The 144,179-nt window shown below is 36.6% G+C and overlaps 2 protein-coding genes and 3 long non-coding RNA genes across 16 annotated transcripts in view; 3 read left to right on the forward strand and 2 right to left on the reverse strand.

Annotated features, from left to right (window-relative positions):
* Positions 1–8,736: 8,736 nt before the first annotated feature.
* On the forward strand, positions 8,737–12,949 carry LOC122147710. Its single transcript, XR_006161777.1, has 4 exons — positions 8,737–9,136; positions 9,925–10,064; positions 10,330–10,386; positions 12,781–12,949. It is a non-coding gene; the product is annotated as an uncharacterized LOC122147710 (long non-coding RNA).
* Positions 12,950–13,021: 72 nt separating this feature from the next.
* LOC122147709 lies at positions 13,022–14,333 on the forward strand. 2 transcript variants are annotated; one of them, XR_006161775.1, is made up of 4 exons: positions 13,022–13,081; positions 13,415–13,517; positions 13,681–13,834; positions 14,075–14,333. It is a non-coding gene; the product is annotated as an uncharacterized LOC122147709 (long non-coding RNA). The 2 variants fall into 2 exon arrangements; XR_006161774.1 differs by having other exon boundaries at positions 13,681–14,333.
* Positions 14,334–14,573: 240 nt separating this feature from the next.
* On the reverse strand, positions 14,574–80,846 carry cwc25 (CWC25 spliceosome associated protein homolog). The gene is made up of 9 exons (XM_042771203.1): positions 80,668–80,846; positions 35,331–35,503; positions 35,013–35,249; positions 19,328–19,397; positions 18,772–18,902; positions 18,582–18,648; positions 15,344–15,537; positions 14,978–15,142; positions 14,574–14,808 (listed from the first exon to the last, which is right to left on the reverse strand). The coding sequence occupies exons 1-9, from the start codon at positions 80,683–80,685 to the stop codon at positions 14,694–14,696; spliced, it is 1,170 nt and encodes a 389-aa protein (XP_042627137.1). The 5' UTR covers positions 80,686–80,846; the 3' UTR covers positions 14,574–14,693.
* Positions 65,176–88,342, forward strand: LOC109062003. Of its 8 annotated transcripts, none has more exons than XR_006161770.1 (6): positions 65,176–65,225; positions 84,946–85,027; positions 85,149–85,279; positions 85,566–85,682; positions 85,992–86,836; positions 87,570–88,342. It is a non-coding gene; the product is annotated as an uncharacterized LOC109062003 (long non-coding RNA). The 8 variants fall into 8 exon arrangements; XR_006161763.1 differs by lacking the exon at positions 65,176–65,225 and adding an exon at positions 84,400–84,557 and having other exon boundaries at positions 84,890–85,027; XR_006161769.1 differs by lacking the exon at positions 65,176–65,225 and adding an exon at positions 84,400–84,557.
* A 10,173-nt stretch (positions 88,343–98,515) lies between these two features.
* The window catches only part of LOC109051102 (fibroblast growth factor 12), a 213,513-nt gene continuing 167,849 nt past the window's right edge, over positions 98,516–144,179 (reverse strand). For all 4 annotated transcript variants that reach the window (XM_042771255.1, XM_042771262.1, XM_042771253.1 and 1 more), the window contains 2 exons: positions 120,084–120,282; positions 98,516–99,953 (listed from right to left, as the gene is read on the reverse strand). In XM_042771255.1, the coding sequence (XP_042627189.1) occupies positions 99,838–99,953; positions 120,084–120,282 (315 nt within the window). In that variant the 3' untranslated portion in view covers positions 98,516–99,837. The remainder of the gene's footprint in view (positions 99,954–120,083; positions 120,283–144,179) is intronic.

A 144,179-nucleotide genomic window follows, 5' to 3' on the forward strand; every position in this document is an offset into this window, starting at 1 on the left:
TAAATTCTAGGCTACAAGCTCCAGTTCTCAAAAGTCCTGGGAACCAATTTTCTGTATGTGTTTTATTGCCTTATTCAAGTGATTTAAATTTTTTAGTTTTTCACTAACCATGCATAACATTTTTTTTTTCTCAAAAACACAATCATGTACATACATTTAGCGTTCAGTATTAACGTCCAAGTTACATAAATAGTGAACGTTCAGAAGACGCCCGCTGAGGAGCCAGAATGAAAGTTTTTGCGACGTCTTTTTAGCGTTCAGTATTAACGTCCAAGTTACATAAATAGTGAATGTTCAGAAGACGTCCGCTGAGGAGCCAGAATGAAAGTTTTTGCGACGTCTTTTTAGCGTTCAGTATTAACGTCCAAGTGACATAAATAGTGAACGTTCAGATGTCCACTGAGGAGCCAGAATGAAGGTTTTTGCGACGTCTGTTGTAGACGTCTTTTAAGAGTTCACTATTGATGTCCAAGTGGCAAATACTGAACTTTAAAGGTTTTTTTTTTTTAACATCTTTTAAATGTTTTTTTATTAATGTCCAAGCCACACCATTTCAGGGTTCTAAAAGAGTTTTTACATAATTTTTGACATCTTTTCATCGTCATCTACGTTATGAAGTTGTATCAAGTTGTTATGATGTGTTTTTTGGACTAATTTCAGACATCCCTGTTGAACTCAATTTAAACTATTTTAATTGTTAATAAGGCCAGAGTTCAATCTTGTCTTACTATGAGCTTTATTGAACACCATGAACGTGTCACCATCAGGTAGGCTATATTCCAAGGTTGGATGACAACCTGGTATTCAATAGAACTCATTCTAGTCATAGATAAGGCAGTGTGCAGAAGTACTGCTTTAAAATTATAAATAATAAATACCTATCCCTTAGTTGTGCATGTCCAAGACACATATCTGTGCAAAGACATTTTAGTAGCCTTATTTGCAATTGAAAATACATGATCTGATCCATTAAAAAGCTCAGAAATAAAAATAAATAGTTTGAAATGACAAGAGATTACTTTTTAACCATCTTTAATGAGTTTTTCAAAAATATTAACAAGCTGATAAAACAAAATTCTAATAGTTAAATTTAACTCTCAAATGGGGAAAAAAATAAATAAATAATCCCCCAAGACTAAGTTATTTGGTCTGAAATGGGAAGGGGGTTTAAAGTGAATGAATCACTTTAAATTGACAAATTATTAGGCACACTTAATGCATATATATACGTAAATAAATACGTTATGTACTATATGAAAATACATTTTGCTTCTGTCTTTACATAATACTGAATGGTGGCTGAAACAATAGACTTTTGTTACATGGTTAAACTGCTACATTTTTGTGTCAATCCATGTTAATTTTGACCTGGAACAATGCGTTATCACTTAATTCAGCACGTACTGTCCAACAAAAATAACCCTAACCCTTTACAAACGCGTTGAATGTCTGTGTTTTTCTCTCACCACCTCCGTAAAAATCCCCAGCCAAATTACCTTCTGTTTTTTGACAAACACCGAGGTTGTGTGGTAATTTAATTGCCATCCGAATCCACATCTCTGAGTTTACAAAAAGAAATCAGTGCTTAAACTCTTTTTGAGCACTCCCGAACACTGTCGTTAACTGTTATACTTCGGTGTAATTTGCATACATATTTACTTCTGAAATGCTGGAAAGTATTTAAAAGAACAATACTTCATAACTACTCACAGCGCCTGGGAGCAGAAAGAGAAGAAAAGCACGCAAACATTCGAAATGGGTCTTTATTATGGCAGGAGCAGGTATGCAATAGTTTTAAAATGTGTATTCTAAACGGATATATAGGGTACATAACTATATCGTGTGTAATTATATACAACTATAGCATGTCTTTTTAAACAGGAGATTTAAATAATCCAATAACATATAGGATTATATATTACAAAATATGCTTGGAATAATAAGAATAGGCCTACATTTTACATAATAATAAGTATTTTTAAATGCATTTTACACAATAATAAGAATACATTTTGTAAATAAAATTCATTTTATTTACAGCAGACAATTATGTGACTGGTCACGTGAGCAGCGCGTTCCCAAGTTTATAGGATCACAGAACTCGTTCCTCCTCTGTGAATAGATTGCCATCCGAATCCATGAGTTTTATTACTGAGGTGATATGTAAATTTATTTTTACAGACGTCCACATGAGAAACAATTACCGTCCGAATCGGGCTATAGTCTTGTGACAAAAGATAGCCTATGACCTCAGCAAAAACTTCACTCGCAAATTAATACTTTTGGTTGCAAATGTGACCGTTTTAGTCGCAGTCTGGAGCCCTGCTATAACACGCTTCACTGATATACGACATAAAAATATTGATAAATAAAACAGGGCATAAAATTACATCACTTCCAGACTGTGTCTTGCAAATCATACCAGGGACTCAAAGGCTTGCTTATCCTTGAGGCGTTCCTCTTCTCTCTCAAAGTCCTCTATCATCTCCAGCTGCTCCACCAATTTAAACATAGGGCTGCACAATTAATCAAACTTCTAATCGCGATTACAGTTATGGATGCCACAATTACGTAATCGTTCAAAGCGGCAATTAATCATTCAAAGTCCATTTATGTTATTCTGTGTGCTTAAGGTGCATTTTTTTTATTATTATTAATAATTGTTGCATCAAACAATGGTATAAACATCATTCAATGTAAACTGTGATAATCGTAATTCATAATCGCAATTACAATTTCAAGGGAATAATCGACAATTATGATTTTTTTCTGAAACTCTGAAATCAAAAAGAAACACGTTAAGTTATTCATGTCAGTTTATACTGCTGGCAAAAAGCCAACAGGAAAATTATGCTATAGTTATCCTTAAACAGATGTCTAAGAGTGTTTTCATACAGAAAAAATGCTTCGAGATTTAACTGAAATTCAAATTTTCAGAACCTGTCCAATACGACAAATAAATCTGAGTATCGGGTGATACTGATTCAATACCAGCATAGTTTTTTTTAAATCAATGTAGAATTTCTACACTTTATGTTGACATGATCACCACTCTTTTGTGTGTTTACATATATATATATATATATATATATATATACACAGTACAGGTCAAAAGTTTGGAAACATTACTATTTTTAATGTTTTTGAAAGAAGTTTCTTCTGCTCGTCAAGCCTGCATTTATTTGATCAAAAATACAGAAAAAAATGTAATATTGTGAAATATTATTACAATTTAAAAATAATTGTTTTTAAATTTATTATACTTTAAATTATCATTTATTTCTGTGATGCAAAGCTGAATTTTTAGGATCATTATCACATGATCCTTTAGAAATCATTCTAATATGATGATTCATTATCAAAGTTGGAAACAGTTCTGCTGCTTAATATTTTTTCAGAACATCTTTCTTTTTCAGAACTCTTTTAGGATACTTTGATGAATAAAAAGTAAAAAAAAAAAAAAAAAAAAGCTATGTTTTTAAAATATAATTATTTTGTAATAACAATATACACTACTGGTCAGTAATTTGGGGTCAGTCATTTTTTGTTCTTTCTTTTTTTTAAATAAAATCAATACTTTTATTCAGCAAGGATGTGTTAAATTGATAAAAAGTGATAGTAAAGAAAATATATTATTAGAATACATATTATTAGAATTTTTGTTTTTTTTTGAATAAATGCAGTTCTTTTTAACCTTTTATTCATCAAATATATTAGACAGCAGAACTGTTTCCAACACTCATAATAAAATCAGAATTTAGAATGATTTCTAAATGATCATGTGATAGACTGGATGTTACATGTGACACTGAAGGCTGGAGTAATGATGCTGAAAATTCAGCTATGCATCACAGGAATAAATTATTTTTTTTAAAGTATATTCAAATAGAAAACTATTATTTTAAATTGTAATAATATTTCACAATATTACTGTTTTTTCTGTATTTTTGATCAAATAAATGCAGGCCTGATGAGCAGAAGAGACTTCTTTCAAAAACATTAAAAATAGTAATGTTTCCAAACTTTTGACCTGTACTGTATATATATATTCTGCTTGAACAGAAACTTACCTTCTTAAGCCTTGTGCTTCAACTTAAAAGAGATAAAGAAAAATATATATTCGTTATTACAAAACTATTATATAAAATTATATCTTTATTGGATCAAGTGAGAATTATGTCACTCTGAAATGAACAGATCAGATTAATTTCAAGATTACTGACACTGCTAAGTGCTATTTTAAATGTTGCACTCCACCACTGGCGCCAAACCCTGTAAGTTAAGTTAACGTGATCTCCTGGAACACTTAAAGTGCCTTAAAATTTATTAATATGCATAAAAAATATATTTTTTGTATTAATTTTCGGTCATGGTCTGACTATATGACACAATGATTGATTATCTAGACATTATCATTATCCAGACTTAATAAGATATTTCGTAATATGGAAATTTTAACCTGCAAAATGTGCGATTTCGGCACTACAACGGTCGCAAAGTCTCATGGAAAGTTAACCCCAATTGGTTATGATCATTTTTAGAGTAAAAATATTGTTTCAAAACATGCTGACATCAAGACATCGGGTTGGGATATTTGCTTGTATTAATGTGATGGGCCTGGCATGCCCGCGCAAAATGCCGCCGTTTTAAAAAAGTATTTTCAGATACTGATCAGGCATCTGATGTCATATAAACTTAACTGGAAACACATAAAATTCAAATTTTATACAAACCTATTTCATTTATTCCAGCGGTCTCGATCGATGGTACAACTGCAATATCAGCCAGGGGCGGCGTTAGGGGTGGGCTAAGGGGGCTGGAGCCCCGAATGTTTTCAGTAAAGCCCCGAATGTTTTTATTACCACCATGCATCAATGAGTTTTCATGCCCAATAAAGTAATTTATATTAGAATTTAAATAAATAAATAAATAAATAAATATCTCTCGACTCTCACGTCTACAGTGTCTGTCAATTTACGCGTTGTCATTCACACCCGACAAAAACCGCCCACTGAGTCTAGTGCTTCTGACTGACATGTAAACTGGCCAACCATCGATAAGCGTCTGTACGATCCAGCCAATGATATGAGATCTTTTGGAGCCAGGTGGTTTGTTGGCATGTAGTATTTTACTAGATCAATTTATTTGAAAATTGAAATGGATATTTCAAAATTCTTCAAAAGAATAGACAACATTTAGACGCCAAGAAACAACAGCTTCAGGTATCTGTAACTTTTAATCATAGTATTATATTTCTTTTTCGGTTTTAACTTGTGTCTGATTTAACGTTACATTTTGAACATCTGACAGTTATAACGCTTGCGCAGCACAGTCTTTAGGACACACACCACACAGAGCGGTTTATAATGTTTGGTTAGCACGGTCTGTGGCAGACTTTTCGTGTCAGGGCAAAAATTCAATAAACAAGATAATAAAAAAGACACATTTCGCAAAGGAAATGGTTCCTAACAAAGCATGTTGTTGTGCTCTGCAGCAACACACAGCGGTGTTTACTGAATAAATTTGCTTGAGTAAATGATTCACTGACCCATTCATAAAAACAGTTTGCTTACTTTTTTTTCTGAATGAATCATCTGTTTTCGAACGAATCCATTGATTAAATGACTGACCGACTCACCATTAAGGGAGTGGCTTACCGCCATCTAGTGGCAAAGTACCATTCTAATTTTTTTTCATAATTTTCATATTTCTGTATTCCCAAATTTTATATTTGATACATTAGCCTCATAAGATTAATTTATGCAATTTGTAAGTTCTGTGTAAGTGCTCCTTCAAAAATATAAGTGTAAGAGCCCTGTGTTTATAATTATCCTTGCTTTTAGTGTTTGTGTGTGTATTATATATGTAAGTGTAAGTATAAAAGTATAAAATAAGTTAGCCTATAAAATGTAATATGTGCAGGAAGAATGGGTGAAGTTTTTTTTTTTTTTTGTTATTATAGATTCTTTATTCACCTTTTTTTAATCTATTCTCACATGCCCGTTAAGTGAAGACTACTAAAACAATAATAGAGCTGAGCTTACTATTTTACCATGTCTTAGATGAGTCAGCAAGGAAAGAAGAGGCTTTAGAAGGTGAAAGGGATGATCTAGGAACACTGCAGACATGTTGAAGCTTCATTCAGTATAACTTTACCCAATTTGGAACACAGCAGAGAGCTTTTAATAAGAATTGGCTAAATGGATTTTTAGTGGCTTGGGTATTCTGTATCCAGAAATTCTGCATTCTGCTTTTCTTGTCGTCTCTTTGGCAAGCATCATATCCGAAACAGCAAAGACACATTAACAAGTGCAGGTTTCTCCAACTGGAAAAGGGCTTTAGAATCATTCAGAGAGCATGAACAAAGTAGCCTTCATAAGGCTTTCCATGACATGCTGGAAGAGCTACAAAACAACTGAAACACAGGGAGATATGAATGATGCACAGACTTCAGTAGGGGTACGTTTTTATCTGCCAGACTGAATAACTTGAATCTGTTTACTTGTAATGCATAAACACAGAGATAAAGTCCTTTGACCGGTATATCTTTGTAGGTAAGAGTATTGTCAGTGCATGCTTATTCTTATTCCTGTTCTACCAGGACGAGTGTAGCCAGTCAGGCTTGATTGGAAAAGAAAAGAAAACAGAGACAGAGACAAAAAAAAAAAGCGAGATAGAGACACAACATCAGCATATGTGAGGATACAAAGGATAAACTTAAAATAAAATGTTTTAAAATTGTTTTTATTGTTTTTGTATATTTTAAACAAGGTACATGTTTCTGATTTATTAAAATAAAAAGTCACATACATGGATTTTTCTGGGCTAAGCCCCGGATCTCCACTCACCCTAGAACCGCCCCTGCTGTCAGCGGTCTCGATCGATGGTACATCTGCAAGATCTTTTTTCTGTTGACGTTACGTGTGACGTCACAGACTCAATTTCGATGTGCTGCTAAGCAGGAGCCAGAGACAGCTTTTTTATTTTCTTTCTTTCTTTCTTTTTTTTTTTTTTTAATGTACTTGATTTAATTGCTGACAATATTAACGAAAATGAATGTTACTTTGTGGAAATATGTTCTTTTAGGCACACTTTTTTATTATTATTATTATTTTATTTTATTTTAATGGCCAAATTTCATGTCCATAAATTAAAATTTTCAGGAAAAAAATCCATGTTTTATAGCATTTAAAAATGTGGAGCATAATATTGAATCCATATTGCCCTCAAGGAAATAAAAAGCTGTTCGAGGTGTGAAAGCTTGTGCATCCTTTAATGTATTCCTATGAAATTTTTTATATTCTAGTATTTGAAATTCTTTTGTATTTGTTTTAATTTAATTGTACTGAATGTGTTGCCATCCTGTTCAAAATAATAATAATAATTCAGATACGCTGCTGGATAAGAGTCCGACGAAATTATCTAAAATATCTAGGTAAAAGAGTCTCTATGTGCTGAGAATTAACTGACTTCTGTGACTGGAGGCGGCTAGCAGACGGTCGGTTTAGCCAGTTTGTCTGCTTCCTGACCTGGGCCCCAGTTAGTCAAGTACAAACTCTAAGACTATGTGCCATATTTCTAGAGAGAAGAGCGTCTACGTTCTTGTAACGTCTTTATGATGTTATTTTTAATTGACTGATGTTCTCATAATGTTAAGGGAAAACATTCTCATAACAACGTTCTTGTAACGTCTTTATGATGTTATTTTTAATTGACTGATGTTCTCATAATGTTGATGGAAAACGTTCTCATAAAAACGTTCTTGTAATGTCTTTATGATGTTATTTTTAATTGACTGATGTTCTCATAATGTTGAGGGAAAACGTTCTCATAACAAAGTTCTTGTAACGTCTTTATGATGTTATTTTTAATTGACTGATGTTCTCATAATGTTGAGGAAAAACGATCTCATAACAATGTTCTTGTAACGTCTTTATGATGTTATTTTTAATTGACTGATGTTCTAATGTTGAGCGAAAACATTCTCATAACAACGTTCTTGTAACGTCTGTATGGTGTTATCTTTACTTGACTGATGTTCTCATAACAATGTTCTTGTAACGTGTTTATGGTGTTATTTCATAATGTTGAACAAATACATTCTTAAAACACCATTATTGGAATGCCTTAATTTTAGAAGTGATGGGAACAGAAATTACGAGTGTGACCAGTCCCAGTCCCAGACAGCATGTAGTAATCGGCCCGAGCTCGGCTGGCCCTCGGCTCAGACTCGGAGTGTTATCCAGGCCGAGTGTGGCCCGCAGCTCGCTCTCGCACATGTGTTTGTGATGCGGCTGTAAATCACTGACCCAATTCCTGTTCACCGTAACCGACCCGAGTCTGGCTGTATAGAGTTCGGGCCACTTCTGGCAATGACTCGGCTCGGTTCAGTCATAGATGGTTACATTAATATAGCAATAAATAACATAAAACTATTTTAAACTTGGCTTAAGATCTTTACAGTATCTTGTAATGTTAATTATACGTCTAATGTCGTGAATTTGTCAAAAACAAATTATCTGCGATAAAATGTAAAAAAAAAAAAAAAAAAGTGGGAAAAAGAAAAAGTGTCCTTTATAGGACAGAACATTCTCTAATATTCATAACAATAGCAAATCTATATTTATGTAACGTAGCAGGTCATTCTTTTATACGTTTGCTTGTATGTATTGTATTCATTGCGCTCTCACGTGTATCACCTTCACTCACACAGCGTGGGCAGAGTCTCGTACCTGTGCTCGCGAGTACTGTCCGCCATGTTTGGGCAGTTTGGATGCAAACTAAACAATGGATTATTTACCAAGAGATATGGATGTATGAACTCATTTCAATAAAACACTTCTGGTAAGCATCGTTGAGCATGTCTTTTTAGTATTTTACTAGCGCAGGTGCTCATAAGCTCATAAATGAACTCGCAAAATTTCACCTCACGTCTAAGACTTCAGTGAACGCGGCTTTGTGCGAAACCTGAGTAAAAAAATAAATAAACTATATATTTTTCATTTTTGATCGAATTGTTGTGTGGGTCTACTCTAGAGTTTTTACTCTGCAGAAAAATGATGAGCAACCCAACCCACCAACAGACGAGGAAGATGAGGATGATAATCATAGTGTTCCAGCATATACAAAGAGAAAGGTTTGTTTGTATTTTTACCTTCCACATTCTTATTTTTGTAAATGCAGTTGCAATAAGAAAACATAATTTTTTCTCCATATTTCTTAAAGTATGTAAGAGTGAAGATTTGTTTAAATGGGTCGTTGTTTTCAAATAACCTCAACTAAATGCATTAGCCAGATTCAGCTATTTTTATGATGAGAATGTACTGCAGTCATATATGCATCAGTTTGTCTGAGATCATCTGCAATATCTCTGTCCTGCTTTTACAGATGCTAAATATAAGCAGATTATACAGATGCTCATTTCTGCCAAAACTCACGTGACTACAACACAAACACAGCATCACAGTTCATCACTTTACTTTAATTGCTTCAGGATGTTAAGACACACAGGAGTAACTGATTATTTATCTTAACATGCTACACATTTCTTTTAATAAACAATGGGGGAAGTCGTGGCCTGGGGGAAGTCGTGGCCTAATGGTTAGAGACTCAGACTTGCAATCCAAGGGTTGTGAGTTCGAGTCTCGGGCCGGCAGGAATTGTAGGTGGGGGGTGTGAATGTACAGCGCTCTCTCCACCCTCAATACCACGACTGAGGTGCCCTTGAGCAAGGCACCGAACCCCCAACTTCTCCCCGGGCGCCGCAGCATAAATGGCTGCCCACTGCTCCGGGTGTGTGTTCACGGTGTGTGTGTGTTCACTGCTGTGTGTGTGCACTTTGGATGGGTTAAAAAGCACGAATTCCGAGTATGGCTGTATGTCACGTCACTTTTTTTTATTTTTATATATTTCTATGTTTTGTAGTAACCAATAGAAGCTGAAGGAATGGCAGACATTACTCAGACACCTGTGAACACTGATCAGTGGTTGGAGTCCAAGACAGTGAAATCATCTTTATTATACTTCTGACTGAACTAGCAAGGAGCTTTAGGGACAATGAGAAAGTAAGTTCAAGTAAAATGTTTGCATTGATCATTTCACCATGTTATTTTTTGCAGTAACTGCAGGGAATATTAACTTAAGAGACCTGATCAACAGCAAGCTTTGGATCTACTGAATGTGTATTTTTCAAGCATTTTATTGCAGGGTTCACTGTTATTTTTCTGCATAGTGATGACTGGTGAAAAGTGTTTATCAATTTACTTCAATGTATAGTTAACCAGAATTCTTTTACGTTTCACCAAACCTCTGACTTTTGTTTTTCTGCAGGACTCACAAGAAGACACTTTGAAGAATGCTGGTAATCAAACCCAACAAGTTTGTCAGGTATGGACAGTATGAAGGGGACAAAATGATTTTCATATTTTGGGTGAACTCTCTTGAATTAGCATGCTACACACTTAATATTAATCATGCTGGGCACAGCCACTTATTGTGCTGTCACTGCAGTTGGTGCTGTAAATAGTCTGTCAAATAACAGGTACATTGTGAATACTTGCAAGTATTCATATATAACTCAGTACACTTATAGATCTCATTGTGCCAAACAACTTTCGTATTGCATGTCATAGGCTCCGCTCAACAGGAAGTCAGCTATTTAGAGCTATGTAAAAAGAGGAATTTGAAATACTTGAAATAGGTTTTTTACCCAATTGCCACCAAACTCGGTCAATATGATCTCAAGACATTGGGGATGCAAAATTGCCAGGGGATTTTTGATATCTCGAATGGTTTGCTCGTGACGAGGCGTTGAAATTATGGTGAGAAATGAGAAACAGGAAGTGTCTAATAACATCCACATACACTACCTGAGTTTGATCAAACTTCATCGGTTTGTTCGTTGTATGAGCCCGATCGCATAGTTGTGACTATTAGGAGTCAAAGTTATAGCGCCACCAACTGGCAGCAAGAAGTGTGTCATTTTCAAAATGCTTTGAATTCAGCATCTTATTTTCACTAGATTTGCTTCCAACTTCATCAGAATAATGTCAAAACACAGCCGATATAAATCTGCTGGGGGGATATTGATATCTAAAAATATTGTTGCCGTGGCAACATGTCAAACTGGAATACTTTTCAGGTGATTTTGAGGCAGATAACATGCTTAGAATTTCATGAAACTCAAAACACATATCAGTATTAATGATAGCTAGACACTGGCAAAAGCTCATAAAAGGGCGTGGAGGAGGCACTCTTCAGCGCCACCTTTTGTCAAAAATGGGGGGTTAGTTTTAGCTACAGACACCAAACTCGGTACATAAATTGTTTTTATCAACACGAACAACTTTCTAATTCACAATATTCAGCTACGACCAACAGGAAGTCGACTATTTTGATTTGAATGTGGATTTTTGGAAAAATATAGCTGTGAATTAATGCATACTGCTCAGAGGAGAGTAACACTATACACACCAAACTTTGTCTACATGATGCCAAAACATTGAGGAACTTAAATTGCGAATGGATTTTGGATAGCTTGAACGGTTTTGTCGTGGTGATTTTTTGAAATGACAGTAAAAAGGGAACCATTAATTGTCTTGTATTTTTAAATTGCAGCTTCCAAACACTTCAAAACCTTTTTTCATACAGCAAAAAAGTCATTCTGAGGAAATATGCATAGTTTCACGACTTTACAACACTGTATGGATAACAGAAAATTAAAAAAAACTGTCAGTCATCTGATCTCTGTCTCTTTGCCAATGCTGTCTGTTTGAGTATGTGTGCTGAGACTTCCATTGTCTGAGAGAAATTGCGTCTCTACAGGAGCAATTCCCGGGACTGAACAAGTACTCCTCGCTGCAGACTGTAGCGCGGTGACATCACGTATCTACGTCACGTATGTGTTTACCGCGCATGCGCAAAGTGACATAAGGTATGCCTATGAAACGCATGCGCAGTAACGTGGTGACGCCACGTTTATGTATTTACCGTAAATACGCGTGCGCGCCCTACTGACTGACATTAATGCGCATATGCAGGTTCATTCACTTCCGGATGTTCGTAAGGTATGGTGGATTTGAGATTCGGTGGCAGTAAAGTCAAAAAACATTTAATTACTTTTGTTTTCTTAAAAATGTGCGTTAATCATAGAGCGGTTAATGGTAAGGATGCTTTGGTCATAATCATAGAGCGTGTCATTGCAAATGTGTGCGATTTCAAACATTTATGACATGTCTCATGATATATTATTCGAAGTGATAGGGATTCTGCTGCTCTTTAAAGGGTCTTTAAAAGTCTTATTTCGCCTAAAATGAGCCTTTAAAGATGTCTTAAAATAGAGCAGAAAGACTTTATTAATGTAAGTAATGCCATTGATGGTTGCATGCATTAAAAAAAAAACAAACAAACAAAAAAAAACAAACATTTTTTTAACATATTTGTAATCTTTTTCATTAACTAACATTATCAAAGATTAATAGATACTATAACAAATGTATTGGTCATTGTTAGTTCATGTTAATTAATACATTAACTATTGTTTACCAATGACACCTTATTGTAAAGTGTTACCTCTTAAATTTACCTTCATGTGACTTCATATGACTTTTTAGGGACACTGTCAGTGAGAAGAAATTCAGAGAAGAGACCCACTTCATGTGGCTAGATAGTTCTTTAACTCCTTACCATGTAGTGAGTACTGTAAGAAGTATTTGAGTGTCTGTCTCTTTTCATCTCTCTGTCTGTCTCCTCTCAACTGTCTGTTTTTGTTTTCTCTGATAGACTGTATCAGAGGCTCACAGGTTCACCAGCGCCTCTTCTTCCTCAGAACACTGAAGAAGAACCAGCTGTCTTCAGCCATCCTGGTGAACTTCTACCGGTGTGCGATCGAGAGCATCCTGACCAGTTGTATCACAGTCTGGTATGGAAACTGCTCAGTTGCTGACTGCAAGGCACTGCAGAGGGTGGTGAAAACTGCCCAACGCATCACAGGGACACCACTTCCTGCTATTGAGGACATCCAGAGAAAACGCTGTCTACGTCGAGCTAGCAGCATTCTTAAAAACCATATTTAATTAAAAATGTAAGCACATGTAGAACTTTTTGTGTGTAATGGTAGGTGCACAATAAAAGTGTTCCTGTGGCTCAGTGGTAGATCATTGCATAAGTGGTGCAAAAGGTTGTGGGTTCAATTCCCAGGGAACACACATACTGATAAAAATGGGTATAGCCCAAATGCACTGTAAGTTGCTTTTAAGCATCTGCTAAATATAAAAGTAAATAATTATACAGATTTATAAAATTATAAACTATACAACATGATATTTAGAATGTTTACTGTGATGGTAAGTTCAGGTGATGATACATTTTAATATTGCTTGTTCATCATTGCAACCTTCTTTTCTCACATACTCAGAGAGGGTGAGACAGATTTCTTCTTTCAACTTAAACCTCTCATTTGAAGAATGGCGATGCTTGCCCAATGAAGACTTTGACTCACGGAAAAAAAAAAATCATGGGTAATTTTATTTATCCCCAATTTATTATTAGTCATATTATATATTTTATTTAAATTCTTTTATACAACCATCAGATTGTATGTGCGAGCACACACATATTGTGATGTCATGATCTGATAGAATTGTCTACTTATTGACCAATATCTTTCTCCCATCACCATAGAGTGAGAGAGAGAGCAAAAATCCCCTGACTTGGAATGCAACCAGACAAGTGGACCCCAGATGAGACAAATCTAAAGAGAACAGTCTTTTCTTGCCAAACTGTTTGGATATTATAAGCAAAAAGAGCCATTTTTTCATATCTTCGTACTGTGCAGGTAACCTCAGGTCATGGGTCATGTCAAACACCAAACTCCAGTCTGAAGTTTGTATTAATTTTAGTGAAAATCAGAGGAACCATCTAGGACAAGTTCAAAAAAGTAGTCTTTTACATAATATCAAATATTTAAAAGATTAGAAAGATTTGATTGATAGCAGTACTTCTTGAGCCAAAGTTGTTCATAATGAGGAACTCTGACATATGATTTCATGATCTCTACCTTTTTTGATTGCTATAGTGCCCCCTATTTGCTGATTGGAGTCTTTTGCTGTGTCCGAAAGCTGAAAAAATGCTGTCTTCAGAGAATGCATTCCAAGGTAATAAGGCATCAGGCAGGTCCAAATCAATGTTAACTTCAATTCCTGTCTCCTGAGATACCTTCATCTGATGGGTTTTTGAAGGCAGCATAGATGTATCACTTTCTACCTTTGAGATCCCATAATCCTGTGTGTTCTACTCTGTGACAGCTTAGCAAAAAATAAAAATGGTGCCTGAAAGTTTTGGTTGGTGGTCAGTTTGTGCACAATTTTTTTTTTTTTTACCAACGTCTGCCACCTTTAACATAAAATGTTAAACAACTGAGACAAACTGAAGTTTCACACAAACGGAAATGGAATGAATAGTCGCTGAACATTTTTTTTTTTTTTTTTTTTTGCGCTGAGTTTACAGACATATCAGGACTGATGATTGGAACAGGTTGGTCGGTTGGTTAAGACAAAGCCCATAAGGAGAACAAGTGTCATTCGGACATTTTATTTACAACCATGATCTGGCATCATGATGTTAATTAAAAATTAAAAATCTTAAAAATCTTAATACAAAAGACATGGGTAAAAGTTTCCATGTTCTTAATGGTCTCATCTTCTCATGAAGTTCTTCTCCAGTGCAGCAGGGGTCCTCTGAATAGAGTGAATGTTTCTCTTCACACGGTCTTCCAGAGAGGACGTTGCAGCACTCTCTAGTTTCATGTCACTGTAAGCAGATTTACAAATTAATTAGTGAGCAATTTATAATTTCCTAAATCATTTTATGGCTGACCAAACACAAGAACATCATTTCCAGCAGGACTTAGTCCCAAATGCTTTGCCCATGTGCACATTTATTTTAGGTCAATTCAGGTTTCAGTAATTTAAATACTGACTGTATGAAGCCAGCCTGACGGTCCTGTCTGGCATTGTCTCTGGCTTTCTCCTGTTCCTCTTGGCGCTTGTACCTATGCACATTATTTTGCCTTTCCACTTCTCTTTCATGGGCAAAATCCATCATTTCCCTTCTCTTCTTTTCCAACTCTTCAGCTGAGAGGTGCCTGAGAGAGGGGGGAAATACAGTTGAATTCTATGCAGTTGACAAAACTGAATGTCTTCTACAGCAAAACAAACTAATGAAATGTATTCATGCCAAAATTTAAAAATAAGAAACTCATGCTCAGAGTAATTGATAAGAATAAAGCATTCATGCTTGCTATATAACTGGTAGATTAAATGATCAACTCATGAACATATCATACTTGCTGTAATTAGTGTATTGTCTTTGATTGCGATCTCTGTGTCTTGAAGGGCTGGGGGCTTTGGTTTTAGGTCTCTGCTCTATCACTCTAAAGGAGTGTTTGTCCCTGTCTGTTTTATGAGACAACAGGGACCAACTCCTGTTTCTTGAACCGTGGTCTGTGTGGTTAGATACTGAAGATCTATTTGCTGGTAACTGAAACAGTTAAGAAAGGAATAAATCAGTTACAATACTTACTTCACAAATTTAAGATGGCAAAATCATATTTTATAAAAATTACCAGATCAGTGTTAAACAGTGGTGTGGATGTCATAAGTGAAAAATTAATTTGGTTATGCAGATCCAGTAACAACTTTAATCATCCATTACTTAGGTCAGCATGACTGATTATGGCAATGCAGAAGCTCTGCACTGCAATATGCCAAGGAACTAGGACTGCCCTCGATTAAAGATTTTTCTGGTCGACTAGTAGTCGTTTATTTTAAGCATCAGTCAACTAATCGCACGTTTATAAATAAACCATTTAAATCATGTTAATCAGCCTTTAACTCTTCCCCCTCCAGTATTTTTGAAAAAGTTGCCAGCCACTGCCAGCGATATTGATGATTTTCGCTAAAATTTTATGGCCTCCAGTATATTTTGCTGTAGGAATATTTGAATATGCAATACACCAAAATAAAGATCAGAGCATCTATTTAAAAAAATAAAAATAAAATCAGTTTTAAGCTAGCTTAAAGCATTCTTTTTTATATAAACAATTTAATATAGGTAGGTTTCATAAAAATGTATAGTTTTAAGCAAAAAAGTAAAAACACGTCTTTGGCGGGGAATCATTGTCTTCTAAAAGACGAGATAACTCGTCAATGGCAGGGGAAAGAGTTAATTGCCTACATAGCTTAAGCGCTCAAGTGCACGCATAAAGCTTGCCAGAGCACACACAGAATTAATGATGACGAACGTGTCAGTGAAAAACAGTAAGATTAAACTCAGGCGTTAAAGCAAAAAAAAAAATCCTGAGCCTGAACTTTTTTTTTTTCCGGGGCTTGAGTGTTGCAGGGGCAAACACATACACAGGGTTATTTGGCAAACAAAAAAGAAAATGATTTTCCTTGAAACTAACTAGTAACGTATCTGCCATTGCCATTAACCCTTAAACAGGCTAAGACTACAGATTATGGTGGGATATTTGAAACAGCAATACCAATAAAGGTTACTCACTACAATATGGTGCAAATACATGTATCACCTTTTCCTGGACTGCGCCCAGCTGGTGGAATGACCTCCCGATCTCAATTCGAACAGCTGAGTCTTTACTCATTTTCTACAAACATCTAAAGACCCATCTTTTTCGCCTGCACTTAACCAACTAATACTAGTACTTACCTTTTCTTTTCTTGTCTATCATATTCTCAAAAAAAAAGAAAAAACCCTGGCTACGTGTTCTGTACTAGACTAACTGAGACTTGTCATAGCACTTGTATACCGTTGTTGTTCTCTTGTTGATCTGATTGCTTCTATTTTTCTCATTTGTAAGTCGCTTAGGATAAAAGCGTCTGCTAAATGATTAAATGTAATGTAACATTTAGGATGCTTTTGATATCTGATAGCTGCTTTTTTAATATCTTTTCTATGTAAATATGACGCTAGATGGAAATCTTTGACCACTGCGCCTCACAGCTTTTTCAATATGTCGTGCTCGAGACCCAGGCTTCTTTTCAATTCATCAGCTAAAGCGCGTCTCGTGTTTATAAGAGCAAAAACTTCTGATTGTCTAGTAATTTTAGTTTGGTTGAGAGTGAAAGCGGTGTTCCTCTCATACATTGGTAGGTGAACTCATGAACTCGAACGTGATATCAACAAGTGTTTTTAAATGTAGGATGACTTTTTTTTCCCACAACCAAATGCCGCACGTAAAATATCCGGCAAAGCACCAAAAAAAATAAAACACTGTAAACTTCACTATCAAATTAATAATATAATGATAAAAAAAAGTTTTCGGCTTAAAGGGGTCATATGATGCTGCTAAAAAGAACATTATTTTGTGTAATGAAATGTGTTTATGCGGTTTAAGGTTCAAAAAACATTATTTTCCACATTCTGTACATTACTGTTTCTCCTCTATGCCCTGCCTTCTGAAACGTGTCAATTTTTACAAGGCTCATCGGTCTGAAAAGCGAGGTGTGCTGTGATTGGCCAGCTATCTAGTGTGATGTGATTGGCCGAATACCTCAAGCATCTGATGGAAATGTTACGCCCCTTAACATTGTAATGCCCTGTCCGGCCGGAGCGACGAGACAAACATTAAAACACATTATAAACGTGATATAAACATGATTTCTAGTCGTGTCCACTTTTGTAAGGCCAAACAAAGTAGTTTCGCTTTCTTAACGAAACAGCATCACACACCGCGGCCTTGAGTGAGCGAAGGCCAGAGGCCTAGAGTGAGCCGCGGCCAAGAGTGAGCAGATGCCGGCTTGACTGAGTGAAGGCGGGCGGGCTTGGGAACGGCACGGCCAGTGGATTCTACAAAGGAGCATACGGTGGGCTTAGGGCAACCGCATGTGACGACCCTGGGCTGGACTCCGCTTTGTCCACGGTGAAAGCCGATCCGGCGATCCACAGTGCAAAGTTGATGCATTTCCTCAGCGACCAGCACAGATCAGCTCCAGGCATGACGAAGCGGATATCGTCTTCTTTTGGAAGGCCAAACAAGGTATTACTCTTATCTGTATGACCAAAATGATGGAGCATTTTAAGAGCAAGTGACTGCACCGGCACCTCCATCCGTCATGCTTTAAGCGTGCTACTGTTCAGAAACTTAACTGGTGCACATTTTTCTGGGTTAATATTAGATTGAGTGGCAGTGTAAAGTTGCTACTACTTACATATTGCAGATGATAAGCCTTATTTCAATGATGTATGGTCGATGAATGACAGGCAAGTGTTTGGATGTACTGTATTTCCACAAAATCCAGCCCTTAACGATCTATCTCACCACTCCCTATGGATTTTTTATTTTTTTTTTTCCTGCGACTAAGCGACTAATAAAATTTTGGTCAACCAACCCTCTTCTCGTCGACTTAAGGTTAGGCGACTATTAGGGGGCAGCCCTACAAGGAACTTAATTTAATATATATATATATATATATAAAAAAAAAAAAAAAAAAAAAAAAAGATGTTTAATAATAAAAAGACAAAAGAAACATTCCAGCAGGATAGCCAGAGATAAAATTACTTACTTGAAGTCCATAGCCTGATTTGTGATGTTTATTAGAGGTTGAGACATCTGATCGTTTCTCTTTTGACCTGGTTGGCAAAAAAGACACACATATTGACATATTGTTAAGGAACTTATTTAAATGAGTTATACTGTCTGTCAGACAAGGAGCAAAGTGAGATTTATGCCAGCAAAACAAACAAACAAAAAACCTATTCTTTGTGTCATCCTCATTACAGCTTGAACTCTTCTTTCTGTGCCTCTTCTCCTTCCTCCTCTCCTTCTCCTCTCTTTTCTTCTTTTTTTGTGTCCTCTTTTTTTCCTTTTCAAGGTTGTGACGCAACTATGTTGAGAAAGAGAAACAAAAATGAATAAATTGAGAATGCCTTTTTTTTCATTCCAACTAAACTCCTGAATTTGTGTAGCAAACAACAAACATGCATTATTCCAAGTAGAATCAGCTTTTAAGTTGTTTTTTAGCAGAATTTATTTACAAAGAAAAGTTCATTGAGAGACAAATTTTTTTTAGAAGTCTATCATATTTAGTAAATTAACCTCCATTTTGTGGACCAGAGTGAAATACTAATTTCCCAGAATGCCATTAACCTTGGATTGCAAAATAGGTAAATTTATATTTCTGTCAATTAAATTTCCAATGCAACTTCCTGTGAGGTGAGATCAATTCATTTCAAAGTGAGGGTGAGTTAACTCTTCAATTCTGAGAGCACTAAACATACCACAAAATATTATGCGAAGTACATTACTCACCATCTTTTGGATTTCTTTCATTTTAACAGGATTTGTAAGAACCCCTCTCTTCTTTTCCTCTTCACGTTTGCTGAAAATGAAATGGAGATTAAACTTACTGTAAACATTTTATGTTACAAGCCTTTGAAGGAAAGTTCCCAGATCCAGACAAATATAAATTAAGCTCAATATACATGATTTGGGGCATAAAGTTGATTACCACAAAAACAGAATTGACTCATCACTTGTATTTTATAAAAATTGTTTAACCTACTTAATAGGGGTGTATTGGTACACAAATTTTTCTGAAAATTTTCGGTATAGGTCTTATGGTTCGGCATGCATGTATACCAAATGAATGCAGCATTGTTTTAACAACTGCACATGTGGATCAAACAGATGCAGTGCAATATTTGTGACAAAAATATTCATTTTTTTTTGGACATTGAACTGATCTCCACTAGCCTCTACTAGCTTTCATGTTTTGGGTTAAAGATGTTAAGAGTTTTAATCCCCCAATCAGAGTTTTTCTCTTAAGGTGGAAGTGAAGCAGTCAGTCAAGTTTACATTAAGTAAACTGATTTCCAATGTAATTAAAAACTATATAAATATGATTAATGTAACCAAATTAAAGAAAAATATGTTTTGTTATAGCTTTTGGAGCAAGGGATCCGCCATCTCGCAATACCACAGCGTGTGACGTCACGGTATTGGTTTACTCTGTTGGCCAGTGAAGTAATATAATCATTTCTTTACTTTTTTTAACACACAAATGTTATTTTAAAACAGAAATGTTTTTGGTTTTCACCATAATTTGTATGAATATCCAACATCAAACTGTCTGCATCACAAAGGTTTGAACATGGTATCCCAAACATTTTCATAATGGAAGGCGCAACATAAGTTTTGGCAGTGATAAATTTTGTGGTTTGCAAAGTTTGCTGCTTAAGCTGTTGTGGTGTTCATTCACATTGTTTCTAGATTATTCTGTAGAGTGATCAGATGCATTTTAAATAGTTGCTTTTCACATTAAATAAATAAATAAAAATTCACAGTTTTTTGATCCTGACACAAAATTACCAGCTAACATTAACTGACTAATCATATCAGCAACACGTGAAAGTGTGAATAAGTACTAGTCAGGTAAAATCACTATCATACTAATTAGATTGTAAGAGCAGACTGATGGAGGGAGGAAGTGCTTCCAATCATTGTGTTCTTGTTAGCAATGGCTTACCTCCAAAGAAACTTTGCATTAAAATGGCCTCACATTCAAGGAAGTTGCTACAAAGGATATTGCACCTGAAAGAATCATTTACCAGATCATCAAGAACGTCAAGAAGAGAGGTTCAACTGTAGTGAAGTAGTCTTCAGGACGTCCCAGAGTGTCCAGCAAGCGCCAGGACCATCTCCTCCTGAGGAGTCAGCTACAGAATCGTATCGCCAGCAGTGCAGAGATTGCTCAGGAATGGCAGCAGGTTGGTGTGAGAGCATCTGTATGCACAGTGAGGCCAAGACTTTTGGACAGTGGCCTGGTGTCAGGAAGGGCAGCAAAGAAGCCACTTCTCTCCAAGAAAAACATCAAGGACAGACTGAAATTCTGCAGGTAGTACACGGATTGGACAGCAGAAGACTGTTGCAAAGTTATTTTCTCTGAGGAAGCTCCCTTCCGACTGTTTGGGACATCTGGAAAATCAATTGTTCGGTGAAGAAAAGGTAAAAGCTACCATGAGTCCTGTGACGTGCCAACAGTAAAGCATCCTGAGACCATCCATGTATGGGGTTGCTTTTCAACCAAGGGAGTGGGCTCTCTCATAATTTTGCCCAAAAACACTGCCATGAATAAAGAATGGTATCAAAACGTCCTGCAATAGTGACTTCTTCCAACAATCCATGAGCAATTTGGTGATGATCTGTGCATTTTCCAGCATGATGGAGCACCGTCACAAAGCAAGAGTGATAAAGAATTGGCTCGAAGATCATTACACTGAAATTTTGGATCTATGGCCAAGCAACTCCCCAGATCTCAATACCATAGAGAACCTGTGGTCAGTCCTCAAAAGGCAGGGTGGACAAGCAGAAGCACACAAATTGTGATCAAGTCTGAGAACTAATAAGGCAAGAATGGATTGCTATCAGTCAGGATTTGGCCCAGAAGCTAATATCCAGCATGCCAGAGTGAATTGCAGAGGCTATGAAGAACAAGGGTCAACACTTAACTCCTATTTTTTTTTGCCAATAAAAGCCTTTAAAACGTATATGCTTATTCTTTTTCAGTATATACCATAGAAACATGTGGAAAATAATCTACAAATACTAAAGCAGCAAATTTTGCAAAACAAAAATTTATGTTACTGCCACAACTTTTGGTCATGACTGTAAACAAACAATGCTTCATACAATATTGTTCATGTCACATCTTATTATGTCAGACCTTTAAGACATATTTGCATTACACTGGCTCATTCACCAGTAGTGGAATGTAACATTTTATGCTCACTCGCGAATACATCTAATCAACTATCTGAACAATCGGGTAAGTGCTGCTTCCTCAAGAAAGTTTATCATTCTCATGTGTTTTAAGCCTTTTCAGTTTAAACATTAAAGTGTTTTAAGCCATTCAAGTGCAGAACAGCGCGAAAGAGATTTCAATACAGTACTCACGTGCTGTGATGGATCATTTCTGTGCATGCACACAAAAAGCCGCAGCTCGGACAGCATGCGAGTTCCTTTTTACGTCGTTTTGAGCACATGCACACAAAATTATGCTGGAATTACTGTCTTGACGAGTATTCATGTAAACGTACTGTTTCCAACCCGCTTTTTACACCAAACCAGCAGATTCATGACTTCTTCAACCCCTAACAGTATTACTGTTCGGTAGGGCTGGGCGATGTGTCAAAAATATCTGGTAACAATTTATAATAACTTTCATTAATAAATAATTAACAAACATTATATAATACTTAATGTATCATTAGTTAATATATTCAAAGAGTTAGAAACAGGAGATAATGTGCATGTTAATGTTTGTAAATAAACTTATTAAACCACAATTTTAACAAATCATTATTTCATGTAATTTAAAATGCCTACAAATGTCAATAAAGGTTCAATTCCATATGATCAAGCACTTACTGAATCTACAAATGATTTTAACAGATGTTATAAAATGATTAAAAGCTTATGTTAATAATGCACAACACCTTTGCTGCTGTTGAGGTGTGATACGGGTAGGTTAGGCTCAGGTTTGATGGTATCGGTAGATTTAAGGGTTGGTTAGGGGTCAACAGTGTACAGGGGTCAATTTGATCATTATAAGGGAACAAGGTTCAATCTTTATATATTATATTGTTTTGATAAATTAAATATTTTGTTTAAATTGTATAAAGTATAAATTGATTTGTTTTCCCGTTTATGTATGATTCAAGGAATAATCTGTTTAATGATATACAGAAGAGTAGTATACTACTATGAGTGTTGAGGCAATAAAAACTTTTTTGCATCAAAATTACAATCTGTTATGTCTTTATCAAGCATTTAGCCAAACTTGACCAGCCACCCTTTACACAAACCTTGTTACAGTAGCTAAAAGTCCAATGGCCATAAAGAAACTAAATGATTAGTAATCATTTATAAACATTTACAAATGATGAATAGTTTCAACTATAGATTGGCTACTGCAAAAACATGAACAAATGATTAATAAATGATTAGAAAAGATTTGTGTGAAGGTTATTTTCCTGTCTTTCGGGACACTTTTTGCCATCAAGATGACGGTTCATAAAGGTATAAATGATTAGTAAACATTCATATACATTTGCAAATGATTAACAGTTTCGGCTTTAGATTGGGTTCTGCAATAACATTAAAGGGATACTCCACCCCAAATGGAAATAGTCACTTACCCCCATGTCGTTCCAAACCCGTAAAAACTATTAAGATAAACAAAACAATTTAAGATATTTTGGATGAAAACCGGGAGGCTTGTGACTGTCCCATAGACGGCCAAGTAAATAGCAGTGTCAAGGTCCATAAAAGGTATGAAAGTACTCTTCAGAATACTCCATTTGCCATCAGACGTGCAATCTGTGTTATATGAAGCGACGGGAACACTTTTTGTAAGCGAGGAAAACAAAAATAATGACTTTATTCAATAGAGCATACACCGCATACGGTGATATGGAGAGAGACAGAGGAGACCGTTGACAAAGGAATTATTGAATAAAGTCGTTATTTTTGTTTTCTTCGCTTACAAAAAGTGTAACGACGACTTTCTTACCTTTTATGGACCTTGACACTGCTATTTACTCGGCAGTCTATGGGACAGTCTCAAGCCTCCAGGTTTTCATCCAAAATATCTTAAATTGTGTTCTGAAGACGAACTGAGCTTTTACGGGTTTGGAACGACATGGGGCAAAATGACAAAATTTTCATTTTGGGGTGGAGTATCCCTTTAACAATTAATAAATGATTTGTAAAGATGTGTGAATAGAGGTCTGCACAACAAACAAAAACCAAAAAACAAAGTTTTAAAGGTCTACCTAAGCCCTACCTCCACCACGCCCCGCCCCCGTGACAACATTGCCGACATGCACCATAAACACGCACCATGTTCAGTTTTTCGGTTTTACTTTTCATAGTTTGTGCGTAAACTAACAGAAAACATTAGCTTTGGTGTTATGTTGGCGTTGCTAATAATTTCCACTCTGTTCTTATCAAATATCAAATTTAAATTAAAAATGAATTTTGATTATAACAGTAGAACTATAAAAAAAAAACAAAATAAAACAACATCAAGTACATAATTCAAAAGCTGGACATTCTGGTGGTGACTGTAATGATAAATGCATGCTGATGTCATAATAATGTCTTAAAATATGCCCATTTTTCGATGGTTCTCTTTCTTTTTGGCATTATTGGCTGTGTAGACATTTCATGATGATAAGTTTAATTTCCTTGATTATAACAATTGTAGCGTTGTAAACTTGCAGTCAAGCTGTAACGTATGTGATATTTATCATGTACTGTATGACTAAAATCATGCAGGGATTAAAAACGAATTCAGAGCAAAAACGTTAAGGTTTTTTTTTTTTTTCCTTTCTGGTAGCCTACTAGCTCGGAGGTCTCTTTTGGCCCGGTTTTAATGAAATAGAAATAACTGGTTTATTTAAAAGCAGGGTAACTTTAATTTTCATTATTGTATTGTATTTTTTATTTTATTAATCATAATACAACACCCACAGTATAATATCCAGTGTTGGGCTGGGCGAGATTCGAAGCCTACTAAGTCTTCATCCGTTTTGTTGCAAATTAATTAAGAATTTATAGTGCTATTTCTCAGCTTAATGAAACAATTATACTGTATACATGGTTTAAAAAATCTGTAAAAATATTACATGGAAATGTGCACTTGAAGGAATTTGAGGCTTTTAATTATACCTGTCATGCTTGTGGTTTTTCATCATTATACAGTCTGTTTTAATAAATATTCAGAAATGCATGCAGTGCTACTTTGTCTTTTTTTCTGTTTAACTTTCATTAAACTGCAGATCAAAATAGAAATGGCCTGTACCCTAAATCAGCTGTTCTCAATTCCAGTCCTTGCTCCCCCCAGCTCTGCATATTTTGCATGTCTATCTTTGTTAACAAACCTAATTCAGATAATCAGCTTGTTAGAAGTGAGTTCCGTGCATGAATTGTGTTCCCATTGACATGGTCCCTACACAGTGTTCATTGATTCCTACTCCCTGAGCAGGGGAAATCTGTTGAAGTTTATCTCACTTCGGAACATTCATTCACAGATTTGCGCTGTGAAACGTCTTCATACACAAACAAGTGTGACATCATATACCTCCACAAATAAATACAATTTAAATTCATGTCTCTCAAACTTCAATGCACTTTGAATGAAACCTATACGTTCTCTATGAACTGGAATCATGGCGGAATATCCTGTCACACATGTACATCTCGGATACATCTATTTAATGTCTGCATTTACATATGCAAGATGTATTTTTAAAAGAGCTTGTTCATCTGCAGTACGTCTCTAAGATGTTTCCTGTCAGATGTCAAATAGACATTTATTAGAATGCATGAGTACACAGCAGAAGTTTCCCAGATCTTTAGCAGACGTCTTAATATATTACATCTGATAAAATTTTATTACTGTCATTCATAATGTCTAAATAGAATTTAAGTAATACAAAAAAAAAAAAAAAAATTATATATATATATATATATATATATATATATATATATGGGAGTGGAAATGGCCTAAAGGTACTTATCTACAGCCATCTACTAGTGGTCATTTAATATTTTATTTTGATTTTTAAATAATTGTTTGCTTTCCTACATTATGAAACTTTTAGTTTTATACATGGGGGAAACCTATGAAGGCTGAATAAATATCGTCACATTAAAAACAACTTTCAAATTCGGTAATACAAAGTTGTGCGAAGCATTTAAAAACAAAAAAATTAGACCATTTCTGCCACAAGTTGTTCCTGTAGTTTTATTATGTTAAATCCATGGTGAACGGTGCTGGAGATTTGTGTTTATTAAACAATGTTTTCCCTGGTTTCCACATCAGTGGCGTTTGTTCTGATATCTGTAGCTTTAACAGGATTCTGTGCCGAATTTCAACGTTTCTCACAAGATTTAATGAGAGATGTTGATTCTGTGGTGAATTCGACTGCTTTCTTCAAACTGTATCTCCCAACCTTTCTTTGACTTAACGCGCATTGCGATGACGTCACGGGACTCATCTAAGGCCAAGTTCTGTGGAAAATTTACGGCAATTCTGAATTTTTTTTTGTGAAAATTGTTTGATTTTGTGATAAATTCAGCTATCGCAAAATTGCTAAATCCTGGAGGGACTGATTAAAATGTAAAGTTGTATCTATTAACATTAGTTAATGCACTGCGAATGAACATTAACATTTAAAATTAAAAATGTTTAATAAATGCTGTAAAAAATTTTGTTTAACATTAGTTTGGATTTAAGGGTTACAGCAATGAAAGGGTGGTTACACTTTAAAATAAAAAGTGGCAAACACACACACAGAGAGAGAGTGAGAGAGAGAGTAGGGGCTGTGCGATATGGGGAAAATATCTAATTACGATTTTTTGACAGATATTGCGATTTCATTTGCGATTTTAAATTTGCAAAGTCAAGCTTCAGCTCAATATTGTCAATAATGTGCAGCACAATTTGAGTATTAATCACACAGCTCTAGTTAGAAGTCATATATGAAGAGATTTTTACGTGCACCTCTAATTTTCTCTTCCTCTGGAAGTAACTTGTTGTAGTCCCTACCAGACGTTTTTGTAGGCATTGAACTGCCAGAATTTTAAAAGATGATATCTCCGTTTGCATTGAACTTTCAGGTTCGTAACTTTGCAGATATTGTTTATGCTCAAACATCAACATTACACACTAACTAACTTTAAAAAAGTGAAATCGCAATCAACCACCCTTTAAAACTGCGTTGTACCAAAGACCTGCCTGTTTCCTAGGGTCATAAATATGTAACCAATCCAGTCAACCTGTGTTTTTTTTTTATCCATTGGTCATAGGTTTCTATTTACTAAGGGCATAGAATTTAGTAGGGACGCTAGGGACACGTCCTTACCAATATCCAGCGACGACTAAATTTTCCCTAGCAATAATTTTGACGAAACAATTAAAAATACATATTAAATATACATACATATTAAAAACAATTTAATTTATACATGGAACCACTGTAGTTGTATTTTCGGCCGCATCAGAAAAGGATCATACCATTGATATTGCTTGACAAGTTAAAGTTAATGCGCTAGAAAACTGTGTGGTTTCAAGGACGTGCATTTAACTAATCGGCGGAGTAAGAACATAAGGTTGCCAAATTATTTAAAACATGTGAACAGTTCAACTGAATGATAAAGTTTACCCTCCGTAAATTTATGTTGGTAAACTCAATGTACAAAGCAAACTGCTGGCTTAAATATCCACAAAAATCAACAATGAAATAAGAGTTTGCGGTTAATCAATCAGATGCATGTGAAGGTTGTGTTTATTTATTTAAAGTTTATTTAACAGGGACCATACAAGCAAACATAGTTACAATACAAAGCCTGTTACTGATGTGCAGCATATAGAGTTTATAGCTAGTGCTAATTTTTCTTTCTATAGCAACAATAGGGTCCTGGTCAAGTTTTCTGTCAGAATCATTATTTGTCCAATTCATTTTTATAATCCAAATAAAATGATGTACAGCGTCATTAAGAACCCGGGAGTTCTGATGCTGCTGTAATGCTGTTGATTTTACATAATGAAAATTGTGTAATTATTGTCTGATGAATATGCTAACAGAGCTTTTTTTTATCTTTATGAAATATGAGTCAGCTACCATAGCTATAAATGTATGCTGGCTACCATAGCAATAAACTTTAGATGACATGGAAAAAGTCTATCACAAATGTGAAAATGTTGGTGTAGTTGGATGGAGGTAGGCATGTGACGGTATCAAATTTTAATGTTGCGATTAATTGCTACTGCTTTTATCACAGTATACGGTTTTATCACAATATTGAAATTCAGTTGCAAAAAAAGTTGCCAAAGTATAAAAGGTTTAATAACTTTTCTTAGAACAAAAACAAACTGAACATTTAAATACAATAAAGCAATACACAAAAAAAATTATAAAGTAAAAAAATAATTTCACAGATTAAAGTGCAAAAGAATAAAGACCAATAGGTAACACCTTACAATAAGATTTCATTATTTAACCTTAGTTAATGCATTAATAATGAGCAATGGCTACATTTGCTACAGAAGTTATTAATCTTTGTTTAAAAAAAAAAACAAAACTCTTAGTTCATGTTAGAGGTCTGCAAACCCGTCGGGTCCCGACAAGCTGAGTCCATTCGGGCTCCTTTTATTGTGCCCATATACATGCAGAGCACACATAGGCTACTGTATGAAATATTGTTATAATGATTATATTATAAATATTATACATCGCCTACGCAATACGCAACGCATATATGCATGCATTAGCATACAGGTGACAGCTGACCATGCAGAGCATCAGGGAGAAGTTGGAGCATGGGGACTTATTAAAAGTTCCCAATGCTTTGGGAAAAGCTGCATTTTGGAAGAGTTTTGATTTGATTACCACGACAAACCATGACCCAATTGGTCATGTGCAGTGCTCACCATCTCCTCAGACGTGCAATTAAGAAATGCATCTATACGGATTGTGATTATGATTATAATGAAAGAGTTTGTGTTTTCGGTCTTTTATTATTTTATTTTATTTCATTTCAGTAAGTACTAATTTAAAGATTTCTATAAATATATTTATCATGTGTGTGAGGCATGTATTCGCTGAGTTTCGGTTCATTTTTGTGAAGCGTTTTATAAAAGCACAATGTTTTGTTGATATTATTAAACAAAAAAAAAAAAATAAAATTATACATTCAAAAATCACAAAATACTAAAAACTTATAAGCAAAAAGCAAAAATGACGGCGTATCCATGGAAAACATGCAAGTGATCGCTCTGGCGCCTCCATGTCCTGCAAAGCAAGCTTTAGCTTCCAGTCTTTGCACAAACTATTGGATATAGCACACATTTATCTGGGTTTAACGTTTAAACAATTTTATATGCTTGAACTGTTTTAGTATATCTATAGATTTTATTTTAGGCAATTAGTGATGATTTTAGACAATTAGTGATGATCCAAAATATTTTAAATTGTGTTTAGAAAATAAAGTTTTTACGGGTTTGGAACTACATGGGGGTAAGTGATTAACGTCAAAATGTTCATCTTGAGTTGGAGTAGTGATTAATGACAAAATGTTCATTTTGTGGTGGAGTAACCCTTTAATGTAAAGTGTGACTGAACAAAGAATCAAAACAAAATTTCAAACAATATGTAGGGCATGTTGTAGTCCAGATTTAAATGTAAAAACGTCTGAAAATAAATATCCTAGTAAGTCTAAATATTTAAATATTTGGCGCTGTGATCAGAGTATATGAGCGGAGTGGAGTGGAGTGGTGTGATTTTGACTGGAGCGAGGAGCGGATTTTTTAGTCGGAGCGTTGTGGTTTTCACTCGCTCCAAGAGCGCTCCACCACCACACCATCATGAGTACAATTCATGCCAACGACCCGTAATATGACTGCATATTTAGCAAGAATTCACATGTTAAACATATTTAGCTATAGCTTGATACACATGGATCTCTCAAATCAGAAGGTTATTATGACGGCAATAGCGGAGCAGGAAGTTACAGGCTAGATCTGAAGGAGTTTGTCTGTTCCTTTTACTGAATACTTTCGGGTTAAAGCATGATTTAAAGAGGTACAGCACATTCACACGTAATCGCTTTCGTAATCGCCACTTCGAAACTCTCCTGTTATTTTATTTAAATATAGGCTACGTTATGAACATAACATTTCAAACATACTGAAATACTTTATCAACGGAGCGAAGGCGGAGCGGTGTTTCTGGTATCAGTGAGCGCGGAGTGGAGCGGGAAATTGTGAACCCAGAGCGGAGCTGGAGCGGAGCGATTATTAAATGCTCGGAGCGCAGAGGGGAAATTGTTGCCACTCCACTCCACTCACATATCTGTCTGTGATGAGCACCATAGTGAATACACAAATCTGAATGCCTGTTTAAATCATTTAAATATTTTTCAGAAAGTAGCTGCAGCTGCTTTGTTTCTGGGGTTTCCGGGGTAATGGCTGCATGTCTGCTGTTCAGTGCCACCTGCTGTCAGAGAGTGAATGTGCACTCCACTATTCTCCACTATGCCCTGCCTTCTGAAATGCGTAGATTTTCACAAGGTTCGTCGCTCTTAAAAAGCGAGGTGTGCCACCACATGTGACAACCCCGGGCTGGATGCTGCTTCGTCCACAGTGAAAGCCGATTCAGCAATCCACAGTGCAAAGTTGATGTATTTCCTCAGCGACCAGCACGGATCAGCTGCAGGCATGACGAGGTGGATATTGTCCTCTTTTAGAAGGCCATACGACTATACGACATGGCGGCAGCGGCAACAACAATACTACAACGAGAATAAAAGGTACACCTTTCTTTGCGTGAACATCTGGGAGGCATTATGCAAATCTTCCCACATACTGACGTAGAGATGCGGGGGCATGTTAGAACGAGCCGTTTCAGGGGGGCGTGGACGAGTGTTAAGTTTTATAAAGAATATCTCTCTTTGGAGTTGAGACTTTAGTCTTTGCAACTTCAAAATGAAGCAGTGGGCAGCCATTTAGTGAAGGAAGTCGGGGCCTAATGGTTAGAGAGCCGGACTTGCAATCCAAGGGTTGTGAGTTCGAGTCTCGGGCCGGCAGGAATTGTAGGTAGGGGGAGTGAATGTACAGCGCTCTCTCCACCCTCAATACCACAACTGAGGTGCCCTTGAGCAAGGCACCGAACCCCCAACTGCTCCCTCGGGCGTCGCAGCATAAATGGCTGCCCACTGCTCCGGGTGTATGTTCACGGTGTGTGTGTGTTCACTGCTGTGTGTGTGCACTTTGGATGGGTTAAATGCAGAGCACGAATTCTTAGTATGGGTTACCATACTTGGCTGTATGTCACGTCACGTTACTTTCGTCACTTTATGCTGCAGCACCCAGGGAGCATTTGGGGGTTCGGTGCCTTGCTCCTCAAGTCGTGGTATTGCCGGTCCGAGACTCGACCCACAACCTTAAGGTTAGGAGTCAAACTCTAACCACTAGGCCACGACTTCCCCTACATTAGTCAGAAACCATTAAGTTTTGTTCAGTGCTAGGTTTTGCAAGCTGGTAAATCCTGTCATTACAACAAGCAAGAATTGATGTAGAAAAAAGATTAATTGGGCAGCTTAGAGCGTCACTGATTCGAACGGAACTTTGTAAAATACAGACGAGTAACAGCTTTTTAGTAATTATAAGTAGAACGTTCTTTGTGTGCATTCTAGGCTACAATTCATTCAGAATTTAAATAAATTCACTCAAGGATTCAATCTCCAACAACCATTTACTCAATATTCCCACTTGCCATTTTGTAGCATTTACAACAGTTAACTGAAAGTGGAACAGGTGCCATTTTAATTGGGGAAAATGTTTGTAATTGTGTGTAATTTTTGATCATCAAAGATGAGTTTTAAGGGATAAAATTAATGACCGTAGGGGGACTTTAATATTCCCAACCTGGCAACCATGCACTCACGCTCTCTCTGGGCTGGAAAAAAGAATGTATACTGGAATTTAAAGATCTCAGTACTAGCAATGCAACATTCTGCTCAAATAAAAGAGTCATGCATAAAGTCGGCCTACACGAGGCCGCTTGTGCTATTTGCTGCTACTAAATCTGTGAGCAAACCTTCTAAGAGACACACTGTAATAAATCCAAACATGAATCTTGACCATATTATTTGCGACTGTGGTTGCCAAATAAATGCACTTATGCAACCTCTTATGTACAAAGTAAACATTTTACATAATTTGGACTTAAATTAATATGAGGAATACTGTCTTAGCTTTCAAGAGAAGCTTAAGGTTTTACCCATTTTCATGATGTTAATCAGTTGAAGATTACATATACACTGCCTGTGTATTTTTTCTTTTTCTCTTCTTTTTTTTTTTTAAGAGACATCAAGTATTCGTCCATCTTATAAATTTGCATTTGTGTAGCAGTCTGGATCTGTGGTTTGTCTCATTTGTAACTGAACTGAGTCATTTCAAAAATCTAATGTGAAGACTGATTACAAAGCATTTACCATGCATTACAAGAAGTTGTATTAATGGTAAGTAGTGTTCAATTTATTCTCATTTATGCAGGCCTACTGCATTTTGTATTTATATACTGTATGTAAAATTTATTGTTACTTCAGATGTTATGTTATCTTTAATGTTAACAATTTTCAGGCAGGATAAGCGATATAATGAAATCGTTAAGGTGGGTGTCAGCTGCCAACACAACTAACTGAACCAACACAAAATATTTCTTTACATATGTAATTATGCAGGAAATATTAAACATGAACATATATCTGCTATTATCGGAAATGGATTTGAACATACAAGAAATATTACAATACAAGCCTCTGTTACTACAGTGGGGAAAATATTTATTTGATCCCCTGCTGATTTTGTAAGTTTGCCCACTTACAAAGAAATGAAGGGTCTGCAATTTTTATGGTAGGTTTGTTTTAAATGATAAACAGAATATCAACCAAAAATCCAGAAAAAAGCACATTATATAAAGATTAGAAATTGCTTTGCATTTCATTTATAAAACAACTTTCAAGATCCCCTACCAACCAGCAAGAATTCTAGCTCCCACAGATTATTTGCCCATGTGGAACACAGATTAGTTCTGCCACTTTAAGTTATTCCTAATGTCCGCTCGTTAGGTTTATAAAACACCTGTCCACACAATCTGTATCTTCCATTCCAACCTCTCAAACCACCATGGGCAAGTCCAAAGAGCTGGCAAAGGATGTCAGAGATAAGATTGTAGATCTGCACAAGGCTTGAATGGACTACAAGACAATCAGCAAGAAGCTTGGTGAGGAGACAACTGTTGGTGCGATTATTCGGAAATGGAAGAAATACAAAACAACCATCAATCGGCCTAATGGGGTAAGGATGATCATGAGAAAGGTGAGGGATCAGCCCCAAACTACACGGGAGGAGCTTGTTAATTATATCAAGGCAGTTGGGACAACAGTCACCAAGCAAAACATTGGTAACCCACTACGCTCCAATGGACTGAAATCCTGCAGCCCCCGCAAGGTCCCCCTGCTCAAGGAGGCACATGTACAGGCCCGTTTAAAGTTTGCCAAAGAACATCTAAATGATTCAGAGAAGGCTTGGGAGAAAGTGCTGTGGTCAGATGTGACCAAAATTGAGCTCTTTGGCATTAACTCAACTTGCCCTGTTTGGAGGAAGAGAATTGCTGACTATGACCTCAAGAACATCATCCCTACAATCAAGCAAGAAATCTTAAGGATTTAGAGAGGATCTGTAAAGAGGAGTGGGTCAAAATCCCTCCTGAGATGTGTCATTTTAAGTCATACCAAGTCATTTTGCTTGGGGATCAAATACTTATTTCAATCACTGAAATGCAAATCAATATCTAACCTTTATATAATGTGTTTTTTGGTTGGTATTCTGTCTCTATACGTTAAATAAACCCACCATAAAAATTGCAGACCCTTCATTTCTTTGTAAGTGGGCAAACTTACAAAATTAGAAGGGGATCAAATAAACATTTTCCCCACAGTATATTGCTCTATGCTGAATTGAAATTCAAAACTTACCATGCATCAGTCTGTAATGCATGTTGTCAGCGTTATTTCTCTGAATAAGTTATAATGAATGTATTTTTTATGTCCTGACTGAGCAAGATCTATTTCAGACTCTTAAAGACATCACTAATTCTATGGTGTTTTACTAGCATAAAAGTGTCCATAGGAGTAAAGTGTTATGTATATATTGTTCTATTAAGTTACCTAAACATTTAAATCATTAACTTCTTTAAAATGCATGCTGTTGGAGGGATAGTTCACCCAAAAATGAAAATTCTGTCATTAATTACTCACCCTCAAGTCTTTCCAAACCCGTAAGACCTTTGTTTATCTTCTGAACACAAATTAAGATATTTTTGATGCATTCTGAGAGCTCTTCGACCCTCCCATAGCCAGCAAGGGTACTACCACAATCAAGGTACAGAAATGTAGTAAGGACATCAGTAGTCACACCAGTCTGCTGTGGCTTGCCTCCATTTCGGGGAGTATCACGACGCAATGTGCATGCATTGTTTACATGAAGTGGAAGTGCACACATGCGTCGTGATACTCCCCAAAATGGAGGCAAGCCACAGCAGACTGGATGAGGAGAAGAATTGTTGAACAAAGTTGTTATTTTTGTTTTCTTTGCGCACAAAAAGTATTCTTGTAGCTTTGTAAAATTATGGTTGAACTACTGATGTTACATGGACTATTCTACTTATGTCCTTGCTACGTTTCTGGCCCTTGATCGTGGTAGTACCCTTGCTGTCTATAGGAGGGTCAAAGAGCTTTCAGAATGCATAAAAAATGTCTTAATTTGTGTTCCGAAGATGAACAAAGGTCTCACGGGTTTGGAACGACTTGAGGGTGAGTAATTAATGACAATTTTCTTGAACTATCCCTTTAATGAAATCATTGTTGAAACATTTGCAGTAAGCCTACTGTATGGATAACAATATTAACACAACGTAATTACATAAAAAGTGAGTAACTGTACAAGGCGAATTATTCACATAAAAAGCACAAATCTTTATTCATACTTAAGGATAAGCATTTTTGCCATTTGTAATGCATATGTTGAGGATCCCGTCGATTCAATGTTTATGTTCATCTGATGTTCGCTACTGTAATGAATATGAACGTAACTTTTTAATCTCGATATTAAAAAAACCATTTACATGCTTAGGACATTTGCATTGTAAGAATGCATGGGGATACTTCAGATAAAAAAAAAAAGCTGACTCATTAGGTGATGTTTTCTCATTAAAATCGTACGATTTCCTATTAATTCAGTAGAAAGTTTGGGAATACTAGGGAATGGTTGCATCACGTTTATGACTTCATGAGCAATCATGTTCTCTATTACAGATCAGTGGTTACAACACTTTTAGTTACAAATAAAAATACTATTCTAACTTACCGGATCTCAAAAAGAGGGTCTTCTCTGATCTTGGCAGCCATATCATTAGTAGAGACTGAACTTGTAGGGTTAAATATGGAACCAGGCAGGAGGCCTGTCTCAGCTGATGGTCCGCTCTCAGGTTCCTCATATTGCTGTGTGATCTGCTTGTCGATGGGTCGACCAAGAAGGTACTCCTCCCGAGAGATCTGTCCTGCTGGACCCTGGTACATCCAGTCCAAACGGTCATCTTTCTTCCTGCATTATTGAGAAATCTGATATTACATAACATGTTTAAACCTGTAAGTCTGTTATTATTACTAAATAAATGTCACACACTTTACAGCGCCTGTCTCTTGTGCATATCTGGTAATCTCTTCTCGGGCTCGTTCCTCTTTAAGCTCCTTCTGCAACTCCTCGATCTTCTTTCTCTCGGCCTCATGTTTCTGCTCTGCTTTCCATACTCGCTCGATGTTTTTCAGAGTTTGCGGATGCCAACTCTTTTTCAAGTTCTGGTGATATTTATGGAGATAATACAGATTTTTATGTAAAAAAATAAAAATAAAAAATAAAATAAAACATATCTGGAGTTATTCACTTTTAATGAAAGGTCAGGATTCTTGGGGGAAAAAAGATGTGGAGATAATTATTTATTAAATTACTTCTTGGTTGTTTAGTTGGGGGATACTTATATTGGGCAATAGTAGCGAATTCCAATAGTTTCTGTGCAATAGTGGATCATATTACTGAACTGAGCTGGATGTTGGCATCACTGAATCAATGATGAACTGACTTTAACTGAAAAATTGCCTGTTTTTAGAGCTGCTTTACAGCAGAATTTTGTTTGCATTACAGAAACAATATTTTTCTGCTTAACACAGTAAAGCTTTTTACACATTTGTAGCGTATGAGCAGTTCATTCATTCATTGGTTCTGAATTAATGAATCATGGATCGTTGAATCTAAAACAATGCACATTCCTTGGCTAAAACCCATAGCTTTTAGCCCCTGAACTCAAGCAGGTAAATCAAACTCTCTGCAAGCTGAATGACCGGCCTGGTGCCAGCATGGCTGGGTTTATATTCCTGACCAGGTCATAAAACTTTATGACCCAACTGGGAGAAAAAGAAAAAGCCCAGCTCGCTAGGAATTCTTGTAAGGAAAAAGGAAATTAAATGTATTCTAAATGTATTGACTGTATTTCCTTTTTTTGTGCTTAGATGTCTTCCATATCAAATTGGAGTATCTGCAACTTTATTGTGTGTTAATCAAACTTTAAATGTGTGTAATTCTGCATATGAATGTAACTTGATGTTTCTCCTACCTTTACCTGTCATTCTTGGTATCTGTTTAAAGAGCAGGTCAGATGGGTTTTTGAAAAATATCTCTTTTGCAGTTTATAACGTAGCTATCCTTAAATGAAAACAATCTGCAAAGTTGTTAATCAAAAAAGTGCATGATAAACAAAGTTATTGTCTCTCAAAAGAGAGAGTCGGTTCTGAATCGCCGTAACGAGTCGTTATATTTTCGACTCTTTTGCCTGTACGTCACTGGGTACACATTTGCATAATCCCCGCATGCCCGTGAAATACGAACCGGGTCTGATCTGCCCACAAACACTTTTGCTATTAGTGTGTTTACATCATGTTGAGAAGACGCGGTGTTCAAGGATACCACAGAAATACGATTCGAGCCTTTTGTTGTGTGCTTGTCATTTTATCAAGAACTGCTTCTCTAATCTGGGCTTTTATCTTCGTTGGCTTCTAATCTTCTTAATTTGGACCAAGCTCTCTGAACCACGACCTGTAAGTAGTACGATTGATACATTAGGTGTACATTTTCAATTGAGTGCTCAAAATATAATTTTTTTGTGCCAATATGTGATGTATACCTAGTGCAGCTTTAGGTTTCCAGGTAAAGCACGATATTACTGTCTTACTGAAGTAGTTCTAAAAATTTGCAGTGAACCTAAGAATATGTCGATTATTGTATACTGACGTTGTTCTAATTACTTTGTTTAATAATAAAGAATGTAGTGTAGCACACAGACTTTATAATAATTGTGAAACTGCTGTTTATTGTGCTGCACTGGCAGTTACAGGGTTAATGCGGGAGAGATGAGTGATTTCGGCTGGTGCTCCTGTGATACAACTGTTCTGTGTTCCAAGCGTCTTTTGTCTGTCGTTCTTCAAACATTACAGTAGACATATTTTGGTTTACAAACTGTATTGTTTCATCAGTTAGTCACGTTACCACTCGGCTAACGTATCCACCTAGTGTTCACAGTTTAGCAGCTAAACTTTAGCTGTGGCCACGATTCGCTTGCATAAGTGTTTTTGTATTTTATGTCATTATAAGAACGGATTGATTATATTATTGTTTTATGTAAAGGTGCTTTGTCAATGGTAGCGCTGGCTAACTGGCTCAAGGACTCATCTCTGTGCCAATCACAACAGGTTTGGCCAGCTGACTAATCAGAGCAGAGTATGCTTTAAAAACTGATTAGCTTGCGCCAAACGTGCTTGAAACGAATCATTTCCTAATCATTGGCAAATGACTCTAATATTAAATGTATATTCTGAGAAAATTACAATGTTTTCTGACCTTAGATGCATTTAAACCTGATGTAGGGGACTCCAATACAATATTGAGACACTTTAAAATACCATCTGACCTGCTCTTTAACCGTCTTGTTTTGACCGAACCACTCATACATAGGAAATTACAATAAAATGTATTATTCTGGAATTACCATCTTGCTGGAATATAACTGCTGAATTCTGACAACACCATAACTCACTCGAGTGGGTGTCTCCCCAGAGACAAAGGAACTTTTTCCCGCTTCAGATCGTGGACGTTCATTGGTTGTTCGCGCGAACAGAGGCGTGAACCCAGTCGCTCCATAAGAGACTGACACAGAGAGTTCTCATTGCACTTTGTCCACACTTTGTCTGAGAGAACGTCTGTCACGATGGCTCCTTAGTGAGCTTTCATCTCCGTTTTTCTTGTCTTTTCTTTACTAAGTTTTATTCTCATATTCACCTCTCCCTACACGAGGGAGACGAACTCTGAATCATTTCTTTGGTAACTCCACGTTCGTTGAACCTTTGAAACTTCGCGCGAGTCTGCTCGCCCCGGAAGACACGAGAGAACACGCCCAGCTCCAAAAGATGACACACGCACGCTCATCTTTAGCAGGCACAAAGAGACCCACATGCAAGTATTATTTTCTATAGAGATTTAAACACTGCTTAAGGTTGTCTATTCCCTTTTCAAGGTGATCTGATTCGTTGTTGTCTTTCAAAAGGTTACTGTATGTGATTTTGCCATACTGGGCGAACATTTTGTGATCTCGCCTATTTCTCTCTCTCATCTGTTATCCGTTTTTTTTTTGTATTGTATTTGTTTTTACTGTTTGTATTGTTATACGCATATTTACTCTGTGTGAATCGTAGTTTGATGCATTATTAGTTCAATTATTAAAATCCAATATATATTCATGATTGCTTCTGTCTAAAATGCTCACATCACGAAGTCAATGAAATGTTTGATCTTAGCTACAAAGCTTATTTGTTACTCTTCAGTAACCTAAATTTTATAAGGACAGGAGAATGGTTTCTTGGCCAGAAACTATTTTTCCTGGAATTATAAGAAGTGATAACTTTATTGAAAGTTGATAAGTTAATCTTACGGCCGTTTGCTGGACAAACCACTGTTTGATTTGCATTAATTCCCAGTAAAAGATATCACATTAATTGATATGAAGAATGGAATATTGACATAATGAGTAAATTACAGTGCCTTGTAATGAGTTATTGATAAATACAATTGACCTATTTTTCATCTTCAATAATTTTAATGTAACTGTCACATGAGATATATATATATTAATCATATTCCTGATTAATTAAAATTCCCTATATATCATTTGAGCTAACGTTAATGTACTACCCAGTGCGGTTACACATTTGTATTATATAAAGCGCTATATAAATAAATGTGATATGACTTGACTTGGTACGATGCCCGGGAGCTGACATGGACAGTTCACTTAGTTTTGTCGTGGCCACGACATAACTTGTGGGAACGTGATATGTCGTGGCCACAAGATCATTTTGTCGAGGTAACGTCATCCTTATGTCATGGCCTCGCAATGCTATGTTGTACGGGATCCTTATGTTGAGGGAACAAAATTTTTCTTGTGACCACGAGTTTAATGCGTAAACAAACCTGTGTAACCTAAGCAACCCGGGATTATTAGAGATGAATTCATTGACCCTCTTTGGTCTAATGGGGTTTTGGGGGCCTGGAGAAGTTTTGACATGCCCTGACTTTTGTGCTTTTTTCAATTGCTTATAAACATAAACATGGCTAAAGTCTGAAAACACTGTATTCAGTACAAACTGGGCTACAATAATATGTAAATAGCATGTATGTACATGATTGTGTTTTTGAGAAAACATTTATGCGTGGTTAGTGAAAAACTAAAATTTTGAAGTCACTGAAATAAGGTCATAAAACACATACAGAACATTTGTTCACAAGACTGTCAAACCTGGAGCATGTAGCCTAGAATTTTTGCTTCAAAATGATGTGAAAATCATCTCGTTTACTCACAGAAAACAATAGATTGATTTAAATTTTCAAAAGCGCATGCGAGTTGGCATCAACTATCATGAATATTTGTGTGATTCACACCTGAGAAGACAAAGCCCCGCATAATGAGCTGCATAATGAGCCTTTCAGCCAGGTGTGACAGAGGAAAGAGTTACAAGAAAGAATGTGAGGACAAAATAAACGTATATATTTTTATGTTTGTAGTTTATTTAGAATATATTTAATTATCCCACAAAATAACTTGAGATTCACTTGCAAGTGCAGTTAAACAGTTTATTAGGAACAATCAAAGCTGGCTTTCAAAGCTGAATTTTTTGCATGATTACTCCAGTCACACAATCCTTCAGAAATCCTTCTAATATTCTGATTTGCTACTCAAAAAAAAAAACAAAATTTTTATTATTATTAATGTTGAAAAGAGCTGAGAAAATTTTTCATCATTTTTTTTTTTTATAAATAAAAATAAAAAAAATCATCTAACAAACATCTATATTAATTGTTTTTATCATCACATGTGTGCTAAATAAAAGTTTTTATTTCTATATATACACCGACTCCCAGCTTTTGAATGGTATAGTGTATGTCATATAGAGTAATGATGCTGAAAATTTAGCTTTGATCACAGGAATAAATTAAATTTTAAAATATATTCAAATAGAAAGCAGTTATTTTAAATATTACAAATATTTCACAATATTACTGCTTTGGCAAACTGGTATTGACTGGAATTGTGTAATGTTGAAATATATAAATTAACATCACATAACTAGCATTTCCAAAGTGTACAGTCGTGGCCAAAAGTTTTGAGAATTACATAAATATTAGTTTTCAAAAAGTTTGCTGCTAAACTGCTTTTAGATCTTTGTTTCAGATGTTTCTGTGATGTACTGAAATATAATTACAAGCACTTCATACGTTTCAAAGGCTTTTATCGACAATTACATGACATTTATGCAAAGAGTCAGTATTTGCAGTGTTGGCCCTTCTTTTTCAGGACCTCAGCAATTCGACTCGGCATGCTCTCAATCAACTTCTGGGCCAAATCCTGACTGATAGCAACCCATTCTTTCATAATAACTTCTTGGAGCTTGTCAGAATTAGTGGGTTTTTGCTTGTCCACCCGCCTCTTGAGGATTGACCACAAGTTCTCAATGGGATTAAGATCTGGGGAGTTTCCAGGCCATGGACCCAAAATTTCAACATTCTGGTCCCCGAGCCACTTAGTTATCACTTTTGCCTTATGGCACGGTGCTCCATCGTGCTGGAAAATGCATTGTTCTTCACCAAACTGTTGTTGGGCTGTTGGAAGAAGTTGCTGTTGGAGGGTGTTTTGGTACCATTCTTTATTCATGGCTGTGTTTTTTTGGGCAGAATTGTGAGTGAGCCCACTCCCTTGGATGAGAAGCAACCCCACACATGAACGGTGTCAGGATGCTTTACTGTTGGCATGACACAGGACTGATGGTAGCGCTCACCTTTTCTTCTCCGGACAAGCCTTTTTCCAGATGCCCCAAACAATCGGGAAGGGGCTTCATCGGAGAATATGACTTTGCCCCAGTCCTCAGCAGTCCATTCACTATACTTTCTGCAGAAGATCAATCTGTCCCTGATGTTTTTTTTTGGAGAGAAGTGGCTTCTTTGCTGCCCTTCTTGAAACCAGGCCATCTTCCAAAAGTCTTCGCCTCACTGTGCGTGCAGATGCGCTCACACCTGCTTGCTGCCATTCCTGAGCAAGCTCTGCACTGGTGGCACTCCGATCCCGCAGCTGAATCCTCTTACGGAGACGATCCTGGTGCTTGCTGGACTTTCTTGGATGCCCTGAAGCCTTCTTTACAAGAATTGAACCTCTTTCCTTGAAGTTCTTGATGAACCTATAAATTGTTGATTTGGGTGCAATCTTAGTAGCCACAATATCCTTGCCTGTGAAGCCATTTTTATGCAACGCAATGATGGCTGCACGCGTTTCTTTGCAGGTCACCATGGTTAACAATGGAAGAACAATGATTTCAAGCGTCACCCTCCTTTTAACATGTCAAGTCTGCCATTCTAACCCAATCAGCCTGACATAATGATCTCCAGCCTTGTGCTCGTCAACATTCTCACCTGAGTTAACAAGATGATTACTGAAATGATCTCAGCAGGTCCTTTAATGACAGCAATGAAATGCAGTGGAAAGGTTTTTTTGGGATTAAGTTAATTTCCATGGCAAAGAAGGACTATGCAATTCATCTGATCACTCTTCATAACATTCTGGAGTATATGCAAATTGCTATTATAAAAACTTAAGCAGCAATTTTTCCAATTTCCAATATTTATGTAATTCTCAAAACTTTTGGCCACGACTGTATGTTTATGTGCTCTCAAATATGATAAACTGCATTATTAATATTATTGTGATGGTCACTGATACTAGAAGTACAGTAGAACATTTAGATGATGTAAATGAAATTTCATAATGTAAACTTCATAATCTGAAATCATAAACACAGGCTGATTGCCTCCATGCCACGCCGCATTGAAGCAGTCATTTCTGCAAAAGGATTCCCGACCAAGTATTGAGTGCATAACTGAACATAATTATTTGAAGGTTGACTTTTTTTGTATTAAAAACACTTATTTTATTGGTCGGATGAAATATGCAAATTTTTTGAGATAGGAATTTTGGGTTTTCATGAGCTGTATGCCAAAATCATCAGTATTAAAACAATAAAAGAACTGAAATATTTCAGTTGGTGTGCAATGAATCTAAAATATATGAAAGTTTAATTTTTATCATTACATTATGGAAAATAATTGAACTTTTATCACAATATGCTAATTTTTTGAGAAGGACCTGTATACACACACACATATACATACACATACTTATATATATATATATATATATATATATAAATAAATAAATATATATATAATATATATATATATATATATATATATATATATATATATATATATATACTTAATTTGAACATTTAAACACTTAATTTGAACATTTAGACTTACTCCTGTTTATGATCTCTGCTGGATAAAGCGCTTCATTCTTTTTTCTGAGGAAATCCAAAACTCAAATCCTGAGGTAATCCTCAGCGCATCTTCTTGGGGTGAATTATGTCTTAATCCTCTCAGCGCGAAGCAAACGGTAAAATTAAAAAAAGAACTTGAACAGTCTCACTGCTTTGTTTTCTGTGGTATGGGCTAGGGATGGGGGATATGGGCTTTAAAATGTATCATGATAATTTCTGATATTTATTGCGATAATGATATCAATGACGATAATTTAGGGAATCCTGTTTTTTTTTATTTTTATAGAAAAGTATTATATTTCCTATTTTTACCCAAAATAGGGTGTTGTGAGCAGTAGACACGAGTGTTTAATTCATACTGGAAGCCGGAGGGCGCCCTTGCGCAGAAACTCCACATATGCATAGTAGAAGTAATGCTCCAGGAAATCACTAATATGGACAGAAGTATCCAGTGATCACTGTAGCTGAATAAAACGCAGATAGAGAAATCTTTACTGAGGAAACCTGAAGACAATGACCATGCGATTGCACAAAATACATGGTCTGTGTTCTTCAAGCAATCTTGGGTATTTGTAAAGTGTATTTATAATGCAATGGTAATCGACATAGCCTTTATCACTGTATAGTATGATTTCTGCCTTATTCTGATACGAAAGCACATCTGATCTCAAAAATAAGTTATTTCAAACACTCGACTATGTTAAAGTTAATATGGAGAAAAAGCACGTCAATTAATAATATCTTTGTTGGACAACAGGTTTGTAACCTTCTCATACACATGTAAAACTGTATTGCACACGTGCTACTGTAGTACATTTATTCAAGGCTCAGATCGATTTTTGCCGCACTGTACAGTGTTATCCAAACCTGTTCCAGATTGTAGAAGGAGCTGCTCAATTTCATGTTCGCCTTCCTTCATATCACTGCACACAGTCGCACACAGAAATGTGTCAACAACTAGATATATCATTATTATCGCGGGAAGATTAATTCTTATCGTGGGGAGAATTTTTACCAGTATATCGCAAACGATAAGATATCGCCCATCCCTAGTATGGGCGTTTACACGCCACAAGCTTAACGTGGAACATTTTAATGTCAATAGCGTGGTCGCATTAGATATAATGAAGGGAGACGTGAAAGTAGACACGTGCCGGTATTCGGTAATGCGATATATCGCGGTAATGAATATGCACGATATTGTTATCGTGGGCACTTCCAAATACCGAGAATAATTATATATTACAAATTATTCAAAATTTGGAATACATTTTAAGGTTCTTTATTTTACGATCCTTTATTGTTCATTAACTTACATTAGGGCTTCATTAGTTAAACTGCCAATGAAAAATTCTTCTGAACATTCATTAATCTTAGGTATTCCAATATTTAATAACACATTGTTAAAATCGAAAGTTGCAACTTTGTTATTTAATGAGCTAACATGAGCCAAGACTTGTATTTTTTTAAACAAAGATTAGTAACTTCTGTAGCAAATGTAGCTATTGCTCATTGTGAATGTTAATGCATTAACTAAGGTTAACTAATGAGGTCTTATTGTAAAGTGATACCTATGGGTCTTTAAAGTTCTTTTGCACTTTAATGGGTGTAATTTTTTTTTTACTTTAAATATATTTTTTGTATTGCTTTATTGTATTTAAATGTTCAGTTATTTTTGTTATAAGAAAAAAAGTTATTTAACCTGTTATACTGTATTATGACCACATTTTTAAAACAATTTCAATACTGTGATAATACCGCATACCGTGATAAAACATGATCAATTAATCGTGTCTCTGTGTTGAGTATTTGCTGCGTTACATTTCATTTTAATGATGCGTTTCTAAAAGAAGATCACCGCAGACCGAGGCTGCAGACAGCACAACTTGTTTGTTTTCTTTATTTTGAAAATGCACAAAGTTTTATTGTTATGGGTGTATACAAATAAAAGTAGACCCTTTACAGATTCGATTGATTTATTGCTCTTATCTTACAACTGAAAGTGTAATTTAAGTTCTTTTCAGGGTTATCAGGAGAAAAAGCCTCAACACACATATGCGTGAATCGATTCCAGAGGGTTAATATTTTAGTTTGAATTAAGAATTATATTATTATAGAAATTACTACATTAGAAAATTATTATATTAACCAGAGACCTTGGCTATCGGACTATATAACGTGTGGTAGTCAGCATTCAAATGAAGTCTACCATGAATAAATGTTACATAAAGCCCATAATAAAAAATAGGCCTACAAGAAAACGTTCTTATCCATCCTACAGTCTTGTAAGTTCATTAACTGGATGTCTTTTTCCCATAATATTTGTATATTATTATTATTGGTCATATATTTTTTATTCGTTTATATACATTTTTTCAATGCTGTTTTGTTGTGAAAGCAAAAATACTTTGTTTGGCCTTCCAAAAGAGGACACAACTACAAATCAGTGGTTAAGCTGCATTTACAACACTGTTCCAGAGCAGTTTAACCCAAATATTCATATGTGTGCAGCACATTTTATGGAGGACTGTTTCCTGATCCTGGGAGAGAAGATACAAAATGCCAACTGTTCTGACTCACAGTCTGCAAGTACGTTTACATATGTAAAGGATTTGCCAATGATGATTCAAATGCGAGTTTTGAGCAGTGCAGAGCAGCTCAATTCCAGTCCTCACACCCCCTGCTCGGCACATTTTGTATGTTTCTCTTATGGCTTCAGATGTTTGTTCTATTCAAACTTAAGTGTGTTAAAACACTACAAATTAGCAGAAATCAAGTCATACTCGCAGGGACAGTATTGGAAATACAGGTGCTGGTCATATAATTAGAATATCATCAAAAAGTTGATTTATTTCACTAATTCCATTCAAAAAGTTAAACTTGTATAATATATTCATTCATTACACAGACTGATATATTTCAAATGTTTATTTCTTTTAATTTTGATGATAACTGACAACTAAGGAAAATCCCAAATTCAGTATCTCAGAAAATTTGAATATTGTGAAAAGGTTCAATATTGAAGACACCTGGTGCCACACTCTCATCAGCTAATTAACTCAAAACACCTGCAATGGCCTTTAAATTGTCTCTCAGTCTAGTTCTGTGGGCTACACAATCATGGGGAAGACTGCTGACTTGACAGTTGTCCAAAAAACGACCATTGACACCTTGCACAAGGAGGGCAAGACACAAAAGGTCATTGCAAAAGAGGCTGGCTGTTCACAGAGGTCTGTGTCCAAGCACATTAATAGAGAGGCGAAGGGAAGGAAAAGATGTGGTAGAAAAAAAGTGTACAAGCAATAGGGATAACCGCACCCTGGAGAGGATTGTAAAACAAAACCCATTCAAAAATGCGGGGGAGATTCATAAAGAGTGGACTGCAGCTGGAGTCAGTGCTTCAAGAACCACTACGTACAGACGTATGCAAGACATGGGTTTCAGCCGTTGCATTCCTTGTGTCAAGCCACTCTTGAACAACAGACAGCGTCAGAAGTGTCTTGCCTGGGCTAAAGACAAAAAGGACTGGACTGCTGCTGAGTGGTCCAAAGTTATGTTCTCTGATGAAACTAAATTTTGCATTTCCTTTGGAAACCAGGGTCCCAGAGTCTGGAGCAAGAGAGGAGAGGCACACAATCCACGTTGCTTAAGGTCCAGTGTAAAGTTTCCACAGTCAGTGATGGTTTGGGGTGCCATGTCATCTGCTGGTGTTGGTCCACTGTGTTTTCTGAGGTCCAAGGTCAATGCAGCCGCATACCAGGAAGTTTTAGAGCACTTCATGCTTCCTGCTGCTGACCAACTTTATGGAGATGCAGATTTCATTTTCCAACAGGACTTGGCACCTGCACACAGTGCCAAAGCTACCAGTACCTGGTTTAAGTATCATGGTATCCCTGCTCTCAATTGTCCAGCAAACTCGCATGACCTTAACCCCATAGAAAATCTATGGGGTATGGTGAAGAGGAAGATGCGCTATGCCAGACCCAAGAATGCAGAAAAGCTGAAGGCCACTATCAGAGCAACCTGGGCTGTCATAACACTTGAGCAGTGCCACAGACTGATTGACTCCATGCCACACCGCATTGCTGCAGTAATTCTGGCAAAAGGAGCCCCAACTAAGTATCGAGTGCTGTACATGCTCATACTTTTCATGTTCATAGTTTTCAGTTGGCCAAGATTTCTAAAAATCCTTTCTTTGTATTGGTCTCAAGTAATATTATAATTTTCTGAGATAATGAATTTGGGATTTTCCTTAGTTGTCAGTTATAATCATAAAAATTTAAAGAAATAAACATTTGAAATATATCAGTCTGTGTGTAATGAATGAATATAATATAAAAGTTTCACTTTTTGAATGGAATTAGTGAAATAAATCAACTTTTTGATGATATTCTAATTATATGACCAGCACCTGTATGTTCGCTTCGAACTGGAATCATGGTGGAATATCCTGTGATGTCCACTTCGCAGGGCACTTACATTTGACTAGAACAAACGTCTAAAGCCATAAGAGAAACAAACAAAATGTACAGAGTAGGGGGCGCGAGGACTGGAATTGAGAACCGCTGACTTGTACTGTATTTTTCGCGCTGAGTAAACATAAAACCATGTCTGCGTTTGTGATCAGTGAAACGACAAACAAGCGCTTTTCTACACTGCTCAAAACTCACATTTGTATCATCAGTGGCAAATCCCTAAATATGTAAACTAACTTACAGACTGTGTGTCAGAACAGCCGGCATTGTAGTCTACTCCCCGGATCAGGAAACAGTCCTCCATAAAATGTACTGGACACATCTTAATATTTGGGTTGAACTGTTCTGGACAGTGTTGTAAATCAGTGGGAGACATAAGCCTGAAAAAAGTTTTCATTTTTTACTTCAAATATTAGGCATAAAAAATATTGAGTTGTGTTGTACTGACTCTTGCATTTCCCAAAATATATGTGGTCTTCTAGATTTTGTATTTGAATGTGGATTTATTCACTAATTTGTTGCATTCGTGCCTAAAATTGTCATATGGTGTGACATAAAAGTTATTATATATAAAATGAAAATGGAATATACTCTAAGTAACTAACTTCAACATAAATCGTTATCATTACTATCTTAAGATTAAACATTTCTTTTGTGCAGATTCATTAGATTTTGAAATGGTTTTTCTAAATCATCATGCAAAGTCATCCCTTCTCAGCCTTTCCAGATATTTTAGATTAATTATGTTAAACCCGGTTATAAATCTATGAAAATGCTTGTGACTCTTGCTGATACCATTTCTCTTGTGTTCCATTGACTTTATGATTTATAATTAAGAAAGTATTTTTACTTGCACAATTCTGAATGTCACATCAAATTATATAGTGTCATGCTATATGATGAACTGCACCACTCCACAATTTGTCAATGCAAAAAAAATTATATTATTTGCATTCAACATTAAATTAATTAAATTGAGTTAACATTAATAAGACAAAAAAAAAAAACATACATCGTTTTAAAACTTTTAAAATTACAAGAAACTCAGAAATATGAGTAAATCAAACCATCTCGCTTCAAGAACATTCAACATGAACAATTTAAAATTAGAGGAGAGTGTGTGTTGTAACAACAATTCTTATTGTTAAACAGTAAAAAACAAATCAATTTACAATTAGTTGAATGTTTTAGATTGGAAATTCATAGATATTAGTAAAAACCAGATACAGTAAAAAACATACAGTGTATCATTTGCATATGAATTGTGTCTTTCCCTGTATTTTTTGTCCTCTCTTTACCTGACATTTCTGCCTGACAGACAAAACATCGCATCTTTTAATAGGCAAAACATTGCAAATATGGTGAAACATGGTTAAAATAAGTATAAATTTGAAAAGAAATACATTAATTGTAAAGGTAATTGAATGTTCACTATTACATTCATTGAATATGCTTTGAATAGTTATTTATTTATCATTAAAAAAGGTGTATGTAATATTGTGTGACAAATATATCATATGGTGTGACTGTTTTTCCAAGTCACACCATATGATATATTTGTCACACAATATTATGATACAGTGTCACACCATATGACGTTTTGTTCAGTAAAGCTAATCTCTTGGTTAACTAAAAACAACTAGCTTATACTTAGCATGTAAATTGCCACATGGCAGGAATGATTTTTAAGAATTAATAAGTAAAATTTGTATAAAAGTGTTTTATTTTTATGTAAAAAATGTCACACCATAAGACACAAAACATTGACCACTAGTGAGCACATCAGTGACAGAGCTTTTTAATTAAAAATTAAAAAGCCATAACTCACCTCTTGACCTTGCAAACCACTCCAGAGATGACACTGTAACTTCCTGGTTGAGTGTGGACTTCATCATAATGATGTCCAAATTATTGCCCGTTCAAAATATAAATTGCAGTGTCACACCATATGACGTTCATTTTACGGACAAAATGTATTTGGCCAGAACTTGCTTTAAAATCTTTCTGTGTCTGTTGAAATAGCCTAATTCTGTTACTCAAACTGTAAATCTATCAATTATTTATACTTTGCTGATATATATTGTCATATAAGTAAGGTCACACATATCCCAGACAGTCACACCACATGACAATTTTGATGTTTAGATAAAAATTAGAAGTAGAGGTCTTTATACACCAACTACAGCTATGGTATGCTGTAATCGTATCTTGTCAGAGGAACAACATGAAGATATATATTTTTAACAAATACTCATTTTTGTTAGGTTATGACATCATGGACGGGTAGAACTGCATGTCATATCTCCCACCCAAATACAACTTAACCACTGATTTCTAGTTGTGTCCTCTTTTGGAAGGCCAAACAAAGTAGTTTCACTTTCACAAGGAAACACACAGCGTCTCCACAACATGCTGCCGGCGGCAACAGCAAGAATAAAAGTTATGCCTTCTTTCTTTACGTGAACATTTGGGCGGTGTTGTGCAAATTTGAGGTTGACCGATATTGGATTTTGCCGATACTGATAGCTAGGTTGTACCACACTGGCCGATACCGATTAATTAACTGATAGTTTTTAAAATGGATACTTAAAAAAAAAAAATTAAAAAAAAAATAAAATAGTGCTTTATTTACAAAAAAAAAAATAACAAACAGTAATAATAATAAAAAAAATAATAAAAATAATAATAATAATAATAATAACAGTAATAGTAAATGTTGAAATTACCACACTCTAATAGGGCCCTATGAAATCGGTTTAATTTTTTCCTAAATTCCATTATATTTCCAAATTCTGTTATTTAAATTTTCTGGATTCAGTTTTTTCCATTTTAATTTTACTCCACTCCTTTTTAATAGTTCAATTAAAGTTCATTAATCATAAAGTAAGTCTAATTAAATAAAATCATGAAACTTACACATTTTCAAATACGTTTAATAAAAGTTTAACAAAAATTACATGATTAGGGCCCTATGAAATGTTTTTTTTCTCACCATATTTTTTTTTTATTGTTACCAAATTCTGTTTTAGCATGTCTAATTATTTGAATGCATAAAACAACTTTATTTATTTTTACTTAAAGAAGCCTAATGATTTCTCCCCTCAAAAGTTCTGTGTGTATTTACATTTTTCTGGTTATCAAATCAAGGCATGAAACATTAATTTTATTGGTCTTTTAATTACTTAAAATTAAGCAAACTTTTTTTGGCAAACAAAGGGGATTTACTATTAAAATTAAAACATGGAAGAAATGTGTGATTATTCCTTAAAAATAATGCTCGTTGACGGGTTGCAAAATAAAAGAATACCTTTACAATTCTGTGCATGTGATATGATACTTTTGCTCAAATCAAATGGTCAAATGCTCATGAAGTGACTCTCAGAGCAGTTCTGGAGATGTTCTTCATGTGTTTTCGTCCTCATTTAGTGAGACGGCAGACGCTGAAATCTTGGCGAACGTAACACTCGCTAAACTGTGAATTCTGTTTATGAATGGATTCCGCGATTCCATCCGCGTTTTCTGCATCGCGGAAAACATAGGGCCCTACAATTACACCAGCACAATGTTTACTCTCGCACTTTAACTGCTTCTATTATTGAGCACTTAATGATTGTCTAATCCAGGGGTTCTCAACCTTTTGCAAGCTGGACCCCCCCAAAGCTGGTTCATTGCAGTTGGGGCCCCAGCGCGTAACTCTTTGCATTGGCAAATCATGACATTTTTACAGTGAAAAACAAAACTTGGAGATATTGCTGTTACAACAATTTATTGTTATTTATTTATTAACAACATAAATGTATTTAAACATGTTTGTGTGCGCATGCGTGCATTTCACAAAAACTAAAGGAAAGCTTTAACTGTAGCCTATATTCTGACTAGTTTATTCGTTCATATATATATATATATATATATATATATATTATATATATGAACGAAATAAGCTAGTCAGAATATAGGCTACAGTTAAAGCTTTCCTTTAGTTTTCCTTTTAGTCATAAACATTTATTCAGATGGTTCGATTTTCTGCATTTTTCGCATCCGTAGCAAATATTTTGAGGGGTGTTTTTGACAATTGAGAGCCACCAAATGACGAATATAAAAAAACAAATACAACAGTTTCAGACTCAGTCAGGGTGCAAGGACTTTAAACTTTTGAGGCTTGCGCAGCTTCGAGGAGAAATCAAACAAATGAGCGCCGTTTTCTAAAGTCTATGAGCACAGCACACACAAATAAACTAAACTGACATACTGCAGTTAAATTTCAAAATGTGGTTTTATATTTATAACATTTGAATACAGTTCAGCAACATACATCACACGACCTGACGACCAAGAGAGCTGACAATTGACCATCACTTAATTTACCATCACCTCGCGATTGAAAATGTGAAACTATCAGCCATCTCCACCAAGGGACGAAACACGAAAAACTATTGGCATGGATTTTTGCCGATAACCGATTGTTCCAGCAATCAACTACCGGTCCCAATTAATCGGCAAAACCGATAAATCGGTCGATCTCTAGTGCAAATCTTCCCACATCGTGACGTAGACATGTGAGGGCATGTTTAAATGAGCCATTTTAGGAGGGCGTGGTTGACTTAACTTTCATAAAGAATATCTCCTTGGATTTGAGACTTTAGTCTTTGCAATTTTACAGATCTTTATGCACCAAGTGCATGTAACACTCCAAAGAGAAAAGAAAAATTGAAATCGCATCATATGACCCCTTTAAACTAGTTTAAATCACTGAGTCATGTGTGTTCATCGCTGAATTCAAGGGGACATTCTAAAATGTGTAACGTGAAAAGTGCTTAACGTGGCTTAAAATGCGTAAACAACCACCACGGAAACCCACATTTTTGTCAAACCTTACTTAATAATAAGTAATAAACACTAACTACTGTGAAAAGAACGAGCCCTTACTCCACAGATAAAGTGAATAATATCACGTCAGTGTTTTCCACAGCCTTACATTCTATTTGTGGCGGCACCGCTCCCATATGCAAATTCATTTTCTCTCAGCAGAGGGAGCTTTAAGCGCGGGAGAGATAAAGGTTTCTCCGGTAATGGCTGTATACAAAGAAGCTCTAATCTCACAAACGCTGCTGTAACAGGCATTACAGGCAAGATTAAATTAAATTTCCATCGAAAATTTTCTGAAAACAGTCTGTTTCCTTCTGAAATACAATGATATAAAAACATCCGCTCTGGTTTTTGATTTTTAAATGTGCAGTGCTCATGTTTATTCAACAAATAAATTAATGTATGGGAAACCCTGCACGTTAAGCATTTTCTCCCCCATAGAAGTCCATTATAAGAAAATACCTTGAAGTTAAAAAATACCTTAAACCTTTTGTCATTATTCACTTACCCCCATGTCGTTCCAAACACGTAAAAGCTTTGTTCATCTACGGAAAACAATTTAAGATATTTTGGAGGAAAACCGGTAGGCTTGAGACTGTCCCATAGACTTCCAAGTAAGTAACACTGTCAAGGTCCAGGAAAGTATGAAAAGCATCATCAGAACAGTCCATCTGTCCTCTGTGAAGACATTCATATTAGTATTGTAATCCACAAGGATATGTTTTTTACGATTATTTACGCTTTGGTTTGAAACAAAACAGAACATCAGAGCAGCGCAGCTGACACAGAAGAGCATATGCCACCTGCGTTCTGCTCAGATTTGCCAAAATGGCACTACACTGACTTGGAGAGACACAGAGGAGAGGAATTGTTGAATAAAGTCTTTATTTTTGTTTTCTTTGTGTACAAGAAGTATTCTTGACGCTTCATAATGTTATGGTTGAATCACTGATGGCAGATGGACTATTCTGACGATGCTTATCATCATACGACCATGAACGCAGCTTTTACGGGTTTGGAATGACATGGGGGTAAGTGATTAATGACAATTTTCAATTTGCTGTGGAGTAACCCTTTAACCTGTCTTTACTTTCATGCTTATTACAAAATTAAACTAAAAATTACAAAGTTCACAGTTCGTTGATGCGTCCATGTTAATCCGCTTCCTTATAATGGACTTCAGTAGGGCTGGGCGATATGGCTGAAAACTGTATCACGATATAAGTGTTTCATATCGGTCGATATCGATAATTATTGATATTTTGATTCATAGGTGTGATTGGTAAAGGACAAAAAAGCAGGAAAATATAAGGCGCACCTGTCATGACGCGGCGACAGCACATGTGATTATCCCGGTAGTTAGGACATCGCCCAAGATTTGTGTCAACACAGAAAACATTTCATCACTGGATAGGTTTTGTTCGTTTATTTAAAGTGTGGTTTATGTCAGCTGAATGTGCGGCATGCTAGCTCTACAGGCTAGTTTTCAAGGAGTTTGTTGGTTCCTTTTACTGAATATTTTCAGGTTAAAGCATGATTTAAACAGGTACAGCACATTCACACGCAACTGCTTTCGCAATAATGCATTCAAACTAATTTAATCTTATAGTGTTACTTCATCTGTATCTGATTTTGAATGAGCAGAAATCTGTAAGAAATGCATCGATCTGTAGATAAAATAACTGACGAAACTATACTGTTATTTTCATCACAAACAAAATTTGCACAGCAGAAAGCAGCAATTATACATTTTAATACTGACAACCATGTTATTAGTTTGGCATGTGGTAGGAAAAAAAGTGCACATAACATAATAACCCAATCCAAAACTAAACTCTACTTATATTTTTTTATAATAATAATTATAATAAAATATACTACATTAACATAACATTTCAAACATACTGAAATACTTTATCCACAGAGCGAAGGCAGAGCGGTGTTTCTAGTATCAGTGAGCGCGGAGTGGAGCGGGAGAAATTGTGAACCCGGAGCAGAGTGATTATTAAATGCTCTGAGCACAGATGGGAAATTGTTGCCGCTCCACTCCACTCACATACTCTGCTCCCTGCAAGTTTTTATCTCCCGCTCTGCTCCATCAGAGGGCACGCGTTAATAAAGATCACACTACAGCCACGGCCAGACTCGAGGGGAGCTGCTTAATTTATGTAAAAATAAATAAATAAATAAATAAATACCAACAAAAAAAATTGCATTAACTATTCAGTAAGAAAGCAAATTATGATTCAAGCTAATTGCATTTTCAAGGATTTCAAGCACCCGTACAAACTCTGTTACAAGCTCTTGGTGCATAAGGAAGATCTGTAAAGTTGCAAAGGCTAAAGTCTTAAACCCAAAGAGATATTCTTTATAAAAGTTAAGACTTGTCCACACTCTCCTAAAACGCCTCGTTTAAACACTCCCCCACGTCTACGTCATGTTCCATGAGGTGGGTTATGTACCTCAAACACATTGCATTACATAAGTATCAATCTTTTATTATACTATTTGGTAGAATAAAATCAATTTCTTTACAGCCCACTAGATGGTGGTGATGAGTTTTTTCTGGTGAGGTCAGCTGGGTCACCTTCTGCATGCAATAAGTAAAATAAAGATCTCAGTATTGCGGAAAGTTATCAGGAAAGCCCCGTCCACGTTTGAATCGGATGCAAGATTTCTTTTAATTTAACAGTAAGTTACTTTCAATTGCCCCAAATGCTGAAGGGTCTGCACTAAAGCTGCATGATAAATCGAATGCAATTGTCATGAATGTGATTCTCAGTGAACTACGGCTCTGTGTGGTAAATGCTGTTCCATCTGAAAGCATGTGCGTTATTGAAAAGCACCACATTTAATAACATCGTTTTACTCCAAAATCACTTCATAACATCAGTAGAATATTTAAAATAAATCCTTCTGTGGGATGATGTGCCTTCTTACACAGAATAAGGCACCCAACTTATTTCATAGCATCCTAAGCAGTGATAAAGGCTATGCTGATTAGCATTGCATTATTATATACTTTATTATAATAAAACTTATAATAAGGAGAACTCTGATAAACCATAGGGTAAATGTACCTATTAAGCTCACCAAAATCTACATTGACACATTTTTAGTGCACAAGATATTGGTTTCAGTACAAAAAGTTATGTTAAAATAAAATATTAATCTCTCACACAAAAATATTTAATTTTATTTTAAATGACAAAAGCATTTCAATTAAGATGCAAAAAGTTTGGCTATGCTTAATGGGTACGTTTGTAACCTTTAAGCACACCCCTGTTCCCATTAAGCTTACATCATGTTTTACTAAAAATTCTTGTTTATTTTAAACAAACTTCATAAAGAAAAATAAAATTTTTGTACAAAGTTAATCACAAAAAAACAACAAAAATCAAGCAGCAAGTCATTCAATCTGATCAGTTATGGCGCTTTTCCACTGCGTGGTACGACTCTGCACAGCTTAGTACGGTACGGTACTGTACGGCTCGGCTTGGCACGGTTTGCGTTTCCACTGTAGTTTAGTATCGCTTTAGATAATGGGTTTAGTTTAAACATGGATATCAACGTGTGCTATTCAGGTCTCACCTGTCCGCGCCACAGACTGTATAAAAACATGGATGTAGTGTCTGTGACGTCAACCGTAGAGTGTTTTTAAAGCACAAAGTGGGCAGAGCAGGCCGTCGCCATCTTGCCAGCGCGTCACCGTGCGCAGGGCTCTAAATTAACTTTTTGCACTGGTGCGCCCAAACTTTTGACCGCAGTTTTACAAGGTCACTTTTTTTTTTTTTTTTTTAAATCACTATCCATACAGGCAATATTGACTTTTAAATGATTAACAAACAATCTGGTCAACAAAGTTCTTTATTTGAAGCACAATTCTACAAGAAAGGTAACTGAAAAACTAAAAGTGTTGGTGCTTAAAGTGCTTCCCTGAGCTGAAATTTAAACTTAAACATCTCAAGATAAATGAAATAAAAAGAAAATCTAAATTAAGTGTTTTAAGGGCTTCAAATTGAACATCTCATGGCTCAATGTCTTATGGACTATCCTCCATTGCAGTCACATGCCCCTCGGATGGCCAACTCCTGTAGTTTGGCCTTCTTGATCTTTGGCCTTGGTTAAACTGTAGACAGTAAAAGAAATGGACACAGCGACCTCATTGGAACTCAATTGAGACAAGTGAAGCCCATTTTTAGCGATTTTTAGCACTTCCGTTTCTGACGCGGACTCAAACTAAGCTTGATGACGTCAGCAACCTGTCTGACAGATGTAAATCTTCTAGTAGCTGTGCGTGCAAACTGCCATCGTTAATCTTGCAGAGACGGCGAGCTTGAGCAGGGAGTTCTTTGGCCTGAGTAAGCAGGAGTAAGTATTCTGATTAATTATTTTGTATAGTATTTTAAAATGTAACGCCAGTACGCCATATCTCTTGACGTCTCCCCGATTGCCTGCGAGCTTCTCTTCCTGTCTGTACGGTAATTTCTCTACTGTGCGACAGAGAGTCGAGTGGTTATGACGCAATCGTTAGCCTATTTTTACAAAAAAAACTGTTTCTACGGGGCCATAATGTAACATAGAAGGTAATGGAGCCCTTTATACATTGTCGTGTATCTTTAGAAATAAATAATGGAAGAACGGAGTCTTTAAACGCCTCAGATGTAAAGTTATTCGCTGTCAAAGTGACGCCAAAATGAATGGGAGTCAATGGGATGCTAACGCAAGTGAAGTTCTGCTACAAGATGGCGGCACGCGGCCGACTTCAACTTCCGGTCGACTTCCTTCCCCCCTGATTCTAACGATCTAAACGCAAAGTGTAAATCGCACGGTGCAGGTGCACTCAGGGCGTGTCCAAATCCACTTTTGCTATTTTAACGACGGAAAAACTCGCGCGGCGCGCGGTCTAAACGGGTCTATTCTCTTAATGAGTAATGGGTGTTTTTTGGGCGTAATGTGCAATAAACTAATCAGAGTCTCATCTTCCAACGCAGAGCCAGTTGTGCTCGTGCCATGACGGATTTGCTATTTACACGGCGGAATTTGGCAAGCGCAAAGACAGAACGCATCTCCGGGATGAAACGGCTGCTCGTGTGCGAGCAAATAAATGGCCTAATTCTGATACATGCGATGACTATCCATTATGACATGTAGGCATTTTTATATTTAATAGCCTACAAAAAAATATTATGCATCGCAATCCTTTAATTTTTAATATTTGGCATGTTTGTGTGCTGCTGTGCGTCCATGTGTTTAATAAGCAGCACGCACTAACATGCTCTTTAAATAACAGAAAAAACATCGCGCCAGACCAGGTTTGAGTTGGTCTATGGCGCAGTCTATTTTCAGCCCCTTAAAATAGCAATGCGCCTGAACACACCTATTTTTTAAACCAGCACACCCATGGGCGCACAAATGGGCGCAAATGCATTTCCTAATTAAACGACGTGGCACTGGACGGGAAAATGCGAACGGCGCCGGACTGAAACTAGCAAACACTCGCGCTGCGACTTGCGTCGCATTGCGCCGGGTGTATGATAGGGCCCTCCGTCTTCAGTTCTGTCTTTGCTTTCTCCCTCGAATCAAAATCAACTGATCTTAAAGGTCGGAAGACCGAATCCATGTTCCACGTGGTGCATTCGGAGAATATTTTTGCTGAATTACCGCTGGGTGTGAATTGCAGTCAAAAAAAAAAAAAAAATGGCTTTATCTTCTCTTACAACTTGTGACAAGCATTCAGCACATGCAGCTGACATAACTTTAAATAAACGCGAAAAAAAAAAAAAAAAATTCTATCCAGTTATGAAGTGTTTTTGTGTGTGTGTGTGTGTGTTGACAAATCTTTCGTGATGTCCTAACAGCCAGGATTCCTACACAACACGTCCGCTAAAGTCCGATTCGTGACCTAATGACTCCTTTGAGCCGATTCATTATAATGAATGGTTAAAGCAATCGGTCTGCCCGTCAGTGTCTGAATCGGTGTATAACAAATCATTACTTCTTAGAAGAACATACACATCTGAAATGAGAAAGTAAGTGTGCTTAACCCATTTAGCAAGAGTGTTTAGTAAAATTTAGCCTTAATAATCCACAGTATATATAGGCCTCTGCCAATGTGTAGTAAATTGCCTATAAAATCATTTAAAGTTAGACCGGAGTGAGATGAAACTAGATCAAAGCACAAAGCAAGCTGTTGCTAGCTAGCTGCTAATTTTATTAAATTTTATATGGTAAAAAAATTACACTATTACACCTTTTAACGCTAAATTTTTAATGCTACTTTTTAATTGATATGATTACACTAAAATAATTATCAGGTCTATCAAAAAAGGATTTTATCTTTCAAAACCATGAAAGCCAGTCGTGGAAAAATCACAGCTTTATTTGCAAAGAGGGCAAGAAAGGATGACAGTGAGAGTGACAGGTAATATCTGTGTCTGATAATTGCATAATTTGTAAATAGATAAAATTGTGATACCTTTGACATTTCAAATATACTTTGGTCTCGATGATGTTTACATGTAAAATAAGTTGTAATCGCTTTCTTTTACTATCTAGCCTGACAGTGATCGTTTTTTTTCATGAAAAAATAGGAAAAAAAAAAAAAAAAAAAAAAAAAAAAACATCACAAATTGTTTCTTATTGTAATTATGTTTCTTATTGTATTTATTTTAAATTTAACATTTATTGTCAATATTGGGCTTGCGGATCATGTGGGTACTAGGGTACTCTTTGCTGTGTGTGGATGACCATGTCGGTCAGCCACCACCGAAGACCAATTTTGACCCAGGAAAAACCCTGGGTTATGACGCAATCGTTAGCCTATTTTTACAAAAACTGTTTCTACGGGGCCATAATGTAACATAGAAGGTAATGGAGCCCTTTATACATTGTCGTGTATCTTTAGAAATAAATAATGGACAAATGGAGTCTTTTAACGCCTCAGATGTAAAGTTATTCGCTGTCGAAGTGACGCCAAAATGAATGGGAGTCAATGGGATGCTATAGCAAGTGAAGTTCTGTTACAAGATGGCGGCACGCGGCCGACTTCAACTTCCGGTTGACTTCTATCCCCCCTGGGTTAAACCAGCTGGCCACACTCTCTCTAGTATTAAAATCTTCCAGACTTGGCCCCTCTACACTGATTTTTATCAGATCTTCCACTGTGTCTAAATGAAGGGATGCTCTCGTGTCTGATCTGAACAGCTAAACAGTCCCTAAACAGCTTATACTACTGTCTCAGCTATTAAAATAGTTCAGTTTTGTATGTAATAGCAAAGAGATTATGTTTCATTTCGTTTTTTTATTAAGTTAATTTAGAAAAACGCCTGGAGCATTTTTTGTTTGTTAAATATAAGATTTAGCTTTTTTTTTTTTTTAAAGTAATGACCAAGTGGCCATGATAAATATATCTATAGAAAGCTTTAAATGATAACTTAATGAAATAAAACAAATATAAAACAAAATCTCTTTCATTATAATAATAATCCGTAAATATGCATTTCTCTCTAAAGGCGCGTCTAATGAGATGGCGAGTCAGGATCAGCAACTTCACCCTTGCGACTCAGAAAACACTAGTTTATTAGTAAATGATTCAAATATCTCCTTACTATTTCCCCCGTCATTACTTTTGCCAGTGCTTTGCGGCAAGCATTCACAAGAGTTCTAACAGTTCGGACATCGCGTGAATCAGAGGTTAAAAAAAGATATCGTTTTGTCCGATCGTTTTGTCTTTACACATCAATGTATTGTTACGAGCCACAGGGTTTAATTTAGATTTTTCTGTGCATTTTTTTCTCTCTCTCATAGATTCAGTTACCATTGCCAAGCATTGTACGGCTGAGAGACTGCAACGCCTGAAGATAAAAATCATAATTTGTGTTCTACTGAAGAAACAAAGTCACCTACATCTTGGATGCCCTGGGGGTAAGCAGATAAACATCAAATTTAAATTTTTGGGTGAATTATCGCTTTAAATCCTCTGCTTAAACAGCTGCAGTGATGGGCATTTTCTGGATTTCTTCTTCAGGGCATATTTGGAGTTTCAGTGCAAGAGCACCCTCTGGCCAATTTACTACTGATCACACAACCATGCTTCTCTGAAAGATACACGACAAATCGCAGCTTCTGCCTAATAGGGCTGTGCGATATGGACAAAAAAAACCTATCACGATTTTTTGATCAATTTTGCGATTTCGATTTTAATCACGATTTTGACACGTAGATATGCTTTACAGTCATAAATGCATTCAGTATAAATTTGAAACATATTTCCAAAAGAAAACCAATGAGAGCTTTAAAAAGTTGTGACATGTCTCTAGAACAGACATAAGTCAAAATAATCACTAAGTAAAGATGTCAAAAAAAAAATGTTTAGAAATATGGCAAAAAAAATAAAAATAAAAAATCCCGTGTTCAGGGTTTTTTTTATTTTTGCCATGCATTGTCATAGAGCTCATTGTAGCGGTGTCTCAGTTGTTGAAAATGATTTGTTATACATTATACAGGTTCACATGTACTCCGTCTGCAGTGCATATACAGTATGTGTATGCGGTGCAGAAGCAGCAGCGAGAGCGCGTTATTGTAACACGAAAGAACATTAAAATAATGCGCGAGCGCGAATCTTTCCACTCGCACGCAGATTTCCTTTGCTCTGTCACAAAACCAGACACGCGGGCTCAGATACACGCTGCTCTCCTCCGGAGAGTGTGCGCACTTAAAACATGTCTCCTCTCACTCACAACTCTCTCTATGCTCATGCGCTAGATATTCATTCTTTTCGCACCTTTCGATTTCTAATCTTTTCTGTTCACATCTTTTACCGCGTGCAGTGTGAATGATCTGATCCATTAACATGGGCTCGGAAAAAATACGCATCACAGACAGAGTGTGTGAACCTGGAGTTAGGCATATGCCCAGTGTATTCTGTTCTCGCGCTCCACTTAGGTGCGCTGCATTCTGATTGGATCGGATAGCATACTGAGGGAGGTTGGGACCGCGGAAAATCTTGCTATAAAACGATTTAGAAATCGCGCACACTCAAATCGTGATTTTATTACGATTTCGGTTAATCGCACAGCCCTACTGCCTAATCACAATTTAACGCCTTTGCGATTTAATTTTAATTATGCAGCCCTAGTCTGCACAACGTTTTTGTACAAGTTCAAGTTGCATTGTTCAAAATACCTGTAGTAGCACAGCAGTGCATTCCTTTTTACATTTAATTAAGGTGGACTAGATCAGACTGTAATACAAAACTGAGTTTGCCAGGTGCATACAACTTTATGACAGGTTTTCATGAAAGTGTTGGTCAGTTTTTCTGCTTGACAAAAATATTAATCAATAAAAAAATAAAACTGAAGTAAGATTAACAAACTGAGAAATGTTTATTTTTCGTTAAAACAGATGTTGCCAAAGTTTTCCTTTGGGGACATAATTTGAAGTTGGAAAAAGGTAATGAATTACAATATATATTTAAAAAAAAACTAACAAAAAAAAACACGCAGATTATCGCAATATTTAAAATTGCAATAATATTGTATTGTGACACAAGTATCATGATAATATCGTATCGTGAGGCCTCTGGTGATACCCACCCCTAATATTAACCATAGGCCTTGGCTACCGGACTGTACTACGTGCGATAGTCAGCATTCAAATTAAGTCTATCATGAATAAATGTTAAATAATTGCATAATATAAAATAGGCCTACAAGAAACCATTTTTATCCATCCTGCAGTCTTGTAAGTCCATTGACTGATCGTCTTTTCCCCGTAATGTGTGTATAGTTATTACCCTATTATTATTGGTTACATTTTTTTATTCATTTATATTCATTTTTCCCTTAATTTTATTCTCTTAACGTTCTGAATACTTTTGTAATTAATAGCCTACAATAAATTCTCAACATGCCAATAAAACTTTGATTATGCTGACTGGAATTTTTACTGGAATGCAGTTTAAATTTAACATTTAATTTTATTTCAGCTAATTAATAGAATGTAATTATAAATACTATAGTGTTTTGTTGAGGAATTAATCATTCATGTAGTTTCATTTGTAAATGAAAACACAACACGCTCATTTATCATCACACATGGGCATAAATACAAAGTCAAAACTTCATTGGCATAACTGTCAGGCGTTTATTTGCAAAATATATGGTAGGCTAGGAAATACTAGTGTAATTATGCAAAACGTTAACTAGGTAAAGTGATACACAAATTGAAAGGGGAAATAAGCATATATAACAATAAATATTAAAATATAGCTCTAATAAGTTAATGTAATAATAATAATAATAATAATAATAATAATAATAATAATAATATACAAATATTAAATGTTAATAAAAATTATCTTCTCATTATTATTATTATTATATTCAAATATTGTCTAATTGTCTTATTTACTAAACTTACTACTAAACTTGTTTACACTACGAAAAATATTTACACTGGCGAAAAATATTTTTTGTATTACATTAAAATAAAGATAAATTCAATTAGCCTATTCTACTTACAATTGTGTGTGAAGTCGAAATCAACCACAACTTTGCTTTAAAATGCATTGCAAAATCTCCTAACTGGGATCCTGAAAATGACCGGGGGGCCAAGATGGCCCTGTGAATGGGCAGAACATTCGAGCTCTCAGCATCAAACTCAGTTAATTAGGATAAATTAGTCTTCTGAAAGATCTTTCCCATTGAGCAAAACTGTACAGTATTTTGGCATATCTTTTACATATTTACGTTAAAGCAGAACGCCTAAATCTGCACAAAAACAAGTGCTATTAGCAAAGCAGCAAACAGTGATGACAGGGTGACTAACACTGATCATGATTATGAAGATGTGATGATTCATGATTTGGAAAACCAAGAAGAATTTCCCCCACTTCCCATAACACCCAGTAAGCCTCCAATCACCAAAAAAAACTATGCTTTCCCAGTTTAGTGCATACAACTTAAAGTCTGATGAGATAGTTGCTAAATTGGCTCATCTCATCAATACAAGAAGCGATGCACTAGAACAGATGGTTAAAGGTACACAAGGAGAAATTAAGGACTAAGCAGAAAAGCAGGGCTCCATTGAAAGACGTGTAGAGATAAGTGAACAATCTACTCTGACCTGCATGAATCGTGTGGCAGACATGGAGTGTTACAGCAGGAGATGGAACATGAAAGTGCACGGCATCCCAGAAGCGGTGAAGGAGAATGTTCACGAGGAGGTGATTCGTATTTGTCAAGAAGTTTTACCGCAAGAAAGAGAGCAGCTGCCAGCTGCAATTGATGTAGTGCACCGGTTGGGATCCAAGCGTTTGAATGAGTCAAGGCCTCGGGCTGTCATTGTTCGCTTCACTGTGAGGAGATACAGGGAAGCAGTGTGGAAAGCTGCGAAAAACAGCCCGTTTCTTCGAGATCATGGCTTGCGTTTCACTGAAGATTTAACTAAGAAGGACAGAGATTCCAGACAAAGTATGGCCTTTGAATAAAAAGGCATGAGAAGAGGGTAAATCAGCATACTTTTTTGACAGTGTGGAACTGTAAAAGAAACAAGCATGTTGTGGTCCACTTGAAAATGTAGGTTTGTCATTTCATTTTTCTAGTGAAAGTGGCCAACAGAAACTGTACTCTTGCTGCTAATTTGCTTTCAAGGGGAAAACTGCCAATTGAAAGGTTATTGATCAGTTATCCTTGTTCATATTTTTTAAAGGTGCTTATCTCAGCTGAACCTGAGTTTTAGTTTCTTAAATTTATCCAGAGGTTGACTTTATACAGTAAATAGTTTTTTCAATTTGTTCTGTTAATCTGTTAAATTTATCTATTTTCTCTTTTAACACTAGGGAACTGCATAATAATATTAAAATACAAAAAGCTCATTCAGTTAATGATGATAGCAAATTTTGGAATGCTCAGTTTATTCAGTATGGTTTTCCCATGGTACTGAACAATCAGCTGGGGTAATAACACTTAAGAATAGATTAAATGGTGAAGTTGTGCAGTCTGTAAGTGATCCTGAAGGTCACTTTGTTTGTCTGTTATTCAATTGTAATGATACGTTTATTATTACAGCTAATGTTTATGGGTACAACAGGAAACCAGAGAATGATAGCCTTTTGGGGGCTGCAGGGAACACCTTTAAAGGTTAGTTGGACAAATATCCAAATGCTTATATAATAATGGGAGGGGATTTTAACATCATTCAGGACTATGCTACAGAAATGGCCACCAGGTCAATCAAATTCATCAAATTTTATGGATAAATTTAATCTAAAAGATATCTGGAAAGTTAAACACCCTAATGTCATAGCCTTCACATGGAGTAATAAGTCAGGCTCTAATCCATCCAGAATAGACTATTGGTTAATTTCTGCAAGTTTTGATAAAGATATTTTACCTACTCCTTTAACAGATCATAAAGCCATCTATATAAATGTAAACCTGCACTCCAAAAACCATAATGCAAATATTTCATATTGGAAACTTAAAGGGATAGTTCACCCAAAAATGAAAATTATGTCATTAATGACTCACCCTCATGTCGTTCCAAACCCGTGAGACCTCCGTTCATCTTTGGAACACAGTATAACATATTTTAGATTTAGTCCGAGAGCTTTCTGTTCCTCCATTGAAAATGTATGTATGGTATACTGTCCACGTCCAGAAAGGTAATAAAAACAAATCAAAGTAGTCCATGTGTTTATCTTCAATTCTCTCTTCACAGCAGTTCAGTCAGTGTACTGTCTGAGTAAATGAATTACTCCCGGATATTGGTTTATTTGAACTCAGAGGGAGTGTCAGCCATGTTAAAAAAGCTAACAGCTTAAGTCATTTGTGGATTAATGCTTATTGTAGACGCAAACCCTTTCAAATGATTCAGTTCGATTTGGTGAACTGGTTCAAGAAGATCCGGTTACATCGAGTGATTCGTTCGCGAACCGGATATCACTAAACTAGTGTTGTGAACGCGCTAATAACAGACCCGGGAGAGAAGACAATGCTGAATAAAAGTCGTAGTTTTTTTATATTTTTGGACCAAAATGTATTTTCGATGCTTCAAAAAATTCTAACGGACCCTCTGATGTCACATGAACTACTTTGAAGATGTTTTTATTACCTTTCTGGACGTGGACAGTATACCGTACATACATTTTCAATGGAGGAACAGAAAGCTCTCGGACTAAATCTAAAATATCTTATACTGTGTTCCGAAGATGAATGGAGGTCTCACGGGTTTGGAACGACATGAGGGTGAGTCATTAATGACATAATCTTCATTTTTGGGTGAACTATCCCTTTAATTCCCTCTTGTTGCATAATGAGGTCCAAATGAAAGTTAAAGATTTGATTTGTAGGTTTTGGTTTAAAGCTAAATTGGAAAATGCCTTTGGGGAAAATGAAATTGGCAAATATATGAGAAAGTGTGGTTCCTTTATGGCCAAAATTAAAAGAGCTGAAGAAATTAGAATAATAATAAGAATAATAAATGTCTCTGTTTTAGAGGATGAAAAACTAGAAATGGCTGAGTTATCAATTAAACTAGATGATTTGTATAAGAAAAAAGCTGAAGGTGTCTTTATTCGTTCCAGAAAAAAAGTAACTTGTTGTGGCAGGGGAACAAAATTCACAATTTTTTTTTAATTTAGAAAAGCAGAATTTTGTTTATAATACCATTACTCTCAGGTGTCAGCCGATGCCTTTTTGAATTAGTTGCAGATTAAACCTATTAAAGGGCTACTCTACTCACCCTAAAATGAAAATTGTGTCATTAATCACTTACCCCCATGTTGTTCCAAACCCGTAAAAGCTCTGTTCGACTTCGGAACACAATTTAAGATATTTTGGATGAAATCCTGGAGACTTGAGACTGTCCTATAGACTGCCAAGTAAATAACAGTGTCAAGGTACATAAAAGGTATGAAAGTCGTCGTCAGAATTAGAGGTCGACCGATATATCGGTCAGCCGATATATCGGGCCGATATTTGTCATTTTTTAATATATCGGCATCGGCCGATATCCGTGTTTAGTAGCGCCGATTTAAATTCAGGCACGTCGGCAGGCAGCCCCGTGTTATTGGTGTGGTGGAAAGTGCTGCTGCCGCATGTGAAGGACCCCAAGCCAAAACTTTTGGAAGATTCAACAACAGTCCTGGGAGATAAAGGTAGTCAGAGAATTTCACTCTGTAAATGGGGTGGAGTAGGTGGCAGCTCTCACAAACACTGCAGCGTGATTGAGGGCTCCGTTACTCCGCCCCGCTCACAGACAGCACTGTGCTCGGAGAGACAGCTGTCCTGGAGGAGTCCAGAACGGTGAATGATTTGTTCGGAAGCATGGTTTGATGCAGACAATAGCCAGGTTTCCATCCAACTCATTTGCATTTAGGGATGTCAATATTTGATCATTTCCATGATCGATCGACGTTTAAATTAACAATCAATGAATAAGCTTAATGCTGCAAAATGCGTCTGCAGCGGTATTATTATTATGTGCAAAAAGCCACTCTGAAAAAAAAGCTTTCTCACCCGAATTAAAGGGGTTTTAGTCTGAATAAAATGCTAGTAGCAGGACTGTAAAATGAATAGATGTGATTATGATCATTTGATAAAATGAAGAGAGCGCGCTGTACATTTGAGATCATTTTACTTTGTTGACTGTTTTCCGTCAAGGAGACCGCTGAATGCGCCTCTTTAAATGGTTTCGTGGTGCTCGTTGTTGTATTTTAAAACACAATTGCAATGTTTTCAAATGACACTATAGTATTAAAAATAAAATTATCCCTAACTGTGGCGCTTGTGGCTGTGCTGCGCAGTCAGTGAACCGCTTTTTTCACATTAAACATTTTATGCGAGTATTAATGACCAGTACTTTATTTGATCCGGTTCTGCAAAATGTTCGATTTTGAATTTTTGCATTCCGGTAGGCCTATTTGTTTTAAAAAATCCGGCATTTACAGTGCATTAGATCGTGACAGTGGGTGTGTGCGTACAGACGAGGACGAGCGCGCGCGGGTTTGGCTAGATGTGTTTGGAGGTTATTAGTCACGTCTCGTTCTGCACATATCCAAACGTTTCCATATTCGCAATGTATCTGAATGTTAAACTATAATATTTTTTATTTTTTTAATGTAAACTAGACGGATAAGATCATCCTCTTCACATCCTCACGTCCTTGATATAACAGCAGAGTGGACCGGTATACTACGGTCTATTTAAACTGATCAGTGTAACCTTTTATATGTTTGGTTGACTGTACTTAATCTTAATAATGAAACACAAATGTTGCTGGTTGTTAGTGTGTTTGCAGCACTACTATTATTTTTTTTATATATATTTTATTTTTTATATATGTTTTATTTTTTATATATGTTTTATTTAAATGTATATTTAAGTTTACATTTATGTTCCAACAAACTTGAAAAATTCTGCTTGATAAATGCTCAAACTTTTATGTAAATGATTGACATATATATTATATATATATACACACACATTATATATATATATATATATATATATATATATATATATATATATATATATATATATATATATATAATATAGTTATTTTTTATTTTTTTTTTTTTTTTTACCTGTTTTATACATTTAATACTTGGTCAGTTTATTGATTTGTTTGGTTAACTTTAGATAATTTTTTTTTTATTTGTAATACCGTGCAGTGCACAAAATTAAGATTCGAGAGCTGGTTCAAGTCAGTGCTCAATAAATGATGATAAGTTTAGAAATGTTGTGCATCCACTTATTATTAGTCTGACATTTTAGCACTCAAATGAGGGGGAAAACTTCAAGATATCGGCCCTAAAAATCGGCATCACATATCGGCCATCGGCTGACCCTGACCTCTAAACATCGGCATCGGCTATAGAAAATCAGACGTGCAATATGGGTTATATGAAGCGATGGGAACACTTTTTGTAAGTAAAGAAAACAAAAATAACGACTTTATTCAATAATTCCTTTATCAACAGTCTCCTCTATGTCACTCCATATCACCGTGCTGCTTATGGCGCGGAGGACACAGAAGAGCATACACAGCACGATGATATGGAGTCGACCATGGCAGTCTATGGGACAGTCTCATGCCTCCAGGTTTTTATCCAAAATATCTTAAATTATGTTCCAAAGACAAACGGAGCTTTTACAGGTTTGGAACAACATGGGGGTAAGTGATTAATGACAAACTTTTCATTTTGGGGTGGAGTAACCCTTTAATAGAACTGAAAAGGAACTTTGTGATAGACCTGTTACAATTTGCGAGCTAATGGATGCAATTAATCATTTGAAAAATTCCAAATCACCAGGTACTGATGGCTTGACATCAGAGTTCTATAAATTATTCTCCAAGGAATTGGCTCCCTTACTTTTTTTTTTTAAAAGAAAAAAACCTCCCTTTTGGTTTTTGTTGAAAGCAAAACCCACTTTAACACAAGGTTTAATTGTATTGCTTCCCAAACCAAATAAAGACAGACAGTATATATTGATAACTGGCGCCCTATTTGTTTATCGAATAATGGTTATAAACTGTTGGCCCGAACTTTAGCTAGGAAATTGAAAACAACTTTGGATTCAGTAATTGATGAATCACAATCAGGATTCATGAAAAATCAACACATAAATGATATAGGATTAGTTTTGGACATTTTGGACTATTCAGATCTGATTAATGACAATGGTTTTATATTATTTTGATACTATACGATTTTTTATGAAACAAAGAAATTAAAACGGTGAAAGTTTGTAAACGCTTTAATATTTTTAGATATAGTTGTATACAGTTGTATACAGCCCCCCCCACCCCCCGTGTCAAATTGTTTATTTCATGTATAATGTTTACAGTTTATATAATGTATAGCGTTTGTCATAAACATGTAATTTGATCACATGATCACAAACGGAAACACTTCCGTTAAGTAACCATCGCATGTTCCCGGAGATTCGGCAAGATGGCGGAACGGGCAAGCAGCACTTTCTGAGCTCTCGTTCACCTGCCACGGAATTTTTACTTCAAAATAAATGTGATTAGTTTTAAGGTTAAAAACAGTAAACTGGACTTTTAAATAAGGGTTTGAAACACTTTATTCCAGACTTTTAAAGCCCAATCGAAGTTTTAACCGAAATGCCAAACGGAAAGTCAGACGTTAGATCAGCCGCTACCTCAGGCCAAGCAAACACGGGCCATGGTTACGCGCAGATGGATGTAACCACCATTGGTGGGACAAAGAGAAAAAAAGTTCCCCTCCAACTCCAACGAAAGGTGCAGTGCCACCTTCGAAGGTAAAAACCTCTCAGGATTCTTCTGAAGTGCCAAACGCGTCCCTTGTTGAAGCTATAGAAAAGCTCACCTGCAGAATTGACCGCTTCGGTGACCAGCTGAGAGAAAATTCTGTCATGGTGGCTAATGTTACCAGACTAGTGGAGCTGAATGCCACTGAGATTAAAGAGTGCAAGGTCAAGATTCAAGCGATAGAAAAAGAAATGCCCCATCTCGTAAAGGATAACGAGGAGCTGAAAGAAAAAGTCACGGAGGTGGAGCGTTACAAGAGACGATGGAACCTTAAAATACATGGTTTGAAAGAAAGTCGATGAAAACACCCGAGACTAGTGTTGTCAAAAATATCGATATTTCGATAAATATCGATACTGAAATATCTGAACGGTACCAATACTAATTTCCCGAAGTATCGATACTAGCCGTGCTTTCACTTTCACTTCTCTCCAAAGGTGCGTTGACAACCACCACACGCGCACGCGCACTCGTCTCATTCGCTCTGGTTAGCAAAAGTGAAGTGAATGGAAAGATGGCGAGTGCAACGCCCTCGCGACCGGCTTTGGTTGATAAGGAACACAGCAGGAGTGCTATCTGGAAATATTTTGCATATGAGACAAATGAACATGGAAAGCCGAAGGCCACAAGCAAGACAATATGCAAGAGATGCTACAGAACAGTGCTTACAAAAGGCGCTAACACCACTAATATAGCAAAGCACCTGAGAATTTCTCGAGGTTGGTATTATTATTATACATTACTGACACTCTATCCTCCAATTTGATACTGTTAAGAGCTTTGACACAATCTGTATTGTTAAAAGCACTATATAAATAAAGGTGACTTGACGACTTCATGTCGATCCAGTGAGCACTGTTTTCGCGTGTGATGCACGCACGTTTGCGTTTAAATCTGTTCATCAAATAACGTTAATGTATTAACCAGCTTTTATGACCGATGAGCAATGCATCTGTTACAGTATATTTTAATCTTTGATAACAGTAGGTATTGGGTAATAAAAATATAACGGATCATGTTAGCTCTGGTCCACTGAAAAAATATTAACAAATAGAACTTTGGATTTTAATTAGTACATGTATTAGTGAATGTTAGTTTAAATCAACTTTTAACTTTGATTAACAAATGTTTTGTAAGTATTTTTCATTGCTTATTCATGTTAAACAAATATCTATTACCATTAACCTAAGTTCTTAGATTAGTTCATTCAGTTCATTTTAAAAGTGTGGTCTATGAGACTCGACCTGCAACAAAAACAACACAATCACAACCTACACTACCAGCTGTGTCAATCTCACTCACCTCTGTAGAGAAAATCTACAGCATAAAACTGCAGCAACAGATTCCATTTAATTATTTTGTTTACTAATTTGATACTTGATGCATAAGATTGCACTGATTTTGTTGTTTTTGCTTGAAGTTTAAGTATCTTTTGTTGAGATTGTGATTTGATTTTACTTGGAAATACAAAAGATTGCACTTTTTTTTTTACTTGCACTTTATTGGTTTTTGAATGTATGCAATCTGAGAGACTTTTGAACAAGTGCACTACCTCAGGACATTTTTGTTAATGTAAAATATATGTTCTAGACTTGTTATATTTAGCTTTAAATAAAAAAATGACCCCTTAATATTGTGGCAGTTTTTCTCTCCGTGGTATCGAAAATGGTATCGAATATCGATATTTTTCAAGGTATCGTATCGAAGTTAGAAATTCTAGTATCGTGACAACACTACCCGAGACATTGTCAAGAGTATCCTTTCTAGATTAGCGCCGCAGTGGGACACATCGATAGATTCGGTAGTTGATACTGTGCACCGCATCGGGAGAAAAGAAGGGAGAGACCATCAGGTTATTATCCAGTTCACCATGAGATTCCACTCTGACGCCATCTGGAGGCTGTCCAAAAACTCTAAGGTTTGCAAAGATCTGGGGATTCATTTCAAGCAAGACTTTTGCAAAGCTGACAGGGAGGCTCGTGCAGCTGCATGGCTGAAGATGGAGCAGGCCAGGGCGGCAGGACAGAATGTGTACTACAGAGGACATGTGGGCTACATCAACGGTAACAGGGTTACTCTGGAATAGACAGGGCTTTGGACAAAAGCATGTCATTTACCTCTCAATAGTGTTGTCACGGTACCAAAATTTCAGTATTCGGTACCAATATCAGTGAAAATCCACGGTTCTCTGTACCAATTTTGGTACCAAAGCAAAACACAAAAATATGCTAATTAAAAAAAAAAAAACTTTTTATCACTAAAAATAAAACCAATGCCATTCTTTATACTTATTTACAATTGTGTTAAGTTTTTCTACAAGTAATATAATTATGAAAAACAGTAAACAAGTTTCACCCAAATTTAATTTGTCTTTTTATTAATGAAATTTAAAAATTTTATTTTTTTGTTAAATAAAGGGGATTTGCTATTAAAATTAAAACCCGGAAGAAATAGTGTGATTTATTTCTTTAAAAAATAAAGTTTAAATAATTTTTTCAACAGTAGCCTAGTAGCAGTATCACATACATTCTACTAAATAATAGTAATATTTCTAGCACAATGCCTTTATGTAAAAATGAACTTTTATTTTGACGTTTTGCAGTGTTTCCCACAGCCTTACACTCTACAGGACCTTCTCAAAAAATTAGCATATTGGATAAAAGTTCATTATTTTCCATAATGTAATGATAAAATTAAACTTTCATATATTTTAGATTCATTGCACACCAACTGAAATATTTCAGGTATTTTATTGTTTTATTGTTTAATGCTGATGATAATACAGCTCATGAAAACCCAAAATTCCTATCTAAAAAAATTAGCATATCATGAAAAGGTTCTTAAACGAGCTATTAACCTAATCATCTGAATCAACTAATTAACTCTAAACACCTGCAAAAGATTCCTGAGGCTTTTAAAAACTCCCAGCCTGGTTCATTACTCAAAACCGCAATCATGGGTAAGACTGCCGACCTGACTGCTGTCCAGAAGGCCATCATTGACACCCTCAAGCGAGAGGGTAAGACACAGAAAGAAATTTCTGAACGAATAGGCTGTTCCCAGAGTGCTGTATCAAGGCACCTAAGTGGGAAGTCTGTGGGAAGGAAAAAGTGTGGCAAAAACGCTGCACAACGAGAAGAGGTGACCGGACCCTGAGGAAGTAGGGCTGGGCGATATATCTAACGATATAATCATGCGCATCTAGTCAGTAAAGCCGGTTCCCTGATTAGCGCTAAATCGCCATCACCTGCTTTCAAATGGAGCGGCATTTAATAGACAGAGCCGTAGATCACTAACAAGCTACGCAATATCGCGTTCATTATCGAAGGCGATACATCTGCGATAATGAACGCGATATAGCGTAGCTTGTCAGTGATCTACGGCTCTGTCTATTAAATGCCGCTCCATTTGGAAGCAGGTGATGGCGATTTAGCACTAATCAGGGAACCGGCTTTACTGACTAGATGCGCATGATTATATCGCTAGATATATCGCCCAGCCCTATGAGGAAGATTGTGGAGAAGGACCGATTCCAGACCTTGGGGGACCTGCGGAAGCAGTGGACTGAGTCTGGAGTATAAACATCCAGAGCCACCGTGCACAGGCGTGTGCAGGAAATGGGCTACAGGAGCCGCATTCCCCAGGTCAAGCCACTTTTGAACCAGAAACAGCGGCAGAAGCGCCTGTTGCTCAGTGGTCCAAAGTACATTTTTCGGATGAAAGCAAATTTCGCATGTCATTCGGAAATCAAGGTGCCAGAATCTGGAGGAAGACTGGGGAGAAGGAAATGCCAAAATGCCTGAAGTCCAGTGTCAAGTACCCACAGTCAGTGATGGTCTGGGGTGCCATGTCAGCTGCTGGTGTTGGTCCACTGTGTTTTATCAAGGGCAGGGTCAATGCAGCTTCATGCTTCCATCTGCTGAAAAGCTTTATGGAGATGAAGATTTCGTTTTTCAGCACGACCTGGCACCTGCTCACAGTGTCAAAACCACTGGTAAATGGTTTACTGACCATGGTATTACTGTGCTCAATTGGCCTGTCAACTCTCCTGACCTGAACCCCATAGAGAATCTGTGGGATATTGTGAAGAGAAAATTGAGACGCAAGACCCAACACTCTGGATGAGCTTAAGGCCGCTATCGAAGCATCCTGGGCCTCCATAACACCTCAGCAGTGCCACAGGCTGATTGCCTCCATGCCACGCCGCATTGAAGCAGTCATTTCTGCAAAAGGATTCCCGACCAAGTATTGAGTGCATAACTGAACAATTATTTGAAGGTTGACTTTTTTTTTCTATTAAAAACACTTCTTTTATTGGTTGGATGAAATATGCAAATTTTTTGAGATAGGAATTTTGGGTTTTCATGAGCTGTATGCCAAAATCATCAGTATTAAAACAATAAAAGACCTGAAATATTTCGGTTGGTGTGCAATGAATCTAAAATATATGAAAGTTTAATTTTTATCATTACATTATGGAAAATAATGAACTTTTATCCAATATGCTAATTTTTTGAGAAGGACCTGTATTTGTGGCGGCACTCCCCCGTCCCAATTTATACATACGCAAAATCATTTTCTGCCAACAGGAGGCGCTTTGAGAGCGGGAGAGATGCAGGATTCTCCGGTAACGGCTGTAAAGCAGCGCTGAGCTCACAAACGCTGCCTTATCAAGCAGTACATGCAAAATTAAATAAATGAAATCGAAAATTTTCTAAATACAGTCGGTTTCCTTCTGAAATACAGTGATATAAAAACACCCGCACCAGTTTTTGATTTTGAAACCTGCAGTGCTCATGTTTATTCAATGAAGTCAAAGCCTTTTGGAAAATCTATTTGTGGGGTCAGTTTTGATATTGTAATAAATCAATGTGTGGAAAACCCTGGGTTGCCGTGAATACCATTAAATTGACACTGGTTTTACTCAAATGAAACGGTAAAATGCTTGTGAAGTGACTCAGAACAGTTCTGGTGATGTTGTTTATGTATTTATGTCCTCATTGAGACGCAGATGCTGAAATTACTGCAAGCATCACGCACTTCAGTCTATGTAGTAAACAAACCCGCACGTCTCGGACATTCATTCATTCACACAGAGACGCGCAGAACATTTACAGATACTGGTCCATATGGAGATTTGATTTGATTAATTTATGCTAACTTTGACAAATTCCGTGACTGTCCATATTAAAATGTAAGTTTCATTTTCATGACTGTATTTTCAGATTCCGTCGCGTTTTCTGCTTCACGGAAATCAAAGCTCTGTATGCGTCAAGAACCGGGTTGACCGGGTACTCGGTACCACCGGTACTTAAAGAAACCTGGTACAGTGACATTTTCATTTTTTTAGTACCGACTTGGTACCGAAGTACCGGGTCTTTTGACAACACTACCTCTCAACGTAACAGATTTAGATTTATACCTCAAGCTCTATATTGATAGGTTTTGTCCTATCCGAAGCGTCTTTCCTGTATAAATATCTGTTGTAGTTAATAGGGTATGTTATCACAATATTGAGTTCTCAGTTTAATAATCACTGTGTTAAGAAGGTGGGGTAAAAAAAAAAAAAAATCCTTAATTTTTCCACGAGTTTAATGCATAAACAAACCCGCGTGACCATAGCAACCTGAGATTATCAGAGATTGATCATATATTTTTATCCATCCCACAGTCCGTTGATCGTGTCTTTTTATGTAATATATGTGCATATAAGGCTTTTATTATTTTATATATATCCAAGTGGATGCTGCACACTGCTGGTGGTTGAGGAGAGACCCCCCACATGATCGTACAACAATACATTATAAAGCGCTATATAAATGCATCATTCATTTATTCATATAGGCTAACCGTATATAATAATTGATAATATTATATTAAATAGGGCTATGTTTTTATATTTATTGTTATGCTTATTTCCCCTTTTAATTTGTGTATTGCTTACCTAATTAACGTTCTTTGTTAAATTAGTGTTTTCATTTACAAATGAAACTAGAGAATTATTCATTTATAATTCTAGTATTTATTATTATAGGGTTATTGTTAAAATCATCCTCTAAAGTGCACTTCCAGTAAAAAAAAATCTTTATTGGCATGTCGGGCTTTTACAGTATAGGCTATTATTTACAAATCTCTTCAGGGCTGCGTTTTCCAAAAGCATTGTTAAAACTAGCAGTAACTCTGAACTAATGTGAACAAAGAACGCTTCTGTGCGCTGGTGTCCTCCCACAGGTTAAGAGATTTTAAACAAACACTGTTAATACACATGCAGTTAACCAAATGAAACAATACACATTTTAATGCTAGAAAAGAGTGCACATCGAAAGAAATAAACAGCAGATGTGCATGGTAACAACTTCTTTAACTTGAGCAAACACTGCTAATACACATATACATTTGTTAATAAAGTTAATAAAACGAAACCATGCACAGGAAAACTGCAGCGCAAGCTCAAACTAGACTGACACGCAAAATAAAATCAGTGTTGCAAATAAAATTGTAGATATGACCATGGAAAATATGTATTGCAAAATCATTGCTTCTCGCACGGTATGATTTATGTTTAGCAATTATTTATTTTTTTTTTGCAAAAAGCAAAATTATTTTCCTCAATACTTTAATTTTTGTTTGCAAAACTTTATTTTCTTTTGCAAAACTTTATTTTTTTGCGTATATATGTGATATTATAATGACTCCATAGAAAACAATATATATTCACTTTTATGGAGGCAGAAAAACAGTTCATTAAGACCCGTGGGATTAAAGATTTAAATGCAAAAGGCACGAGACTGTTTCTGTCTGTGGTGTTTTAATTTTAAATATTTTAACAAGAAAAGTAGACTAATTATTGTGTTTAAATGTTTTGCATATATCATAAACAGCTTATAATACAAACCTAGAAGTAAAATGCATGAATAATGCGTTGTTTATATTTATTGAGTTTAAACTGTCTATAACTATGAAAGATTGTTACTGTTCTGTGATAAAAGACTCAATGCTGAGAAAAAAAATAAAAAATTATATATATATATATATATATATATATATATATGTGTGTATGTGTGGTATATGTATGTGTGTGTGTGTGTGTGTGTGTGTGTGGTGTGTGTTTTTTACATGATATGAAATCAAAACAATGAACAAATGTTGTGTTTGTGGACTAAACAGCTGCGGATCAGTAGCGGACTGCAAACGCGTCCCACTGCAGACGGAGTATGTGTGAAACAGCGTTACAGGGAAGATGGATGCTGCAGAACTACTAGAACATGACACAGAAGAACTTGTGCCAAAAAGAGGAGCCTGGTCTGTTGTTTGGAGGGTTTTTGGTTTTCCAAAAATCCGACGTCGACCAAACAAACATTTTATGCAAGTGCTGTCGGGCTAAAAGCACGTCTTGGAATATCAACCAGCAGAAAAATGCATTGTACACCTGATTATGCATGAAAAAAAAAAAAAAAAAAAAAAAAACCATCATAACCCGGGCACCCGGCATTATTTAGAAAAAAAACGTGATATAAATTTTTGGTCAAACCGCCCAGCACTACTGTTTAATTTGATAGATGTTTGGCGGACTAAAAACCCTTGTATCCAAGTCTTCACTTGGTTTAAGCCTGATGGTTCAGTAAAATCTAGATTAGATTTCTGGCTGGTCTCTGAATTTAGATCTTGTCTGGAGTCAAGCTACAGCTTCTGCTGCACCTTTAACTGACCACTGTATGGTTAAACTTATTCTTAAACCTGCTAACACATATCAAAGGCCAAAGGGGTACTGGAAATTTAACTCAAGTCTTCTAAATAGTGAAACTTTTTGTCAAAAAATTATAACTATAATTAATTATGTTACTGGAGATTCAAATTTTACAACTTATAGAGAAAAATGGGAATATTTAAAATATAAGGTGCGTCAGATTTCTATATCTTCGGGTAAATTATTAAGCAGGAATAGCAGGAAAAAAGAATTTGAAATCATTCAAGAAATAAACAGTATTTGTATTAGACCTTCTTTAAATGAAACTGACAAACAAAAACGTATTCTTTTACAATCTTCACTAGACAATATTTATGTTGATAAAGCCAAAGGAGCGTATATAAGATCGAGGGCCAAGTGGATAGAGGAAGGAGAAAGGAGCTCTGCATATTTTTGTAGATTAGAGAAATAGAGACAAGAGCGTAATGGTATTAGGTCTTTGCTAATTAATAACCAAGAATGCACAAATCCTGATAAGATTTCTAAGGAAATTTATAGTTTCTACAGTAAACTGTATTTCTCCTCTTATTCACACTCAGATGCTGATGCGTTCTTTGATCTTATTAAAAATTGGATTCCCAAAGTTGATGAGTTTTAAAAATGTTTGTGATGCAGATATTAGTATGCTTGAAGTGGAAAAAGCCATGAAATGTTTATCGCTAGACAAATCACCCGGTTCAGATGGACTAACGAGTAACTTCTACAGGCATTTCTGGGAGAATATTAAAGAACTTTTTTTTTCATATGTTAAAAGAAATATCTGAATTCCACATTCTTCCAACTACTATGAAGCAAGGGATTATTACTCTCATCCCCAAACCTGGGAAAAATCCTAAATTAATAGACAACCTTAGGCCTATAACCCTGCTTAATAATGACTATAAAATTTTAACTCATATTTATGCAAACAGATTAAAAACTGGAATTTCACAGATTATTTCAGAGACACAGTCAGGTTTCTTAAAAGGGCGCTCAATTCACAATAATATACGACTTGTGCTCGATTTATTGGATTATAATTATTTGATTGAAGATGATGGTTTTATTTTATTTTTAGATTTTTTAAAAGCTTCTAACATGATTGAACAATTTTATGTTTCGACTTTAGAATTATTTGGATTGGGAGAAAATGTTATTAATTTTGTCAAATTAATCTATAAGGACACTGATAGCTCAGTTATATTACCTCAGGGTACATCTTCAAGATTTTCAATTGATAAAGGAATTAAACAAGGTTGTCCCATATCACCCCTGCTCTTTATTGCTGCAGCGGAAATGCTTTCCATTCTAATAAAAAATTCTGATTTTGAAAAATTGATTGTGTTTGGCAACCAGTTAGTCATTAGCCAATTGGCTGATGACAACCATATTCATGAAAAACATTAACCAAGTTCCAAAAATTCTCCAAACTGTAGAGCTTTTCTCTAGGTCATCTGGTTTAAAGTTAAATCTGAAAATGTGTGAATTATTACCAATTCATAACTCCACTCTGTCAACCTTTTATAATATTCCTGTTAAAGATACTGTTAAATACCTCGGTATACACATTACAAAGGATAGTGCCTCACTTAATAATCCCAACATTTGGAATAATCTAGATAAGTGTAAAACATATTTGAATTTGTGGTCTCAAAGAGACATTTCTATTATTGGCCGAATTTTTCTTACAAAAATGGAATGCGTTTCTAGACTCATTTACCCTGCTTTCTAAGAATGCAATAAAAGCTATAAATCAAGCCAACTTCAATTTTATTTGGAAAAGAAAGACACACTACATTAGAAAAGGAATCTTGGTTAAAGAGTATGAAGGAGGGCTGAAAGCAATCGACATTGAATGCATTAATGGTACTATTAAAATTAATTGGCTAAGATCCTTTTTAAAAAATGAAAATAGTTTTTGGTTTCATATCCCCAGCCAAATTTTTTTAAAAATTAGGAGGCATCAATCTCCTCAGATGTGATTACGACCTTAAACTCCCTGTTAAGTTATCAGCGTTTCATCAACAGGTTTTACTTTACTGGAAAATGATCTACAAGCATAATTTCAGTCCCCATAACATCCCTTTGTGGAACTGTAGGTTTGTTGTATTTAGGAATAAGTCTTTATTTTACAAAAATTGGTGGGAGAAAGGAATATGGTCTGTAATGCATATTTTAGACAATACTGGAGTCATTATGTCTTTTGAGTCTTTCTGTTCAAAATTTTATTTATTTGATATAAAACAGTATGATAACATTATCAAAGCAATACCACAATCTATAATCCAGATGTCTTTCAACGTTTCTCAAAGTATTGTAACCCCCTGTCTTCCTATGCTTTTGGTGAATGGAGTTTCTCTTACTCGCATAAATTTACCCAATATTACAATTCGGAAAGCCTTTGTGAAAGAATTATATCCTTATTTTTCAAAAAAAATTCAATTTTTTCAATATTTTTCCAGTACTGAAGTTAAAATTTTTTAGAACAAAATTACTAAAATTTCCAGTTGCACCAAAAGCAAAGGAAGTGCATTTTAAAATTCTTAATGGAGTGTATCCATCAAGAGAATTTTTAAGATGTCGATTCGGTTTTAATGTTAACTGTTGCTCATTTTGTGATGATCAGATTGAAACAACAGAACATCTGTTTTATGAATGTAAATTTGCTTATACCTTTTGAGAGGATTTGCATTATTGGCTATTTCCTAAATTTGAAGATTTGCCTGTATTAACAAAGGAAAATATAATTTTTGGTATGTTTATGAAAAATGAAACGCATGACTTGGCAGTTAACACGTTCATTATTCTCGGGAAATTCTTTTTACACAAGAATAGATTCCTGAAACACTTCGAAACTTTAATGTTTTTCATAAAGAACTGTGTCATTATTTTTTATCACTTAAGTCAATGAAGAAAAAGAATGCTTTAATCTTATCCACTCTGATTGAGGATGTGAAACTTTCTGAAAACCCCTAGGGTATTTTTATTTATTTAATTTTTTCTTTCGCTCACCTCTTTATTTACCTTATTTATTTCTATTTTCTATCCTATGTAAGGTGCTTGTCTGTTGTCTGTGAAGTTTTTTCTTTGTTGCACCAGGCCAATTATGGTTGTTAATATTGTTCAATAAAAAAAAAAAAAAAAAAAAAAAAAAAAAAAAAAACATCGCATGTTCCCTTCGCTAACGGACTTCTTGAAGGGCCCTTGAAGGGATTCAGTTGTTCACTTTCGTTTGGAACGTCACTACAAATGGCGTCCTTTCTCCGAAGAATCCTTCAAGGGCGTAAAAAGTCGTTTGAAATTCACCCTATGCCGTTCCCTCAACATAAGATGTCGTGGCCACGATAAATGGATGTCGTTCCCTCAACATAGCATTTCGATATAAGGATGTCGTTACCTCGACAAAATGATCTCGTGGCCACGACATAACGTTCCCACGAGTTAATATGACGTTCCCACAAATTAATATCTTGTGGCAACGACAAAACTAAGCGAACCGACCATGTCAGCTCCCGGGCACCGTAACTCGGTAACCTTTGAGTCCGTTTTATTTACGGCCAGTGAGTGAAATTGGGACGTTTTCATAAACAAGCTTAACTAGGCTACAACAGTTATCATTAGCAACTGCGCTACTAAAAGAAAACTTAAAACAAAATTGTACTTACAAGGTCACCACCTCCCATGTTGTTGAGGCCGTACTAATAATGTTATGTGTTAGAAATTATTGTTTCAAACGCCCAACCCAAATTCTGCTGGCGTGTATTTACGCTTTCATACGCCGGAACGTTCTTCTTCCTCTTCCTCCTCCTCTTCTTCTTCTTCTTCTTCTTCTTCGACGTTTAATGGCAGTTGGCAAACCAGCTTTGGTGCATATTCCGCCACCTACTGGAATGGAGTGTGAGGCATTGATATCAGAAGAGAAACAGAAAATAAAATGTAATACCACCTACCCTACCTTCCTATATTTTCTTATATAAATTTGTTGCTTTCAAAAAAAAAACAAAAAAAAAACAAGAGCTTCATATTCTTTGAAAGAACTATTAAGTATATTCGGCAAAGTTAAAGAATTTATGCCAACAGAAATTAAATCGTTTTTTCCGTTCATCTTCCTCTGTGATTTTTATTTGGCGGTTTGCAAACGAAGTACATTACCGCCATCTGCAGGACTGAAGTGTGAACTCATTGGGATATACAATTTTATAGTCTACTCTGTGTGTGTGTGTGTGTGTGTGTGTGTGTGTGTGTGTGTGTGTGTGTGTGTGTGTGTGTGTGTGTGTGTGTGTGTGTGTGTGTGTGTGTGTGTGTGAATTAAATCCTGTTTACAAGCTGAGTTTCTTTCAGAAAAGTCATGGCAGCCTTAATTATATATTGTGTGCCAGGCACACTCCATACATTTTTAAGCTTAATCCATTATGCAATGCCCTCTGCAGTTCTTTTTCAGAGTGTTTCCTACATATTAATAGTACATGTTTTACACTTCTTCACAATGTATGCATAATCCTGTCTGGTGTTTTCCTATTACTTAACTTTTTAACCTTGTGTGCCCTATTCTCAGCCTTGTTAAAATAGTCTCCTCCTGCCGCCTCAGATTACTGCACTTTTTAACAATCACTTCTTTCTGAATGCTATATAAATGTCTTCCTTTCTCCTCCTGACCCCATGTATCCTGCCACATTTCATTAATATTATCTTTAATGATAACTTTAATTTCTGATTTACTAAGTGGTATTTTTAATATCTATAGTTTCTGTCTTCAGGGCTTCTTTTGCCAATTTATCCACCTTTTCATTTCGCTCAATACCCACATGCGCTAAAACCCATGTAAACTGTGTATAACTTTTTTGCTGAGTTAGTCTAAAAATTCATTGATTTATTTCATCTAAAAGATCTTGCCTACATATAGGTTTTCCACCCTGGATACTTGTCAAGGAGGTCATGGAATCTGAGTATATGATTATGCAGCTTAACATCCTCTACTCATTGTAGTGCTATTGTAATGGCCATTATTTCAGCTGAAAAGGCTGGTGATCTGAAATTCTTTTTTGGATGTTAAAGGGATACTCCACCCCAAAATGAAAATTTTGTCATTAATCACTTACCCCATGTCGTTCCAAACCCATAAAAGCTAAGTTGTCTTCTGAACACAATTTAAGATATTTTGGATGAAAACCGAGAGGCCTGTGACTGTCCCATAGACTGTCAAGTAAGTTACACTGTCAAGGTCCAGAAAAGTATAAAAGAGTACTTCCTTCAAATTTATTAAAAACAGTCACTCATTCATCACGATTTCACAAAGTTCCAAAAAAAAAAAAAAAAAAAAAAAAAAAAACAAGTCAGCGTTGATTGACAGGTTGCCATATGTCAAATGTGTACATGGTCAGATTTATGAGTTGATTTATGGCTATATGACCTGTTTGTTACAGTGACTGCCATGTCACTGGGTCCTGTCACCCTTGATTGACATGACAGAGGTGTGTGTATATCAGAGGCGGACAGAGTACACAGCTTTATTACTTGAGTAAAAGTACAGATACCCCTTGCTAAATTTTACTCAAGTACAAGTAAAAGTACTACAGTCAGATGTCTACTTAAGTAAAAGTACTGAAGTACTTGTTTTTAAAAGTACTTGAGTATCAAGAGTACAAGAGTACATTTTCTAAATATTGCATTACTACTGCCACAGTGCTCACATTTATGTACAGAAATGTCCTACATGGAGTTATGAAAGATTTTAATGTTAATACCTTGGAGAATGTAAAAGGAATTGAAAGTAAAATCAAGTCATTTTCATTTTTTTACCATGTTGCTTTATTTATCATTTCTCACTTGCGCACAATGGCAGCGCTCTGACAAACCTCTGCTAGAGTTTTAATGGATTTTTTGCACCCATATTTGAACCTGACTGTGTTAAACACACCGCATACTCAAGAACATCAAAGCAAATGCTCAGCTTACATTAATGCGTAATATCAGAAAAGAAAATTCAGCTAAGAATTGTGTGTACATGTGAGTTTCTCTGTTTTTCATCAATCAAATCAATAAACCTAAATCAGCAAAGAAGGCAATATAGCAATGTTCTGACACACCTCTGAACCTGACCGTGTTACACACGCAGCATAGAAGAGAAAATAATAATGATTAAAGAAAATCAGCTAATCAGCTGTGTTTAGGTCAGCGTACAAAGAAGGAAAAATAAAATTCAGCTAATCTGAGTGACAGTATTAAGCCTCTTCCTCTCACAGACATACAGGCAAAGGCAGGAGAAAATACTTTCAGCTGAATAACACCATTCTCACACCAGTGTTGGGGTAGTTACTCAAAAAAATGAATTAGTTACTAGTTACTAGTTACTTCTGTAAATTGTAATGAGATTACTTTACTAGTAACTGCATTTGAAAAGTAACTTCACTACTTATTACTTTACTTTCCTTTTTTAGGGCCCTATGAAATTAAATTTAATTTTTTCAAAAACCCTTTTTTCCACAATTTATTTTTTCTGGATTTTTCTGTTTTATTTTTTCTCAACTCCTTTTTAATGGTTCAATTTAATTGTATTAAACAAAAAAAGAATGTCTAATTAATTTAAATCATAACACTTATACATTTTCACAACAATTTATTTAAAGTTTAACAAAAAGTTACATGTTTAGGGCCCTATGAAATGTTTTATTTTTTCCTCATCATATGTTTTATTGTTACCAATTTCTGTGTTTTAGCATGTCTAATTATTTAAACGCATAAAAACAACTTAATTTATTCATTTTTTTTTTCTTAAAATAGCCTTATTTTAATGCATGTAAATATGTCAATGACTTGCTGAAGACCCGGAAATAATTTCTCTCTCTCTCTCTCTACTGTATAAAAAGTACATTATATAATGTAATATAATATAGGGCCCTATTTACGCAAAGTGTAAAGCGCACGGCGCAGGTGCACTCAGGGTGTGTCCAAATCCACTTTTGCTATTTTGCAAAAAGGTTGGCGCGCATGGTCTAAACGGGTTGTCCCTATTCTCTTAATGAGTAATGGGTGTTTTTTTGGGGCGTAACGTGCCATAAACCAATCAGAGTCTCATCTTCCATTCCCTCTAAAAGCCAGTTGCGCTCGTGCCATGACGGATTTGCTATGGACACGGCCGACAGAACGCGTCTCTGAGATGAAACGGAGCTGCTCGTGAGCGAGCAAATAGATAGCCTAATTCTGATACATACGATGACTATCCATTATGAAATGTAGGCATTTTTATATTAAATTAGCCTACAAAAAATTATTATGCATTGCAATCGTTTAATTTTTAATATTTGGCATGTTTGTGTGCTGCTGCGCGTCCCTGTGTTTAATAAGCAGCGTGCGCGCGCGTTGTGGACCCGCCTATACTAACCCTGCTAACACACGACGTAACAGTTGGTAATTATTGGTAATTCCGTGACTTACCAATTGACAACGTAACTACGACGTCGCATGACTGTAATTTTGTTACCATCCCATTACCAACTCACAACGTCGTCAGTACGTCCTTCCAACGTGACCAGATAACCAAGAACGTCCCAGAAAGGTTCTCTATTCGTTATATATTGGTAACTTCATGACTTACTGGCAACGTAACTACAACGTCGTATGCACGTAATTTCATTACCATAACTTTTGTACGTTCTTTATATGCTCTCTGAGTATAGTGATATTTAAAAAGTGTAATTAAACTTCAGACACAAGATTAAACGTTCCTTAAAGATAAAATGTGTTTCTTTTCACCAAGTCAGAATATGGACATGTTTTAATATATAGTGACGTGACATACAGCGCGCGTGCTTCCACAGCTGACACACCGCGCGCACAGTATACTGACAAGAAAGGAAATACATTTTGTGAAACTTTCTATTTCGTAAGGAGTTATGAACGTGAAATAATGACACAGACTGGCTACACCATCTCATCTGCCGCAGATACTGTATCAGGAGGACAGCGCGTTTGTTTGAGGCACTTTTCACTTCAACTGTGTCTGACAGGAGAATTAGCTTTTCTGAGGTGAGTCTTACAATTTATAGTAAATAAATAGGTTGATAAAATGTATAAAACAAAGTAAAAACAAAAGTCTTGAACTCTGTAAAGACGCTAAAACCCTTTTTAATATTATTGTTTTTATTAGCTTACTAGCCGTTGAGAGTTGCCATGGCAACCGCGGACACGTCAGCTGCTGGAGAGGAGAGGACACGTCTGACACTTTCTCTGTTTCTCGTCAGTTATACCAAAGAAAAATTCAACAACTGCGACAGATTGGTTAAGTAACATATGTTAATATCATCCACAGTCTACTCTATGTACTTTTGTTAATATTTATACCTCTGTGATTATGGTATATTTCCTTAATTATCTGAAATGTCTGCTAGCAAACATTACGCTAGCGTAGAAACAAAACATAATTGATTTGAGCTCTTATTAATGAAAGTTTGGGCTTTTAATGACATCTTATGCCTAAAGGAGCAGTTTTAATAGCTTTGTAAAAACAAAAGTCTTGAACTCTGTAAAGACGCTAAACCCTTTTTAATATTATTGTTTTTACTAGCCGTTGAGAGTTACCATGGCAACCGCGGACACTGCTGGAGAGGAGAGGACACGTCTGACACTTTCTCTGTTTCTCGTCAGTTATACCAAAGAAAAGTTCAACAACTGCGACAGATCGGTTAAGTAACACATGTTAATATCATCCACAGTCTACTTTAAGTACTTTTGTTAATATTTATACCTCTGTGATTATGATAGCTTTGTAAATGTTTTGCTGATAATTTGTCAATAGATAAATGGAAATAAGCTAATTAATTTAACCTGAAAGTCTGCACTGTAGGGTCTGTCAGTGACGTCACTTGCACACAGTCTAAAATGGGCTGAAACTATTTCAAACCACTGTTTCAAACACGTTTTGATTGTTCATTGTAAACAAATTCTGGTATCTTAAGATTTTTTTTATTTTATATTTTCCCCTATTCTCTAGTTTGTTTATTTCTAATAAGGAGCTGGAGGCCGTGGAGAAGCAGATCCGTGACCTCGTGGAGAAGCAGGCTCAGCTGAGAGAGCAGAGAGCCGTGCTGGAAACATTCAGGGGTTGACGCTCATAAGTCCAGGGTAAGTATACAGCACGCTGCTAACTCTCCCACCCCCTCTACTCTGTGTGGTTCTCTGCACAGGCCCGGTGTACCCAGGACGCAATCTTCCCAGATGTCCTTCACCCTGTGCCACAGCGTAAGACATGAGCCAGGTCCTGGGCGACAACCTCTCTCCCCCCGCTGCCTCCGGTCTTCGTGATCTCCACTGGAAACCTATTTGCTCCACTTCACGAGACAGAACACGACTCTGTGTTCGTCAGAGACTCCATTGTCCGGCACGTTCGTGCTATGTAAGCTGAAGGTAATGTGCACACTCACTGTTTCCCTGGTGCTTGTGTTCTTGATATTTCTGCACAGATACCCGCGATCCTGAAGGGTGACGAGAGCATCGGAGCGGTCGTGCTTCACGATACCAAGCTGCGGCAGACGCAGACACTAAAGAGGGACTTCAGGAGCCTGATCGAGACGGTGTGCAGCATATCGCCTGTACGATGATCATCATGTCAGGACCTCTTCCCATGTATCAACGAGGACATGAAAGGTTCAGTAGACTTTTTGCTCTAAATGAATGGTTATTGTCATGGTGTAAAGAACACAAACTGCTCTCTGTTAATAATTGGAATCTTTTCTGGGAGCGACCTAGGCTTTTTCGCTCTGATGGCCTGCACCCCAGCAGAGTCGGAGCAGAACTGCTCTCGGACAACATCTCCAGAACTCTACACTCCATTGACTAGTAAGCCAATTCTCAAATAACTGCTATGATGGCTTTTGTTCTACCCGCTTAAATGTTAGAAGTACTTGCGCTGTCCAGTCAATAAAGACTGTAACTGTTCCAGTGTTAATTTTGACAGGCATTTTTGATTTAGCATTAGTCTTTATGTTGAGACGAAAATGCTTAATAGTCTTAGTCACATTTTAGTCTTTTGTGTCTTTCATAGTTTTAGTCTATGAAAAGTCATTGCACTTTTTTTCAACTTTTAGTCATTATATGTAGTCTTCAAACAAAAATAGTAATTAATTCTTCTCTCTTTAGACCTAATCAATTAAGCTTATGAGAAATTTGAATCAAGGATTGAATTTGGAAAAACTTGAATAAATGATGACAATTCTGTGTTTTAGCATGTTTAACTATTTGAATGCATAACACAACACAACTTAATTTATTCATTTTGTTTTTTCTTAAAGTAGCCTTACTGATATATCATATATATATATATATATATATATATATATATATATATATATATATATATATATATATATATATATCATATATCATATATCACTGATATCATACCTCAAAGTGACGATGTTACTGACTACTTCCTTGTATTGTGCATGCTGCATATTACTGATATTAACTATATTTCCAAAATGAGCTGTAGAGGCCAAAATGAGCATTATGATTGTAAGAGCCTTACGTTACATTTATAACAATCATTGTTAATGTTTGAATTGTATTTCAGGGCAGTTTGTGAAGAAAGATAATCAAAAGATGTGACAAACTGTACAGAAGTCAGTTCCAGATCCACCCTCCACACCAGACCTCTCTCTCATATGGACTGCTGTCTACTAGCATACTTTGGTTGATGCAGATATTACTCAGGCACATGAACACTTGAATATTGCAAGCATAGAGAAAGTAAGAATTACTGAAGATTTAAGAATTTAATGTTAATTGCTTAAACATTATATATACTGTTTTAGCAATTAACATTAATAGTTTTTTTGGTGTCCAAAGCACCTAAAAGCCAATTCACACCGCCATACTCCAACAGTTCAAAAAAAAACAAAATAAGCATGTTTTTTTAAATAGTTTTTTTGGCAGTGTGAACTGGCCATAATGATGTATGTTAGGTGTGAGATTCATTAAACCTGATTTGCTAGAATACATCTGCTCATAAGATATTGCATATGATTTTCAGTTAATTGTTTGTAGTGGTTTGGTTAAGGGTGTGATTAGCTGATGTATTATTGTGGGAGCATGTGATTAGTTGATGAATTGTGTGCATGGTTAATGATGGCTCTTAAGTATTTAAATGCAAAGTGCCTACTAAGACTTGAATATTTGTGCATAATGTTTTGACCCTGGATGCTAACAGAAGGATATAGATATTTAAATATATGGACATTTATTTATTATTAATATATTTTAATCTATCTATGCTTCTGTATGGGCTGAATGCTTTCATTCACATTTTGCTGTATATCCTATGTTTTTTATTAATAATTTGGGTGTATTACTGGTCATATTTGTTTGTTAATAAATGAACTGAATTCATTTCGAGTCTGTATTCATTATTCACAGCTGCTGAAACAGCCTTTAAATTAGTTTGGGCATATGAGGACATAAATTAGATTAAACTACTGCATGTCCGCCCATAAAAAATAAAAAATTATCAAAAATTACCAGCACACAACTACCGATTCGCGACGTTGCCACGACGTCGCAGTTACTTACTGGTAACGTCACAAAGTTACGTTGTGGCGACGTATACGCACCTTTCACTTTTCCCGATGCAACTACGTAAAAGTTACGTACTTTCCTTTGGTCACCAGATTACGTTGCAGTTACGTAACAGTTACGTACTTTTGTTAGCTGGGAACACGCTCTTTAAATAACAAAGAAAAACATTGCGCCAGACTTTAGACCAGGTTTGAGTTGGTCTATGGCGCAGTCTATTTTCAGCTCCCTAAAATAGCAATGCGCCTGAACACACCTATTTTTTTTAGACCAGCACGCCCATGGGCGCACAAATGGGCTTAAATGCATTTGCTAATTAAACGACGTGGCGCTGGACTGAAACTAGCAAACACACTTGCGCTACGCCTTGCGTCCCATTGCGCCGGGTGTATGATAGGGCCCATAATATTGTATTGTATTACAGTTATTATATCCAAGTTGTCTGTCTGGAACGCAGCATTAGGTTAACGTCAATAAACTATCGTTTACTACAAAAGTAGCACTTAAAGCACAGCTACGTGCGATTGCTTTACGTGCATTGTTGGGAAACGCACGTGAAACAATAACGAACGATCGTAAAATTACTCGTAGAAAACGCTCTTAAACGCTAAGATCAATCGTTATCGGGAAACCCGGCCCAGAACTTTATATACAGGCAAACACGGCTTAACGCAGGAAAGCGCGTTCCTATAGTCAGGTAAAGTAGTGTAGTTACCAATATTATTAGGTTAATGCGCTACTTTACTTCGTTACCCAAAAAAGTAATATAGTTACGTCGCGTAATAGCAACAAAAACATGAACAAACACTGAACGATTGTCTTTTTATTAACTAACATTAACACAGATTAATAAATGTATTGTTCCATGTTCGTTTGTGTACCACGCGCAAGGTTTATGAGCATAGTCCAAGTCTTCTTCTCCGTTTTTAGTGTATCTCTGTGGCCGAATTACAGCGCCACATGCTGGTCTGGCATTTGTACTACATCGTTTTGCGCGGTTTCGTGTGGACGCGGCAATTTCTTGAGACGAGGAAAAAAAAGATCGGATTGAGGTAAGATCCGTCTCCGTGTGGACGGGGTCGAAGAAGTAACGTGTACTTACGGTTATGGATAGAAATGTAGCGGAGTAAAGAGTACAATATTTGCCTCTCAAATGTACTTGAGAAAAGTCATGAGTAGTCCCCAAAAATGATACTCGAGTAAAGTACAGATCCCTCAAAAATGTACTTAAGTACTGTACTCAAGTAAATGTACTCCGTTACTGTTCGGCTCTGGTGTATATCAAAAGATCAAACAGATGTTAGATTTGACTTTTGTTGTATTTATTACTGGATTTATGATGGTTTTTATCTCTAACCTGTGCCATGGGTTTTTCTGTGGAGTTCCTTCCTGACCTGTTACTCACTTCCAGTCTGGAGGTGTTTGGGTTCTTCCTGATTGTGGAAAAAATGGCTGAGCAAAGAGGGTGTATTGTCACCTTGACAGGATCAATGTTTGTTTGATCTATATGGTATATGTTAATACCTAGACACCAACAGTGTGGCTACCGACCGGTCTACATCTAGCCCTAAGCAAGGAGGCTGTCTGGGCGTCAGGCACACACACACATCTGAGATCTGAGTATACTGAATTTAAAGTATGAGCATAATCATATTTGTTGTTTTTGTTATTTAAGAAATGTTTTCATTTTAATCTAATTGCTTAAACTCGGCAAAATAATTACACCTACAATTTTAAACATATTTAAAAGGTTAAAAACATTGTGTGTCACTAAAGCAAGGCACACTGTCTATTGTCTTTTTTTTTTTTTTAAATAACCTGATGACCAGCATTGTTTCTTTAGATCATTTATGTACCCAAGTGCTTTTCTCACACGAGTAGAAACTCTTTGGATGTGTTTGTGACACAAATAATTTTTAAATGTATGACTGAACTTTTCTCATTCGACAGAACTACTTTTTTCAAATTATTTACCCGGCCTATAACACTTGGTGTAAATGTTCTTACCTAGAACAGAAAACACAATTTTGTAGGCATCATGTTATTTTTAAATTATTTGCTAAAAGATTAAACACACTAGAATCTGTGATCTTCAAAATGAAAGAAATGTACAAGCTAAGGATGTTTCAACTATTATCATCATTTCCTTTTGACCCCGATAAACTGGTAATGAATTTTCTATGCAAGTGCCACGATATACAGTTATGTGTGTAAATAGCTGTGCTAAAACATTTATGACTATTTTTGTATGCCAACAGATTGTGTCAAGGATGTGTCACATCTAAGAATCACAATGTTTTGTAAATTACAATTTTCTTACACCACTAGTTTTAGCCATACCGTTCACAATTTGTTTGTTGGACTTTGTAAGTTTTTAGGTGAAGACATCTCTTTGTGAGCTGTCATCATAATAGGAATAAATAAAAATTAAGAAATTAAGTTACTGTTTTTCTCTTTGAGATATTTCTTTTAGTGCAACTTTGTGTCTGTCCACAAAGCGTGATCACATGAAGCAGCAACATTAAACATTAAACATTAAAGAATGTTATCATTTCCTATCGTCATCTTCTTTGACTCAAATAAAACAACATCTCTGGTGTACGTAAGCATCTACAATGTGTGCATGTGCTAAACATCTTTGTTTCGCCACTTCTCTCATATTTTTAGATGTAATGCAAACACATTTGAGGACTATGGTGTTCCACACTTTTGTTAAGGTTATAGAAAACAAAAATCAAACAATCTTTACATAGGAATTATCTTTGCACAAAACAAACTGACTAAAAATCATTGAATTACGAAAAGCAGAAGTGTGTACGGGATTTGGCATAAGAGTATTTTAGTTATAATGAGCACGAGACAGAAATCCTTTCTTCTGTTCTATTGTGAATGTGTGAATTGTAAATACTATTTTTCCACCAGAGATAATCTGTTTACATTTTGTTTTTGCATAGTTTTCAGGTGTTGAGTTCTTTCTGATTGTGCTCAAACATGCAGTTCATGTTCATAGTAATTTATGAACAACTACAGCATAAAAATAATTTATCACTACATCTAGTGCTCTCGTTCATACTGTATAGCTGATGACGATGTTCACATTTTTATTTGTCGTACTCGTTTAAGATTAATGAACTGAAAAATATACAGTTGGTGTGATATTATATATATATATATATATATATATATATATATATATATATATATATAAAGATTAATGAACTGAAAAATATACAGTTGGTGTGATATCTTTAGCTTGAACTTGGTGTTCAAGTTTCATGGATATAAATGTGTTCAGTACTGTCAAAAAAAAAAAAAACAGAATAATAATCTGAAAACAGAACCTTGTGCATCATATGGTATAATATTTAGAGATTTGTACAGTTGGTTTGATACCTTTATCTCAAATAGTGTCAGAGTTTAATCAATTTAAGTCGGTACAGAATATATAACATATGAAAAATATGGATTCATTACTGTATATAAAAACAATAAAGGCATAATCTGAAAAACCAAGAATTGTGCATCATAGGGAATAATATTCTGAATATTTGACAGTTGGTTTGATAACTTTATCTCAAATAGTGTCAGAGTTTAATTAATTTAAATTGGTACAGTACATAAAACATGAAAAATATGGATTCATTACTGTATATAAAAACAATAAAGGCATAATCTGAAAAACCAAGCCATGTGCATCATAGGAAATAATATTCAGAATATTTTACAGTTGGTTTGATAACTTTATCTCAAATAGTGTCAGAGTTTAATTAATTTAAGTGGGTACAGTATATAAAATATTTGAAAAATATGGATTCATTACTGTATATAAAAACAATATAGGCATAATCTGAAAAACCAAGCATTGTGCATCATAAGGAATAATATTCAGAATATTTTACAGTTGGTTTGATAACTTTATCTCAAATAGTGTCAGAGTTTTATTTATTTAAGTGGGTACAGTATATAAAACATAAAAAAATATGGATTCAGTACTGTATATAAAAACAATAAAGGCCTAATCAGAAAAACCAAGCCTTGTGCATTATAAGGAATAATATTCTGAATATTTTACAGTTGGTTTGATACCTTTATCTCAAATAGTGTCAGAGTTTAATTAAAGTGGGTACAGTACATAAAACATATGAAAAATATGGATTCGTTACTGTATATAAAAACAATAGAGGCATAATCCGAAAAACCAAGCATTGTGCATCATAAGGAATAATATTCAGAATATTTTACAGTTGGTTTGATAACTTTATCTCAAATAGTGTCAGAGTTTAATTAATTTAAGTGGATACAGTATATAAAACATAAATTTGGATTCAGTACTGTATATAAAAACAATAAAGGCCTAATTTGAAAAACCAAGCCTTGTGCATTATAAGGAATAATATTCAGAATATTTTACAGTTGGTTTGATACCTTTATCTCAAACAGTGTCAGAGTTTAATTAATTTAAGTGGGTACAGTATATAAAACCAAAAAAAATGGATTCAGTACTGTATATAAAAACAAAGGCATACTGTAATTAGAGAAACCAAGCCTTTTACAGTTGCTTTGATACCTTTATCTTAAACTGTGTCAGAGTTTAATTAAATTAAGTGTAAACAGTATAATATACATATGAAAAGTATGGATTCAGTACTGTATGTTTCACGCTACACTGCCGGAAGGAACACAGAGTTGAGAATAATCGAAAGAGAGAATCTATTAATCCAACACAGGGGTAAATCCAACACAGAAACAGGAGGAAGACACACATACTGACTTGTAGACCTGACAAACACAGACTGAACAGACATGGGTATTTAAGGACAGGATAACGAAGGGCAGACAGGTGCATGGAATAACTTAACGGTGACATGGAACACATGGGGAAGAAACTAGACACACCTGGAATCAAATTAACCAAACACAGGTGACAGAAACTGGGTCACAGGGGCCAAAAACACACATAAAGAGTCCAGGGGTGTGACATTACTCCCCCCTCCCGGTAGGTGCATCCTCACACCATAGAAACAACAGAGGGGAGGGAGAATGGGTAGAAACTTGGGAGGAGGTTCCGGTGGAGGACAGACTCCCGGGAGGGGGCCAGCAGACAGGGACCATAGAGAAAGGAGCCAGGAGGGATCTGGATCAGGAGGAGCCCAACAGGACCCAGGCCACAGCCATAACGGCCCAAGGTGGAGCCGACGGAGGGAGGAGCCATGGAGGAGGAATGGCCACCGACTCCATGGGGCTGGCCCATGGCAACGGAGCCCAAGGCGGAGATGGAGAGCCGAAGACCCAGGGTGATGGGGAGGATCCGGAGGTCCTAGGCAGAACTGATGGCTCTTGCGACCGACGGGGAGATGTGAATCTGGGAGGCCGCAGTGGAGCCAGAGCAACAGAGGACTGAGGTGGAGCCGAGCGGATGAAGGAGCCTGACGGAGCCAGAGGGACAAGGCGAAGCCAGAGGAATGGAGTCCTGAGGTGCAGGATGGTCGACACCAGACCAAGGCGGAGCCGGAGGGACGAGGGAGCCAGGCGGAGCTTGTGGACTGCCAGGCCACGGCAGAGGGAAGAGAGCTAGGAGCCATGGTGGAGCCGACTGGTCAACGGGCCGAGGCGGAGTCCAGGCCTCGGAGGGTGGAGGCAGAGGTGAGGGAGACTCTGGCCATGCTGGAGGATGGCAGTCCCGTGGAGCTCGCACCACAATGATGGTGGGCTGAGGGCGAGCAGAGGGGCTGCCAGACGACAGCGTTGGAGTAAGCAGGAGCGGGTGGGAGGGCAGGCATTTTTGAGAAGCGGCCACAGGAGGGCACATTCTAGGAGCAGGCACTGGAGGACATATTCTAGGAGCAGATACTGGAGGACACATTCTAGGGACAGGCACTGGAGGACACATTCTAGGGACAGGCACTGGAGGACGCATTCTAGGAACAGGCACTGGAGCGAGCTCTGGGGCTGGAGCCGACACTGGAGCGAGCTCTGGGGCTGGAGCCCTTCCTGGGCTTAACTGGGGAACAGGAGCCCCTCCTGGGCTTAACTGGGGAACAGGAGCCCTTCTTGGGATAAACGGGGAACAGGCACCGGAGAATTGGAAGTCCCATCAGGGCTGGCCGAGGAAACCAGGGACGAAGGAGGGCTGGACGGGACCAGCGGAGACGTCGGAGAGAGGAGAGGGGGTAGTTCATCCTTCAGTTCAGATTCCCAGTCTATGAAATCCTCCTCATCATTTTGGCCCTTTTGACACTCCATATTTTGCTCACCTTCAGCCACGATGCAGGGGACGGAGCTCCACTCCGCACTCACACAGTCCACAGCTTGCTCCCTCGTGGTGGGCACTGTCGCCGACTCTCGCACCTGGTCTGACGGGTTTCGTTCTGGCTCTCCGTCATTGGTGGGCTCGGGCTTATGCTCTGTACTGTGGGGAGATGGTGGGCTGGGCTCTGGGTTGGGAGTGGATCTGGCAAGATCCTCCACAGGGCAGATGGTAAGTGGCGAGCCGTTTCTCACCAGAGTCCACTCAACAAAGGCAGCGAATTCCTCCCAAGGACCATCTTCGGACGGCAATGCTCTGCAGTCGGTGTTCAGGCTGGCGTTATAGAAAACGCAGAGTGCGTTGTCCGGGTAGCTGGTGTCATTAGCTAGCAGAAGGAACTGTCTTGAATGATCCTCAAGAGAACATCTTTCCTGCTCCAGCAGGAGGAGGAGGAATTCAGGGTGAAGGAGGGGATCCATAAAACACAACGGAAACAAAAGGACTGAGGAAAACCAAAAAACAAACGGAGGGTAAACACGTTATTTAAACTGTTGTAGGTCGGGTCTTCTGTCACGCTACTCTGCCGGTAGGAACACGGAGTTGAGAATAATCGCATGGAATAACTTAATTAACGGGGACATGGAACACATGGGGAAGAAACTAGACACACCTGGAATCAGATTAACCAAACACGGGAGACAGAAACTGGGTCACAGGGGCAAAAAACACACCCATAAAGAGTCCAGGGGTGTGACAATATAAAACAATAAAGGCATAATATGAAAAACCAAGCCTTGTTCATCATATGGAATAATATTCAGAATATTTTACAGTTGGTTTGATAGCTTTATCTCATATAGTGTCAGTGTTTAATTAATTTAAGTGGATACAGTATAATAAACAAATGAAAAATATGGATTCATTACTGTACACAAAAAATAGAGGCATAATCTGAAAAACCAAGCCTTGTGCATCATAAGGAATAATATTCAGAATATTTTACAGTTGGTTTGATACCATTATCTCAAATAGTGTCAGTGTTTAATTAATTTAAGTGGATACAGTATAATAAACATATGAAAATATGGATTCATTACTGTATACAAAAACAATAAAGGCATAATCTGAAAAACCAATCCTTGTGCAACATAAGGAATAGTATTTAGAATATTTTACAGTTAGTTTGATACATTTAGATCAAATGGTGTTGTCGTTTAATGGATTTATATTATTGCATACATTAAATGTTGTAAAATTAGCTATTATAAAACACATAAAATGGTAATTCAAAAAACGAAGCTTTGTGCAATAACAGGGATGTTTGTCTGAACATTTTAGTATTGGTTTTATATTATAATGTCACGTAGTTAAATTGTTTAATTAAAAATATGAAAGTCTAATGAATGTCAAACGTTAAACTAACGTAACTGCCGTGTTAAACGGATTAAAGTGTATTAACGTGTTAGTTAATTAAAAAAAAATGTAAAGCGCTACCTAAATAATGTATTTCGAGCAGTCACTAGAAAATAATACATCACAAATATTTAAAACCTTTTTGAATTTATCAACATTTATTTATTTTTATTTATTTATTTATTTATTTATTTATTTTTGTATATGAATTCCAAATGTCAGTTTAGTATATCCAGCCAAACCCCCAGATACCTTAACTTATTCACCTGTTCTAAAGGTTTGCCAATTACAGGCTAGCTGTAATTTTATACTGTTACATTATCTCTTTTTTAAGAAACAGTTAACCTGTGTTTTTGACACTGATAATCGGAATCCCCAGCTATCTGTCCATTTCTCCACTTCATTAATTGCACTCTGCATACTTTTAATTTTAACTATATCTTTATTAATTTTTTTTCTTTCTTGTTTTGTCGTGATAATTTAATTATCTTGTGATCACGACATAACAAAAGTTGTTTTCTCCTTATTATTACTGAATTTTCTCGTGATCTCGACATAACGAAAGTTGTTCTCTAAGTTACACAATTGCTCCAACAGGTGGCACTATAGGCCGGAATATAACTGATGGGGTGTTGTATACTGTATCTACTTTAATGTACACGTTTAGGACAGAATTTGCACCTATGTCTTTATTTGTGCATCTTTGAAGTAGGCCTACATGATTGTTAGTTAATAAGCGGGGATGTAGTGTTTATCTAGGATGCGCTTCAACAAAGCATTTGTAATGTGAATATTTTCTTTATTTTTAATCTTTATTTTTAATCATTAAAAGTATATTGATAAGAAATGTGATTTATATATGTAAAGTGTAGCCTATAGGCCAATTTAATTAAGTTATGTTCAACAGTGTTGTAATCTTTTGTATTTCTACATTTCTTTGTGGAAACCACACACACACACACACACACACACACACACACACACACACACACACACACACACACACACACACACACACACACACACACACAGGGAGAGAGACAGACATGCAGTTATTCTTCTCAGAGACTTGTAATGGTACATCACTGCCAATGGATGTCCTGTACATAGTGTGACTTTGAAAAGAGAAGGAGAGAAACAACCTCAAACACAATCTCAATCTTTTTTCCACAAAAAAAAGAAAAGAAAAAAAGAACAGATCATTTGCCTGAAAGCAGCCCTCCTCCCCCTCCATCTCCTCCTCTTCTCTCTCCTTACAGACAGTAAGGAAAGTCTGTTTCCATGACAACAAGGAGAATTAAGGGCAGATAAGTGCAATCCTTAAATGTCAAGTTGGATTGCTACCTGAGTGCTTTAACTTTCAGGATGATATGACTGGTCTTACCTAAACCTGGGGAAAAACATTTTTTCAGTAATTTTAATTTCTCATAGAATTTTAAAAATAAGGCATGAAGATTGCCCTAAGGAGACTCTGCGCCACCTCCAAATTCTGAGATGCAATGCCACATTAAAAGCTGTACTAAATTATTTATATCTCTGACTGACATTAGAGGAAGATAAGATCATAATTTGATCATTTTTATAAAGGATAATCCCCCCCCCTCCCCATATTCCCCCCCCCATATTTTTCATTTACCATTTCATGTGTCTGTATTCGGCATCTCGTACAAATTGGTTTCCCATTACTGCTTAGTATTGAGGCACAAATCTGTTTTTTTTTTTTTATATATATATATTATTTATCGAATGTACCAGAAATAACAGTTCACCTTCTCGACTATATCCAACAATAATTATAGACAATCTGTTAATGTTGATTTTCATTTAATTTAGTAAGAACTATTTATTAGTTATTACCTAATTGTTACCTAAGAACAATTTTGTCTCTCTAACAATGTGTCACCCAGGAAGGATAAATAAATAAATAAATAATAAATAAAATAAAATAACATAAAATAAAATAAGATAATACAATGCAATTTTAAAATAAAATAAATTAAAACCTGTGCACTATTAGTTTTACCTAGCTTTATATTAGTTTGACCTCCTGAAGTTGACAGTCAAATTTTGAAGTTAAGCATGTCTTTTTTGTGACATTTTGTACCCTATTTGTGGGGAATGTCATTATTAATTCAATGCTTAAAACATTTAGTTTATTATTTCTGCAATTGTGATTTCTGTGTAAATGCATTTTAAATTCTGCCTCTGTGCTGCATTAAATTACTCTATATAATAGTACAATTGCTTGGAAAAGAATCCTTGGAAAATAAGCCATGCACACAGGGGTCAAAGCTTTAAGTATCATACTTTTATTCTTAAACAATCCTAATTTCATTCTGTTTTATATCAGTGCATATTTTATATATCTCATTATTCATAATGCATAAATGATAGTTTTCCATTAAGGTGAAAACATCTGCAAACATGAAAAATAAAGAATTTTGTTTGTACAGAGCAAAAGTACAGAGTTTTCTTTTCTGGAAACCCAGTTTATCTGGACAATCTTTGCATTGCGTGCCTGTTTTTACACTCTTTATCCCATATATGTGCTATTCATTTGATCATTCCTCAGTTAACCACAAACACACTTTCAGAGGACTTATGCATTTACACCATAACTCTCTTTGTTTTGTTGCACCTCATTGCTGCATATTTGGGCACAGCTCTCATGCCATTTTTATTGGAAGACTTATGAATGACAAACTCCTCCTAGTCCACAATCCACCCACCTGTCAAGGCAGACTTCCTGGAAACCAGAATTCTTTGTGCTTTGGACTGGACAGAGTTGGTGTCAGCAATCACACTTTTAGGGCTAAGTTTGCATGAGTGAAAGGGTATTTGTGGATAATTCACAAGAAATCATCTACTTATTTAAAGCTTAGCTGTCTATTGTAACATAGTGTCATGCTCCAGCTGAAACCAAGTTGCAGTTTGGAGGTGTTGAGCATACACACATACAGTGTACTTGTGCTGGATATGTGCATCAAGGCAGGCAAGATTTTTGAAGAAGTGTTTAAGTGGATATTCATATACCTCATACCAAAATGAATAAGCAGCAAAATGCTCTAAGATCCAAAAAGCTTCTGGAATGAGCATACATCCTACATTAACCCTCCTGATGTTCCAATAATTTGGATTTACAAAGTGCATTTACCTTTACCTCTTAGGGTATACCAAAATATAAATAAATAAATAAAAAGCCAAAACACTTGGTAAAATCTGCATAATATTCACAAACAGAAACAATTGTAATGACACTGAGCAATGATAGAAATATTCCCAATTTTCTTGATAACAGCAAAGCATAAATAATTTCTCACAACATGAACCCCAAATAATATTCCTATTGTTGTCAGTCAAATGACTGTCCAATTAATTTTTTTTTTTTTTTTTTTTTTGCATTAAATGTGAGTTCAGCTCCTGATTGTAATGGTAACATTTATTTCTCTTATTTCTCTTTTCCCCCCTCTGTGTTCTTCTAACAGTTTTCTCAGGCAAGAGTTCAGTTTGTCATCTTATTGTAGCGTGTTGTACTATTCCCGTGGTTGGAGGCGTAAGGGCAAGGGGAAAGGGCTACTCTCTCTCAGTAGCCTCCTGTGTTTGGGCCCTGCTATGTGGAGTTCTGGTTGACCACTTTGCCTCCGTTCATTGTTGGGGTTCCTGAGCTTTTCCTGGAGCGTTGCTTCTCTTCAATCTCATGCAGCGAAGGTTCTCTGTACATGCAAACTGCAATATACAAACATATCAACACATTGATATTCATTACTTTTGAATACATTAATTAAGAGTTATGAGATTTATGGCTACCATCTTATACTTGAGTTCTGCATTTTGGATTTTTATTAAAAAAAATAAAACTGCACAAATGCTAAATGTTAAAATCAACATGAAATGAAAATTGAACATATCTTCTTTATATACACTCTTGTTATTGTTGTGTTCAATTTATCAGTGTATGTTATTCCAAAAGAAAACTTTTGGTTTGACTGGTTTGACTTCTTGCATAACTTGCAGCATTTTTTTTTATTCTTGTGTTACATATAAGCCCTCTTATTTTTAAACCATCATCACAAACCACAAAGGAAAGCATCACATGCTTGTTATTTTTATTTTTATTATAACATCATGGAGTCAAGGGGTGGGCTCTTTTGAGTAAGACTGATAAGTACTCTTTAAATATCACCATGGCAACTGTTTAGCCAAGCCCTTACAACAATTTAGAGAACCCTAGCAACCAAGTAGTAAATTGAGCCAGCCATATCTTGGCACCTGAACATCATAGAATCACAGGGTTTGGCTCTTTTGATTCAGACTGGAAAACAGTCTCTAAATATCACTATATAAACTGTGTAAATCAGCCTAGCAATTATTTAGAGCACCCTAGCAACAACATGAAACCATATTCCAACACCAGAACATTGCACAGACAATCCGCAATCACACAGAAGACTTTAGTTTTAGACATTTTTTACCATGGCAACAATCTAGCAATGCTCCAGCAACCATTATTACCATCCTAGCAACCATATAATAAATTGAACCAGCCATATCTCTGAACCAGAATAACATACATACATAGGGATGGGCTCTTTTGACTTAGACTGCCCAGTTGTCTTTAATTATCACAATGGTAATTCTCTAGCCGTGCCTTAGAAACCACTGAGAGGTTACCTCTTTTGACTCAGACATCAATAAGCCTTAGATACCATGACCCAGCAACCATTTAGAACATCATAGCAACCGCATATCTCAGCACCAGAACACTGTAGGGTTGGCCTCTATTGACATGGGGTAGTGTACTCATATCATATAAACTCTATAGCAACTACATAGTAACCATCTGTCACAACTAGTAACTGCCTAGCAACGACCCATAACAACCTTGAGACCGCCTAGCAACCATCTTAGCAACTGAAATGCCCTAGTAACTACACTGAACATAATAGCATCTACCTAGTAACAACCTAGCAAATCACCCAGAACACCCTAGCAAACACCTAGAAACACCTTAGCAACCACCCATAAAACCCTAACAATGACTAGCAACACCCTAGCAACTATATTGCAACACCCTTACAACTGCCTAGCAACAACCCAGAATATCATAGCAACATCCTAGCAACTTCCTAGTAACTCAATAACAATACCCTAGCAACCACTCAGAATACCCTAGCAACTGCCTGGCAACACCTTAGTAACCACCCTTAACACCCCAGCAACTGCATAGCAACCACATAACAACACTCTAGCAACCCCATAGATTTAACATTGGCACAAATTTTGTGAGAACATACTGTATCTCTGGATCAAAAAGTCAGTTGGGACACTTGGGGTGGGCTTATTTGACTCAGTGAAGTGAAGCAAGCACCCAATAAGTAATGACATACCAACCTCCTAGACATATCCTAGCCACCAGTTACTGGACCCTGGTGGCTAGTATTTGTAATACTTCCACTATACATAAACTTCCACTGAAAAAGGATGAGAGAAGGATCTCTATGGATCAGAACATCATAGAGACAAGAAGATGGGCTTATTTGTAGTGGTGTTTGCAAAACAAGGCATCACTATTACTTATAAATATTATCTTACATGCTTCTTTTTTTTCCATTTTGTCACTTACATTTAGTCATTTACCATATGCTTTTATCCAAAGCGACTTACAAATGAGGACAATCAAACCAACAAAAGAGCAATAATATGTAAGTGCAGTGACAAGTCCAAGTTAGTCTAATGCAGTACACATGGCAAGATTTATTTTTTTCTTAATAATAAATAAAAAGTTAACAAGTAGATAGAACAGAAAAAAGAATAGAGAATGCTAGTGTTGGAGGGTCAATTTTTTTTTATAATAAATTAAAAGAAAACAAGTAGATAGAATAGAAAAAAGAATAGAGAACACCAGTGTTAGTGTTTTTGATATATATATAAATTAGAAGAAAACAAGTAGATAGTATAGAAATAGAATATATAGTGCTAGTGTTAGATGGTCAAGTGTAGATGGAAGAGATGTGTTTGTAGCTTTCTAGTTTCTTGAAGATGGCCAAAGACTCTGCTGCTTGGATTGAGTTGGGCAGGTCATTCTACCAGCAGGGAACAGTTCAGGTAAAAGTCAGTGCAAGTGATTTTGTGCCTCTTTGGGATAGCACTATAATGCACCATTCACTAGCAGAACGCAAGCTGACTGGAACTGACTGGAAGACCTGCCAAGAGAGTATTGCAATAGTCCAGCCTGCACAGAACAAGAGCTTGGAACAAGGTGTTGTGTAGCATGTTCTGAAAGAATGGGTCCAATCTTCCTAACAATAATAAAATTTTAAATATATTATGATGGGTTGATTGAAACCACAAGCAGTTCTGTCTTGGCAAGGTTGAGTTGAAGGTGATGGTCCTTCATCCAGCAAGAAATTTCTGTTAGACATGCTGAGATGCAAGCAGTACTTCCATACAAATTTTGGTGCATAACTGATAACAGTTTCTTGTAGACCCACAAGTGAGGTGCCATCTCATTTGGCTTACTGGGGAAAGGTGTGCTATAACTTTTATAAGTGACTGGGTGTATGATGTTCACACAGTGGGCAAAAAATCACATGGATATAATATTGGACAGAGCTTTGTGACATCGTATCTCCACATCAAAATTGCAGTTGGCTCTAAAACGATCATGCAAAAGATCATTTAAAAAAAAAAGCCCATGCCGAGCTTTGCCTTTTCTTCAGAAAATATTCATATTGAAGTCATGCATCAATATTATTAGTAATGTATTATTAGAATCCATGCTATAATGCTTAGGGACTGTAATGTTATGTTCTTCACTGAAACATGGCTCTGCAATGATGTCCCAAACAGCGTGGTGCATATGGATGGATGCTCTTTCTTCAGGGCTGACAGAGTAGCAGAAACCTCTGGTAAAAACAAGGGTGGTGGACATAGGCGGAGTTTCACTTTTATGCTTGGGGGGGGCACCCACTGGCAGACGAGTCACGAACACTTTTTTTTTAATATGTTCTATATTTCATATATTTATATAATATATATTTGACAGTAAAATACATAATAAATAAATAAAAAAATAAATAAATAAATAAAACTTTTTTTCCCGAGGGTACCCACAGAGTTTTTTTTATTTATTTTTTTATGGAGGACCAAATGATCAGTGAGAGCAGAATAATTGTGCCACACGTTTCAAACTCAACTAAATGGTAAAATACATATATCAAGAGCATGCTCACAGATGAAAACAGAGAACAAAACAGCATTGGATGCAGTGGATTAGAGCCCTGCAGGGTCCTCAAATATAAGCCCTAGCCAGTCTTTTTTCCCCATTTCCCCAAAAACAGCTTATACTACTCTTTCAGCTATTAAAGTAGTTCAGTCTTGTATGTAATGGAAAAGTGAATATATTTCGTTTCGTTTTTTTATTAAAATTTATTTAGATAAACGTTTGGAGCATTTTTTTTGTTCCTAAAATGTAAGCGGCCAGCGGCAGACAGTGAAATTGATTATAGCCTATATGTTTAATCAATTTAGCCTTCTCAAATCATCACATCTTATATATAAATCTATATTTATAACAGTTCAAGCATATTACAATGTTAGTTTAAATGTTTAACCTAGAGTGAGAGTGGAAGCCGCAGGACATGGAGGCGCCAGCGCGATCAATAGTATTTTTTTCTAGCAGTGGAAACAACTTAAAATACGCAGTCACTTTTGCTCATAAAGGTAAGAGTAATACATCATTTTAAACTATAAAGGGTCTAGTTTTATTTTGGGGTGTGTGCACTCACAATATCAACAAAACGTTGTGCTTTTATAAAATAAAGAAAACAAATGCTTTCTGCCGTCTCGGTCTTGAACAGGAGTACTTCACAATGATTTTTTTTTTTCTTAGATTCAATGATGAACCTAAACTCAGTGAATTGCCTGACAGAAATGATAAAAAAAAAATATAGAAATCTTTAAATTACTTCTTTAAAATGAAATAATTCTAATTGAAAATAGAAACTCTTTCATTGTGTAATCAGTGCATTTCTCTCTAAAGGCACATCCAATGAGATGGCGAGTCATTTTTTTCATAACCATAATTGATGGATGTCTAAGGAAAAGCCTAAAACAGGCCCGATTATAATTTGCATTTTATTTTATAACTCTTTACATTAAAAAACAAAACAAAAAAAAACAAAAAAAAAAAAAACATACATAAGGCATATGTAAAACTGTAAAAAAACTGTAAAATTGTAGCCTATAGAAAATTATAAAAAATATTTTTTTTCTTCTGATTTTTATGTTGCTCTGTTCTGAATACCTTAAAATTTAAAGGACTTGCTGCAAACACAATTTTTGTCTGATATGTGAATTATTTATTATCCTATTAAAAAAAAACATTATTATCCATTCAGCAAATGCTTTAAAAACAGCTTTAAAAACACTTTATTGCATTCCAGATGCTTTTAAAGTACTTTTTACTATAAATTTTATGGACAGCTTGAATTTTAAATGTTGTCATGAATTATTTGTATTCCCATTTGTAAAATAGCCAACAAATTAATTGTTGCGCGCTTACCCGATCTCATGATGAAATATAGCACGGTTTTCTGCTTCTATTTGGCGTAATATGTATATGCAGAAATTTACTTTGGCATGCAAAAGACATAATTAATGGCATGGCTGGTTCAGTCGACAGAAATGCGGGACACACGGGCCTATAATAACTGCTGAAATGTTTGCGGGGCAAATCTCAGGTCAGTATGAGCGCTCATGGTATGCACAGTCATCTTTAAGTTTCTAAAAAGAGTAATCGACGATGCGATCGCACATTTCACAAGATCCACTTCAGCTGTCACTAGCCAAGGGTGAATAAGCCTTGTGTATGTGCTTTAACTAAATACTGAATCACGCGCCACACTCAAGGCCATCGCTTCAAAAATCGCCTGTCCAATTCAGCCCAGAAATGACTCAGTCCACCACATTTTTTATTAGTGAGTTTATAAAGAAAACAACGAATATTTGTTAACTTGCTAAAGCTGGAAAATAACGAAAAGAGAGTCATCTCATGTCCTCTCAAGTTAAGAACCATCCGCGACTCGGGAGGATATGGGACTTAAATAATTAATTTAACCCAAAACGTACTTATTCTAACCACTAAAATAATAAAATAATACAAATAAAATGAGAAAATGTTAATTTTTAAATTTTTTATATTTTATTCATAGCTCAGACAAAATATCATTATTGGCTCTCGTCTGGGGGGGCAGTGCCCCCCCTAGCCCCCCCTAAACTCCGCCTATGGTGGTGGAGTATGCATTTATGTAAACAAATCATGGTGTAAAGACTCAGTCATTGTTGATACCTACTGCTCTGCTGATCTTGAGTTGCTGATTATCAAGTGCAGACCATTCAACCTACCATGTGAATTTGCATGCATTGTTGCTGCTGCAGTTTATATACGACCGGATACTAATGCTAACGTGGCTATGAAAGAACTTTGGGCTGCTATTAGCAAATTACAAACCTTGCACTCGGATGGGGCCTTTATTGTTGCTGGGGACTTTAATCACTGCACTTTAAGATCTGTTCTCCCTAAATTTCACCAAAATGTCTCCTGTTCTACAAGGGGACATAAAACATTGGACCACGTATATACCAATGTGACTGATGCCTACAAAGTCACACCCCTCCCCCACCTGGGTCAGTCTGACCACCTCTCTTTGTTCCTGCTCCCCAAGTATACCCCGGTCATCAGATGTGTGAAACCTACAATAAGAACTGTTAAAATCTGGCTGGAAGGTGCTGAAAGGTGCTGACTCCACTCTTCAACATCAATTCCAGCACACAGACTGGAGTGAGTTTGCTGCCCAGGCCACCACAAACTCTCAGATCAACATTGACAATTACACCAACTCTGTCCTGGAGCACATCAACAGATGTGTGGGCAGAGTGACCACACACAAAAAATGGAAAATTTTCCCCAATCAGAAGCCCTGGATGAACAGAGAGGTTCGCCTCCTGCTCAAAGCAAGAGATGCAGCCTTCAGGTCTGGAGACCGGGAGGCTTACAGCTCATCCAGAGCCAACTTGAGGAAGGGTATCTGCCAGGCCAAACTCACACAAAAACAGAGGATTGAAGAACACTTCATTTCTTCAGACCCCGGCATATGTGGCAAAGCATACAAACTATCACAGACTACAAACCAACACTGTGCCCCCTCCAGCTCTGCCTCCCTCCCTGACGAGCTCAATCACTTTTATGCTCGTTTTGATCAAAATAATAAGGAGATCTCCCTCAAAGCTGAGCATCAACCCAATGAACTGCCTCTCACACTCTCCACCTCAGATGTTTACTCCACTCTGTGTAAGGTGAATGCACAGAAGGGAGCTGGCCTTGATGGAATACCTGGTCATGTTCTTAAAGCCTGTGCGGAGCAGCTGGCTGAGGTCTTCACGGACATTTTCAATCTGTCCCTGGCCCAGGCAACGTTCCCCACTAGTTTCAAAACCTCCACCATCGTGCCAGTTCTGAAGCACTCCACTGCCTCGGTCCCTAACGACTTCCATCCTGTTGCACTCACCCCCATCATTACCAAGTGCTTTGAGAAACTGGTTGCAACCCATTTCCTGTCTCCCTGCTACACTAGACCCATTCCAATTTGCCTATCGCCGCAATTGGTCAACATAGGACGCCATCTCTTTGGCACTCCACTCTGCCCTCAACCACCTGGACAGTCAAAATACACATGTGAGAATGCTGTTCATTGATTTCAGTTCTGCATTTAATACGGTAATCCCCTCCAAGTTGATCTCCAAGCTCAGGCAGCTTTCTTTTTCTTTCTTTCTTTATTTATTAAGCACTTTTACACAACTTGTCATTGAAGAAAGTGCTGTACAAACACAATAAACAATCATAAACACATACATCATTAACACCACATATAAATAACAATGAAATAAACCCCTCAGTTTGATAATCTACAAATGCAACTACTATACCCCATTAAATGCTAGAGCTAGGAGGTATTCTTTAAGCATATGTTTAAAAACAGTAAATGTACGTTCCAATCTGATAGAAAGTGGTAGATCATTCCAGAGTTTAGGAGCTATCGCTACAAAAGCTCGATCTCCACTTCTCCGCTTTGTTCTTGGAGTTGTTAAAACCAGCTGGTCAGCTGACCTCAAGGACCGTTTTGGTTCCTATTTCTTAATAAGATTTGCCAGGTACAACGGAGGCATACCATGCAATGATTTATAAACAAAAATTAACATTTTAAGATTTATTCTGTAGTCAATCGGTAGCCAATTTAAAGAGCTCAATACTGGGGTAATGTGGTCTCGCTTACGAGTACCCGTCAAAAGTCTCGCGGCGGCGTTTTGAACTAGTTGTAAGCGTTTAATCAGTGTCTTATTTATGCCGACATATAGTGCATTGCAGTAATCTAGTCTTGTAAATATAAATGCATGAATGAGCTATGCATCTTAAAAAAATGTTCACCTGGCTGTGTGGTGTGCCACCAACAATCTGGAACTAAACATCCAGAAGACAAAGGAGATCATTGTGGACTTCAGGCGGACTAGGAGTCATGCACACACCCCCATCTACATCAGCATCAGCTTGGAATCAGCACATCCATCTGCAACTAGATTCTAGATTTTCTGACTAACAGACCTCAGTCTGTTAACTTAGATAACCTCTCCTCCTCCATCATCAACCCTGAACACCGACGTGCCACAGGGCTGCGTACTGAGCCCTCTCCTGTACTCCCTATTCACCCATGACTGTGTTCCTGTTTATGGCTCCAACACCATAATCAAATTCGCAGATGAAACCACGGTGGTAGGTCTGATCAAGGATGATGATGAGTCAACCTACAAGGATGAGGTGCAGCACCTGGCTGTGTGGTGTGCCACCAACAATCTGAAACTAAACATCCAGAAGACAAAGGAGATCATTGTGGACTTCAGGCGGACTAGGAGTCATGCACACACCCCCATCTACATCAACGGAGCTGTAGTGGAGTGTGTGTTGAGTTTCAAGTTCCTTGGCATTCACATCTCTGATGACCTCACCTGGTCCCCAAACACCTCTACCCTGGTCAAAAAGGTGCAGCAGCGCCTTTACTTCTTACGGAGCCTTAAGAAAGTTTATCTGAGTCCCAGGATCCTTGTGGAATTCTACCGCTGTACCACTGAGAGCATACTCACAAACTGCATCTCAGTATGGTACAGCAATTGCTCCGCATCTGACCGCAAAGCACTCCAGGGGTAGTGAAGACTGCTCAACGGATCACCGGTACCCAGTTAACCACCATTGAGAACATTTACCATAAGCACTGCCTTGGGCAGGGCAAGGAACATCATCAAGGATGCCTCTCATCCTAACCATTGACTTTTCACCCTCCTTCCATCAGGCAGGCGTTACAGGAGCCTACGCTCTCGCACTAGTAGGCTCAGGTAGAGCTTGTTCCCTGAGGCTGTGACACTTCTAAACTCCACACCACCAATCTAACCTGCACCTGCTTTCTTACTGCACTGGTCACAGTACTTTAAATACATGTATTTGCACTACTAATATTTTGCAAAGACTACACATTGTTCAAGCTATCACACTGTAAGCTAACTAACGTTGTTACTGTACATAGCACAGTAAACTATTTTTGTAAAAATATCATTGCACTACTGATTACTTGCATAGAATACATTGTTTAACAGTACTATTGTACACTCAACCAACTGTATTTATTACCACTGTTCTTACGTTGCTGCTGTTCATAATGTACATATAACCCTACATTGCTGCTGTTCATAATGTAAATAAAACCCTACATTGCTGCTGTTCATAATGTACATATAATCCCTACATTGCATTCTTTTTTATATTCTGTACATACTCTGCTTAATACTGTATATAGCAACTCCACTGTACATTCTGTAAATCATAGCTTCACTTACTCTGAAATTAAACATATATAAAAACACTATATTCTTGCACTTCTGGTTAGACGCTAACTGCATTTTATTAGCTCTGTACTTGTACTCTGCATAATGACAATAAAGTTGAATCTAATCTAAAAAAAAAAAATAATAATGTAAATGTAATGTACATTAAAAAAAATGTGTATATCTAGTTAGTGGTGTTTGCCACTAGGTGGCGGCCACATAGCCACACCGTAGTAACCATTTAAACAACCCTAACAACCAAATAGCAAAATAGAGTTGCAAAGTCATAGAGACATCATAGAGCCATCTTGGTGGGTTCATTGGATTCAGCCAGGCAACCAGTCTGTAAGTATCATGGTAAGTGTGTAGCCACTCCCAATTAAGCAGCTATTTATACCACCCTAGAAACCATACTGTAACATGGACAATCCATATCACAGCCCAAGAACATCACAGAGACATGGGAATGGCAAACCTCAGACATATTTTAGTGGGTTGTAAGAACACCCAATTAAGTACTGAAGTTCGTGGTGAAAGAGACCAAGAGAGTGTCAACAAACGCCATCCCCCAAAATGCCAATAATACCTTACCAAAAAGGCAGGAGAAAAAGGGGGCTAAGTCCCTGTCCGCTGATGCAGGCCAGCTGAATAGAGCCAGGGACTGGGAAATGTAGGCCGACTTAATCCACAGACTTACTTCCCCATTTGAAATTGCAGTCACCAATCTGCACCCAGACCTGGTTCTCTGGTCCAACTCCAGCCAGATCATCATAATAGTCGAACTGACAGTCCCTTGGGAAGAGGTCATTAACAAGGCCTTTGCAGGGGCGTAGATTACACGGGGGTGATAAAAAATATCACGTAAATTCCCCCGCACTTTTTCAGCCAAATGTGTTTGAATAGAGGTTTTCAGAAGCTGGTGTGAATGAATATAGATTTTAACTCAAAGAGACAAAGATGGTCTGCGCAAAACCTGATATTTTATTCGGACCCAGTTACCCAGAATGGGCTAGTTGCATATCTCCGCCATCTTGCAATTAAGTCCACCCAAATTTGAACATATATACTTCCGGTTGTGCTAAACGCCAGTGCAGAGAACTGGAGAATTCCAAATATTACCTTCTATATGTTTACAGGATTTATAATATCACTTCAAATGCAAATAAGATCTACACTGCTATTATTACTATACTATAAATTGTAACTGAGCCAGTGCATTTGAAACTTACGTATGTTTGGGTCTGGTGAATGAATTAAATACACTAATGTTAATCCCTACTGTTCACGAAATGAAAGTTGAACTCATGGTGTGTACACACAGCTACATAATGTCTTTTCCCCTTACCAATTATGTAAATGTACAAATTACTTATTTGTCGAAAATGTTTGTATTACATTGATTTTTTTTTTTTTTTTTTTTTTAATGAAATATTTTCCTTGTGAGACATGGGCTGTGATTTCATAAATATCCATTTTCAATCGTGCACATATATCAGTTTGTTTCATCATTATTTTCACAACATATTTTAATATTTTACACAGTTAACTTTGCATCAAACTTATTTTTTAAATGAAAAAAAAAAAAAAAAAATGGGCTGTAAAATGGTACAACTATAATTCATGACTAATTTTAATATTTGTTTTATCTGATAATTAATGCAAAAGAAATTGTAAAAACATGCGCTGCTTATACAGTCCCTGACAAAAGTCTTGTCGCTTACTTATTTTGTAGAAACACCTGCTATTAACCTGACTTTTAATTAATCAATTGGTGTTAGAAATTGCTCATATGAAAAGCAAAAACCCTCCCAAATGATGTTTAATGCACTGAAATAAATTAGTATCACTGAAAAAAAGATTTATCATTTAATCAAGACAGAAAGGTCAAATTTTGGCAAGACAAAAGTTTTGTCGCCTATACAGAAATTGAACAAATTTACCGCAAATACAAAAATATGTCAGCAAATTAAGTAGTGGTGCTGTGAGATCCAAATTTAATATCTTGTATGACTTCCATGAGCTTGAAGGACTGCATCCATGCAGTTTGGCAAGGATTCATACAATTTATTGATGATGTCATCAGGAATAGCAAAGAAAGCAGTCTTGCATGCCTCCCAGAATTCATCAATACTCTTTGGTTTCGTCTTCCATGCTTCCTCTTTCATCCTACCCCACATATGCTCAATGATATTCATGTCTGGTGACTGGGCTGGCCAATCCTAGAGCATCTTGATCTTCTTCGCCTTGAGGAACTTTGATGTGGAGATGGAAGTATGCGATGGAGCACCATCCTCCTGCAGAATTTGGCCTCTTTTATGGTTGGGAATATAAGAGGTAGCTAAGATTTCTTGGTATTTTAGACTATTGATGTTGCCTTCCACCCTGCAGATCTCTCGCACACCCCCATACTGGATTTAACCCCAGACCATGATTTTTCCGCCACCAAACTTCACTGTTTTCTGGGTGAATCTCAGATCCATGCGGGCTCCAGTAGGTCTCCTGCAATATTTGCGGTGACTGTGGTGTAATTCAACAGAAGATTCATCTGAAAAATCCACCTTCTGCCACTTTTCCAGTGTCCATCCTTTTAGCAGGCTGTGGGCCTTGGCAAATGCCACACGGTTTTTCAATTGTCTTTTGTTTAGTGGTGGCTTCTGGGCACTGATTCGACCATGGAGGCCATTTCGAGACAGAATCCGACAAACTGTTCTGGTTGACACAGGGACTTCAGGATCCCTGTGGACTGATTAACCGCTGACGCTGAACCGCATAATTAACAGAAGAAAGAATAAAGCAATCTCTGCGTTGTATGTTGATGAATTTCCACTCAGAGGTATGCAATAATGTAGGGAGGATGTTTTCTCATGTCTTTGATATACCAATATCCGTTGTTTAATTTGTAAAACATTAATTATATCCATCTAGCCAAATTTCGTATGTTAGTTTCCCTTAAATGCAAGTGTTGCAAGACCGGAAGTAAGTATGCACACACTCGCGTCGCCAAAGCTCACCGGCGCCATCTTGTTGCCCATAAAGCGAGATGAACATCGCGGAGCGCAACACTCATGCAGTGTGTGTTTCATTCATACTCGACGCCGGAGGGCGCTCTCACGCAGAAAGTCGAATCAGGAAATTAGACAAAAGCATCTAGCTATGGGCTAGTTTGCATATCTCCGCCATCTTGTATTTCCGGTTTAGCGAGTGTGTGCATAGATACTTCTGGTTGTGCTAAACGCTAGTGCAGAGAATTGGAGAAATCCAAATATTACCTTCTATATATTAATAGGATTTAAAACATCACTTCAAATGCAAATAATATCTACACTGCTATTATTATAATACTATAAATGTTAACTGAGCCAGTGCATTTGAAATTTACGTACGTTTGGGTCTGGTGAATGAATGAAATACACTAATCCCTACTGTTCACGAAATGTTGAACTCATGGTGTGTACACACAGCTACACAATGTCTTTTTCCCTTACCAATCATGTAAATGTGCAAATTACTTATTTCTCGAAAATAATTTTTTTTTTATTATTATTATTTACCTTGTGAGACACCCAGACAGCAAGCAGTTTCGGCCCAGATCCGGCCGAACAGGCTGTAAAAAGATGCAACTAATACATTACTACTTTAAAGATTTGTTTTATCTGATAATTAATGCAAAATAAATCGTAAAAATATTGCGCTGCTTATAGACATAATTATATATGCAACAGATCTTTCACAAAACAGATGAATATTAATAGAAACACACAGGTAATGCAAACACCGATCTTTCAATTAATGCCAATAACAATAATTAAAATACATTGTTAAATTGTAGTTATCAAATAATAAAACATACATGCAGAAATCTCTAAGCGTCTCATTTGACAATCGCAAACCTTATGATCCTATAAACAGCAGTCAGAACAAAATCAACTCTCCGAAAATGTAGAGTATTGCAGATTTGAGTGGTTTGTCTTTGAATGAAGAGATACTCGTGGACTGACTAACCACTGACGCTGAACCGCATAATCAACAGAATAATGAATGAAGCAATCTCCACGTTTTGGCTTAATTAATTTCCACACACAGGTACGCAATTATGTAGCGAGGATGTTTTCTCTTGTCTTTGATATCACTATCTGCTTTTTAATTCGAAAAAACATTAATTATTTATATCTAGCCAAGTTTCATATAAAGTTTCTCCTGACAGTAAATGAGAATGTCGCAAGACCGGAAGTAAGTATGCACACACTCACGTCGCTGAAGCTCACCGACACCATCTTGTGCACTGAGCCCATTGCTGTATGAAAACAGCAATATCAGACAACCGGAAACGTTTGGAAACATGAAGACATTTAACATACGATTGCGACAATATATGGTTTATTTGTGTTTTTCAAGGCATCTGCAGGTTATAAATGAAGCATATGAACAATGCAGTGCTAATTGACATAGCATTTATTAGCTGTATAGAAACTATTCTGCCTTATTATGTGATAAAAGTGTTTGTAGTATATAAACATTAACTAATCATTATTATTGATTATTGTTCAGCAGTTATCTGATTTCTAAGCCAATTAAAAGCTATAAATTAGAGAAAAATAAAGTTGTCTAATCAAAAGTTTTTGAACAGTAAAATTGTTAGTTTTTTAATGACGTGTCTTCTGTTCACCAAGCCTGCATTTATTTGATCCAAAGTACAGCAAAACAGTAGTAAAACTGAATAATATTTATAGTGTTTAAAATAACTGTTTTCTATTTGAATATTATAGGCCTATTTTAAAATGTAATTTATTGTGATTTCAAAGCTACATTTTTAGCATCATTACTACAATCACACGATCCTTCAGAAAACATATTGATATTCTTATTTGCTGCTCAAAACACATTTTTTATTATTATGATGATGTTGAAAACATGAGTGAGCAGAAAGTTCAGAAGAACAGTATTTATCTGAAATATAAATCTTTTGTAAAATTATAAATGTCTTTATCATCACTTTTGATCAATTTAAAGCATCCTTGCTAAGTAAAAGTATTAATTTCTATAATTTATTTTCCGAAAAATAAAAAATATACTGACTCTAAGCTTTTGAGCAGTATGGCGTATGTTATAAAAGCTTTTTATTTCACATAAATGCTGATTTTTGGATCTTTCTATTCATCAAAGAATCCTAAAAACTGTTTTAAATATTGATAATAATAATTAAAAAAGTTTTCTTGAGCAGCAAATCAGCATATTAGAATGATTTCTGAAGGATGTGACACTGAAGACTGGAGAAATGATGCTGAAAATACAGCGCTGCATCACACAAATAAATTACAGTTTAAAAGTGATTCAAACAGAAAGCAGTTATTTTAAATAGTAAAAATATTTCACAACATTACTACTTTTGCTGTACTTTGGATCAAATAAATTCAGGCTTGGTGAGCAGAAGAGACTTCTTTATAAAATATAAAAAATATGACTGGAATATAGATTGCAGAAATGTTATACTGTAATGTTATATATATATATATATATATATATATATATATATATATATATATATATATATTATACTGTCAAATGATTAATCACGATAATCACATCCAAAAATAAAAAGCTTTGTTTACATATATATGTATATACAGGGTATATATTATGTATATATAATTTTATTTTGGATGTGATTAATCGTGATTAATCATTTGACAGCCCTAAAGATATATATATATATATATATATATATATATATATATATACATATACATTTCTGTCCCCCTCACTTCTGAAATGATGGCTATGCCCCTGGGCCTTTGAAAGGAAGAAGCTGCAATATGCCAACTTGGCAGCTGAGGCAAAGGAGCGGGGCTGGACAGTGAAAGTACAGTCATGGCCAAGAGTTTTGGCAGTGAAATAAATTTTGTGTTTTGCAAAGTTTGCTGCTTAAACTATTGTGGTGTCCATTTATATTGTTTCTAGATTATTGTAGAGTGATCAGATGCATTTTAAATAATTGCTGAAAGCTTCATTGGCCAAAAAAATGAACTTTTCACAAAAAAAGCTAATTTCACTGTTTTTTGATCCTGAAACAAAATGACCAGCTAACATTAATTGACTGATCATATCAGCAGCACATGTGCAAGTGTGAATGAATATTAGTAATATTAGTAAAATCACTATCATATTAATTAGATTGTAAGAGCAGACTGATTGCTATAAAAGGAGGGAAGAAGCTCTTTCAATCATTGTGTTTTGTTAGCAATGGTTAACTCCAAAGAAACACATGCAGCCATCATCGCTTTGCATCAAAATGGCCTCACATGCAAGGAAATTTCTGCAAAGAATATTGCACCTGAAAGAACCATTTACCGGATCATCAAGAACTTCAAGGAGAGAGGTTTGACTGCAGTGAGGAAGTCTTCAGGATGTCCCAGAACCGTCTCCTCCTGAGGAGTCGTGGAATCGTGTCATCACCAGTGCAGAGATTGCTCAGGAATGAAAGCAGGTTGGTGTGGAGAGCATCTGCACGCACAGTGAGGTGAAGACTTTTGGACAGCAGCCTGGTGTCAAGAAGGGTAGCAAAGAAGCCACTTCTCTCCAAGAAAAACGTCAAGGACTGACTGAAATTCTGCAGAAGTACAAGGATTGGACAGCAGAACACTGCTGCAAAGTTATTTTCTCTGATGAAGCTCCCTTCAGACTGTTTGGGACATCTGTAAAAATGATTGTTCGGAGATGAAAAGGTGAACGCTATCATGAGTCCTGTGACATGCCAACAGTGAAGCATCCTGAGACCATCCATGTGTGGGTTTGCTTTTCAACCAAGAGAGTGGGCTCCCTCATAATTTTGCCCAAAAACACTACCATGAATAAAGAATGGTATCAAAATGTCTTGCAAGAGCAACTTCTTCCAACGATCCATGAGCATTTTAATGATGATCCGTGCATTTTCCAGCATGATGGAGCATCGTGTCACAAAGAAAGAGTGTAAAAGAAGTGGCTCGAAGATCATTGCATTGAAATACTTCATAAGACCATGAAAAAAAAAAAAAATTAGTGAATTGTTGGCCTTCTGGAAAGTATGTTCCTTTACTGTACATGTACTCAATACCTGGTAGGGGCTCATTTTGCTTTAATTACTGCCTCAATTTGGCGTGGCATGGAGGTGATCAGTTTGTGGCACTGCTGAGGTGGTATGGAAGCCCAGGTTTCTTTGACAGTGGCCTTCAGCTTCATCTGCATTTTTTTGGTCTCTTGTTTCTCATTTTCCTCTTGACAATACCCCATAGATTCTCTATGGGGTTCAGGTCTGGTGAGTTTGCTGGCCAGTCAAGCACACCAACACCATAGTCATTTAACCAACTTTTGGTGCTTTTGGCAGTGTGGGCAGGTGCCAAATCCCGCTGGAAAATGAAATGAAATCAATCTTCAAAAAGCTGGTCAGCAGAAGGAAACATGAAGTGCTCCAAAATTTCTTGGTAAACGGGTGCAGTGACTTTAGTTTTCAAAAAACACAATGGACCAACACCGGCAGGTGACATTGCACCCCAAATCATCACAGAGTGTGTAAACTTAACACTGGACTTCAAGCAATTTGGCCTATGAGCTTCTCCACCCTTCCCTCCAGACTCTAGGACCTTGGTTTCCAAATGAAATACAAAACTTGCTCTCATCTAAAATGAGGATTTTGGACCACTGGGCAACAGTCCAGTTCTTCTTCTCCTTAGCCCAGGTAAGACGCCTCTGATGTTGCCTGTGGTTCAGGAGGAATACTCTTAACAAGTGGAATACGACAACTGAGGCCAAATTCCTCGCCACGTCTGTGTGTGGTGGCTCTTGATGCCTTGACCCCAGCCTCAGTCCATTCCTTGTGAAGTTGATTTTGCTTGACAATCCTCATAAGGCTGCGCTTCTGTCGGTTGGTTGTGCATCTTTTTCTTCAACACTTTTCCCTTCCACTCAACTTTCTGTTAACATGCTTGGATACAGCACTCTGTGAACAGCCAGCTTCTTTGACAATTAATGTTTGTGGCTTACCCTCCTCGTGAAGGGTGTCAATGATTGTCTTCTGGACAACTGTCAGATCAGCAGTCTTCCCCATGATTGTGTAGCCTAGTGAACAAAACTGAGAGACCATTTTGAAGGCTCAGGAAACCTTTGCAGGTGTTTTGTTTTGATTGGCATGTCACCATATTCTAATTTGTTGAGATAGTGAATTGGTGGGTTTTTGTTAAATGTGAGCCAAAATAACCACAATTAAAAGAACCAAAGACTTAAACTTCAGTCTGTGTGCATTATTTATTTAATACACCAGTTTCACAATTTCAAAAGAGTTGAATTACTGACATTCTAATTTATTGAGATGCACCTGTAGTTGCCAGTGGGCAAATTACTTGTAAGTACATATCATGGGGAAATGGGGTATACTATGTTAATAGGTTAATAAATCAAGGTTATTGGTCTTTTTTTAGTACTTTTTGCTTTCATAATATCCCACCTAAAACATAACTTAACCTTTTAACTGACATCTCTACTGTACAGTAGACCTTAATTTTGTTAGGGAATAAATCTGTCAAAAGATGGAGATGAGAGAGCAATCTTTCCACAGCTCTACTGCCCCACTTCTGTGTCTGCTTTTTTTTTTACATTTCCAGTTTTCAAGTGACAGCAGCAGTTTACAAACTTCCATCAGTCACACAAAAGGAAGAATGGAAAAATAAAGAGCTAACGCATTATGATTATGTAACACAGGTCGTAAGTCAGGAAGAAGGAGGTGGGAACCAGTGAACACAAAGTAGCGCGACAGCCCCGAGCGGACGACTGTCTTGCACAAACAGAAACAAAACCCAAAACAAAATCCAGGCCTGGTCCTCTCTCGTCCTTCACTGTCGTTATTCCTCTTTTTATCCTTCCGGAGCTCCTCCGTGGGACTTGGTGAGTGGTGCAGGTGTTTCTCGTTTTCAATTACTCCACCGGTCTTGCTCCGTTCCCAAGGCTCTTGGCCCCACCCCACTCATCACAGATTAATTGCTGGAGATTATCTTTTTCTCCCTTTTATGACATTATGTCTTGTTAGGGGCAAAATGTTGAGGCCCCTTCATCCAGTTTGGATGGGTTTCATTCTAACTGGTCAAGGGCCCTAATTCTTTATTTGACTAGTAGCTTATGATTCCATTATAATGTTGAAATTCAGACAAGTTTACATGTAATCACCTACTACAGTCAGCCATTGAATACTATGGGCCTAAAACAAATGCGTAATTTTCTTTCAGGTATAATATGTAATATGTAATATTTTCTTAATTCTATTTATTTATTTATATTTATTTATTTATTTATTTTTATTTAACACACCTCTAAGAATGAAAATACCTGCATGTTCAATAATAAGTAAATACATAAACAAACAAACACGGATGTAGCCTAAACATGATAATTATTTAAATAAGCAGATATTTTAAAAAAGAATATCATAATTTCATGAATATCAAGGACTTTTCTCAGGGTTAATCCATTTGACCTAATCAATATGTGCCTATTCATAAAATTTGTGATATTTTACATATTTGCATCACAAAGTATAGCATGCAAATATGTTTATGTAAATTTATACTACTACTTGTACCTTCACTGCATACGCAAGGGAAAGTTCACCCAAAAATGGAAATTACGTCATCATTTAGTCACCCTCAAGTTGCGTAATTGCAAACCTATGAGTTTATTTCTTCTGTTGAGCACAAAAGAAGATATTTTGCAGAATGTTGGTAACCAGACAGTTAAATGCATAATTTTCTTTCAGGTATACCCTTTTTATTATATAGATGTAATATTTTCTTCATTCTATTTATTTTTATTTCTTTATTTTCATTGAACTTTTTGATACACAATACCCTGTTGGGGGAACTTAATGGCTGCACTTTGTTCTGCACTATGTTCCACCACTTTAAGACAAATGGATTTGTTGTGTTTTCATATTCAAGAGATTATAAGCTACACACAGCCTTTTTTGGGTTTGCATTGAATGTTCTTCGAATTTAATGCTTAATAAATTTGTTTATGAATAAAAATTGATCTGTTGAAAGCAGTTATTTTGAGTTAGATGTCAAATGCTCTCCTCCTATTCAAATTTGACAGTGAAGGAGTGCATACAACATATTTGCCCACCGGCAACTATAATTGGCGCACATTCAAATACGATTTTCAAAAAAAAAAAAAAAAAAAAAAACCTGGGGAAAATAAATGCAGAACATGTTCACATAGGACACAATTACAATGACTATATGCATGAGACCATTCAGAAAAAATTTGGGCACAAACGGGTTGAACCACTGGCCTAAACCTAACAATTTGTCAGTATAAAACAATATGAAACATAGGTTAAGGTAGATGAAAAATTTATAAAAAAATTCCAAAACAAATATGCTTTGTGTGAGGAACAGACCCAAAAGCGATCAACGTCTATCTGAATCACAACAAATACACAAACTGCTGCCTGAAAAGTGCTATGTCAGCTTTGATTGTGAAATGCCATTGGCTCTAGTGTCTTATGACCGAGTTTGTTATGCTGTTTATCTTTTTAATGAGATTTGACTGCATTGATGGAGTAGGATAATTTTCAGCAATTAACACCTTAGGTTTTACTCTATTACTCACATAAAGATGTTAAATGTGATAAAATGTGTCCTGATCTGACAAATGAAGCAAACAATCGAAAGCAGTGGAGTTCCTAGTTTGTCAATATCAATGCCTATAGGGGTACTTTTAGCGTCTTAATAGTAAGCTTTTCAGTTTTTGATGCTTTGAGAGTAAAAATGGGTTGGAATAAAAACAAGCCCCACTCTATATACAATATAGATACAGTATATACTATATATATTTTTTTATTTTGGTCACTGAATGCTGTTAACACACTTTTAAAAAAATAAATACATAAATAAATATAATTACCTTCAATGGGTCTTGGTACAAAGTGTGAAGAGGGCTTGGTTTTCTTTACTCGGTTGCCTTTCATGACCTGACCCTCCTTGGTGAGGCCCAGGAACCAGGCTCGACCCGACTCCTGTTGACGGTACATGGTGGATGAGTAGATCACGTAGTAGTTCTCAAACACAGACTCCTTGAATTTACATTCAGGTGTGAACATCTCCTAAGGATAAAACAAACAAACAAACAAACAAAAAAACACTTGTGAATGAACTTATCTCATGATGGGCGGGAAAAGGAAAAAATAGAGGTCAAACAGTCCTGTTAGGGAGTCCCCAGGGAGGCTGCCAGGATTTGTTTATGTGGCTTGAAGGACTATGAAAAGTATGCGATTTTATATGTCTGTGTACAAAACAGTCACCAATCTGTGAGGGTTAGAGAGAGGCAGCAGGAGTTAGCATCTCTTATCTGCATCAGGTGACATACTGTCATGTAGCAGACGCTATCTTGCTAGGGATGCTACAAAGGTTAATGTGGCTTGGAGGACTCTAGCCAAAACTGATTAACTTTATACCTCACCCTGACCTCAATGCACAGACTGTCCCTGCACCTGGCCACAAGAAGACTATAATTTTAAGTGCAGTCTGACCTTTGAGTCCTAAAGAAAAGAGAAAAGAGTCTGAAATAAGAACCTGCATCAATGGTGACATGATGGTTTTTACAATAATCTTGCTGTAGGTTTTTGCAGTTTATTTACATATTCCTTATTTAAATAATATACAGTAATATAAAAAGTACAAATAATTTCAGCTTGTTAGACTGCTAATTTAGCTGAAAATCAGAATCAGAACAGCAGTTAGAAAAAAAAATAGATAAGAATGGGTAATAAATAGTGGTTATTTTTCTGGTACACCCTATCAGATGTGACATTTAGACTAGGTAACAAATTAGAATCCAGTTCAATTCAATCCAATTCAAATTTGGATTTTTTGCCAGCTGTGTTTTTCCTTTTTGTCTGTTTGTGTTTGTGAGTTGGTGTATCCCGGGGTGTGGATATGCACTATGGATATCTGTGGCTGATTGCTGAATGTGAATCACCTGCTGCCAATCAACTTATCTGCCTCCAGTATTTAAACTCTGGGTCTGCAGTCATTTTCTGCCAGATTGTTCAGTCTGCTTATGTGACCTCACTCCACCTGCATTCATCCTGCATTCTGCCTGCTATGCCTGTTCAACAAACCATTCTCTCTGCTCTACCAACATACTGTATCTGGCCTGTTTGGTTTCCAGTGCACATCATCTAATAATCTTCAACAGCAAAGGAGAGAAGGATTGTGTTGCTTGACTTTTGGGAATATACTAATTTTATTTGCATTTTTATGTCTGTGTTCTGCTTTTGGGTCCAAAACTGGGTTTGGTTACGACACAAACTCTAACAGAATTGTTTATCTAACCCTTGTGCTGTGATGAAAACCCTTTTAATGCCAAAGGTTTTCCTGGTCAAAAATCAGCCTTTTAAAAATTGCCTGTTAGTCACTTGTTATGCTATATTATTACCAAATATTGGATTCAGTTGCTTTGTCAACTTGTTTTTTTTTTTTTTTTTTTTTTTTTTTGTTTTGTTTTTTTAATTACTACAGGTTTTGCATTTCTTTTTGGAACTGATAGGACTCTGAGCTTATACACCTCAGTTTTTGAGTGAAAAAAACGTTTTTGAATTTTTTTTCTATATTTAAACATAAAAAAGATTTACTGTATATCACACTAGTGTGCTTTGATGTTTAACCAGGAAGTTAGTTCTATAATGCTCTTATTTTGTACAAAATGGAACAAAGTCACACTTGTGGTGTTCTTGGCCCAAAAGCTCCCAGTCTACGAAAACAAGCTTATAAATCTTATGCAATATTACCACCAAATATTAAGCACAATCTTTTTGTCAACTTGTTTTCTTTCAATTAGGACAAGTTTTGTATTTAATTTTTAAAAATTGATTGACTGTAGGCCTCATTGAGGCTAGTGTAAAAAACAGTGCAATGTTTTCATATTTTCTTTAATATTGACAAAATTATACACTTTTTTTCTCTCATTCAAAAACTGAGGAGCAAAACTGAGAAGAGATTAATGAATTATCCTTTCTTAATTTTTTTCTTAAACAAATTAGTAAGATAAACAGAATAAATAAGATAAATGCAGATAGATGTATTGTATGTACACTTTACTCTATATAAGCATTTCATTCAGTCAGCAGCTTTCTCAACTCTGAGATGCCTCTGCTACGACCATGGCTCCTCCTGTCTCTGTCTCTTCTCTGGTTTATCCCGCCTTTGACTCCTCCCTGGTCCCATTTGACCTGTGTCCCTGCTCTACGTCTTCCTACACAGCCCCTGCCCTCCCTTCTCAGTTGGAGTATGGTTGAGGTGTGAGGACTCATTTAATTTTGTTAATTTAAGCTCTACATTTGGTTCTGTCCCTCGATTTGTCATCACATTTTACGCAGTTGTTCTGTTTCCTGAGAGTCTTTTGTGCATTTTGTTTTGAGTTTCCTATGTAACAAAAACCTTCACCTGTGAATAGATCTAACACCTTTTATTCAATTTTTGCAGCCAAGTTGTGACACCTACATCATACTCTTTGGTTCCCTTATGCATTAATGCACTCTTCAAAAATCACCTCATGCTTCTAACCACAGGTCAAGAGCTGTAGTTCCAACAACACAAGTTTGAGATTCTGTTTGCAATGTTCGTTGAAACTATGATTTTTGGAAACAACAGATCTGTGTAATATGTTATGACAGGAAACACTAACAGTTAATCTGTTAGTAAAAAAAAAAAAAAAAAAAAACATATACATAAACCCAAATAGGAAATAAAACAGTTAATATTGTGTCATATTCTGTGTCCTAAACTCCAGAAACATTGGTGTCTCATATTGCAGTCAATGCAATTTGGGAAAGAAATCAATTAAATCTGTATTTGGGTGTGGGTGAAAATATAAAGATGTAACCCCCTTTGTAATCTTTAACATTTTCATAAGTAACTGTAATTTAATTACACATTTTTTTTTCAGTTTACAGTTACATTTATTTAGTAATTAAATTATGTAACTGTTACATGTAACTAGTTACTCCCCAACACTGGTTGTTACCAACGGAACATGAAAACATGGTTGGCTGAAAATTAATGGACATGCTCTCCAGGTATTATAGACCACTTTAATCCGAATTCAGCAGTTGAATGCATTTACTAAAATCAAAACTCATTTTAATCTTCAGCAGAGTTAAGAAGTGTAAAACAAACAGTCAAATGAGGCCAACAAGGACCAATAAGGCAAAAAATCAGACAAATCTTAAAACAGAATGAAGCAGCAAGCAGTTAAAATGAGTGAGAATGGGGAAAAATACCCTGAATAAATGAACTGCAAACACTGTAGAAAACAGACATTTAAATAACCAAAGGGCAGAGATGTTAAGTTTGCGAATGACTAAAAACATAGAGAAAATGCCTAATGGCCTGATAAATGTGAGACCATAATGCTGTACAAAGATGTTGTGAGAAAGGCAGAACACATCAGGTGTAAAAGAATATAAAGGAAGATTCAAGTCTAGATTAAGACATCTGCTTAAACTAGATGAATTCTTTATTCTTGAGTTTTATCTGAGAGGTCATTACTATTCAAAGGATAAGGTCAGCAGCATCTAGACAGCTCCCTCATTCACATTGGGAGTCTGGAAAGGACACAGATCCATCTCAGTAAGTGAAGGAAAAGTAAATGACAGCATTTAATGCAGAGCCGATCCTCCCTATACATAAGGTATGCAGGTTGATAGGGTCCCCAAAACACAAGTGGCCCCCTCGCTCTAAACAATTATTTAATTTTATTTTTATTTTTTAATTTTGGCCAGTGGTTATGAAAACAAGAATGTTCATTTTCCTTAATGCGGTGCACTGTTGCTCTTTCTATCAGGATTCGTACAAGGTGTACAAGTACTTGAATTTGATTTTTTCAAATTTAAGTCCTGGAAAGCCCTTGAAAACTGCCATATTTATGAAAAGGTACTTGAAAAGTATTTGAATGTTAAAAAAAGTATATATGAAATTAGTATTGATTTTTGTTTTCAATAAAAATTATATTTTCTCCCAAAATTAACCATGCAGTGCGTCTGATATAAATACAGAGCCGTTTCACCTGGCTTCCGGGAGAGCACAAGATTTTGCGATATTACTCCTGGAGGTGAAATGCAGTCTCGTGATATCATTAAAAAGTTGATTTTGTGGTAAAACTTTTGACATTTTATTGTTCGGTCTTTTATTGCATGTGCTGTTTGTTTAGGTTTCATTTGGGAACACGTATAAAGTCTGAAACACTTTGTTTTGCACTGTTATCACTTATAAGCGTGGAGCGTCTCCATCTCAGCAGCTCGGTCCACAAACTCACTGTGAGTTTGGGCTGCTTAAAATTCATCTGGGAAAACAGTGTGCGTTATCTCACTAAATTTATAACGTTAATCATTTATAAAAATATTTAAACACAGGATAACACATCAACATATTTCTATTATGTGATTTGTTGTAGGAAGAGTGGGGACAGTTGCAACGTGTGGCAGTTGCAACATTGCTGATTTATCCAATCAGGAATGAGCTGCAGTCATGACACTCCTACTGCACATGCTCAGTATGCCCCTCCTTCTTTCTGGAAGTTAACAGCCACATGTGAAACTACCTTATGGGAGAACTGAAATTCAAGGTAAAAAAGTGACATTTAAAAACATGAGATGCAGTGGGATGGGGGGAAAACCCGCCATAAAGTCTCGATATATGTTTTACTTGCATTAATTTTACATGGCTTTTTAAACATGCTCTCTTGTACAATACGATGCAATGGTGATAGATGTCTCTTTAGAAAATGAGTTATATGTGTTCTGTCCCAGGTGAAAAAGAAATTTATTTTAAATTGTGCTTTTTCCGACACACTTACTATATTTAAATTATACTATACTAAGTGAATATTAAATGTATTATTTTGAAACAATGTTAAGTATATTAAGTGTATTTCAAGATATGTTTAAGTTCGATTTTAATCTACTTGTAATATATTTAATATATTGAAATTGTGTTAAATTGGAACCACTTTAAGTATATTTAGTGCAATTTAAGTGTATTTCTTAAAATACATTTAAAATGTCCTTTCAATACAAACCCGATTCCAAAAAAGTTGGACACTGTACAAATTGTGAGTAAAAAGGGAATGGAATAATTTATAAATCTCACAATAGAATATAAATAACATATCAAATGTTAAACGTGAGACATTTTGAAATGTCATGCCAAATATTGGCTCATTTTGGATTTCATGAGAGCTACACATTCCAAAAAAGTTGGGACAGGTAGCAATAAGAGGCCGGAAAAGTTAAATGTACTGTACATATAAGGAACAGCTGGAGGACCAATTTGCAACTTATTAGGTCAATTGGCAACATGATTGGGTATAAAAAGAGCCTCTCAGAGTGGCAGTGTCTCTCAGAAGTCAAAATGGGCAGAGGATCACCAATACCCCCAATGCTGTGGTGAAAAATAGTGGAGCAATATCAGAAAGGAGTTTCTCAGAGAAAAATTGCAAAGAGTTTGGAGTTATCATCATCTACAGTACATAATATCATCCAAAGATTCAGAGAATCTGGAACAATCTCTGTGCGTAAGGGTCAAGGCCGGAAAACCATACTGGATGCACGTGATCTTCGGGCCCTGCATCACATACAGGAATGCTACTGTAATGGAAATCACAACATGGGCTCAGGAATTCTTCCAGAAAACATTGTCGGTGAACACAATCCACTGTGCCATTCACCGTTGCCGGCTAAAACTCTATAGGTCAAAAAAGAAACCATATCTAAACATGATCCAGAAGCGCAGGCATTTTCTCTGGGCCAAGGCTCATTTAAAATGGACTGTGGCAAAGTGGAAAACTGTTCTGTGGTCAGACGAGTCAAAATTTGAATTTCTTTTTGGAAAACTGGGACGCCATGTCATCCGGACTAAAGAGGACAAGGACAACCCAAGTTTTAATAGCTCTCAGTTCAGAAGCCTGCTTCTATGATGGTATGGGGTTGCATGAGTGCGTGTGGCATGGGCAGCTTATACATCTGGAAAGGCACCATCAATGCTGAAAGGTATATCCAAGTTCTAGAACAACATATGCTCCCATCCAGACGCTGTCTCTTTCAGGGAAGACCTTGCATTTTCCAACATGACAATTCCAGACTACATACTGCATCAATTACTACATCATGGCTGCGTAGAAGAAGGATCCGGGTACTGAAATGGCCAGCCTGCAGTCCAGATCTTTCACCCATTGAAAACATTTGGCGCATCATAAAGAGGAAGATGCAACAAAGAAGACCTAAGACAGTTGAGCAACTAGAAGCCTGTATTAGACAAGAATGGGACAACATTCCTATTCCTAAACTTGAGTAACTTGTCTCCTCTGTCCCCAGACGTTTGCAGACTGTTATAAAAAGAAGAGGGGATGCCACACAGTGGTAAACATGGCCTTGTCCCAACTTTTTTGAGGTGTGTTGATGCCATGAAATTTAAAATCAACTTATTTTTCCCTTATAATGATACATTTTCTCAGTTTAAATATTTGATATGTAATCTATGTTGTATTCTGAATAAAATATTGAAATTTGAAACTTCCACATCATTGCATTCTGTTTTTATTCACAATTTGTACAGTGTCCCAACTTTTTTGGAATCGGGATTGTACTTCATGAACTACAGTTAGAGTATATTTGAAGCATCCTTTTAATGTACTTCAAGTACATTTCAATTGTATTTCAGCTAATTAGAAATGCATTAGCATTACACTACTACAATATTATAAAGCTGCTTTTTTCAGTATATGTACACACGTACACATTTTGATATCTAGAAAACTTTAATGTATTATATATTGTTGTGTACATTACAAATATTCATAAAGTACAATAAAAAAGTACACCAGCATATATACTTTGGTGAAAAACAAAACATACTATTATATGTATTAAAATGCACTTGAAATCCCGTATTGAAATACTGTACTGTAATAATTTGTATTACTACAAACATAAGTACATTTTAATACATTATACAAAAAAACATAATAAATAAAAAAGACTGAAATGCTATGGCAGAACTATCTTATCCATTTGTAGAACATTTCAGTTATACCGGTCTTACTAAAAAGTACAGAATTTTACATCAATGAATAAATAAAAATTACAATGCAATTTTCTGAAAATTCATAAAAAATTACTGAAAAACAAAGTGCAGAAGTGAATAGCTGTGTGTGTACAAAGACTGAAGATGATAATGTTCAAGCAACAGAATGGGGGGGTGGAGGAGGTTTTGGAGGTGGACAAGGAAATGGTGTAGGCAAAAGTTCAGGGATGGCAGGATGTGGCAAAGGGATGGTGATGGGAGGATGACGATGATGCCCTGGCAGCTTAGATGGTGTTTGGCACATGGCACAGACCCAGAGCATCCCAGTGCTGACAAAACATGGCAGAATTGAGGGAGGGAGGACCCAAGATGTAGATGGTGTGGCGGGCAACCGATGGAGACAGAGTTGGTGGATCTGAAGGCACAGACGGAGGGCCGATGGAGCTGAGCGTCGTTGCAGGTTCCGGAGACCTGGGCACAGCCTAGTTGTCCTGACTCCTGGCATACAATATTTTGCACAAGAGCCTTGCAGCTTTAGAAAAAAAACAAAACAGAAACAAAATTAAATAACAGATTTTTACATGAATGAATGAAAGCAAGCAAGCACAAAGTAGCCAGCTGGAACGGACACATTGCTAATGTTTTTCTTCCAAGATTGACCGAATCACCCTCCATTAGTACTGATTAAAAAAACTCTATAACAGAGGTGATACGACATTAAAATATACTTACTATTCCTTTTGCTTGTTTTTGCACTCAGATTTCAGTTTGTCTTCTATAGCAGCTGATCTGAAAAACAACAAATGGTAATATTTCAGACACACACTCACACACCCACAAAAGCAAATGATGATTGATGATTTGTTTTCTTTTTAAGAATGACAGTACACTGAGTACAATGTACTGGTCGGTAATATAGTCAAACACCTTCCCAGCCTCAGCAGTTTCAGATGTACTGTATGCTCTCTTATTAGCAACCCTTCTTACTATTTTATCTTTGTTCTTGTCTGTAATAAGAAATATATATTAGAAAATAAAGGTGGTATGGTTGTATATATAAAACATATATAAAATATAAACACCAGTCAACGAACACTACCACAGTTGGCTAATCAGCTCAAGACAAAGTAATTGTATGGTCATAAACATGGTTTTTCAAAGATCATTAACCTCATTACAATGAAGCCAAATTGTTCAGGAAATCAGAAATAAATACACAACTTCATTTTGTAAATAAAAGAATGTTAATGTTGTACATGTTATAATGACTCATTTTATTTCATTTTATTTTTTCTGCCAATACATGTATCAAAAACATGACTAGCATGGAGGACTAAACCTGCAGAAATTAAAAATAAGTAAATGAATATATAGATAAATAAATGTAATAAAAGGAAAATAAATAAATAAATGATGAGATAAAAACAAAAATAGTTCATTTGTAATAAAATTGAATCCTGAATTTATATTTTAAATTAGCCCTACTTTTTCCTTTATGTATTTATTTTACATTTATTTTTATTCTTTTTAACTTTTACTTTCATTTATTTTTATATTTAATTAATTTATTTTAAATGTGTTCATTCATGCATTTATTTATTATATGTATTTATTTAATCCCACATGTATTTATTTCCAGATTTATATATTCATTTATTTCTTTTTACTTTTCCGTGTGCAACATGGAAATGAGGGAGGCAGTCCTTGTGGGGCGCCGGTGAATCATTGGTTGAGAGCTCACACAGAAGCATCAGATTAAACCGATTAAACTAATAATAGAGATTGGAGTTTGCCAGTGTGGTGTGCCAGATCAACTGGAGAGATCCAATATATTTTCACAGATTCACATTATTATTTCTAATTATTATATAGTGACTGAATTCAGTTACTTATAGTTAGGCCTACATCATTAAGCCCGGAACCATCAATATCGTCAATGAGTTTGTAGGTTGATGACGCTACTAGACCATAGCCTGTATAAAAACAATACTAGACACACTCGGTGGAGGTTTCTAAGGCTTGTCTTCATTTTGTAATCACAGAGAAAATACTCCCAAAAGCATTGTGAGCATAAGTTTATCAAAACCAGTTGCACTAAATATTTCTACAGTCTACTCAGGCTCACGATGCTTTTTGGAAACGCGACCCACTGGCATAAAGTGGGTTTTGCACTAGACGCTCGATATTTGCAAGTTTAGGGACCATCTCTGGGTTACACAAGACATTGGTATATGCGTATATTTTTTATATTTATAAAATAAACTCAAATTATACGTAAATATTACTGAATATACCTAACTCGTAGATGAACACTTTACAGTTGGTTTTGTGACTGTAAGCTATTTTCTTAAAATGGTATTGGAATTAGAAACGTGTATACTAATGTCGTATTTAACTTTACAGATGGTCCCTGAATTTGCAAATACCGAGCGTCTCACATCAAGCCAACTTTATGCTAGTGGGTCGCATTTCCAAAAAGCATTGTGACCCTGAGTAGACCCTAGAAGCCTTAGGTTTAACTGGTTTACGATAAACTTATGCTCACAATGCTTTTGGGAATGAAGGTTTTCTCTGTGATTACAAAATGAACACGCCGTAGAAACCTCCACCGGGTGTGTCTAGAAGTGTCATCAACTTAGACCATCGACGATATTGATGGTTCCGGGCTAAATGATGTAACTATGATGATAAGTAACTGAATCAAGTCGCTATTAAATAATTCAACATAATAAATTGCAATCTGTGAAAATATATTGGATCTCTCCAGTTGATCTGGCACATCCATAGACAGTAAAAGAAATGGACACAGCGACCCCATTGGATTCAACGGAGACAAGTGAAGTCACTTTAATGCACGCACTTCCTGGGGTTCGAGTGTACTGCGCAGACTCAAACTGAGCTTGATGACGTAGATGTGACGTGAGCAACCTGTCTGACAATTGTAAGTCTTCTAATAGCTGTGCCAAAAGAAATCTGAATCACCCACCGAATCTTGCAGAGACGGCGAGCGTGAACAGGAGCAAATTTTGGTAAGTATTCTAATTAATTATTTTGTCATTTTGCATAATCACAATCCCCCGATTGCCTCATAGACAGTAAAAGATTGCCTGTGAGCTTCTCCTCCTGTCCATACGGTAATTTCTCTACTGTGCGACAGAGAGTAGCAGGTTATGACGCAATCGTTAGCCTATTTTTACAAAAACTGCTTCTACGGGGCCATAACGTAAGATACAAGGTAATGGAGCCTTTTTTACATTTTCGTGTTTCTTTAGAAATAATTAATGGACAAACTGAGTCTTTAAACGCCTCAGATGTAAAGTTATTCGCTGTCAAAGTGACGCCAAAATGAATGGGAGTCAATGGAACGCTAACAGCAGGTGGGGGTCCGCTAATCAATGGCGGTGCCCGGGTAAGCTTCAATAAAATACGAAACCATGCCCCCCAGGGCACATCCCACTCTCAAACTCCGATCTCTGAAGCTTCTGCGTGAGCTCTAAACCAATGATTCACCGGCGCTCCACATGGACCGCCTCCCTCATTTCCATGTTGCATACAGAAAAGTAAAAGGAAATAAATGAATAAATAAATAAATAAAAATCTGCACATAAATACATCTGGGAATAAATAAATACATATAAAAATAAATAAATGCATGAATAAATACATTTCAAAATAAATAAATTAAATATAAAAATGAATGAAAGTATAAAAAAAAAAAAGTTAAAAAGAATAAAAATAAATGTAAAATAAATACATAAAGGAAAAAAAGTAATTTAAAATATAAATTCAGGATTCAGTTTGATTTAAAATGAACTATTTGTTTTTATCATATCATTTATTTATTTATTTATTTATTTATTTATTTTCCTTTTATTACATTTATTTATTTATCTATATATTTACTTATTTTTAATTTCTGCAGGTTTAGTCCTCCAAACAAAAACACGACTAGCACAGAAAAATAACGTTAATTAAATCTTACCTGAAATCACAGTGAGGTTCCAAAAGCCAGACGCCATACACGCTTGCAGAAGCTCGTAAAAATAAGCACATACCGCTATATTTTCTAATTAATTTCATAGTTCCCTCAAAACAATTTGAATTTTGTCATCACTCACCCTTAAGATGCTCCAAACTGTCTAAGACTTTCATTCATCTTCGAAAGAAAAGCTGAGATAACATAATTAAATCCCACACATTAAAGCCCAAACGATGAAAAAAAAAAAAAAAAAACATTGCCAAAGAAATCCATATGAATTAAGTGGTTTCCTCCAAGTGCTCTAAAGAGACATGATTGGCGATCGCTCTATATAATACTGTTTAAACTTAGACTTATATTCACATTCAAGAGACATTTGCATGCACATCATATTTTATATACGAAGCTCTCTGGTGGAAGCTCATTATCATACAAACCAATCAGAGCCGGTTAATGGCTCTGGAACCAATCAGGTTTAGTCAGGTAAACGCAAGTTTTTATTTATTTATTTATTTTCATATATGATGTTGAAATATTTGTGGGAATTTCAGAAATATATATTAGAAAATAAAGGCATCAAGCTTGAACAAATTTATAAACACCTAGCTTATTACAATTAATGTATCATGTAATGAATAACAGCTTAATCAACCAAAGTAGCATAACCTTTTAAGTAAAACTGAACAACATATTAAACAACATGCTTAATAATAGTTGACAAACGTTTGTACATTGTAAATGTTAAAAATGTTTTTCAAAATATTGTACTTTCAAATATTAAAATTATAAATACATAAATATTTAAAATACAACCATGTGTAGGCCTACTGCAATATAAAGTACATTAAAAGTGTAATCATTTTGTTATGTTCTTACACAAATAAAATATACTTTAGTATATAAGTAAGGGTAACATAAGTATGTTTCTGTAAATACACTAAAAAGTCACTAAAAGTATGCTTGTGTTTAGTATACAGTATTCCTTAAAAGTGTAAAAATCTATTTATTAACATAGTATTTCTACTATACTTTTTATAAATATACTAATGTGTTTAGCATATTTTGTTAAAAGTGTAACTAAGTATATATTACCACAGTATTTCTAGTATACTTTTTATAAATACATTAAAAGTATGCTTCTGTTTAGCATATTTCTTAGAAGTATAAACTAAGCATATATTTAATACAAAAGTACTTCTAGTATACTTTTAGAAATATATTAACATGCAATTCAATATATTTTTAATACAATTCAAATAAACATGTTGGGAATACAAATGTATTATACTACTTGAATTTCAAGTATATTTTTAATACATTTAATAGTACATCTTTTACACCTGGGGTGTGAACGGCTTGCTTTCAGTTTTGATGTAAACAAGATCTTCGCATTGATGTTCTGTTTTTCTGCAATATTTCTAATGAAAAAAGCAGCAGCGCCATATCTAGTGGCTTCAGCTGGATAGTCTAACAAAAACATGATAATGCATAGCGTGTAAGGCGGAAGCAGCTTCCCCGCAAGACATATAGGCACTGCCGGAAGGAAGGAAACACTGGGTCTCCCCGCCAGCAGGAGGCAGACTTAGGACACAATTGCCTCGCTACCGTCTGCTCCACTGGGGGAATCACCGAATACCCCTTCGCTGCACCGCCATCGAGGGTGGTGAGGGAGGAGGAGCCCACCGACCAGTTTCTGGCAGTAAAAGATGCCATCCATGACCTGGTGAGCTCGTCATGCACTTCCGGGAAGAAAGGCACGTGGGGCGCTGAGAACCAGCGCGAGCCACCTCGAGAAACCAATCATCCAGCCTTAAGGGCTTGGGACGCGGTGGAGATTTCCACTCGAGCCCTACCCTCTTGGTGGCCCGGGAAAGCATAGCTGTCATCTCCGGATCCAATTCAGGCTTTGCGACCATCCTGGAGGGCGGCAGCGCGGCCAAATCGGACAGCTCTCCCTCCGATGCTGAGATCGACATCTGGTCGGGGGGAGGCCCGCTGGATACCGCTGGTATGCTCTTTGAAGAGGGCCCAGCGCATTCTGTGGGTTGCTCCACTTGGATCGGAGGCGCAAGAGGAGTGATGGTCCCCAGAGGGTTGGTTCCCTGTGGGGTTTGCCACCACTGTAATCCTCAAACCACCCGTGCTACTGCTGGAAGTTGTTCTCGTCTGTCGGCTGCCAGAACGGGCCCCAGATTGCGGCAACGGGACTCCGCCCCCTTAAGGTAGCGCAGCCTGGTTCACAGCTCCGAGATGGTCATCTTCCCGCAGTGAGAACATGACTCATCCACGAAGGCCACCTCAGTGTGCTTGATGCCCAGACATGTGAGACAGTGATTGTGACCATCACCCAATGCCAGTTAACGACCGCACCCAGAAACGCACGGGTGAAACGGCATCCTTATAAGGACGATCCGTCGTCTTTACAAAGACGCACTCATGAAGCTCTTTTAGAGAAATTTGCTCTTTTAGTGCTGAGGCGCACAGGGGAATTGGCCGCTTGCAACACGATAGGGGGTAGTGCAGCCTGAAGTGCGCAACCCACTCGACTCGGGAACGACCACTGCTAAAGCGCCATCTCGCCAACACATGAAGCTTCCAAGAGCATGCTGAATTCATAGTTAACAGCAGACACAGTTGAGCAGAACAATACTTACGCTCGGCTCCAAAGTGAAAAGCTGGTATTATACTCAGGCTGTGATCACTGGCAGTTAGATGCAATAATTGCATGCCAATGTGCTTTGGCTCGTTTAGTTTACACTCGAAGTAGATTGGTCTATCGAACTGATTTCCCAATTTGTCGGTCACCGACGTGACGTCGAGAGATATTTCTATCATTGATAATGGTTTTAAAGTCCACTTTTGGGGACTTGACAATTGAGGAAATTAAATTGTCGCTATTTTCTGTGAAGAGGGAAATCCCCTGGTGTTGACAATCTTTCCGTTAAATTCTACATCCATTTCTGGGACCTAATACAGTCCCCTTTTTTACTTTGCATGTATAACGAATGTATTGCTCAGAGGGAAATGACTTCATCAATGAAACAGGGTATTATTTCCCTTATTCCAAAGCCTGAAAAAATTATTTCTTAATAGACAATTGGCGAACAATTACACTTCTTACAGCTGACTTCAAGATCTTGGCTTTAGTTTATGTTTATAGACTAAAATTTAAACTTAATCAAATTATTGCATAAATGCAATCAGGGTTTGTCAAAGGTAGTCATATTAATTATAATATTATACTTATCTTAGATTTATTGGACTATGCTGACTTTGTGCAATCTAAAGCCATTATACTTTTCTTAGACTTTTACAAGGCCTTCAACACCATTGACCATGGATTTTTTCTGCAATCTCTCAAATTTATTGGTTTTGGGGATTTGTTTGTTTGACCTTGTAATTGAAATGTTTTATAAAGGAATTACCAGTTATGTTATAATTAATATGTTTACTTCCCAAAGATTTTTTATAAGACGTGGTGTCAGACAGGGCTGCTCAATTTCCCCTTTTTTATTTATTTTGGTTACTGAGTTATCATCAAGTATTATGCATAATCATAACTTGAATCATATCTCGCTGGCGCCAATACAGGATGGCCGCCTCCGTTACGTGCTCTGTTGTTGTTTTTGTTAGTTTGTCCTGTCTTTAGTTATATTCCTGCAATCAGTTTCACCAGGGATGAATTGCTGGACATTTGGCACCACACATCTCCCGATATATTACCGGTTTTCAACTATTCTGATGTTTTGCTGGACATTTTCGTCGGTGGAGCAGCTGCGATGATCATGTCTTTCAATACGCGAAGATGATGAAAGAGAGCTGACGCGTTCATGAAACTCAAAAAACGAGGATTTCGAACGCCATTGCCTGGCATCCATCTGGCAAATCTCCGCTCTCTACCCAACAAAACGGACAAACTCCTTCTGCTCTCCCGGACAAAAAAGGATTTCTCACACTCTGCTGCTCTGTGTTTCACGGAAACTTCGCTAAACGATGCCATTCCAGACAGCGCGCTCCATCTGCCGGGCTTTCAGCTGTTCAGAGAGGACCGCGACACAGAATCAACGGGGAAATCACGCAGCGGCGGGACATACCTTTACATCAACAAAAGGTGGTGTACAGATGTAACTGTGTTACAGAAGATGTGTTGTTCAGATCTCGAAACACTCTTCATTAACTGCAAGCCGTTCTATTCGCCGCAGGAGTTTCACTCGTTCATCACTCGAAAATCATTGTTATTTGTGAACGTAGGCGTTTGAGGAAGGCTTTAAGACCAAGCGGAATCCTCCATCAGCTGCTCCCGCTTCACAGCAAGTGCGAGCTCTAACTGACCCAGCTTCACCGTCCACGGTTTGATTTTACAAAATCAGTTTGAGGTGAATACAACTCAATGATCATGAGCCCAACTTTTAGCAAGGTGGGAAAACATTCAGTCTTACTGAAGAAAGACGTATTTCATTGAGCTTATGGTGTTAAATAGAGAGTAAAAAACAAAAACAAACCGTAGGCTATTCTTAAACTTGGAGCTTGGAAGCAACCTACACTCTCAGTGTTCTTTCATTGAAAAGTATGCATTTTATTTATTCACAGGCTATATGGTTGAAATAATATTTTAGTTGAAAAGTTCAAGTGCCATTGTTTAAAAAAAATGCATCATAGAAATGTTTCATTGACCTTCAGTTGTTATGCTTTAAAATCCAATGGACAGACATAGGCCTATATTATTGTACAATATTTGGATCGTCCCTTATTTTCTTAAAGAGTAAATACTTATTTTCTTCAAGAATAAACATTATAAATAAAGAATAAAAGAAAGAACCTCTATTAGCCCTTATTTTCCATTTCTGAAGTTAATTTGCAACTCTAATGATGATGTGACTCCCCTGACAGTGGCACGTTCCTAGAAAAAATAAAATAAAACCTTGTTAGAGCTATGTGAGTGATTAATTGTTTTAAAAAAGAAAAAAAAAAGTGTCTGCTTGGTTTCCGAAATGGAAAACGAATACAGCTAGTAAAAAATGATATGATGAAAAAGTCATGATAACATATTATTAATTCATATAAATAATTTAAGCAATTAAAACCTTTTTTTTAAATACCATATTCAACTTGAATTTCAATTCTATTAAACTGACTTTAAAATCTCAGGGAGTATATAAGTTGAAACGGTAAAATGTCACAGTGCATGTTAAATAGTCTAAATGAACCTGTATCTTATAGTATCTGAAGACCTTGATTGCATGTTAGCATAAAACTAAAAATATATTTTGACTTTTTTTAATGAACAATTCCTGTATATAATATGTGACAGCAACCTTTATATCAAACATTTTGAAATCGTCCACAGCTCAGCATCGCGGGAGGCAGCTTGAGCGCGCGGAGTGAATGTGATGCACAAGTAATTTTTTGTTGAAAAGTGATGGTCTTCATCCCTCCTTGGGTGGTGCCGCTCTTCTCTCTATAAATATGGCACATAGTCTTAGAGTTTTTACTTGACTAACTGGGGCCCAGGTCAGGAAGCAGACAGACTGGCTAAACCGACTGTCCGCTAGCCGCCTCATGTCACAGAAGTCAGTTAATTCTCAGCATATAGAGACTCTTTCACCTAGATATCACACTATAGAGGCTGTCTGTTCCCCGAACTAGAAAATACAAAAAACGTCCAAACCAATTTAAGAGCAACAATTTAATTGAGGTTAAACAAATAAAAAACAGATACAATATGGATAAACAAATGATAAAGCTTGGCTTATTGAATATCAGGTCCTTTCTACGAAAACACTTTCTGTAAATGATATGGGCCAGTAGCACCGAGGCCAGAATAGCGCAGCGTTTCCACCGTCGGGCCAGAAGCTCTGCTGCGCATTACTAAAACCCGCCCTTTACACGCCTCTCGGGAACAACGTCATGCAACCCCATCGTTTCACCAACAAAGAGAAGTTGTCAGAAAACTAAGAAATAAATCACTGGAACATGCGCGATCACAAAACGAACACGATAACAGCGGCCTTTTGTTTGCATGCTTTGTTAAATATTCAAATTCAAAAGCATCAATGTAAGTGATACATTGATCATAATGAATCGCTTACGAAAATAGCCTGCTTATTCAGTCGAGACTGTTTCTGTTTATTTGTAGCCACAGTAGCCTATATACGTCACATTTAGAATGAAGGATAATAGCTCTATTTTTATAAAAGCTCCCGAACAAAAATCATTATTATATTTTGATGACATGCTACGTGGAGCTAAACTCTCGAGACGAGACTTATGACAGATAAAATATGTTACTAAATAAATACACAATTGTGATAGAGAATAAGAAGCTGACGTCTGATTTCTCCAAGTGGTTGCATTTACCATTTATTATGGTAACGTTAATGTTTAGCGTGCATAGTCTTTTACATCGCTTATAAATATTTCTGCCTTTATGGTGATTATTATCCACATCGGATCGCGTTATTTCAAACACTCGCTGCTGACTGAAAGTGAGCTTTGAGCTCAGCTTATTTTTAAAAGTTTTTAATGTTGATGTTATAGCTGTTATCTTTCTGAAATGATCCGCGCCGCTGACGTGCTCCAGACACGGAGAAACTCCGCCTTTGTTCATAACCACTCCTCTAGCCCCAGCTGGCCCGCTTTGGCCCAAGGTTCGTCTCGCCAAAAAAAACCCTCCCCTTTCCCCCAGAAAAACCACATAAGACACAATAAAAACCCCCGGAAGTGACAGTGGAAACGCGACTGGCCTTGGCACGCACTAGCACGCCCGCTTTAAGCCCGACAGTGGAAACGCGGCTATTCTCTACTATAGGAGAGGAAGAATTGTATAAACTTGTGAAATCATCTAAACCAACAACATGTATGTTAGACCCTATTCCATCTAAGCTCATAAAAGAGGTGCTTCCAGAAGTCATAGATCCTCTTCTGACTGTTATTAATTCCTCATTGTCATTAGGATATGTCCCTAAAACCTTCAAACTGAAACTTACTATTACTAAGCCACTCATCAAAAAAACACAACTTGACCCCAAAGAACTAGTTAATTACAGACCGATCTCGAATCCCCCTTTTCTGTCCAAGATACTAGAAAAGGTAGTATCCTCATAATTAAATTCCTTCTTAGAGAAAAATGGTTTCTGTGAGGATTTCCAGTCAGGATTTAGACCGTATCATAGTACCGAGACTGCTATCCTTAGAGTTACAAATGACCTGCTCTTATCATCTGTTCGTGGTTATATTTTTCTATTAGTGCTATTGGATCTTAGTGCTGCGTTTGACACAATTGACCACAACATTCTTTTGCATAGACTAGAAAACTTTGTTGGTATTAATGGAAGTGCATTAGCATGGTTTAAATCATACTTATATGACAGCCATCAGTTCGTAGCAGTGAATGAAGAGGTATCATATCGATCACAAGTGCAGTATGGAGTACCTCAAGGCTCAGTACTATGGACGTTACTCTTCACGCTTTACATGTTACCCTTGGGAGATATCATCAGGAAACACGGTGTTAGCTTTCACTGTTATGCTGATGATACTCAGCTCTATATTTCTTCGCGGCCTGGCGAAACATACCAATTTGAAAAACTAACGGAATGCATAGTCGATATAAAAACTGGATGACGAGTAATTTCTTACTGCTAAATTCTGTTAATTATAGGACCTAAAAACTCTGCATGTAATAACCTAGAACGCTGTCAAAGACTTGATGGCTGCTCTGTCAATTTTTCGTCATCAGTTAGGAACCTAGGTTTGCTATTTGATGGCAATCTTTCCTTAGAAAGCCACGTTTCTAGCATTTGTAAAACCACATTTTTCCATCTCAAAAATAAATCTAAATTAAGGCCTATGCTCTCAATGTCAAATGCAGAAATGTTAATCCATGCGTTTATGACCTCAAGGTTAGATTATTGTAATGCTTTATTGGGTGGTTGTTCTGCACGCTTAACCCACTGAAGTCAATTAACGTGTATATGCGTTTTGAGGTATTTTCTCCTGATAACCCCGAAAAGAACTTAAATTACACTTTCAGTTTCGATCGTAGAGATAAGAGCAATACATCAATCGAATCTGTAAAGGGTCTACTTTTTTTGTATACAGACATAATAACAACAAAACTTTGTGCACTTATAAAATAAAGATAACAAACAAGGAGTGTTGTCTGCAGCCTTTGTCTGCACTGATCTTCATTTACAAACGCGTCATTAAAATGAACTGCAACTCAGTGAATACTCAACACAGAGACATGAGAGAGATATCTATAGAAAGCCTGACATGTCTACTTTTAGTGCACACACACAGCAGTGAGAAGTGAACACACTGTGAACACACACCCGGAGCAGTGGGCAGCTATATATCCAGCGCCCGGGGAGCAACTGGGGGTTCAGTGCCTTGCTCAAGGGCACTTCAGCCATGGTTATTGAGGGTGGAAGAGAGCGCTGTTCATTCACTCCCTCCCACCCACAACTCCTGCCAGCACCGAGACTCGAACCTGCGACCTTCTGGTTACAAGTCCAAATCTCTAACCGTTAGGCCACAGCTGCCCCTGGGCAGTAATCCATATGAAAACAATGCGATGTCCGTTTTTCACGTCTCCCTTCATTATCTTCTAATGCGACCACGCCCCCGCGCCGAGCGCGCTATTGAGATTCTAATGTTTTACTGAAGCACGCGGCTTGAATACGCCCACACAACAGAAGACAACGCAGCGAGATTGTTCTTCAAGTTTTTTTTTTTTACTGTTTGCTTCGCGATGAGAGGAATAAGACATAATTCACCCCAAAAAGATGTGATGTGGTTGAGGATTTGAGATTTGGATTTCCTCAGAAAAAAAATAATGAAACACTTTATTCAGCAGAGATCATAAACATGAGTAAGTCTCTTTTTATTTATTATACTTGTACTAGTTTTCACATAACGTGTAAACATTTTACTAGTTAGACTTTTTCCAAAGAATTTTTCCAAACTATAATTCCTGACTAAATGTATAATCAAGTGAAATATTTTGAAGTTTCAATAACAATATACACTACTATACCATTCAAAAGCTTGATGTAAATAATATAAATGTACCAATAAATGTAACTGTAACAAATGTAACAAACAATGCTGTTCTTTCAATTTATCCCCCCTTAAAAACCTGAAAAAAATATTCTCAGCTCTTTTCAACATTAATAATAATAATAATAATGATGATGATAATAATAACAATAAATGTTTTTTTTTTTTTTTTGTAGAAAATAAGATTGTTAAAAGGATTTCTGAAGGATTGTGTGACTGGAGTAATGATGCAAAACATTCAGTTTGAAAGTCAGCTTTGATTGTTCCTAATAAACTGTTTAACTGCACTAACAAGTGAATATTAAATTATGTTGTGGGATAATTAAATATATTCTAAATAAACTACAAACATAAAATTATATACATGTATTTTGTCCTCACATTCTTTCTTTTAACTCATCCCTCTCAGTGGCACAGCTGACTGAAAGGCTCATTATGCAGCTCATTATGCAGGCCTTTGTCTTCTCAGGTGTGAATTCATGATAGTTGACGCCTACTCGCATATGACTTTTACCAACAAAAAATGTCTTAGAAAATTTAAATCAATATATTGTTTTCTGTAAGTGAGTAAACAAGGTGATTTTCACATAATTTAGAAAGAAAAATTCTAGGCTACAAGCTCCAGTTCTCAAAAGTCCCGGGAACCAATGTTCTGTATGTGTTTTATTGCCTTAGTCAAGTGATTTAACATTTTTAGTTTTTCACTAACCACGCATAACATTTTTTTTTCTCAAAAACACAATCATGTACATACATGCTGCTCACATATTATTATAGCCCAGTTTGTGCTGATTACAGTGAGATTAGACTTTAGCCATTTGGATATTTATAAGAAACTGAAAAAAGCACAAATGTCAGGGCATAACAAAACTTCTCCAGGCCCCAAAAATTCCCTTAGACTCCAGAGGGTTAATAAACAAACTCCAGCTACTCCAAAATGCAGCAGCTAGAGTTCTTACTAAAACCAGGAAGGATGACCATATTAGCCTGGTTCTGTCAACACTGCATTGGCTCCCTATCAAACATCGTATAGATTTTAAAATCTTGCTTATTTCTTATAAAGCCCTGAATGGTTTAGCACCTCAGTATTTGAACAAGCTCTTGTTACATTATAGTCCTCCACGTCTGCTGTGTTCTCAAAACTCAGGCAATTTGATAATACCTAGAATATCAAAATCAACTGCGGGCGGCAGATCCTTTTCCTATTCAGCGCCTAAACTCTGGAATAACCTACCTAACATTGTTCGGGAGGCAGACACACTCTTGCAGTTTAAATCTAGATTAAAGACCTATCTCTTTAACCTGGCTTACACATAACACACTAATACACTTCTAATATCCAAATCCGTTAAAGTATTTTTAGGCTGCATTAATTCCCGATGTACTTGCTACATCGTTAGAAGAATGGCATCTACGCTAATACTAATTACTACTTCAGTAGTTCCTCTCTTATTCCGAGGTCACCGTAGCCACCAGATCCAGTCTGTATCCAGATCAGAGGGTCACTGCAGCACCTAGAGAGTACCTCTACAGCCCTGAAAGACAGCAGAGACCAGGGCAACTAGATGAACCCCAGATACAGATTCCCTGTAAAGACCTTATATCAGACGACCACCGCGACAAGACCACAGGAAACAGATGATTCTTCTGCACAATCTGACTTTGCTGCAGCCTGGAATTGAACTACTGGTTTCGTCTGGTCAGAGAAGAACTGGCCCCCCGACTGAGCCTGGTTTCTCCCAATGTTTTTTCTCCATTCTGTCACCGATGGGAGTTTTGGTTTCTTGCCGCTGTCGCCTCTGGCTTGCGTAGTTGGGGAAACTTCATTTACAGCGATATTGTTGACTTAATTGCAAATGATTGCACATATACTATTTAAACTAAATTTAGATGAATGACATCACTAAATTCAATGATGAACCACCTTTAACTGTCATTTTGCATTATTGTCACACTATGTTCCTAATTAATGTTGTTCAGTTGCTTTGACACAATCTTTTTTGTATAAAGCGCTATATAAATAAAGGTGACTTGACTTGACTTGACTTAAACTGATGTCACCTCATCCAACAATCATCCAGCAAAAACAGCCTCAGTCAAGTCAACAAAGACGGAAATGTGGCAATTGTGGCTCCCTTCGTCATGCCAAAAGTTCCCCAGACTGCCCAGCTAAAAAAGTGTAGACAGACTGCGGCCAAAAAGTGTAGACATTGTGGTAAGCTCAACCACTTTGCAAGGTGGTGCAGATCAAAGTCCAGTGCGCAGTCTTCACCAGCAGTAATTCATACAGTTGGTCCTCACTCAGTCACTTTCGCTACATGTGGTGTGCAGCTGAAAGACTGTTGCATTCTGCTGCTTCCCGACACTGCAGCTAAAGTGTCATTGCTTAATATGGACACTTATAAGAAATTTTTCTCTGATGTTGAACCATCACCACTGAAGCTCTGTGGTTATGGCCAAGCCAGCATTGCACTGGAGTGGTCAAACTTCCAGTATAATATGGGTGAAAACATTTACCAGAGTTTCCATTTTACATAACTCAGCATGGTGTCCAGCTCAGGTTGTGCACCACTGCAGTCCAACATTGAAGCCATTCTCAACCTTCCAGTGACAACCTCAGCTGGACAGCTTGCAACCTTCCTCGGCATGACTGCTTACTATCTCAGGTTCTTACCTCAGTATTCTGAAATCACTGCTCCCTTATGACAGCTACTCAAACATAACACCCCCTGGGCATAGACAGCGGATTGTGAGCAGGCTATTCAACGACTCAAACACCTTCTCACGTCACCACCAACTCTAGCTCATTTTGATCTCTCGAGCCCCACCCTGGTGACAAGCGACGCATCAGCAGTAGCAGTCGGAGTAGTCCTGTCACAGCTGCATGATGGTATTGAAAGGCCTATTGCTTTTGCTTCACAGGCTCTGAGTACTGCGGAACAGAAATACTCAGTGGGAGAGAGAGAGGCGTTGGTGTGCATTTGGGCATGTGAGCGCTGGCACATGTATTTGTATGGATGATCCTTTACCCTCAGAACAGACCACCAGGCTCTCACTACCCTCATGTCCTCTGCTGGAATGGGCCACAAGTCCCTCAGGCTTCACTGATGGGGAGACAGGTTGAATCAGTACAACTACCAGCTGCTGTTCACTCCTGGTAAAGACAACGTGGTTGCAAATTTCTTGTCACGTTCAGCTGCGGAGTCAACTAGCACAGCCAAGAAACCAGAGTCAGATATAGAGAGTGACCTTGTGCAGTTAGTATATGAGCCCTTACAGGCCGCAGTGTCTCTTGAAGAACTTAAGCGAGAGTCTGCAGCAGATCTACTCTTCGTTACCCTGAGCACCTACATTCTGAACGGCTGGCCAGCTCGGGTAAGTGCTGACCTGACACGTTTCTCCCGAGTCAGGACAGAACTGACATGTTGGGGTGAGTCATGCATTGCACGGGGGCACCGAGCAGTAATTCCTCTGCCCCTTAGGGGGCAGGTGCTGTCAATGGCACACAAAGGTCACGTGGGCATACTTAAACTGAAGCAGAGGTGCTGAGATTTGGTTTGGTGGCCAGGAATTGACAGAGAGCTAGAAGCACTTGTATGTGACTGTGCACCTTGTCTGCTTAGTGGCAAAACAGGTGCTCCAGCACCGCCACCTTTGCAACCTGTTGACTGGCCCACCAAGCATGGGAGCATCTACAGCTGGACATTTGTGGGGAGCTCGCCTTTGTTCCTCAACATCAGCAGTTTCTAGTTGTGTGTATGACCTCCACTCAAAATGGCATTTGTGCACACCTTGCCCAAGATTTCCTATTTAAGTCTGCTCTCTCCCAGACCCTCTTGCATTATCGCGCTACCCAACATGCCACCACTGGTGTGTCCTCTG

Source organism: Cyprinus carpio, chromosome A2, assembly GCF_018340385.1.
Source record: "Cyprinus carpio isolate SPL01 chromosome A2, ASM1834038v1, whole genome shotgun sequence".
NCBI classification, from domain to species: Eukaryota; Metazoa; Chordata; class Actinopteri; order Cypriniformes; family Cyprinidae; genus Cyprinus; species Cyprinus carpio.

Excerpts from the sequence above, each read along its gene's own strand:
- cwc25 (XM_042771203.1), bottom strand. Across the intron at positions 19,398-35,012 it reads GACCCTCTTTTTGAGATCCG|CAAACGTGAAGAGGAAAAGA; the intron begins GTAAGTTAGAAT and ends TTTCATTTTCAG. Across the intron at positions 15,143-15,343 it reads CAATACACTAATTACAGCAA|GCACCTCTCAGCTGAAGAGT; the intron begins GTATGATATGTT and ends CCCCTCTCTCAG.